Below are 143,710 nucleotides of genomic sequence, written 5' to 3'. Positions count from 1 at the left end.
CTGTTCAAGCATTCATTCAGAAGACAAAAAGTATTGCCACCACATATAAATAATTAGAATTTTTCTTATTAAAAACTCGAAAATTATTGACTTCTTATTCTAAAGAAAATCCATGTTTAATGATGATGAGAAAAATAAATTATAGCTTAATTGGAGATAAAATCGAAAATATAGATACTAATTACTACTATATGACTCCTAAGGTAAAACTCAAATAAAAACAGTTATCACAGGGCTAAGGTTAAGATCAGAACTCAACAACCTTGAAGTTAGGAAGTGGATGCCTCGTTAGTCTGTGGAGTGCTTGGCCCTTCAAGAGATAGTTTCTGACGCTTTAATTCCTTTAATTCACGCCCTTGCACTTCTTGTTCTCTGAGCAGTTTGCAGAGCATGCTGTTTTGATTTTGCTGTTCTTCCTTTATTTGGTCCATGGCTTCTTGCAATTTAGTAACAGATGCTTCAAGATGTTCCCAGTATTCAAATTGAGGGAGTTCTGGTAGGAATTCTTGCGCCCTCCTCTTGATGGGATCATCCTGCACGTGTTGTTTTTCCATTGTGATTTTAGTGATTGGCTGCTCCACTGAGATATACTCTGTTATTCCCATCTTTACTCCAGCATCTTTGCAGAGCATAGAGATTAGGCTTGGATAAGCCAACCTGGCATCCTTGGAGTTCTTGTTTGCAAGTATGTAGAATTCAGATGGGATCAGTTGATGAACTTCTACTTCTTTTCCCAACATAATGCAATGGATCATCACTGCTCTTTTAACATTGACTTCAGAACGGTTGCTGGTGGGCAATATAGAATGCTCAATGAAGTCCAGCCATCCTCTGGCGACTGGTTTGAGATCTTCTCTCTTGAGTTGATTTGGGACACCCTTCGTGCTGGTGGTCCACCTGGCTCCAGGGATGCATATATCCTCTAGAATCTTATCCAGGCCCTTGTTTGTTCTCATCATTCTCCTATTGAAGGAGTCTGGGTCATCTTTCAGCTGAGGTAGCTTAAAGATCTCCCTGATTTTGTCAGGGTGAATGTGAACAATCTTTCCTCTGACCACAGTCCTATAGTCATAGAGGGCAGTTTCAGATATTCTCTTCCTGTCTGTTTGCCATAGATTAGCGTAGAATTCCTGAACCATATTCCTTCCCACTTTCGTTTCAGGATTAGCCAGGACTTCCCAGTTCCCATTTCGAATCTGCTCTTGGATCTCCGGATATTCATCTTCTTTCAGATCAAACTTGACTTCCGGGATCACTGATCTTAGACCCATTATTTTGTAGTAATGGTCTGAATGTTCTTTGGTTAAGATCCTCCCTTGATTCCAAAGTGGTTTTGGAACACTCTCTTTCTTGCCTCTTGGAGTGGGTTGTTTTTCTTTAGGAGCCATGATCTTAGTGGGTATGGTTTAGTGATCACGGATAAACACACCAAATTTAGAGGTTTGCTTGTCCTCAAGCAAAAGAAAAGAAAGGAGAGGGATAGAAGGAGAGCTAGTGTCGAATGGTGGATTTGAGGAGGGAGGCCGAATGTGTTTTTTAAAAAGGGAGGGGGTGGGTTTTCTAAAATAAAGAGAAAGATAAGATAGAAGATATGATTTAAAAAGAAATAAGTATGATAAGAAAAGATATAATTTAAAATTGAAAAGATATGAAAGATATTTGAAAAAGATAAATCTGGATTTTGAAAAAGATAATGTGGAGATTTGAAAAAGATATTGATTAGTTGAAAAGATTTTAGAATGAAAAGAGATAGATTTGTTTTGAAAATTTTGAAAAAGAGTTGAATTGGATTGAAAAGGGGAATTTGTGTTTATGGATTAAGATACATTTGATATTTTTAAAGTAGGGTTTTTAGAAATTAGGGATTTTAGAAATCAGGGTTTGTAACATGTTTATGCAAGAAATCATGAATTGAAACATGAAAATTAAAATTAAAATGAAAAATATGAAGTAAAAACGAATTTACCTCCTCCCCACCATCCTGGTGTTTGAACGCCCAAATGCTGCTTCTCCTGGGCGTTCAACGCCCAGCTGTTGCTTCTTTCTGGCGTTGAACGCCAGGAACTCCTTTGTCACTGGGAGTTTTTCTGAACGCCCAGGACGCTGTAAATCTGGCGTTAAACGCCCAGAAGGAGCTTCTTTCTGGCGTTTAACGCCCAGATGGCTATCCTTACTGGCGTTCAACGCCTAGTGGATGCTTCTTTTGGGCGTTGAACGCCCAAAACAGACTTTTACTGGCGTTTTCTTGCCAGTGAGCTCTTTTTCTCTATTTTGTGTGCTAAATCCTTCTGTAACCCTGTGAACTTATACAATTGATTCTTTACCTTAGTATCAATGAACTTTATATAAACAAATAAAATCAAGAATAGGGCAAAATGCTTAGAGGAAGTGATGCCAATGGCTGGGTTGCCTCCCAGCAAGCGCTTCTTTATTGTCTTTAGCTGGACCTTGCTGAGCTTTTTAATCTAGCGTCAGCCTTGAGCATTCTTGCTCAACATTACCTTCAAGATAATGCTTGATTCTCTGTCCATTGACAATGAACTTCCTATCAGAGTCAATGTCTTGAAGCTCCAAATAACCATATGGTGATACACTTGTAATCACATATGGTCCCCTCCACCGGGACTTCAGTTTCCCGGGGAATAGCCTGAGCCTAGAGTTAAACAACAGAACCTTTTGTCCTGATTCAAAGATTCTAGAAGATAGCTTTCTGTCATGCCATCTTTTTTATTTCTCTTTATAGAGCTTGGCATTTTCGAAAGCAGTGAATCTGAATTCCTCTAGCTCATTCAGCTGGAGCAATCTCTTTTCTCCAGCTAGTTTGACATCAAAGTTTAGGAATCTGGTTGCCCAGTAGGCCTTATGTTCCAGTTCCACGGGCAGGTAACAAGCCTTACCATACACAAGTTGGTACGGAGAGGTCCCTATAGGAGTCTTGAATGCTGTTCTGTAAGCCCACAGAGCATCATCCAAGCTTCGTGCCCAATCCTTTCTACGGGTACTTACAGTCCGTTCCAGGATTCTTTTCAGTTCTCTGTTAGAAACTTCAGCTTGCCCATTTATCTGTGGATGATATAGAGTCGCCACCTTGTGGCGAATCCCATACCGGACCATGGCGGAGTAAAGCTGTTTGTTACAGAAGTGAGTGCCCCCATCACTGATTAGTACCCTAGGGACACCAAATCTGCTGAATATATGTTTCTGGAGGAACTTCAGTACTGTTTTAGTATCATTGGTGGGTGTGGCAATAGCCTCTACCCATTTTGATACATAGTCAACTGCCACCAGAATATAAGTGTTTGAGTATGATGGTGGGAAAGGCCCCATGAAATCAATTCCTCATACATCAAATAACTCAATCTCCAAGATTCCTTGTTGAGGCATGGCGTAACTATGAGGCAAATTACCAGCTCTCTGGCAACTGTCACAGTTACGTACAAACTCTCGGGAATCTCTGTAGAGTGTAGGCCAGTAGAAACCACATTGGAGGACCTTGGTGGCTGTTCGCTCACCTCCGAAATGGCCTCCATATTGTGATCCATGGCAATGCCATAGGATCCTCTGTGCTTCTTCTCTAGGCACACACCTACGTATTATTCCATCTGCACATCTCTTAAAGAGATAGGGTTCATCCCACAAGTAGTACTTTGCATCAGAAATTAATTTTTTTCTTTTGTTGCCTGCTGTATGCCTTGGGTATGAACTTTGCAGCTTTATAGTTTGCAATGTCTGCAAACCATGGTGTTTCCTGAATGGCGAACAAATGCTCATCCGGAAAGGTTTCAGAGATCTCAATAGAGGGGGAGGACGCCCCTTCCACTGGTTCTATCCGGGACAGATGATCAGCCACTTGGTTCTCTGTCCCTTTTCTGTCTCTTATTTCTATATCAAACTCTTGTAGAAGCAACATCCATTTTATGAGCCTGGGTTTTGAATCCTGCTTTGTGAGTAGATATTTAAGAGCAGCATGGTCAGTGTACACAATCACTTTTGATCCTACTAAGTATGATCTAAACTTGTCAATGGCATAGACCACTGCAAGCAATTTCTTTTCTGTGGTTGTGTAATTTTTCTGGGCATCATTTAAAACACGGCTAGCATAATAAATGACATGGAGAAGTTTGTCATGCCTCTGCCCCAGTACTGCACCAATGGCATGATCACTGGCATCACACATTAATTCAAATGGCAATGTCCAGTCTGGTGCAGAGATAACTGGTGCTGTGACCAGCTTAGCTTTCAGAGTTTCAAACGCCTGCAGGCACTCTGTGTCAAACACAAATGGCGTGTCAGCAGCTAGCAGGTTGCTTAGAGGTTTTGCAATTTTTGAAAAATCCTTTATAAACCTCCTGTAGAATCCTGCATGCCCCAGAAAGCTTCTGATTGCCTTAACATTGGCAGGTGGTGGTAATTTTTCAATTACCTCTATTTTAGCTTGATCTACCTCTATTCCCTTGTTTGAAATTTTATGCCCAAGGACAATCCCTTCAGTCACCATGAAGTGACATTTTTCCCAATTTAAAACTAGGTTGGTCTCTTGGCATCTTTTCAGAACAAGTGCTAAATGGTCAAGGCAGGAGCTGAATGAGTCTCCATATACTGAGAAGTCATCCATAAAGACTTCTAGAAATTTTTCCACCATATCAGAGAAAATAGAAAGCATGCATCTCTGAAAGGTTGCAGGCGCATTCCATAGCCCAAATGGCATCCTTCTGTAAACAAATACTCCAGATGGACATGTGAATACTGTTCTCTTGATCTTGGGGATCTACTATAATTTGGTTGTAGCCTGAATAGCCATCCAAAAAGCAGTAATAATCATGACCTGCTAGTCTCTCTAGCATCTGGTCTATGAATGGTAAAGGAAAGTGATCCTTTCTGGTGGCTGTATTGAGCCTTCTGTAGTCAATACACATGCGCCACCCTGTAACTGTTCTTGTAGGAACCAGTTCATTTTTTCCATTATGAATCACTGTCATGCCTCCCTTTTTTGGGACGACTTGGACAGGGCTCACCCAGGGGCTATCAGAAATAGGATAAATAATCCCAGCCTCCAGTAGTTTGGTGACCTCTTTCTGCACCACTTCCTTCATGGCTGGATTTAGCTGCCTCTGTGGTTGAACCACTGGCTTAGCATCATCCTCCAATAGGATCTTGTGCATGCATCTAGCTGGGCTTATGCCCTTAAGGTCACCTATGGACCACCCAAGAGCTGTCTTGTGTGTCCTTAGCACTTGAATCAGTGCTTCCTCTTCCTGTGGATTTAAAGCAGAGCTTATGATCACTGGAAAAGTGTCACCTCCTCCCAGAAATGCATATTTCAGGGATGGTGGTAATGGTTTGAGCTCGGGTTTAGGAGGTTTTTCCTCTTCCTGAGGAAATTTCAGAGGCTCTTTCAATTCCTCTGAATCCTCTAGATCAGGCGGAACATCTTTAAAGATATCTTCCAACTCTGATTCGAGACTCGCAGCCATGTTGATCTCCTCCACCAGAGAGTCAATAAGATCAACTTTCATGCAGTCTTTTGGTGTGTCTGGATGCTGCATGGCATTGACAGCATTCAACTTAAACTCATCCTCATTGACTCTCAGAGTTATTTCCCCCTGTTGAGCATCAATGAGAGTTCGTCCAATTGCTAGGAAGGGTCTTCCTAGAATGAGAGTAGCACTCTTGTGCTCCTCCATTTCCAGCACTACAATGTCAGTAGGAAAGGCGAATGGCCCAACCCTGACAATCATGTCTTCAATCACGCCTGATGGGTATTTAATGGAGCCATCAGCAAGTTGGAGACATATCCGGGTTAGTTTAACTTCTTCAGTTAAACCAAGCTTTCTGATAGTGGATGCAGGTATTAGGTTGATGCTTGTCCCAAGATCGCATAAAGCTGTCCTGGTACAATTTCCCTCTAATGTGCATGGTATCAGAAAGCTTTCGGGATCTTTAAGCTTTTCAGGAAAGCTTTTCAGAATGAATGCACTGCATTCTTCAGTGAGAAGAACTCTCTCAATTTCTCTCCAATCCTTCTTATGACTCAAGATCTCTTTCATGAACTTGGCGTAAGAAGGTATTTGCTCAAGTGCTTCTGCAAACGGAATCTTTATTTCAAGAGTCCTGAGATAATCTGCAAAGCGAGTAAATTGCTTATCCTGCTCCTCTTGGCGGAGTTTTTGAGGATAAGGTATCTTGGCTTTATATTCCTCAACTTTGGTTGCTGTAGGTTTATTTCCTACAGAAGTGGTTGAAGAAGCCTTTTTAGATGGGTTGTCATCAGCACTTGTGTGTGTCTGATCCCTCACTGGCAATTGAGTGCCAGAACTGTGCTTCTTTTGGGCGTTCAACGCCAGTTCCTTGCTTGTTTCTAGCGTTGAACGCCAGTCCTGAGCATGGTCTGGGCGTTCAGCGCCAGCCTTCCACCCAATTTCTGGCGTTTTAACGCCATAATTATTTTTCCCCAGGCTCTTACTATCCTCAGATGGATTTTGGGTGGTTTGCTCATTTCTTGGCTTCCTGCTACCTTGAGGTGGGGTATTTAATGTTTTTCCACTTCTTAATTGAACTGCTTGGCATTCTTCTGTTATTTGTTTTTACAGCTACTGCTTTGTTTGCTTCAATTGTTCTTCCATATTTATATTAGCCATCCTTGTCTCTTGTAGTCTATCTTTAAATTCGGCTAACTGCTGTGTTAGAAAGTCCAATTGCTGATTGAATTCAGTAGCTTGTTCAGCAGGACTGGGTTCAGTAGTCACTGTTTTAGCCTCTTCTTTCATGGAAGGTTCGCTGCTTAGGTACAGATGCTGATTTCTAGCAACTGTATCAATGAGCTCTTGAGCTTTTTCAATTGTCTTTCTCATGTGGATAGATCCACCAGCTGTGTAATCTAGAGAGATCTGAGCTCTTTCTGTAAGCCCATAATAGAAGATGTCTAACTGAACCCACTCCGAAAACATTTCAGAGGGGCATTTTCTTAGCATCTCTCTGTATCTCTCCCAGGCATCATAAAGAGATTCATTATCTCCTTGTTTAAAGCCTTGGATGTCCAGCCTTAGCTGTGTCATCCGTTTTGGAGGAAAGTATTGATTCAGAAATTTTTCTGTCAGCTGTTTCCATGTCTTTATGCTAGCCTTAGGTTGGTTATTTAACCACCTCTTAGCTTGGTCTTTTACAGCAAATTGAAACAGTAATAATCTGTAGACATCCTGATCTACTTCTTTATCATGTACTGTGTCAGCAATTTGTAAAAACTGTGCCAGAAACTCTGTAGGTTCTTCCTGTGGAAGACCGGAATACTGGCAACTTTGCTGCACCATGATAATGAGCTGAGGATTCAACTCAAAGCTACTGACTCCAATGGAGGGTATACAGATACTACTCCCATATGAAGCAGTAGAGGGGTTAGCATATGACCCCAGAGTCCTTCTGGACTGTTCATTTCCACTTAGATCCATGATGGAAAAAGGGTGATGATGTAAAATAGAAAAAAATATTTTTATTTATTTAATTATTTATTTATTTCGAAAATAAAATAAAATAAAATAAATAAAAATGGGTGAAGATTTTCGAAAAATGAAGGGAGAGAGTTAAAAAAATGGTTAGGAAGTTTTGAAAAAGATATGATTTGAAAAAGATTTTGAATTTTGAAATAAAAATCTGAATTTTAAAAGTAAATTTCGAAAATTTGCTTTAAAATAGAGAGAAAAGATATTTTTGAATTTAAAGAGGAAAGAGAAAAACAATAAGATAGCACAAGATTTAAAATTCTTAGATCTAATGCTCCTTGTTTTCGAAAATTTTGGAGGGAAAACACCAAGGAACACAAAATTTAAAAATTTTAAGATCAAGACACAAGGAAAACTCAAGAACACTTTGAAGACTCACAAGAACACAAGAACATGAAGAAAGAACACCAAACTTAAAATTTTTAGAAAACCAAACTAAAATTTTCGAAAATTATAAAAAGATTAACAAGAAAACACCAAACTTAAAGTTTGGCACAAGATTAAATCAAGAAAAATTATTTTTGAAAAAATTTTTAATAGAACCGGTGCCCAATCATCAATAAACATAAACCAATGCTCTAGCCAATTGAGCTATAAATGTAACACTTATTTTGAAGAGGTATATTTTCACTAACTAAAAATAAATTCCTTTTTGAAGACTAATGCTTTGGAAAAACACAAGAAAAACAAGAAAAGACACAGAACAAGAAAAACTAAAAATCAAACAAGACAAATAAACAAGAACAACTTGAAGATCAAAGAAAGAACAATGAACACAATTTTCGAAAATTTTAAAAGAAAATAAAAAAACATGCAATTGACACCAAACTTAAAATATGAAACTAAACTCAAATAGACAAACTCAATTATAAATAAAAAATAAAATTTTGAAAAAAAAATTTTGAAAGAAAAAAAATAAGGATTCTAAAATTTTAACAAGAACAATAACAGAAGACTCTAAACCAAAAAAAAAAGAAAAATTTTTGCTAATCTAAGCAACAAGATTCACCGTCAGTTGTTCAAACTCAAACAATCCCCGGCAACGGCGCCAAAAACTTGATACATGCGAAATTGTTACTCCGAGGTTGTAAAATATGTTGTTCGTTCTCTCCCCGGCAACGGCGCCAAAAACTTGGTGCACAAAATTGGAAATCACAATTCTTCACAAATTCGCACAACTAACCAGCAAGTGCACTGGGTCGTCCAAGTAATACCTTACATGAGTAAGGGTCGATCCCACGGAGATTGTTGGCTTGAAGCAAGCTATGGTTATCTTGTAACTCTTAGTCAGGATATAATATCAATAATAATTTTTAGTTTGAATTGTAAAAAAGTAAAAGGGCAGAACACAAATAATACTTGTTATGCAGTAACGGAGAATATGTTGGAGTTTTGGAGATGCTTTGTCCTTTGAATCTCTGCTTTCTCCCTATCTTCTTCTTCACGCATGCACGTTCCTCCTATGGCAAGCTTTATGTTGGTGGATCACCGTTGTCAATGGCTACCATCCGTCCTCTCAGTGAAAAGGGTCCAGGTGCGCTGTCATCGCACGGCTAATCATCTGTAGGTTCTCAATCATACCGGAATAGGATTTACTATCCTTTTGCGTTGTCACTACGCCCAGCACTCGCGAGTTTGAAGCGCGTTACAGTCATCCAATCCCTGAATCCTACTTAGAATACCACAGACAAGGTTTAGACTTTTCGGATTCTCAAGGATGCTGCCAATGGATTCTAGCTTATACCACGAAGATTCTGATTAAGGAATCCAAGAGATATTCATTCAATCTAATGTAGAACGGAGGTGGTTGTCAGATACGCGTTCATAGTTTGAGAATGGTGATGAGTGTCACGGATCATCACATCCATCATATTGAAATGCGAATGAACATCTTAGATAGAAACAAGCGTGTTTGAATAGAAAACAGAAATACTTGCATTAATTCATCGAGACACAGCAGAGCTCCTCACCCCCAACAATGGGGTTTAGAGACTCATGCCGTCAAAGAGTACAAATTTCAGATCTAAAATGTCATGAGATACAAAATAAATCTCTAAAAATTGTTTAAATACTAAACTAGTAACCTAGGTTTACAGAAAATGAGTAAGCTATGATAGATAGTGCAGAAATCCACTTCTGGGGCCCACTTGGTGTGTGCTGGGGCTGAGACTTAGGCTTCCCACGTGTCTGGGCTGTTTTGGGCGTTCAACGCCAGGTTGTAACCTGTTTCTGGTGTTGAACTCCAACTTGTAACTTGTTTCTGGCGCTGGACGCCAGACTGCAACATGGAACTGGCGTTGAACGCCAGTTTACGTCGTCTATCCTTGAGCAAAGTATGGACTATTATATATTGCTGGAAAGCCCTGGATGTCTATTTTCCAACGCAATTAGAAGTGCGCCATTTGGACTCCTGAGCTCCAGAAATTCCATTCCGAGTGTAGAGAGGTCAGAATCCAATAGCATCAGCAGTCCTTTTTCAGCCTGAATCATATTTTTGCTCAGCTCCCTCAATTTCAGCCAGAAAATACCTGAAATTACAGAAAAATACACAAACTCATAGTAAAGTTCAGAAATATGAATTTTGCCTAGAAACTAATAAAAATAAACTAAAAACTAACTAAAACATACTAAAAACTATATGAAATTAACCCCAAAAAGCGTATAAAATATCCGCTCATCAACACACAACTACATGAAACATTGGTTTTCAAGTTACAACAATTGCTACACCAGTATAATTTTTTTCTCCATGTGTTTCGCCAGCTTGCACAACGGTCAGATGTACATGAATGTAGTTTGGTCATTAGAGAGCGACCTGCTAATCAGCCACAATATAGTCTTCCAACTGCGTCGCAGGTAGCAGCTATAATTATTGGTGATGACGTTGAAACAATGATTCGTGGGCGAGATATTAAGGTGCAAACTCATACTGGTAGCCTACGAAGGATTCAGGAATTTGTTGGCTATTACGATCCACTACAATATCCTCTTCTTTTTCCATTTGGAACTCATGGATGGAATATCAATACTCGAAGTCAAAGTGGTGGAAAAGTATCATGCCGAACATATAATAGCTATATGCTCCAGGTACAAATCCCTATTTCCTACGTAGTATAGACTTCAATAAAATTCTGCCAAAAAATTGTTCAATGTATCTAATCTTTTTTGCAAATTCTTAAAAATTGTAGATCCGTCCCGATGATTATTCTACCGTATTGCAAGCAGGGCGACTACTACAATAATATGTTGTTGATAACTATGTGAAAATTGAAACCGAAAAGTTAAAATGAGTTCGAACTAGACAGAAGAAATTACGGGCTGAATTATACCAAGGCTTACAAGATGCCTTGCACACAGAAGAAACTAATGCAGGTAAATATTATTGTATCTAATTGCTACTTCGTAAATCATTAAGAATTACCCAAAATAATTATTAAAACTATTTTTATCTCTCTATATTTGTATCCAGAAAATATTGGAAAAAAATGAACAATATTACCATCATCGTTCATTGGTAGCCGTCGCGACATGACCCAACAATATGAAGATGGAATGGTGATTGTTCTTAAAGAGGGCAAGCCAGATATTTTTCTCACAATGACATGTAATCTATCTTGAACTGAAATAACTTCAGAACTCAACCCATTCAAACTCCACAAGATCGTCCAGATCTAACAACAAGAATTTTTCGAGCCAAATTTGAACCGCTGAAAGATGATGTAATTACTAAGGGTGTCTTGGGAAAGGTGAAGAGCTATATTTATGTCACTGAGTTTCAAAAAAGAGGGTTGCCACATGTACATATGTTGCTAATCTTAGAAAATAATGACAAGTTAATTAACCCGGAGTATTATGATAGTTTGGTACGTGCAGAGATACCATCTAAAGAAGTAGAACCATACCTACATGATGCAGTGCTAAAACATATGATTCATGGTCCTTGCGGAATACTTGATCAATCTTCACCCTGTATGAAAAATGGTCAATGTAAACGCAACTACCCAAGAAAGTTCGCAGCAGAAACACGAAGAGGTGACGACTCATATCCGCAATATAAGCGATGATTCGACACACCAGTACCAATTAACCAAAATGTCACAGTTGACAATAGATGGATAGTTCCGTACAACCCATGGCTACTAATAAAGTATGATTGCCATATTAATGTTGAGATATGTAGTAGTATCAAGAGTATAAAGTATCTCTACAAGTATTGCGACAAAGGTCCAGACCTGGTTGCAATGGAAGTTCACAACGGTTCTAACGTTGACGAGGTCCAACAGTTTGTTGATGCAAGATGGATCGCTGCTCCAGAGGCATGTTAGAGAATATTTAAATTTAACCTTTACTGAATATATCCATCAGTAGAAAGGTTACAAATTCATTTGCCAAATCAACATCAAGTGAGCTTCTATGATCACCAAACCATTCCTGAAATACTTAATGATGATTATTTCTCTAGAACAATGCTCACTGAGTTCTTTGCCCTAAATAGTGAGGAGGACCAACAATCTAGGCATCTTCTGTACAGGAAAATTCCAGAGTATTACACTTGGTACAACAAGAAAAAGGAATGGCGTTGACGCAAGACACAGAGGAGATCCATCGGTCGAATTTATACTGTATCACCTTCAGAAGGAGAAAAATTCTATTTGCATATTCTGTTATCTAATGTCAGAGAACCAATCAGTTGGGATGACTTGCTAACAGTGAATGAGGTCCAATATTCGTCCTTCAAGCAATCTGCTCAACACCGAGGATTGTTAGAGAGTGACAGTAGCATCCGTGCGTGTTTGGTTGAGGCTTCTGTTTTATGATTGCCATGTGCTTTGCGAAGGTTGTTTGCAACCATCTTAATATTTTGTGAGCCTACAGATGTAAGAAGCTTATGGGATGAATTTTTTTCATATATGGTGGATGATTATCCGTCAACCAGCACTACAAAAGCCTTAGTGTTCACAAATCGGCTACTCAGGGATATAAATGATATACTCATTCAGCATGAAAAACAGATTACACAATACGATTTGCCAGCTCTAACTCATGAAAATGACAATGAAAACTCGACACCCAGAGCTATCCAAGAAGAACTGTCGATCGAAGTACCCCGGGAAGACCTGTGTTCCGTAGAAAGATTGAACAATGACCAATCTAAAGCTTTCAAGTGCATTATGAATACAATTGATCGAAGAGAAAGTGGAGTGTTCTTTGTTGATGGGCCAAGAGGAGCAGGCAAAACATTTCTTTACAGAGCTATAATTGCAGAATTGAGAAACAAGGGTCATATTGTCTTGGTAACTGCATCATCAGGAATAGCTGCAATATTATTGCCTGGGGATCGAATAGCTCATTCTAGGTTTAAGATCCCAATTAATGCAGAACCATCATCCATTTGCAACACAAGCAAACAATCAGATCTTGCAAAGCTGATTAGACAAACAACGGCAATCATCTGGGATGAAGCACCAATGGCAAATAAAGAATCAGTGCAATCATTAGACCGCACTCTGAGAGACATATTAGCAAACGATATGCCATTTGGTGGAAAAGTGATGGTGATGAGAGGAGATTTCCGCCAAGTGGTGCCTGTCGTACCGAAAGGCAGTAAGTCACAAATGATTTCAGCTTCTATAGTTAAGTCTCATTTATGGGCTTCCACTAAAATTCTCCATTTACGACAAAATATGCGATCTTCTAATGATCATGTTTTTGCTAAGTATCTTATGCGCATTGGTGATGGAATTGAGCCCACTATACATGAAGACTTTGTACGGATACAAGCAAATATGACAATTCCGTGGGAGGGTGAAACATCGTTACACAAGTTAATAGAAGAAATATTTCCAAACTTACAATCTCATGGGTGGGACGCTTCTTACATGGTAGAAAGGGCAATATTGACGCCAAAAAATCATGATGTGCAACAGCTTAATGATATAATTATCAACCAGTTTCCAAGAGAAGAACAAAATTTAGTCTCATTTGATGAGGTAGAAGGAGATGCTAATAATTTATATCAACAAGAATACCTTAACTCAGTTTCTACATACGGGTTGCCACCTCATGTGTTGAAGGTGAAAAAAGGGGCACCTTTGATGTTATTGAGAAACATAGACCCTAAGGCTGGCTTATGCAATGGTACAAGGTTACTACGTTGTGGAAATTTTAAAAACATGTTGAATGTAGAAATTTTAACCGGCCATCATTGTGGAAGAAGAGCTTTCTTTCCTCGGATAAAACACAAAACCACAGAAAATTCAGGACTGCCTTTTATACTTATCCGGAAGCAATTTTCTGTAATGTTGAGTTTTGCAATAACAATAAATAAATTACAAGGACAGACCATTCCTAAAGTAGGTATATATATCCCTAAACATGTGTTTAGCCATGGCCAATTATATGTTGCTCTGTCTCGAAGTATTTCTCAGTCAACAAAAATTTTAGTCAAAGAAGGAAAAATAGATGGAACAAGTGGAGAATTTACCAGAAATGTAATTTTCAAAGATATATTATTACCTTCACCACAGGTAATTTATGTTTTTAGTAAGTATGTGTAGTTACTTCTTGGTACAATTCAGTCTACATATAATTTTAATCTTTAAATCTTTTTCATTGATATAGATATTTTTGTATACAAACTTCAATTTATTGACGACTAACGACTTATATTTTTTTAATAGACAATTTGATTTCAAAGGAGCTCATCAATATATGTCAAGAGATAAAGACAACAAAATTGAACATTTGTTTTACGCAACAAGTACGTACTAATTATCATTAACTAAGACATACTATATATACTAGAAACATATTAACAAATATCAATTACAGGAAAAAAGATTCCAAAGTCTCTGGAGTGCATGAAAAGATAAGCAAGCAATTGCATCAATCAAACTGATAGACAATAAAGTAATTTTTAAATTAATTACTGTCAAAATTGCATTAAATATATATACTTCTATTTCTATGTTAGTAATCACAATCATATATTATCTAATAGGTTCATTCCCTTCAAATTTATTCTATTGGTTGGGGAGGAACGGTTAAAACAGACAAGACCCAATTCTGGAAGATGATAAAAAAGAAAATACTACTCTAACAAAATACAAGGTAATGCAATCATCGTAATCAGAATGTTATTGATATGGCTATTATATATCCCCTTCTATGTTCTTTTTTACTATTAAATAAAGAGAAAAAGTATATGCCTAAAATATTAAAAGGTTACTCTGAGATTGTGACGGAGATTATGTTTTCCATATTGAATAAAGTTACAAAAAATAATTTTAAACCAATGATAATAAGTTAAACATTTTTCTTTTTCCAGCAACAAACTCACAAGAGCAGAACCAACTGATGTTAGTAAAGAACAACATTGCAAGTACCTATCATTAGATTAAGAAACCACACAAAATAGATGTAATATCGGATAATTATAGATTTGAATGCTCTACAGAGGGTTTAATGGCTTTCTTTGTTGTGCATGTGTAGGAAATCCAATCTCAAACAAGAAATTTTAATTTTATAGGTTTTATTTTTTTATTGTTAAATTGTCGTTCAAATATAATGAAATATGTATTGGCATATGGTATATTTTATTGATTTTTAAATTTTGTAGTTCTTCAAGACTCAAGAATTTGTTGATAAGGAGATGTATGAGGAATTGCTAAAGATTTTTACTCGGTACAAATTCAGAAATTACTTTAGGTTTATCTTAACGTTTTTACTTATAGTTTGATCTATAATTTCCAAAAAAAAAAGACATAATTATTTTTCTTCTTTATACTTTTTGCAGGTACATGAAAGATTCTTTAAATACAGATCCGTACTTTGGATTACCACTTAAAAAAAAAGTCCCTAAACAAAGAAAAAAATATGACTTTTGAATATAGCCCATCTTTTGTAAATAATCGTATTTTTATATTTATTTTTATGACTTTAAGTTATATAGAAGAAGATAATATATTATAATAATTACTATTTTATGGATTATGTTATTTGTAGATAAGTGACGTATATATTCATTATAATTAAATCATTTTTATATTGTTATTATTTATAGATAGGTAATATATGATTATTTTAATTTAAACATTTCTATATTAGCATAAGCTATTCTATATTATTATTTTTAAGTTATTCAAATTTAAAATTTCAAAAATCATTAAAATAATCAACTTTAAATCCCATAAAAAAAGTGGCTGCCGTGCCTGTTAAGTCGCTAGTATTGGTAACTACAAAACAAATGAAGTTTTACATTATTCCATAAAAATAAAGAGAATTATTCATGTAAAAAAATTTTAAATCATATGCCAAAAGCTCTAAATCGAATTTCCAAATAACTAGGTTGTTCTCTCTCTCTTACGAAAAGTGATGATTTGAACTTAAGTTTTTGTTGTTTATGAATTAATAAAGTGTTTTGCTTAATAAAAACTTCCCATGGGATTGGTGAATTAAGAACATGCATGATGGACACTTTTTAATAGTAATTAGATGATTTGACTCAAAATATAAAGAAAAAAAAAAAGAAAAATACAACGTGAATTTTAAACGAAAAAATAATAGCAATTTAATTTCATGTTACAAAGTGCCTAGTATACTCAAAAAATTATTTTTCACATATAAGTCATTTACACATATAAGTCCATACAAATTATTTACATTCACACGCTCTACACGTTCTTCTTCTTATTCTTTTTCTCCTGATACTTTGTCTTCTTTTTCTTCTTCTTCTTTTTCGTTATTTTTTTTTTCTTTGTTATCGTCGTCACCAACACCGCCACCTCCTCCTCCTTCTTTTTTCGTTGGACTTTTTTTCCTTTTTTCCTTTTTCTCTTTCTCCTCCATCATCTTTATCATCATGATCATCATTGTTATAGCATCGTCATCTTCTTCTTATACGTATTGTTGTTATCGTTATTGTCATTATTATTATTGTTATCGTAGAAATTTTGCCATATTGATGACGTTGTCTAATCCAAAATTTTTACCATAAAATTTGTAACACCCTCACTATCAGAAGTCACACTTCCGGCTGCGCACTCTGATAGCAAGGAGTATTACGACTACTTTACATACTAAATAATAAAATAGGAGCCTATGACTCGACACTGTATCGCTGTTTTCTTTGAAAAACCAGAAATAAATATTTTATCTTAAAAAAAATACAAACAAGCATATATTCATATACAAGACTCCATACCTAATAATTCAATATATTATACATATAAAACATACAATTCCTATCCCTCTTACAAACTTGTAATAACAAAGACGAGGGAAGAAAATAATCTAATTAATACAACATCATATAAACCAAACGCAGTATGACTCTTCTTAATGCTTCTTCATCCGGTTCCTGAAAAGGTAAAACTGTAGGGGGGTGAGAACCTAACCACACGGTCTCACCACGGAGTTTCAAAGTTGTCATAAGAAGATATTTAATAAGAAAACTGTTTTCAAGCTTAGTGATTATCATTGCCTTATGAATCTTTTAAAAACCAATAGATAATCGTTCAAAACCTTTTCAAAGAAACAATGTTTAATCTTTCAGAAATTCGAAACCTTTCCTTTCTTATAAGAAAATCTCAATCAGAAACCAACCACGCAATCAAACAACACAATCATAATTTTAGCACCAAGGTTTATTCTCAAATGTAGCACGCCAGGACAAACACAAGCAAGACAGACAAGAAAAACACAAGTAGGTAGCAGTTACAGCAAATAGTTCAAGTAGCAGTTAAGAACAGTTTAGCAATTAGGCAAACCAAAACAAGTTCAAACTCAAGCAAAGCATACAAATGCATATGATGCATGCCTGTCCTATGGCTGATAAGGCTCATCTGTCGGTTATCCAGCCAACCCGACAAGTCTGAATTGTCCTTAGACTGTCCCCCGTCGTGCATCCCCAAGAGTCTATGCATAGCTTTTTCTCAAATAATCAATATTGCTCAATGGGGGTAACATTCCCGGGAATTTATATAGTGCCCGGTCACACTTACGTCGTAGGGTCAACAGAGTATCGAGTTTTCAACCTGGTACACGTGGTGGCAAGCCACGGCACTTAATCCAGGGAACCTCGTATCTCAGATATTTCAAATTCATAAGCCACATAAATAGTTCATTCATCATTCATCAATATCTAAGCCATTCTCAATATCATCATCATTCGTCAATCCATATCCCATTTCCAAATTCATTCAAAAATCATATTTCAAATCAATCATCATCATCCTTCTTTCCGTTAATCATCAATCTCAAACCAAAACATAATTCTTTCTTTTCTAAATAAATCAATCTTAAACATATAACGTTTAAGAACTAAATCTTTTTAAACCATTACTTCAAACAAAACTTCCAATTTTATAAAATTTCGGCAGCATCTCCTCTAAAACTCAGATTCTGCCACCCTTTTCGGGTTCCATCCAAACATTTCTCAAACCTTTTCTCAACCATTTCCAAATCTTAATCATCTTCCAAAACTCAACCAATTCCAATATCAAATTATTTCCAAAGCGAATCAATGCTAATAATAAATCTCTTTTTAAAATCAAACCAGCTCAAATACTAAATCATTTATAAAGTCGGACTAACTCAAAATTAAACCATTTCTAAAATTAATTCATTTTCATATTTCAAATCATTTCCAAAGCTGATTCGTTTACATTCTCAAAAACAGCTTCAAAACCAAGAAAGCCACTTTTCATAATAATCAACTAAATAACCTTTCAAACTAATTTCTTTTCAGCAATCACAAACTACTCAACCAATCAAGCAATCAGTCATTCAGTCCAACAAACAACCACATTTATAAGACAATCATAATCACAGACATATGTTTCTCACATTAATATCTATTTATAACAACTCTATAAGATAAAATGAATTTTAAGAAAACCCCTACCTCGATAAGTCAAAACATATAACCCCAAACGCGTCAACTGAACTCTTTTCGCTCAGCCTGAATTCAACAGCAACCAAAACCTCAGCTCCGCTTGCTTTCTCAATAGCAGAACAGCCTCAATCGCGACACGCAACACTCGATTTCTAATCCTTAAAAATATCAATGTTGCAAATACTTTAAAACATGTAACAAAACACTAACGCAGGGTCTCCGAAACAAAAATACTTACTGCAGTACAAAAACGAAATAGCGGCGGTCTCTGAACTGGTTTGGCAGCCTCGGCAGCCACCTCACGCGGCAGCGGCGACCAGTTTGCGGCGACAGCAACTGAAACCAACAAGCAGTGCTTGTAACGTTTCCAAAACTTAAAAGAAATGAAATCCAATACTCAAACCCTTACCGACGGTGGTCGTAGGTAACGGAGGTGGCGTTTCTCGGCGGCAAAGGCTCGGCCACCCATCACCAACGGCGGCAACGGAGGGTACGACGGCGGCTGTACAGATCGGCGGTGAGGAGAACCAACTCAGTCTCGGATCTCTCTCTCTCTCTCTTCCACGCACGACTCTCCTTGCATCGGCTCCTTTTCCCGGTGACAGCGGCGGATCTGACGACGGTTCAGGACAGAGACGACGACGGCGGCTGGTCAAGCTAGACGGACCGGCGACGACGGGTCAGCCACACGTCTCCTCTCCCCGCAACTGAGCTCCCTGGTGGGCGTTCTTCCTCTCTCTTCCCTCTGTTCTTCGCACTTTTTCCCTTCTCTGTGCAGCACGGTGGCGACTGGTCGTGGTGGCGAGGTGGCGTCCTAAGCAGCGTGGCGGTGGTGCGACGGCTCCTCCCTCCTACCCGACGCTCTCCCTCTCACGAATCCCCTCTCCTCTCTTCCCCTTTCTTTCTTCTTTTCTGGCTGTTGGGTTTTGGCTGTGGGTGTTGGGTTATTTTGGGGAAAAGGGTATGGCGGCTAGGTTAGGGAAATTGGGGTTAGGGTTGTGTTTTGGGAATTTAGGGTTTTGATTTGGGAATTAGGATTTTATGATAAAATTAGAGATTTTTGGATTCATCTAAAATTTAATTAAATCTCTAAAATTACTTTGAAATATCATTTATTGTATCAAAATACTAATTGATTTGAAATCAAATACTCTAATTAAAATTATAAGGTAATATAATTAATTTTTTTTATTTATAAAAATATTAGTATTAAATTCCAAAATCTCAATTACTTAAACCAAACCATATAAAATTCTTATTATTTTATATTTGCTAAACTTTATTATTCAAATATAGAAAATAATTCGATAATTATAAAATCAGATAAAACCTTAAATTACTTTAAACTCAATTAATCAAAATTTGCTTTAATTTTTCTTTAATAAAATAATTCCTGAGGTTAAGGTACTTAATGAATAAATAAATCAACATTAATTCTTAATAAGATTTTTCTGAAATTTCTGGGTCTTACAAAATTTGTGGTTCGATTCTAATTAATGTTTTCGTTAGTAGTTTATGATTCTGTAGGTGAATAATATTTTTGTTTGTGAAAATTATTGTTCATCATTGATGGTTTGAATTGAATATAATGTAAAGAGTTCTGCATTAAAGAAAATATTTTTCTATATTTGTAGCAAATTTTGGTGTAACACGAAAATATTTAAGTGTATTGTTTAAGAATTTTCGGTGTATGTGTACTGATAATTAAGTTCTGCATAATTCAAAACTCTTCCTCTCCCTCCTCATCATCTTCTGCTGCTGCTTCTTCTTCTTTTTATCATCATCATCATCTTTTTTTTTTCTTATTCATCGTTTTTTTTGTTTTACCTTCTCAAGAATAAAAACAAAAAAAAAATCAAACAAAGAAGAAGAAGAAACACATAATGCTATAAATTTACTTGGAAGATGATGAACTTACATTCATTCAACTATAAGAAAGAAAGAAATAAGAACAAAAAAAGAAAAAAAAATGCAGCATTAAAGGAAACATTTTTCTATATTTGTAGCAAATTTGGGTGTAATATGAAGATATTCACTACAAGAAAATGAAATATTTGTAACAAATTTAAAATTGTTACAAAAAATTATTTTTTTGTAACAAAAATTAGTAATTGTTACATAATAATAATATTTTGTACCAACAGTATAATTTGTTACAAAATATTTTGTTATTTTGTAACGATTAAATTTTTTTATTACAAATTATATTAGCTTTTGTAACGAAGCGGTATTTTGTTGCAAAATTTTATAATATTTAGAGTTAAGTTAATTAATATTTTTGTGAATTTTATTATAATTGGTTATTTTATATTTTTATTTTATAAATTAAATTAAAAATAATTAATTAAACTTAGCAATATGTTGATGTTTCTAAATATTTTTAATAGAGTATATTTAGTTTTAAAATTACTCTACCCTCCAATTTTATCAAAATACCTATTCATATTTATCCTTATTCTTTTATAAAATCTTTAATTTCTAACCCTAAATCCAAAAATTTCCAAATTAAACAAAAAAAACTCCTAATTTTCCCTACACCTAACCCAGCTCCTTCAGCCACACAAACCCTCCTCCTTTGACGTAACACACACACTTCACAACAAACACACCCACGCAGAGATCAACGAGGGAGGAGAAGAGAAGAGCGTCGTCGGCTTGTTGCCGCCGCACCCAGCCCGTTCTGCCGCCGCCGAACTGTCAAACCCAGAGGAGAGAGTCGCCACTGTGCTGTCGAGAAGAGAGAGCTCGCACAGAGAGGGAGAACTCGCGAAGGAGGGGTTGCTGCCCAGAGTTGCTGTCGTTCGTGCCTTGCCATTTCCGTTCTGCCTTCTATCAAGCTCGAACCATCACTGTTCGTGGAGCTTGCCGCCGTCGCCGTTCAAGCCGCTGCTGCCGCCGTCACACACGACACCACCGAAGTTTCCCTCACCGCCGTTGACGCCGATCTGAGCAGAGGAGAAGAGGAAGAACGACGGGAAAGGAAGGGAGTCATCCGCGTCACCATCGTCGAGCTACACTGACCGCCAGCGAATCTTCTGTTGCCGTTGTTTGCAGAAAGGAAGGGAGTCATCCGCGGCCGACGCTGCTGCCTCACCACCATTTCTTCCTGTCTCGTTTCCTCTGTTTTGCTTCTACATTCCTAGGTTATTTACTGCATTTTTCTTTCAATTCTGTTAAGTTCATTTAATTTTGTTAATTTTTCTTAGTTTGACTTAGTTAGATATGCATGTTTTAGTAGATTCTAGGTTGTTAGGTAGGCTGAACCTAGTTTGTAGAGGAATTAGGTCTAGAAAAATTTTGCTATTTTGAATGTGTTCGGAATAAATTTTTCTGAATTGTATGTTGAATGATCATGAATATTGTTTGAATTTTTGTGAATCTGTGATTGGATGATAATGATTTTCTTCTTTTCTAAATCGAATTGTGAACTGCTATTATATGAATTTAGTTTGTGCAATGATGATGATGAATTTAGATTGTGCACTCAAGTTATTTGTTGCTTATTTCATATGGATGAATATGTGAATTTTGTTTAATTGTTATTGTATTCATATGGGTATTGATTTGATTGAGTGAATTTGGGAAATATGATACATTGCTGCTAAAATGCTGCCGAAATTTGTTTAAATCTGTTTCACTATTATTGTTTTGTGGTTGTTATAGAAATTGTGTAGCATGGTTGAAGATTGGATATCTCAAACAAATGCAAGGCAGCGCCGGGACAGAGCTGGATGTGTAAAACCTGGAACTTGCTTTTGCTTATACACTCGTCACAGGTTTAAAAGACTCATGCGTCCTTATCAGGTATGTATTGAAAATGCTCAAAATGGTACCTTAGCATTGCTTATCATTCTTGTGTCTAGCTCTCCTATATATAGTTGCCTATTAGCCTGAGAGTTAGTCATCTTGTATATTCACAACTACACTGATTATCCATAATGTTCTCCCATTTCACATTTCTTGTGCATAAAGGTTTCTCCATATATCTCTTTTGTGGTTCTGTTTTACTCTGCATCATATTGAATTACTGCACAAGCATTTTGGAAAGCTTTCTAATCCATTTTACTATTCACTAGTATAATCATAGTTTGTAAATACCTTATCTTTATTTTAACATAGATATCTTGAAATTGTTTCTAAGGTTCTTTAGGAAGACTTGGCAAATGCTACTTCGTTGAATGATTCGGATAATGGGGTTTTATTTGATTTTGGACTTTAATGTGTACACTAAGCAATCAATATTTGGTGTTTCATTTGAACTACTACTTTGGTATGAGTTATCAAGGGCTAAAAATATGACTTTTTCCTGTTATGAATTTTTTAATTTGTTATTTTGTTAATTGTTACTTTCTTTTTGTGACTATACATAATCTTCTTGTCTATCACTTGTTTGGCAGAATATTTCAGCTCAGACAGATGGTGAAGAGTAAGAAATTATAAGTACTCATTCTAGTCCAGGACCATCTAGTCATGGAGCTAATGGAAGAGCTATATCAGTTTATGTTTATTACTCTATATATACACCCATATGCAGAAAGGTATTCCTAACTATTAATTTATCATGCAACTAACTTTGGAGTGATTTATTAAGTGGTAATATAGAGTATGTTATCATTCTAATGCTGGACAAAATGAGTTACTAGAAGTCATGGGATTGGGAAAGAACATGTTAAGAATTTTAGAGTTCGTATTCATTGTTGAATAATACGAGTATAGTTTTTTGTTTTCCTATGCATTTTTAAAGGAAAAACAAATCTTGTTTCTTAAACTAGTATTTTTGGTTGGTGGCCTTTTCAGGTGTGTGGTACTTATTAAAAGCTTCTCCATGAGAAAGGAGCTGTATGAACATGATGGAGTTTGTAATTTGTAGTTTACATTTTGGAGATTTATAATTCCTTGTTTTTCTTGTTCTATGTATCTATCTAGTTCATTAAGGTTCTTCAATGTGTCTTGTTAGTTTGTACTTTAAAATTTATATGTTGAAGATTTATAAAACAATCTTAGTTAAATGAAAGATATTTGAACTATCTATGTTATTATATATTATATAAATGTTGTCTTGCTGAGTAAATTAGTTAATATATTAATTAATTAAAAAACTAATATAATTTGAAAAATTATGTGTGTAATTTGTATTTAAAAAAATTAGTACAAAATAAATAGTATTTTGTAACTAAAGAAAAAAAATGTTACAAAATCAAGTTACTTGTAACAAAATTTTATGATAGAAAAAATATATTGTCACCAAAAATATTTTGAAGATCAAAATTTGTGATCACTTTTGTAACGACTTTTGGTTTTTTGTATCAGAAAAATTGGTTACAAAATATTACTTTGAATTATAATAGTTCCATTTTTTGTTACAAAAACTTTTTGTAACAGGACATACTGCAATGGCCCTTTTTTATTACAAAATTCTTTTGTTTCAAAATTTCGATTTTTTGTAACAATTTTTTTGTTACAAATATTACTTTTTTTATAGTGATTTAAGTGTATTGTTTAAGAATTTTTTGTGTATGTGTGTTAATAAGTTCTGTATAATTCAAAACTCTTCCTCTCCCTCCTCATCTTCTGACTTCAATATTCAAAAATGACCTATCTAACAACGGGACGTCAACAATGTCTTTTTGCATGGAAATTTTTCTAAGGTTGTTTATATGGAGCTTCCTCCTCTTTTTCATTTGGCCGAAGCAACCAAGAATTTCTGCATGGTCTTTGGCAATCCAGCCAAATGTGATATGAAAAGCTTTCTATTTTATTAATTTCATGTGAATATTAACAGACCTTATTTGATTATAATTTCTTTATTAAGATTAAAGGCAAAGAAATTACAATTTTATTGATATAGGTTGATGATATTGTGCTCATATCAGTATCTAAAATGAAAAAAAAATAAAAAGGTCCTTAGATGATCATTTTAAGATTAAAAATTTGGAAACACTGAAATACTTCTTGATATTGAAATTGCTGATTCTGGTACTGGTATATCTTTATCACAACATAAATATCGTTTGGATCTTTTGTCTGACTGTGGCCTTTTCGGTGCCAAGCCTGCTAGGATTCCAATGGACAGTACTACCAAACTGTCCCAGGATGATAGCCCTCTCCTCGAACATCCATTTGTTTATCGCCGCTTGGTTGGTCATTTAATTTATCTAACCACCACAAGGCTAGATATCATTTATTATGCCACTCAGCAATTGAGCCAGTTTATGGCGACTCCAACTTAGAAGCACTATAAAGCAGCTCTTAGGGTTCTCTGGTACCTTAAGAATAGTCTGGGCAGAGGGCTTCTCCTCCCCAAAGATCTAACTTTTCAAATTTATAACTTTAGTGATTCCGACTGAGCAGGCTGTTCGTATACTCATTGTCCGGATCTTGGGTAACTCTCTTATTTCTTGGGTAACACAAGATGTGAACTTTTATGATATTAAATTTGTTGAGTTTTTTTCATGTCTCATGTGACTGTCTTTTTGTTTTATTCTACGACAATCAAAATGCTCTTCATATAGCTACCAATCTAATTTTTTATGAGCGTACAAAGCATTTAGAAGTCTATTGTCATTTGGTCCATCAAAAGGCAGAAGAGGGTTTCATAAAGTTACTTCCGATTCCTTCTTCAGGCAAACTTGCCATTATGTATATTCTCCAAGCCTCTCCCAATTAAATTGTTCTACTCTAATTTATCCAAGTTAAGAATATTTTATCTATATCATTTTCCATCTTACAGGACATATTGAACTAATCATCATGATCAGCCCAATAGAATCAAGCCAAAGATCAACAATTAGAATAATTTCAATTTTTTTTCTTTATTTATTTTTTTCTCATGTCTTTTTTTTTGTTTATTCTAGAACAAGGTAACTCGTTTTTTGTTAGGATAAGATTCATTTTCTAGATTTATTTATTTTGATTTAATGAGTTGTATGGTTTTTTTTTCTTGTATATATTGAATTGTTGTAATCATTAAAATATAACAACAATATACAATTTTTTCTCATACAACCAAATTAAACTCATTGCTTTCTTCGCTACATTTAACATAAGTGCATATTTTACTAAGATTGTTGGCCTTGTAGTCCTTTTTATGATTATTTTAGTTTAAACTGTGATTGTGTGCTCTCTAAAGACTTTTTTCCTTATGTACTAAGTGAGTTTTCGCTACACAAACAAGTTAATTTCACAAAGAAGCAAAAACAGTAAGTTTGAATCAAGCTTGATTTATGTCTGTGTATATAGGGACAGAGTTAGATGTAATATTAGAGTGGGGCCAAAAATATTTACATAATAAAATAAGATTAAAATAAAATTTTAAGGGAGACTAAACTGAAATTTACATATAATTTATATATAAAAAATTAAAATTAGGGGCCGTTGCCCCCTTTTTCTCCATGTAGCTTCGCCCCTGTGTGTATATATAATGGAGACAAATATTAACTTATTTTCAAAGTATATTTTATATTAGTGACTAATTTTGATGTGAACTTAATATAGTTGATAAGCTATTATTAATGACACATATAAGAAAAAGTTGAGAGGGCAATGGTAGTTTTCAACGGCTATGGATCTCAGAGGCTGAAGAAAATGTCAATTCTCAATCTGAGTTTACTTGCAAGACTGGATTTCTAATCTATCTTCCATAGTAGGTATGGCAGCTACCATGACATTCAATATAGAATAGTTAGTGATACCTTTTTGGCGAGGAAGGAATTTTATGGAAAGACTACTTGAATGAATTGTTCTTTGTTTTGACTGAAGGCAATTGGGCTCGATCATTTGAGTGGGATAAGACTAGTGGGTTAATGAGTGGAGCTGTTTGGGAGAGATTGGTCGAAGGTCAATTGGAATAGATCAGTTGTTAATCAGTAAGGATTGGTCGGTGGTTGCTCAGTTAGGATTATAGTTGTTAGAATTGAATTGGTAATTGAAATGGTCAAATTGTTGATTTATTGAGTTATTAGTTAAACCGTTTAAATTATAATTAATAAATATAAATTTTAAAAATATAATTTATTTTGTGTTCTTGTATGGATACCTGGAGGGAGAGCTCGGTCTCTAGGAATCGACGCCGAGTTGTTATTTTTGGTGCCGACCTTTGAGCTTTGTGGTAATCCGAGCTTTACTCCAAGAGGATGTCCAATCGCATAGAGCTTTGAGCAAGAAACAGGGGGGAGTGTACCTGCAAAGGCACTCCGAAACTTAAGTCAGTATTCTGTATTATTCGAACTTACTGAAGAAAATACTTTACCTTGCTTTATATGATGGACCTTTCGTCTGTTACGCTTTTGGCATTAAGGTCGGTCTTAAAAATGGTGGATAACGTATCCGAGTTGTGTGCCGTTTGATCGTAGGTTATGATAGAAGCATTTATCTAGCCGAGTTATAGCTCATAAATGGACGAGCTATAACGGATGACGCCGAGTTATAGCCTGTAAATAACGATCATATCAAGTCTGATTGTAACGTATAACGCCGAGTTATAACGTAAAGTGCCGAGTTATAGTGCATAATGCCGAGTTATTGTATATAATGTCGAATTATGACATCGGATTTGTAACGGCCGTATCATAGCCCCCAAGCTTAGCCTGACTATATTTTGATAAAGCAGGTTGAGCTTTTTTAGTTATAACTCGGCGATTTAAGTTATAGGTATGGAGCCCCCAGATCAACTTACTTTATTAAAATAATGAATAATTTGAATTTCAGACGTGATTTGAAGTTAACATGTATTGGAAAGTGTAGTAGTCTTGTCATTGATTGTGCCTTTGATTTTTCCAATGTAATTTTGAACCGTTGATTTAATAGATGCAACGGTTAGATTTTTTCATGGAACTGAATAGTTAATTTGAATAGTTGATGAGACGATTTTGATAAAAGTGAATTGGTTGGACGAGAATATTGAGTTAGTTCACCGTTGTTTGGTGATTTGATTGAGTTTGATTACGCATGTGTAAACGATGCGACTTTGAATTGAAGAGTTGTCGCGAATAGATCAGTGTTTGTACTTGTATGATATGTGATTGAGTTTGTTGACTGTTGATAGTCATAGTTCGGAATTGAAGATTGAGTTTGATTGCGCATGTGTAAACGATGCGACTATGAATTGAAAAATTATCGCGAATGGATAATTGATTAAAGATTGTGTTTGATTGCGCATGTGTAAACGATGCGACTTTGAATTGAAGAATTATCGCGAATAGATAATTGATTGAAGATCGTTGATATAGATCTGATGATAGTTGATATAGATTTGACAATGACTGATAATGATTGATATAGCTCGGATAATGATTGATATAAATCTGAAAACTGAGATAATAGATATAGATTTGAAAATAGAAAAAATAGATATAGGTCGGCGAATAGAGATAACACATATAGGTCGGCAAATAAAGATGACAGATATAGATCGGCAAATAGAGATAACATGTAGATCGACAAACAGAGATAACAGATATAAATATGCAAATAGAGATTACAGATATAGATCGGCAAATAGATATAACAAATGTAGATCGAAAAATCAGATATAATTTGGCAAATAGAGATAACTGATAAAGATCGACAAATAGAGAAAACTGATAAAGATTGGCAAAAATATAGATAATTGATATAAATCAGAAAGTAGAGATGATAGATATAGATCGGCAAATAGATATAACAGATGTAGACCGAAAAATCAGATATAGATCGGCAAATAGAGATATTAGATATAAATTGGCAAATAGAGATATCAGATATAAATTGGCAACTAGAGATAACTGATAAAGATCGGCAAATAGAGATAACAGATGTAAATTAGAAAGTAGAGATGACAGATATAGATCAGAAAATCAGATAACATATATAGATCGGCAAATAGGGATAACAGATATAAATCGGAATATAGAAATTATTGATATAAATAAGAAAATAGAGATGACTGATATAAATCGGATAATAGAGATGACTGTTATAGATCGGCGAATAGAGATTTTTTATATAAATCGGCAGTTAGAGATGATTGATATAAATCGGACAATAGATATAGATCGGCAAATAGAGATGACTGATATAAATTGAAAAATAGAGATGACAGATATTGATCGGAAAAATAGATATAGATCGGCAAATAATTATACCAGAGATGATTTGAAAAATAGAGATGACAGATTTTTTATCGGAAAAACAGATATAGATTGGCAAATAAATATAACAGATATAAATTGAAAAATCGAGATGACAGATATAGATGAGAAAAACAGATATAGATCGACAAATAGATATAACATATAAATTGAAAAATCGAGATGACAGATATAGATCGGAAAAATAGATATAGATCGGCAAATAGATATACATGAATTGAAAAATACAGAGATGACAGATAATGATCGGTAAAACAGATATAGATCGGCAAATAGATATACCATAGATGAAGAGATGACAGATAATGATCAGAAAAACAGATATAGATCGGCAAATAGATATGCCATAGATGAATTGAAAAATAAAGATGACAGATAATGATCAGAAAAACAGATATAGATCGGCAAATAGATATGCCATAGATGAATTGAAAAATAAAGATGACATATATTGATCGAAAAAGCAGATATAGATCGGCAAATAGATATACCAGATGAATTGAAAAATAGAGATGACAGATATTGATCGAAAAAGCAGATATAGATCGGCAAATAAATATACCTGATGAATTGAAAAATAGAGATGACAGATATTGATCGAAAAAATAGATATAGATCGGCAAATAATTATACAAGATGAATTGAAAAATAGAGATGACAGATATTGATCAGAAAAATAGATATAGATCGGCAAATAATTATACTAGAGATGAATTGAAAAATACAGAGATGACAGATAATGATCGGTAAAATAGATATAGATCGGCAAATAGATATACCATAGATGAATTGAAAAATAAAGAGATGACAGATAATGATCAGAAAAACAGATATAGATCGGCAAATAGATATGCCATAGATGAATTGAAAAATAAAGATGACAGATATTGATCGAAAAAGCAGATATAGATCGGCAAATAGATATACCAGATGAATTGGAAAATAGAGATGACAGATATTGATCAAAAAGGCAGATATAGATCGGCAAATAAATATACCAGATGAATTGAAAAATAGAGATGACAGATATTGATCGGAAAAATAGATATAGATCGGCAAATAATTATACCAGAGATGATTTGAAAAATAGAGATGACAGATTTTTTATCGGAAAAACAGATATAAATCGGCAAATAGATATGCCATAGATGAATTGAAAAATAAAGATGACAGATAATGATCGGAAAAACAGATATAGATCGGCAAATAGATATGCCATAGATGAATTGAAAAATAAAGATGACAGATAATGATCGAAAAAACAGATATAGATCGGCAAATAGATATGCCATAGATGAATTGAAAAATAAAGATGACAGATATTGATCGAAAAAGCAGATATAGATCGGCAAATAAATATACCAGATGAATTGAAAAATAGAGATGACAGATAATGATTGGAAAAACAGATATAGATCGGCCTTTTTCGGGACTTAATGATTTACTATATGACCTTTGTTTACAAAGGTGCAGGTAAGTTTGAAACCATTGGAAGGAAATGGAGCCTATAGAAAGAATGGTGTTTATTTCGAGGCCCCACGGTGGGCGCCAATTGTTCTTGTATGGATACCTGGAGGGAGAGCTCAGTCTCTGGGAATCGACGCCGAGTTGTTATTTTCGGTGCCGACCTTTGAGCTTTGTGGTAATCCGAGCTTTACTCCAAGAAGATGTCCAATCACATAGAGCTTTGAGCAAGAAACATGGGGAGTGTACCTGCAAAGGCACTCCGAAGCTTAAGTCAGTATTCTGTATTATTCGAACTTACTGAAGAAAATACTTTACCTTGCTTTATATGATGGACCTTTCGTCTGTTACGCTTTTGGCATTAAGGTCGGTCTTGAAAATGGTGGATAACGTATCCGAGTTGTGTGCCGTTTGATCGTCGGTTATGATAGAAGCATTTATCTAGCCGAGTTATAGCTCATAAATGGACGAGCTATAACGGATGACGCCGAGTTATAGCCTGTAAATAACGATCATATCAAGTCTGATTGTAACGTATATCGCCGAGTTATAACGTAAAGTGTCGAGTTATAGTGCATAATGCCGAGTTATTGTATATAATGTCGAATTATGACATCGAATTTGTAACGACCGTATCATTTTGCATATGTTATATATTTAAAAAAAAAAAGACAAAATGTAATGAAGAGCAATTTGGCCTAGTCGCAGCCAAGTTGCACATGCAAGAAGACTCAAATTTAAACTTAGGAAGAGTTTTTTTCCTGTTAATTGCTGACTTGCAGTTTTAACTAGTTTGTATCGATTCATATCGATTTTGTCCGATTTTAATCAAAATCGGTTCCGTCAGATTTTCTTTCTTAAACGATCAAAATATTATACCAGACTGATATAGAATTTTGTTGACTGAATTTTTTGTCGAATCAATCAGTCCGATTTTAACAACTATAATTAAGACAAGTTGACAATCGATTGATATTTTACGTATTTTTATATTATTAGAATTTTGGTTTATTATTTTAATTTTTTATTGTATTAAATGGTATATTAGATTTTTTTTATTCGGTAATATATATTAGAAAAAGAGATAGAGAATGATGAATGAATTTTGGAAATAATTTTTTGAATTTTAATTATAAAATAAGATATGGTATATTTTGATTATTTAATTTGGTAATATGTAAAATGTAATAGATAAAAATAATAGATTAAGATAATAGAAAAGAATAACAGAGGATATATAAAATAGAATGGAAAATAAAAAAAAGAGAGTAAGAGCAAGTTAAGAGAAAAAGGAGAGTGAGAGAGAATTCTATAATTTTATATAATAAAAAAAGTGTTTTAATTATAATAAGATAATGGCAAGTAAATTTTAATTATTAAATTAACAATATACCATGTATATAGTCGAAAATAGATGATGGAAAAGTATTTGTAAAGATAGCTATCTATTTATGTCTGTTCTATGTTTTTAAAATGAGAATACTAATAATTAAACTATTTCATTTTACATAATACTCATAATTTTATATATATAATATTTATAATTATATATTTATTATAATAAATATTATATAATATTTTTAATAATAATTAATAAAAATTAAATAAGATCATTTTAGTTTGTTTGAGTTAATTTTTTATTAATTTTTAAATATTATTATTTTTAGAAAACTAATAACAAGTAAAATTAATATAATTTTAATTATTGGAGAAGCAAAAATGAACAAGCCAATAAGAGCTTAATAATTCAAATAAAACCTATGATCCTTAGCTTGAAGCATTAAAAAAGAAAACTTGTGTACATACAGTCGAATAAAAAACTAAATGTCTCATCGCTATTATGAAACATCGAAAAATAATCAAAACTAAATGTCTCATCGTTATTACATTGATTTTACACTTTTACTTGATTAGACTCTTGGCTCGATGATTATTCCATTCTAATAATTAATATACATATTGTTTCATTTTGTTACTGGCCTTTTGAACCTCCAATAAATCATTGCATGGTTATTATACATATCCATGAATTGAACACTAAACACAATGACATTTAATTTTTGCAATCATCGAATTTCTTTTCCCTTTAGAGCTAAGAGAATGAAAAGGTTGTTGAAGATTTCGATGATAGTAATAAGTTTAGTAAGCATTATTCCTTTGTGCTCACCGAGTCAAAGTTTTCCAGAGGACTATCTTGAAGGTCATAATGTTGCACGTGCTAAAGTTGGAGTTAAGCCATTGAAGTGGGACAAAGAACTAGAATCACATGCTCATAAGTTTGTGAATGAACATATTGCAAATTGTAAAGGAATAATGTCTATGTCTCATTCTTCTAATAGTATGTACGGCCAAAACTCTGGATATAATCCGTATCATGCTTCAGCAGCATCTGCAGTGAAGGCATGGGTAGCACAGGAACGAAACTATGACCCCATATCTAACAAATGCATTGATGGTAACCCTGCCAGTTGTCATTGCTACGTTCAAGTTGTTTGGGGTGCATCAACTTATTTAGGTTGCGCAAGAGGTGACTGCCACAATAATGAAGGCACCCTTGTTACTTGTTATTATGATCCTAGCGCCAACTTTCCAGCTCAACGCCCCTACTCAATAATGCATTAATTATCGGATTAAACTCATCTATATATTCCTCCTCTATACTCTATAACCTATACTAGCTATTTTTAGGAAAATATTAAGTCATCATGGTTCATCGGTTCTTGTCATTATTCCATAAAAATAAAGAGAATCATTCATGTAAAAACATTTTAAATCATGCCAAAAGCTCAAAATCGAATTTTCAAATGAACTCTACTAAGGAGACAATAAAAAAATTTTGACAATATGTATAATGTATTTTAAATTTAATCCAATATAAAAAAAATTCAAACACTTATTTTAAAAAATTAAATTAACATTTTAATCCTAATTTACCAATAGAATTTATTTAAACACTCTCTGTTCCAACGTCTGCCACCCCATCCTCGTCAATCATCTCACCTCTCCGGCGTTAGAAGCTCCCTCATCGGTCATCAAATAATCATACACGTAGTTATTAAAATAAGGAAAAGTATATGGTACCAACATATTATCTGCCAACTCTTTTTTATAATTGTGTTTCATAGAAGTGTATTCGTGGATGTGTCTAATAATTAATATATTTTAAATACATATATAAAGAGACACATCTAGAAAATATATCTATAAAGACACTTCTATTAAACATAGCTATAAAAAAGACATTTTTATTAGACACATCCACGAACACACTTCCATAAAACACAATTATAAATAAGAGTTGGCAGAAGTTGGCAGATATGTTGTTGGTAACGTAGCGGAACCGTTAAAATAATCATTCGACTACCTAGTGAAATGACCATCCAACATTTGTTAATTGTATATACTTAAATTGAATCAAACAAAATAATCATCCAATTAAAAATTAAAATAACCATCTACATACCTAGTGAATTGAACATCCAGCATCTAAATTCGTTAGTTGATGTATATTTCTTGAAGACATAAGGGACACGAAATCCAAGAAAGCCAAGTTGGCCGCAAGATAGGCCATTTTTGAAGTGGGCTTGTATGTACAAAAATGGGAGTATCATGGACTAAACTAATTGCTTGCACAATTATTGTTGTGCTATCCTAGGTTGATCTTGGACCTATACCTATGTAGGGGAGGCGACATCGTTGAAGGCGGCGGCAGCCATTGCGGTCTTGGGATGCGTGACAGACGCAACGTGTGCGAAGGAGTGTCTCCATTTACGATCTTGTGAGGCATACGTATGAAAATAATACACTTGTGTGTCCCTTATACGTCGCGAATGACGACGTTGAGAGGGAGAAACCGCCGGCGTGGGGAGGGGTTGCACAACTGACACGATGCGAGACTACGGGAAGACGCAAACTGCACGACGATGCTGCTGGCATTCGTGGTGCGCGTGAGCTATGGACGACGGCAGCTGGTGTCTGTGGCGACGCGGCACCTGAGAGAGGAAGAGACTTGGCAAGAAGGTAGTCATATCAGATGAAAAAGAAGGAGGCCATTTTTAGAGTTTATGTAACTGTTGCAATGCAAATTTTTATTTATTTTAAATTTTAAATTGATAATTATTAAAAATTAATTATTTATTCATCATTTGATGTCAATTTCAATTTTATCTCTATTATACACATTATACACTAAATTCATTAGCTCTCCATACTTTTTCTTTTCGAATAACTAGCTTGTTCTCTCTCTGATGATTCGAACTTAAGTTTTTGTTGTTTATGAATTAATAATGTTTTGCTTAATAAAAACTTCACATGGGATTGATGAATTAAGAACATGCATGATGGACACTTTTTAATAGTAATTAGATTATTTGATTCAAAAAATAAAGAAAAAAAAAGAAAAATACAACGTGGATTTTAAAGAAAAAAATAATGGCAATTTAATTTGCATGTTACAAAGCGCCTAGCTAGTATCACTACAACAATTCCTTAAGATAGCGACGGTTAAGGTTGGGCTGCAATCAGGCCGGCATTTAGCGACGATTTTTCTCGAACCGCCGCTATATTTCAATCAGGTTTGCATTTTGCGGCGTCTTTTCGAAAACCGCCGCTATATGTATCCCTGATGAGTTATTGTTTTACATTTTGCGGCGGTTTTTTAAATCGCCGCAAAATGCGTATTACCACATATTGGGTATAATCTAGTTAAGTAAACACTACTATCTTAAGTTACATATGTTTAAATCATTGTTACATCAATTTATATATGGTCCAAAAGTACATAAAGAGTACAATGAAAAGTGCATTTAATAATATCCATAATAAATATAATAAATAAAAATAATAATAATTATAAATATTTTTTATAAATTATTAAAAATCAAACATTTTCTAAAAATAATAATTATAAATATTTTCTATAAATTATTAAAAATAATAATTAAAAATATTTTCTACAAATCATTAAAAATTCAAAATTTTATAATTTTACCAAAATTATCATTTTAAATTTTAAATTTTTTTAATGATTTGTTGAGCATTTATTAAAATAAAAAATTTAAAATTTTTATTAATAACAATCTTAACCTGTAATCTTAGATATAAGAATTCATAATAACAAAATTTAAAATTAATTAATATTTTACCAAAATTAAATACTAAATAGAATAAAAATATTTTTATATAAAACCAATTAATGATCTACATATTATCATGGTTAATAAATTCAATAATGCTAATTGACTAACAAATATAATGTTTTTGGCAAATATTTCACTAATTTTAAATATTAAAGACTAAATTCTAAATCTTAATAAATATTTTTAGAAAATGTTAGATTTTTAATAATTTATAAAAAATATTTATAATTATTATTTTTTTATTTGTTATTGAATGTACTCTTTATTGAATTTATTATGGATATAATTAAATGTACTCTTTATATACGCTTAGATCATATATAAATAGATGTAAATTAATTCGATCTACTATAGTCCAAAATTATTCGAAATAGACCGATTTGAATTACTAGGGACGTCTTGGCATGCATAATTTGAATCACCCTAATTTGAACTCCCCTAAGATTACATGCAAGCATAATTTGAATTGGACAAATTTGAATTACAAGCATCACTACTAATTCGAATAGGACTAATTCGAATTAGTGTTGGTTTGTCTCATTCGAATGGGACTGATTCGAATTACAAAAGGATGTGCTTTTGGGATATCCTGGTAATGTTTTTCAATTTGGTAGAATTGTGTAATTTGGTCGTCCATTTGGTTTAATTGTGAATTTTGCCCAATATATAAGGTGCCTTTTATAACTATGATCAGATATAAAGTATACAACAAAAAATTGTATTGCAATCAAATGTGTTCGTATGATATACATAATTATTAGCGCTATATATCGAAGAGTCATTTGGCTTGGTGGCAGCATGACATTGTTAAAGCTTTTCCTTCTTCCAGGTTCAAGGTTCGAGCCCTGCCTTCTTCATTTGTGGAAGGCTTTACATAGTTGATCCACACGTTGTAGGTCCATTAGTGGAAGCGCGGGTTTAATTGGACCACTGGACGGTCCGGCGCGGGTTTAATTGGACCACCGGACAGTCCGGTCCGATTCCAATAACTATGAACGAAAATACTGAAATTTGGCGGCGGTTTAGAACCACCGCAAAACAAGCTACTTTCGTTTATTTGCTATTTAGCGGCGGTTAGCAAAATCCATTCACATTTTGCGGCGGTTATTCCAGCGGTTGACTAAAACCGCCGCTATCCGTTTTGCCGCGCCCTATCTTCCGGCGTTTCATGAAACCGCCGCGAAATGTTTTGCGTGAACCGCCGCTAAACGGTTCCAGGAACCGCCGCTAAATGGCATTTTTGTTGTAGTGTATACTCGAAAACAAACGGCAAGTATTTTTAACTCAAAACAAAAGATTTTAACCAAGATATGGGTTTTTTCTTTTTGAACTTATGACGAGATAGGGCTACTTTTTTGAAAAACAATGTAAAAGAAAAATAAACGTGCTGTCTATTTAATCTGTGGATTAATCTATTTAATTCGTTATTATTTTTGAGTTAATTGGATTCAACTTATTTAGTCAAAATTTTTAACGGACTTAATTTTAAAGAAAAATATAGGTAACCTAATTTTAAATATAAAAATCATTCGTTTAAATAAATAATAATTGATCCAATAAATTTAGCCTGTTTTATCGACTCTGTGTTGTTGTGGTCTTATGGAGGGCCAATGACGACTGCTGACCAACAAAAACCCATAAAGATATTCTGGTCTTATGAATTTAGCCCGTTTTAACGTATTCGGACTAGAAATCAATCGGATCGAGACATAAAACCACTAATTCGTTATGGGTTATAGACTAAACCGTTTAAATTAATATTAATTAATATAATATATAAAAATATAATTTTATATCTTATGTATGATAAATTTTAGAAAATCATTACGAATAATTAAAAAAATGATATGATTGTAGCTGGGCAGTGGAGCTAACTTTTTTTCTTAATGGAATACATCTTTGTGTTTGAAGGAAAAAATTAACATCTTTTATTAATTAAATATAAAAATACTGTAGTATTGACATTTGACGTGCTTGAATAGTTGAATATTCATTAAAGAAGTCAGAAACAAAGCCAATGAATATAATGTTAATTATTAGAGAAGCGAGATAATTGAAGCATATTTTAATTATTCATATAAATCAAGGAGTCAGTGGTGAATTAATCAATCTCTAAAAGTTTATATTTTGTATAGATTAGCCCTTAAAAAAATTAATAAATTTTGTTAGAATAACAAAAATAGATAAATTAGTTAAAATTAAGATTTTTTATCTTAATCATAAGATTTAATTTAAAAATAATATATTAATATCTATTATTTTAAAAAAATTTATTAATATTTTTTTAAAGAACTCAAACTTAACTCATTAATAATTAAATTTATTTGTAAGCTCAAATTTAATTCACAAAAAATTTACAAATTGACCTAAATGCATGAACTGACTCACAAAACTTAAATCTATGTAAATAAATTATAATTACGGTAAAAACTCAGGTGCAGTTGACTTCACGTGAAGTCAATCTGAGAGTCGTTAAATAATTTGACTGATTTAACTAAATTTTCATCTAACAACTCTTAGATATCAACTTCACGTAAAATCGACTTCACCTGAATTTTCTAAAAGATTCTCTTAAAAGTTCACAAGTCACAACGATACGCATGGGAAGTTGGAATTAATCCACTAAAATGAGGCCTATAGCTTGCATCGCATCCTCGCAAGTACGTGAGAAAACGCATTGTAGACTGTAAGAAGGGATTTATAGATATGGCATTTTTTGAAAAATATGAAATTTTAGTATTATTTAAAAATTATTAATTTATATTTTTAGAATATTTAATTTAATTTGATGTATTTTAATTTTTTTATTTAGTTAATTAGACTTTATATTTATAGATTTAGGATTTTTTTATTTTAACCTAATAAAAAGTTATAAATACTTCATTAATAACTATTGTAGTCATAATATAAAAAAATTAGAAAAATGTCAAAATATTTTTTAGAATTCATGGTGTACATAAATTAAATTGAATAAATTCTTTTTTATTTACATCAAGAAATTAAATAAAAAAAAAAGAATGATTTTCTGTATATATTAATTTCAATCTATTTTTTTTATTTTAATTTATTTCCTTTATTCAATTTCAATCATTATCTTTTTGTTTATCCTTTGAATACTTTATCATCCTCCTTCGCTACAATTTCATATAAGTTTGCACATTCTATCACGCTGAGCTTGCTGGCCTTGCAGTTTTCTTTATGTTTATTTTGGTTTAAACTATGACTGTTTTTTCTGATTAGAATGTCTGATGAAATTAGTACAAATCAAATCATATATTAAAGTATGTATTCACTATCTTGATCTTGTATATATGTATTCATATGGTCGATCAAATTTATTGCTTCCAAGTTTTGATCCATTGGAAGGTAGCTACCCATTTACGATATATTGTATTTATTGAAAAGCTAATTAATGACAAAAAAAAATTAATATAATTTTAATTGCAATCACAAATTGAAGAGGCAAATGAAATTGTTAGAAATAAGAGACTAAATTGGGAGAAAGAATTTGTATATTATTGAGTATATTTAAGTTGTCTATTCAAATTGTCTTGAAAGATACAATATAAAAGGGTATTTATAAGTGTAAGAGAATTGTAATAATAAAGACGTAATATTCTATAATAAATATTCAAATATACTAAATAATTCTAATTGATTCTAATTGATCTTAATTATATTCAAATATACTAAATTTATTGAAAACAATGAAATAAAAAAATACATAAACTGATAGAACAGGTGCAGACGAAACTGCTGGAAGGAAACGCAGATGGAACTGCCGCTATCTGAAGGAAGCGCAGACGAAACTGCCACTGTCTGAAGGAAGTGTAGAGGGAACTGACTGTCGGAAGGAAGCGCAGATGGAACTGCCGCTTATCTGAAGGAAGTGCAGACGGAACTGTCGGAAAGAAAAATAGACGGAACTGCCACAAGGAAACACAGACGAAATGCAGACGGAACTGTCACGAGAAAACGCAGACGGAACTGCAGACGGAACTGCCACGAGAGAACACAAACGGAACTGCCACAAAAGAACGCAGGCGGAACTGTCACGAGAGAACGCAAACGGAACTGCCGAAAGAGAGCGAACACTATATGATTTCTTCATGAGAATAGGTAAGCAGCGGATGACAATGGTGTTTGATCATTCGACTCGAAAAAAACACAAGATAGAGAAAATAGGCTAGTCAGTGACGTGAAAAAGTATAAAAGGAGTGACAAAAGGGGAAGAAGAATGACATAGAAAAAAATGCAAAAACTATGGTGATAGATTTCACCGCAAGGAAACAACCTATCCTTTTTAAGGAGGATACCATGGCTCTGATACCATGTTAGAAATAAGAGACTAAACTGAGAGAAAGGATTTGTGTATTATTGAGTATATTCAAGTTGTCTATTCAAGTTCTCTTGAAAGATACAATATAAAAGGATATTTATAAGTGTTTAGAGAATTGTAATAATAAAAACATAATATCCTATAATAAATATTCAAATATACTAATTGATTCTAATTATATTCTAACAAAAATGCCTCACCACATTATTATGAAAGAATGTCGCCAAGAGTCATCAGTGATTTTTACTTGTATAATTGGCTCTTGTTTCCATCATTAGTAATTCCATTGGTCTAATATTTAACATTATATTATAATTACTTTCACTTGTTCGTTGCTACCTCCACATTTCTCTTAAAAGTCTTTAATACTTTTAATAAATTAAATACATTAAAAAAAATTTATTTATTATACTCTTAACATGTTATAAAAAGACATTTTATCCAAATATATATTTCAAGTACATCTAGTTACAACTATGTTATTATATATATACACGAATCCACGTTCAATACTTGCCTTCAATTTTTTGCAATCATCAAAGAATTAAAAAAAAATGAAAAGGTTGCAGAAGATTTCTGTGATAGTAATATATTTCATAAGTGTAGTTCCATTGTTTTTAATGGCTCAAAATAATCCAAACGACTATCTTAAAGTTCACAACGATGCACGTGCAAGTGTTAGAGTTCAACCGTTGAAGTGGGATTCGATGTTAGAAAAATATGCTCGTGACTATGTGAATAAACATGCTGTAAACTGTACTGCAAGAAAGCATTATCATCAAAAACATACCAGAATTGTTGAACGTTATCCAGAATTTATTACTGGAGCAGAAGCTGTGACTAATTGGGTGAAAACGAAACTAAATTATCATTATCCATCCAACTCTTGTGTTGATGGTAAGATATTTAGCTGCATTCGCTATGTTCAAATTGTTTGGAGTGCAACTACTCATTTAGGTTGTGCTAGAATCAACTGTCACCATAATAAAAAAGACGTTCTTATTAGTTGTTATTATTACCCTTCACACAACTTTCCAGCTGAACGTCCCTATGTATTACTTGAATTACCAATTTAAATTAAATAAACTCATCAGCTTTCTTGCATACAGTAGATTATTATAAATGATTGTTATCATTACTGAATAAATTTAAATGTGCATGTTACCATCCATGATACCAATATGTAATAATTTAATTTGGCTAGTCTGCCTGTATAATATTAAGTTGTTGGTCTTAAATTTTTGCCAAAGGCTGATTTATTTGCCTTGTGTGTGCGTGTTATATATGTGTCCATCTTTTCATGTAATAATTTTTTTCTTCTATTTAAAAAATATGCAATTAATATTAATTATCAATTAAAGGACTCATCGTGATGGTGTGTAAGTCCTCGATTAGTTTGACAATAATCAATTTAAAGTTGAAAAATATTGTTTCTGCCAAAAAGTTTTCACTACATAAAGTTAAAAGTTAAAACATCAATTTCACACAAACTAAAGTAATTGAAATCAAACTTGATCAGTTGATCCTCACGTGTGTGTAACTGTGTATGCTTGTATGTACTCTATTGAGACAAAAATCTCATAAAAATATTTCCAACTTTCAAACCTAAACCCATTTACTTGATTATAAATATAGTGTTTTGCTTAATAAAAATTTCATATGATGTTGCGGCATTAAGAAAATGATGGACCCTACTTTATAATAGTAATTACATTTTATTTGCAAAAATTTTCATCAATGAAAGAAAAATATACCGAATTTCGTAAATAAAAGAGTAAACCCAACTCAATTTTTGTATTTTCTGGAAAGACAAAAAAAAATGAACATTTTCAATCTCTAACACAATTATTTTAAAATAATACAATTTTTCTGTTAAAAAAATTACTAAATAATAATGAAAATTAGTATTGTAGAATTTTTATTGCAAAATACGTGACACCAACTCTATTGCTTTCTACAAATGCCAATTTTATGTAACCTTGACACCATGCATTTTGACTTCTTTAAATGCCATAAACACAGAATTTTTTCCGATCGGTGCTTACCGAGAATTTTTTATTTTTAATATTGGAGTGGTAGTGGTATTTTTTTTAAATGTGGATTGTTGGGGTGTTATACTTAAATGTGGGATCGTTTAACTAGAGAAGCAGAAATCGGACCGTCCGATTTGTTAGAGGTACAGAAATCGGACCGACCGATTTGTGAGAGATACACAAATCGGTCCCAGGGATTTCTGAGAGGTACACAAATCGGTCCCATGAATTTGTGTTAAAAAAATTAAAAAAATTTAAGTACAGAGATCGGTCCCATAGATTTGTGTACTTCCACAGTTTTGAAAAATACCAAAAATTACCATGTTAAAATATATCACCACTTTTACTTCCATAACAAAAAAAAATTAGCCCCTTACCGACTCTCGACTCGGAAGGAAAGATAAATCACTCAGTGCTTACAAAGACAACTAACAAACCACAAACTTCAACAACTTATAAAGAAACTAATAACCAAAACATAAGATAACAGATTTAAACATGAAAAAACAAAACAAAACAAAACAAAACATTAGACAAAGCATCTTCATATCTCTTTTTCTCAATAAATCAAACATCTTCGACCCTCCCACCTCACCAGAGAGACAAAAATAAAAGAAACATGAATCAACCAATAAACATAAAACTTGTTGCCAAATGTGTTTTGTTCTTCAACATGAAATTACTTTCTTCTCTTTTTCTTTACTGAGTCGACCCTACCACTGTCCAAGCATTGCTGTGGCTTCCTTCCACTACTGTTTTGACAGAATTAGCCACATATTTATAAGGATGTGTTTGGATAAGTTAATATTTGCACACACACATATACTTAATATACATAATTGATTGATGTAACATCAATACATTAATTAAAATTAAAACCGTTCAAAAGGTGATGTAATAACAATACATTAGTTAAAATTAAAATCGTTCAAATTTGATAAATATTAGTATATTAATCAAAATTAAAACTGTTCAAAAGTTGATATAACATCTTTAAAGAGGCAACATTGTTTTGATAATGTGGTGAGGCATTTAATTTGCCTCTTCAATTTGCCATTGTTTTAATAATGAAGGCACCCTTGTTACTTGTTATTATTATCCTAAAGGCAACATTCCATGTCAACGCCCCTACCCTTTGCATTAACGGGCAAAGAGGAGTGCTAGGGGCCAGGAATTTTTGTGTTTTGTAACTATTAATTGGTCATCAATAATCTTTTTAATGGTGTGAGATTACATCTAATGGTGGGAGATCACTCACTTTTCTTTTGATGGTTAAGTGCTGGTCATAAAACACAAAAGTTGCTAGTCCTCTAGACTTTCCCATCAAATTAATGAAGGCACCCTTGTTACTTGTTATTATTACTTGTCTTGCAGTTTTTTTATAGGACATTCTGGTTTAAACAACAGTTGTATTTTGTCAAAGACTTTTTATTTCGTCTATTGTTTTTTATGCGGCCATTTTTTATGTAATAGGAATATTGTTTCTTCGAACACATTATTCTCAAAATAAAAAAATTTGACAAATTGATTCATGATGTTTTATAATATTAAATAAATTAAGTCTTTAATAAAGAAAAATAAGTTAATTTCTAATATTTTTAATCAAATACAAAATATTCCTAAATCATATAAACACAGATGACCAAAGAGATTAAGAAAAGAAAAAGTTAAAATAATAATAGAAAAATATAAAAATAAAGAAAAACTTGTCATTATTATATACATGAAAAATCAAACCCTCCAAAAAGAAGAAATAAAAAATGAATTAAATAATTTGGTGCTAATTGTTGAGTCTCCTTTGTAGTCCATCGTATACACAATACAAAACTTATATACATTTATGCAGCAACTTATCATTGAACATACAGCAACAAATTTTTAAATAGAATTTAGTTCTATAACAAATTAATTTTTGTCTTGTGAGAGTGCATATCATAAGACAGCAACCAAAATTACAAAACTAACAGAAACGCGGCAATAGTTACAACAATTTCGAAAATTCCGCCACAAGAAGTCTTCCTAGCATCTGTAGTACAAAACAAAGCTTGCATTAATGAAAGAGAAATTATTGGGTTAGCAATTTTTAGTATTTTTGTTCATCATTTGACTAACACAAACTAAATTATTTTTAATAATAAATTTTATTAATTTATATATGCAAATTCTAAAAAATATGGATGTAAACAGTATTGATTCATGTGTGTAAAATTATAGTAAATATAGGTGCAAATTATATGTTTCTTACATGCAAAATATTTATAAATATAGATTAAATACTAGTTAAAAATGATAATATTTACCGACTATGTAGCATTATTCTTAATGTACTTCTAAATGAGAATTATTGCTAAAAGCAAGGTAACCAAGCAGTATAAATAAGATGAGACTCACCACTAAGAAGAGTTGTGACATTAGAATAAAATTGATAATCATTATACCACATGAAACAATTATGACCATAAATCTCCCATCTTCGTTTGTTTCCAATAACATTTCTGAAAATGGAAAATTGAGAATCAAGACACGCTCTGCAATCAACTCTGCTGATATCTCTTGTGCATTGAGCCATGCCATATCGACTCGAATTCAAGACCGATGTTTGGAACATATATGGCTGCTCTGGAGCTGAACCTGCTATTCCAATCATAAATTCAAGCCCTTCTGGAACCACATAAGACTCATCAAAATCTGTGTCATTTGTGATCGCCGCCGCCGTCGATTCCATTACTCCAAAGAAGCTCTCGTTCGAATACCGAAGGAAACACCATGTGAACCAGATTGCAACATCTCTGCTCTTAGAACAATCACGTGTTGCAACCTTGATAGATTCTAAGGTGCAATTTGAACAATTCTTTGCTGAAACATCACCTCTGCATAAAACTGCACCATAAACCTTGTTACTCTTTTTTCCTACACTTGCTTGGTAGAAACCATGGTGATCAACCACGTTAGAAGCTAGAGAATCCAACAAACTTTGCAGATTCCTCTCCGATTCTTCTCCCTTCACAGAATAATCGGCTTGTGAGCACTCTGAACCTCTTTGTAGATCTGTATCAGCAATGCTAAAATCATTTGGAAGAACTAAAACAACGAAGCTAATAACACAAAGAACAATAACATAGTACAATGTCTCCATTTTTTTCTTTTTTCTTTTTTTTTTAAGCGGTATCTTTAGTAGCAGACGATTAAGATCGGAAATTAATAACAAATGTGTGTCCTACTATGCAAAAAAAAAATTAAATTCAAACCTTTAATTAGGACTTTGTTTATTTGCAAGTATGCAAAGTCAACTCTTGGGTGACGACCAAATATATGTACACTAAAATGTTTTAGATTTGAATAGCAAAGTCAACGATTTTTTTTTTTTTATATTTTTTAGACCTTTGGTTTAGTCATTATTTTTTTTTTTTAATTTAAACCTAGGAAGCCCAAATAAGACTCAAAGTAGTTGAATTTGTGGAGGTTTTAATTTGGATTCCGGTTATATCATTATTACGATTTAGACTAAACAAATTTTAAATGAGTTAAATTCTAAAATCGTGTTGAGGTTGTCATTGTGTACCAAAATCGTCTCTAAGATTTTAATTGCACCAATTACGTTTTTGAAATTGACAAAAATACACCACATTAGTCCCTGACCCATTTTCTATTAACGACATGATGACATGACTTGATGATATGGGTTGTTAGTGACACATGTCACTCCATGGTTTGGCCATGTGTAATGGTATGATGATGTGTTGACCAGTACACATGGCAAGCTAATGTGGATGATTGTGTCACATGTTGCAATGCTATTTGGCCACGTGTCCGTTTGTGCCACGTGTCGCAACAGTATTCGTCCACGTATCATGTATTATGTCATCATTGTAGATGTACTAAATTAGTCCCTCACTTTGCATTAAGTGACTCATTTTAGTTCCTGAAATTGAATGTCGTGCATCAAATTAGTTCCTTTACTAATTTTTTCTCATTTTTTAAAAATTGTAAAATTTTTAATATTTTGGATACACTAATTTTAATTCTATTTTTTTATATATTGTTTAAATATAAATCCTTTTATAAAAATATTTAAGATTTTAGTTTTAATTATATATTTTTTTCTATGATAATTTAATATTGGTAAATTTTGTAATATATAAGTATGTTATTATAAAACAAGAATTATATGATTGATTAGACAGATTATTTTTTATCAAAAAACATGTGTTTTTAACAATAAATCAAGAATTAAAATACACTTTTTTTTCGGTTCTTATGAAATACACGTTTTTGTTGTGTGTAAACGGGCTAGACTGAAGGCACTTCAAGCACCTTCACTACCATCTCCGACCTCTTCAGTCCAGGCGAAAGAGGTCGGAGATGGTTGATAAACCCCAATTTTGTGGTTTATCTTGTGCTTAATTTAGTAGATTTTATCAACTTATCCCCCATTTATTCATATAATTTGCATATTTTTAAGATTCCTTCCTAATTTTGTGCTATGATTGAAAATATGCTTTCTAGGCCTTAAAAATGCTAATTTTATTCCTCTCTTGTTGCCATTCGATGTCGTGATATGTTTGTTAAGTGATTTCAGAGTTTATAAGGCAGGAATGGCTTAGAAGATGGAAAGGAAGCATGCAAAAGTAGAGGAAACACAAGGATTTGTAGATTTGAGAAGCCGATGCCGACGCGCAGACATGGATGACGTGTGCACGTGATCGCGCCATACTCCAATCCACACGTACGCGTGACTGACGCGTACGCGTGACGAGCGGCATGTACCTCACTAAAGTGAAATCGCTGGGGGAGATTTTTGAACTGATCTTTGGCCCAATTTCGAGCCCAGTATGCAGATAAGACTGGGAGTGAAGGAGGATGGGGGAGGGAGCCATTCATTCATACACACACTTTAGTTTAGATGTAGAATTCTAGAGAGAGATGCTCTCTCCTCTCTAGATTTAGGGTTCTTAGTTTTATTTTCTTTCTAGATCTAGATCTCATTCCTCTTTCATTTTAGCTTTCCTTTACTTTTATTTGTTCTAACACTTTATTTCTCTTGTCAATTCCTTTATTTTGTCAATTTAGTTTATGAATTCTTTTGTTATTTTCAATTCTCTTTTTAATGCAATTTTATATTTTCATGTCTCTTAATGTTTGATTTAGTTTCCATTGTTGATTTCTTGCTTTGGTTAGTTATAGCTTTCTTCAATTCTCGCAAATTGTGATGTTTACTTTTATTGCGCTCTAGGTGTTTGTTAAAATGTTTTCACTAGTTATAGAGTAGTTTTTCATACTCTTGGCCTAGGCTAAGGAAATTGGGTGAACTTGCGTCATTGGGTCTAATTAATTGGTGATTTGAGAACCCTTAGTGGTCAATTTGATACCTATTAACGCTAGCCTACTACTAAGTCAATTAGTAGTTAGGTTGGGACTTATAGGTTGATGTTGATCAAGCCTATTTGACTTACTTCAAGTATAGAAGTAGACTTGATAGGTTTGGTCCCTCATAATTCTCAATATATGGTTTTTAGACAAGGATGGTGATCTCAATTTCTATGCCGTAGCCAAGAGTTCTTTTCCTTTCCTTTATTAGTTAATTGTCATTTACTTTCTTATTATTTACTTTTCTTGTCAATCACCAAATCAAACCCCCTTCTTCCTTCATAGCCAATAATTGAGCACTTCATTGCAATTCCTTGTGAGACGACTCGAGGTTTAAATACTTCGGTTTATTTTTATTGGGGTTTGTACTTGTGACAATCATATTAAAAATTTGATTGAGGATTGTTTGTCGGTTGGGAGCTATACTTGCAACGAGATTATTTCTCTTATTGAGAAGAAATTTCTAAGCTAACGATTATACTCAGATCAATGGTAGTGGGGATACTTGTCTTCACGTCAACTCCAAGACGGCGGTTAGGGGTACCCGCAAGAGAAAAAATATTTTATAAAAATACTTGTATTTAAATAACATATGAAAAAATAGAATTGAAATTAATGCATTTAAAGATATTGAGAATTTTGAATTTATAGAAAAAAATTAAAAAAAAAAACTAATGAAGGGACAAGTTTAATACATGACATTCAATTTCAGGGACTAAAATGAGTCACTTAATGTAAAGTGAGGGACTAATTTGGTGCATTTACAACGATGACATAGAAGATGACACGTGGACGAATACTGTTGTGATACGTGGCACAACCATCCACATCAGCATGCCACATGTTATCCGTCAACACATCAACATACCATTACACGTGGCTAAACCATGGAGTGACACGTGTCACTAACAGTCTACGTCATCAAGCTATGTCATCACGTCTCTAATGAAAAATAGGTCAGGGACTAACGTGGTGTACTTTTGTCAATCTTAGTAACGTAATTGGTGTAATTAAAATCTCAAGGATAATTTGAGTGCACGACACTAATATCAAGAACTATTTTGAAATTTAATTCAACTTTAAATTAATGTTGTAAGTGTGAGGAGTTATGAAATTAGTTTCATAGTAAGAAAGAATAATAAATTTATAAAATGAAAAATTTATTAATTTAATATTTTTAAATTTTGACTTAGATGTAGACATGTGGCTAATTTTTTTGGATATGAAAAATATATGTGTGTTGTGCATAGTTGTGGAAACTGTGAGTAATAGACATGGATGTGGGACAATTTTTTCTGAAACAAGGAATGAAGAAATCGGACCATCCGATTTCTTTGTAAAAAATTTTTAAGTTTACTAATCGGACAGTCCGACTAGTGTGAAAAAGAAAATTTAAACTTTGGTGAAGGTAATCGGACCCTCCGACTTGTATTTAAAAAATAAAAAAAATTGGAGTACACAAATCGGACCATCCGATTTGTGTACTCCAAAATTTTTAAATTTTTTAAATAGAAATCGGACCCTCCGATTTGTGTACTCAAAAATCGGACGGTCCGATTTTTACTCCTAACACCACAGTCGCGTAAAGCACCTATACACTCCATAATTACGTACTACACCATTTCTCCTTCCACACTTAAATTAAAAAGTGGGTGTAGGACTACCGTGGAGAGAAAATATAAAATAAAAACACACTACATGTCTACACTTTTTAATTTAAGTGTGGAAGGAGAAATAGTGTAGTACGTAATTATGGAGTGTATAGGTGCTTTACGCGACTGTGGTGTTAGGAGTAAAAATCGGACCGTTCGATTTCTTCATTCCTTATTTCAAAAAAAATTGTCCCACATCCATGTCTAATACTCACAATTTCCACAACTATGCACAACACATATATTTTTCATATCCAAAAAAATTAGCCTCCTACACCTTCTCGAACCATCTATTCATTCACCTACAATTTAGTGGAAGGTTTTAACTTCAGATACCTTCCAAATTTGGAAGCAAACTATATCTTAAAATTTTATACATTCAGAATATTACAATTTTTTTTTTACACTGTTCTTTCGGCTTAGGATCTAAAATTCTAAATACATAAATTCTGCGTGAAAAAAATAATCTCATTATTTATTTATTACTTTAAAAAAAATACATTATATACGCTAACTACATGGAAATTTTGACATGAGAAAAATATTACCATTAAGATAAACTTAAACACGTGAATGCAAAAAGGAGTCTCCACTTGGCCATGAAATGATGTACCTTATGACTATTATGAACAGAAACATTATGATATGATGTAGTTATGATTTCTAACCCAATTGGATCATAGTGAGATGGCTAATTATAGTATACAGATTTTCATATATAGATATTCTCTTAGAAGGATATCATGATGACACGTGGAATAATATTGGTAGGTGGAGGAACAGTTTAGAAATATGGTTCAGAGAACTTGAGAGCTTATGGGAGGATTTAGAAGTAAGCCATGCTGTTGGCTTGACTTAGATGTAGTGAAAATAGATCTTTAAATGTTTGGCCCCATAATGGAGTATTGGATTGTGATATTGGATCTCAAAGTAGATCTTTTATTGTTTGACTTTATTATTAGTTTGTTGTTTGGTTTTTTGAGATATTATTTTAATTTGGGTAAAGTATACTTTTTGCCCCTAAAGTTTGATCAAAATTTCAAAAATACCCCTAAGTTTTATTTTGTTTCAATTTTGTCCCAAAAGTTTTCGATTTGCATCAAATATATCCTTACCGGCTAAATTTTCAAAAAAATTAAGACCAATCTAACGATAATGCATGAAAATTATGCTTGATTTGCTTATGTTGAGGGTTGTTCTTATAAAATTGTTGTTGAATTGGTCTTAAATTTTTTGAAAAATTAGCTGTTAGGGGTATATTTGATACAAATCGAAAACTTTTGGGACAAAATTGAAACAAAATAAAACTTAGGGATATTTTTAAAACTTTTGTCAAACTTCAGGGACAAAAAATATATTTTACCCTTTTAATTTTATACTCAAAAAATTATTTAAATTATAAATATTTTCTTATTCATAATTATTAATACATATGTTTTTAAATATATATAAATAAAAAATTTCAATTTTTTTATTTTTAAAATATTTTTTAAAAATATATATTTTACGTTGAGTACTTTTTATTTATTTTAAAATATTTTGACAGCAGAACTTTTTTAAGAGTGTGTTCCAAAATTCAGGGTGATTTAAAAATTTTATCCATATTTATTTGATATTATTTATAATAAGTTTGCCAACTTTGAAATTAATCAAATTAAACAAAACTACTTTTATTAAAACAATTCTATTAACCATAAAAGTTTTATTATTAAAAATAATAATGACAAATGTTAAAAAATAAATTTTTGGTATTTTTACTTAAATAAATTAAATTTCATATTTATATTTGCATGTATCTTTTTAAAATATTTATAATTTTTTTACATTAAATCCAAGAAAAAAATATTCATAACTAACTTTGGGCCATGCAAATTATAAAAATTTTGGAAAAGAATACAAAGTTAATTGAAAAACGGTGAAATAATAGATCTTTATATACTATTTAGTTTATGTTTTGGGTTTATATTTGAGTAAAGTATTTTTTTGTCTCTTCAACGTTTGGAGTAAGTTTTAAAGTTGTCCCTAACGTTTCAATCGTCCTATTTAAGTCTTTAACCTTTTAAAATTGACTCAATGTTGTTCTGCCGTTAGGGATCCGTTAACAGAATTGACGGCGGGACAAAATTGAGACGATTTTGAAACGTTAGGGACTTAAATAGGACGAAAACGTTGGGGACAAAAACGATATATAGAAATAAATTTTAATTTTATCCTTCAATAATATTAATTTTTTACTCTACATAATATTCAATTATTTTTTAATCACATCTAAGTAAATTACATTTAACGAGGAAAAATAGTTTTTGATGTACTCTTACCGTAGTGTGACTAGGCTCTTGGTATTAGGCCTTTCTTCTTGCATGGATGCGGGAACACACCTTTTGTTCTACAACCCACCGTAGCTTCTGCACTTTCCGTTTCCTTCTTTCTTCGTTGTTGAATGACGTGACCGAAGAAAAAGAGAGCCGAGAGAAAAGAGACAATGTGGCTTTTGGTGGAAGGCAAGAAAGGTTAAATGAATCGACATAGTTGTAAGAATCGGTCTGGATCGACCTGTTCGACTACAAAAGCCGGTGGACCGGACTCGCAACTGGTCTAGTGCAATCTTGAAACAGCTTAAGGAACAGAACCGGTCAAAGTTGGTTAGAATCGGTCAAAGCTAGTCAAAGCAGGTGAAAACTTCTTAGAATCGATAAAAATCGGTTCAACCGAATCGTTCGGAAGAACTCCAAAATTGATGAAAATGTCGTTTGAATCTAAGTCTTCTTTATTCTGCATGCTCTCGTTGGTACTAAGCTATGTTGTTCCTTCTTATTTTAAATACTAATTATTAATTACGTAGTAAAAACGTGCATTAATTTTTTTAGATATTATTTTAATTTTATAATCAATTATATTTTAAGTAATCTTATTTTTTGTTATTCATAATTATCAATATAAATATAAGTAAATATGTATTAATAAAAAATATCAAATATTTGTATCAATTATAGTATAATTTTTTTATAATTTTATGATATTTATTAATATTATTTGTCAATAAATATATATAATATATAACGACATTATAAATATAAACTAATTATATAGTTTTTAACATAAAAAATATTGACGTCAATATTAATGAAAAATTAAAAAAAATTTATTATGAAAAAAGATTAGAATTTTATATACTTACTTGATAAGTAGATTGTAAGTTGTTGAATTTTTGCAATGCTAAAATACTATGTCTATTATGAACAGTCAAGAAAAAAAATTCTCTTGTAAAATGAGAGGAGATTTTACACAATAATAAATAAAATATTTAATTAGAATATTTTTTGTACAACACAGTTTATATATGAATCTTATAAATTCTGTTAATTAATGAACACATTTATTAGAATTTCTAACATTTGAGAATATATATTTTGAATTCTGTTGATTAATGAACTGTCTCATCGAAGTCTTGACCCTCAATGTCAAACTCCATCGGCCAACGCTGTGCAACGTTCTACCCTAAATCCATACAAATCAAAGTGGGACTTGGCACAATGGGTCAGCACCTTCACCGCCTCGGACCACTTCGACCACGGGCTGATCCCGCACGCCACCGACAGGAGCAGCAGCAATAACACCACCGACGGCGGTCCTCCTCACTGCACCTAGGGATTCCTTCGATGTTATGACATTGTTGAAGCGAAGACCCAAGTGCATGCTTGTCATCCTTTTTCTTTTTTTTGCCCCAAACAAGGCCCATGTCGCCAACCTCCCTCCAACGGAATGCGGGATGTTCAAAACCCCATTCAACTACACCCCACCATGCCGGCTCTATCGCACCTTCCATATGCTCATGCCACCTCCTCTGCACCAGCTGCATACTGCAACAAGGGGCCAACACGTGTTGACATGTGAAACAAAGTGAAAATAAATCTGTATATCTGTATGAACTTTGATCTGTACACTAGCGCGATCATATTTTTAAAGGTTAAGTACTAAAATCGTCTCTAAGGTCTAGGGTGAAAATCAAAATCGTCCCCGACCTTTTTTTGTTATTAAAACCATCCCCAACGTTACAAAACGTTATAAAATCGTCCTTTTTTACTTTAATTTTATTTTCTTGACCAAATTACCCTTAAAATTAATAAAAATAAAATTAAAAAAAACCCAACACCCCCCCCCCAACAAAAACCCCATCCTGTGTCTCCGTGTCTCTCCCTCTCTTTCCTTTCATCTCCTTCTTCGGGAACCCTCCCTCCCAACCACAACCCCAATTCTTCCTCTCTCTCTTTCTGCCACCGTATCATCTCCGCCCCCACCTTCTTCTCCACCTTCTTCTCCCTTTCCATCACCAACCTCAACCCTTCCTCCATTAACGTTGGCCTCACCTTCCTCATCTCCTTCTCCACCTTCTTCTCCCTTTCCATCACCGACCTCAATCCTTACCCCTCGACGACAACCATGTCCTCTGACCCTTCTTCGGCGCCGACTCCTTCTCCGTCGCGCTCTTTCTCTGGCAGCGCCGGCATGCGTTCTTCCTTTCACAGCGCCACGCCTCCGTTCTGCCTCCTGCAATGTTGCGCCTCCGTTCTGCCTTCTTGTCGTATCGCTCCTCCTTCCAGATTCAGATATATTCTTCTTCCTGTTCTGCTTCTCTGATTCTCTGTTTTGCTTCCTGGAACTCACCACTTTCCATGGGGATCGATGCGGGTAGGAGGAGTGAGGTCAGTTGTGAGAGGTTGGGAAGGTGGAGAGCAGAGGGTGGTGGGATCGATAGAAGCGACTTTGAGTTTGTCGTCTTCAGCCTCGAATCCCTCTTCTTTTTGTTCTTCCTTTTTTTATTTTTTTCTGAAGAACATAAATTGATAAATATCATTTTTTTAAATTTTTTAATTTCTGTTGCTGTTGAATTTGGATCTGAAGTTGCAGTTGATGATTGCTGAATTGTTGTTAAATTTAAATTTTTTGTTGATTTATTTTGTGGATATTGTTGTTGATGTTTTGTTCATTTTGTTGTTGCTGTTGCTAAATGTGTGTTAATGTTGCTGAATTTATTGCTTAATTTGTTGTTGCTGTTGCTTAATTTAGTTTGTGGGTGGGTGATAGTGATTTAGAGAGAAGGAAAGTGTGATAGTCATGAAGGCAGTGGTGATGGCCATGAGAAAAAGAAGAGGGAGAGGAAGAGAGTTGCCTAAGGATGATGAAGATGATGCAAAACATGATGCATAGGTGTGATAGTGAGGGAGTTACGGGAGGAGAGGGGAGGGGAGGGGAGGGGAAAGGAGGGGGAGTTTGTTTTAATTTTTTAATATTATTTTTATTACTAATGAAGAGTAATATGGTAAAAAAATAAAATTGAAGTGGAAAAGGACGATTTTATAACGTTTTGTAACGTTGAGAATGATTTTAATAACAAAAAAAGGTCGGAGACGATTTTGATTTTCACCCCAGACCTTAGAGACGATTTCAGTACTTAACCCTATTTTTAATGACCCAATACGGATTGATGACCGAATTTTTAATTCAATCAACTAAGTCAAATTAGATTTACCAATTCGACTAACAAGATCAAACTAGATTTAATAACTATGCTAAAAACAACTTTTACTAATTTTTTTTATCTAAGAACTTAATTTCATTAAACAAAAAATATGAGGGTCATCTTTGGTTTTTTGAAAATGTAATTTTTTTTTTCTTTTTGATAAACAGAAAAAAACGATTGCACATTAAGATAGATTTTTTTAAATAAATATTAAAAAAGTTTTTGCTTTTACTTTTAAAAAAAAGTATTATTGACTTAAAAAATTAAATTAATAATTTTTTAATAAAAATACTTTTTTTTTAATATGTAAACATATTTAAAATTTTATAAAAACACTTTATTCTTGAAAAAAAAATATTTTTCACTAAAAAAAATCAATCGGAATAAATACTAGCTATCAGTTACATAATAACTTTAGCATCACAACAACACACAATGAATTCAAATTATAACGGTTTAAATTTTTCTTTTACCTTTGGTATACCGTTTACTTATTTAAAATTTTAATTACAGTGTTCCTATATAATATGATTTTCTTATCATATTTTATGTAATTTAAATTTATTTATTTCATACATTGTAACTGTTAAATAGATTCTAAAATTTTTATTTATGTTTTGAAATAAAATTTTATTCTAATCTTTTTAATTATTTTACCAAATTTATAATTATAAAAATAAAAATGTAAAACCTAATTTCTCAAGATTAAAAATAATAAAAATGTAGTTGGAAAATAGGATCCCATACTTTGGCTCTTCTTAGGTTTAATATTAAGTTTTTTTTTTCTTTTTGGTTTAATATTAATTTTCCTCTAATACTATTCTAGTAAACTAATAACCACTATAGAACGGTTTTCATATACTAATAACAATAAATATAATAAAAAACTTCAAAAACGAAAGCATTTTCCAAAAAAGAAAAAAAGCCCATTAATGCTGACCCAAAACTTACCAATGGCTCACCTGTTTGTGTGGCTCCCTTAAGCTAGGGGTGTGCATGGGTCGGGTGAAACCGGGTTTGATGTGACCCAGATCCGGCCCGAAATATATACCGGGCCTATTTGTTAGACCCGAATCCGAACTTAGACCCGATGAAATCTATACACTTTCGGGCCACGATTATACCGGGTAAAAAACCGGGTGAAAACCGGGCCGTTAACATTATATTACCTTGATACCTTCTTGTAAGTTAGCATGTAAAAATATCCAAATTTTCAAGACTCCAACCATTATTTGACATGGTAAAATTCACTTAGAAAAATATAATAAGAACTAACTCTTCTCTAAAATTAAAGTATAATCATAATCAATACTAATATTGCCTAATAACACCAAATATTTAAATCAATACAAATAATACAAGATTATGCATTAGTCTAAAATCTTATGCATTTTAAACATAAAACATTAACTTATAGTCTTATATATAATGACTAATAACACAAAATATTAAGGTTTACAATACTTAAATTTCACATAATAATAGCCATCATCCATCATTAATAACACAAAATATTAATTGTGTATGATGACCGGGCCACCGGGCCGATTTCGGGTGACCCGAGCTATGGCCCGGACTCAACCCAAAATAATGATCGGGTCTACTTTTGAGACCTATACCCGGCCCTAGACCCGATGAAATCACATAAAATTAGTTTCTAAAGTGTTCGGGACCGGACCAGGTCTTCGGACCGGACCGGGCCATGCACACCCCTACCTTAAGCTGAATATAATCTGTCAAGCTGCTCTCTCAAAAGAGACAAAAAAAAAACCACATGTCATAAAGCAATTTAATCAAAAGGAATATCTGTATATCTATATAGATTTAAGTTTGTACCGGAGAGTAATCCGAGTGAGATTTGTTTGTCTTTTTTCTTTTTCTTTTACGTATAATTAACTCATCAAGTAATCATAAAGGATAGGTATGGGTATGGCCAACACGTTCAGCAATTCTTTTTAATTCTTTTGCCGATGAAGAAAGTAACAAAAGTTACCCACTAATTCAATTTCAAAAAGTTTAGTGCAACATTTGTTTCTATTCAATATTATCAACCGTCTTTTCTTTTCTTTTATTTCTTTGTTTTTTTTTTCCCTTCAAAAGCATCCTTCCCAGTTTTTATTAAATACATAAGAAAATTATCTATGAACGGTGGTTTTCCTTTAGAGTTTTATCCTCTATATTTCTTACATATTACTAAAATGTTTCACCCCGCATATTTTACTTAATTTCAGTTTTATTATGAGAACAGGATCCCGTTCAATAATTAAATAAATAAATTTGTTTTCACTAACCTATATAAATATAAAAGATATTGCTATAACAAAAAATAAAGATTTTTTTATAATAAAAATATTTAAAAATAAAAACATCATATGCAATACACACTTTTTTAAAAATTTAATTGTAATTTTTACTCTTCGTCTAATTTTTACGCGGTACGAATTAATTCTTGGTGGATCCAATATCGAGAAAACATATTCTTTCCTTGGTGAAAATTGATCCTTGATGAGAATTGGGCTTTGAGTCATTTAAGGACTTGTTGGGCTTTCGTCAGTTGGCACGGCCCAAAATTTCTTCATAAAAAAAAATAAACAAAGGTACTTGAATTTTTTAAAATTTGAAATTTCAAAGAGTAAAATGTGATCTCTCACCATTTATTTTATAGGTGGAACTAAAAATAAATATGAGAGAGAAATAATTCAAGAATAGAAGATCACACTTTACTCTCTAAAGTACAAATTTAAAATTTAGAGGATCCAAATTCCTTAATCATATATCTATAGTCTATACCATTGCAAAGGAAAAATATGTTGATAATTTTTCTTTGTTGAAACAAAAAAAAAAAAACTGAGCTTGAATCTGACTGTATTTTGCTTTGTGCATTAGAATGCAAAATAATGTGACGAAAAAGATGAAAAATTAATAAGATCATGATAGATTGCTTTTGTGTTTTCTAGTTTGCATTGACGATTGAAGGCACATTATTAGCCACAAGAAGTTGTCCTTGTCACCATGCTCTCTAATATGTCTGGAAAAATTGCCTACTTTTTGAGATAACGATATTATCGCTGCCGCACTAATAATGTTTTTTTTTTCTTTTTTAATTTCCACTGTACAAGTCAATTCATCGTTAGGTTATTGTTTATTTTTGTGTTAAAGAAAAGAAATGTTTATTTATTTGGCAGTGCCTATCCCCACTAATTCTTATTGTTATCTTTAAAAACATGCTTCTTTCTATGAATAGTTCCCATGGTTAGGCAATATATTAACAAGCTGAGAAGGAACAAAACCATTACTTTCAGTGTCTGTAGGAAAAGAAATATATCTTATTATAACAACGTACATGGAAAAAAAAAACACAGATATTTACTAACACCAAACGAAAATAGTATTTATTATATCAATTCCGCTACGTTATCAACAGTATTTCTGCCAACTTCTGCCAACTCTTATTTATGATTGTGTTTAATAGAAGTGTCTTTTTGAATGTGTCTAATAAAAATATTTTTTTTATGACTATGTCTAATAGAAGTGTCTTTATATATGTATTTTCTAGATGTGTCTCTTTATACATATATTTAAAATATAATAATTAATTATTATTAACAATAAATTAGCAGATAGTATATTGATACCCTATACTTTTCCTTATTATATATAGTCCTTATAAGATAAGAAAGTATCATATAACAATAATGTACATATTTGTGGCAAAGTAACATTACGTTTTAGTAATTCTCACCTTGATTTTTCACATAGAATTTCCGTCTCATTATTCTTATTTGACCAGATTTATAAAGATATACACACGTGCATGTGTAATAAGTTAGCAATTTCATTCTGTCTTAATACCTCCTCAAATTTGTACTAATAAGATCAAAATGAGTTATGCAAAAATAAATAGTATGTAATTTAAGAGTGTATGCTTCTAACTCAGATTAAAACTGAAATCTTTTTTTTTTTTTTCTTCATGAGATTAAAACTGAAAGCTTAAACCTAACTTAGCTTTTTGACCTTTGGGAAAAAAAAAAGAAGACCTAACTTGACCTATTCTTCGGTTTTTGCCAACAATTGTCTCAATCTAGTTGGGCATATCAATGTGACGCATATATCATACACAAACACAAGTTGTCAACTTTTACAATGGATATAATATAATACGCCCAACTGAATATATTTAACATTTCCAGGCTCAGTTCTTTTTACATGAACTCTTGCCATTGTGAGTTTAAAATTGATGAAAAACAATTCCATCGTTTTCGACAGTCTAACCTTGAAAAAGCACCAAAAAGAAAATATAAACAACTATATATTATAAAGTTCTTGTAGCCACGTAAGTATTTATCAGTATCATGCAGCAGATAGTGGATAAAGATTATGTTCACCCGCTATAAAGATTACGAACTACCTATATATATTGAAAATTAGAAAGAAAAGAAAAAGTGTATAATTTTCTTTATATATTTTATCATATATATTATAATTTTTTTTATTTTACGATTTAAACCCAAAATTCCTATATAGTATATACTAACTCCATTACAATAATGGATACACATACATGCATGATGCATTATGTAAAATGTATTAAGTAGAATAGAAGACCAAGTACACGGACTTCATTTTCAGATTAAATAACGTATTATCTCTCTTTTACTATTATGAGATCCAGGTCATCAATTCTTTTAATATATAAATTTGTGACAATGACTCTCTCTAATTTTTATTATCCGGTAGAAAACACTTGCAAAGTTGCACTCCATTATATTATTCAATATATCTTTCTTCATGTAGAAGAAGACGATGTATTTCTTCCGGGTCTTTTCACTAAAACAAATAAAAAAAATATTATTTTTTTAAACACAATTTTTGAACTTTAATTTTTTAAATACAATTTTTTTTGCATTTGGACAAGTTTGCTGCATTCCCACCAAACTCTAAAAAACTTAGCAAGTTCGCCTTACCCGGCAAACTTCACTTCAAATATATCATATTGAGTTTGGAAAGTTAATAATGGTAACTATTATCATCGTCTCCAGAGTACTACACAGGAATAAAGTCGTATTTTATTTTTAGGAAACAGTTATTTTTTTTTTACTTTATAATTAAAAAATCCTTATTAAATATGGTTTATTCCAAAAAATCCTTATTAAATATGGTTTATTCCGATGTACCTGTATATTTTTGGAGACGATGATAATGATTACCATGTTAAATATGACTTGTTTTTCTAAATTTATAATTAAAAAAATTCTTAAAGAAGTCCTGCTTATTGTCTTTTTTATGTACTCGTATATACTGTTTGGAGATCTATATACTACTTTAGAGACGATGATATGATGATATGGATTAAAAACGTGGGTTTTGAAAATTTTGAATGGAGTTGCGAACTCTATAATTTTTAGAGTTCGCCGAACTCCGGCGAACTTGCCCTAAAAAATTGTATTTAAGAAATTAAAGTTGAGAAATGGGGTTTGAAAAAATAATAATTTTTTTTATTTTATTTCAGAAAAAAAAAAAAAAACCATTTCTTCTTATGTACGAACCTATTGTTCTTGACAATTTTTTTTACTCCCTGTTGTTTTGATTAGGTTGGATCCACCAAATCATCTTTAAAAAAAAATTATAATTACTCATGTGAATTTATAATATTTAGTAATTATACAAAAACTAAATAATTGTCCATGTTCATTAAACACGTATTAAATATGCTCCATCAAAAAAAATAAGTAAGGTATGATTGACCTAAAAATGCACTCTCGAAGTCTCGATTTTTTTCGTTTTGTTTAATTCTGATTTTTCCCACTACTATTGTCGTCCATGTAGATGTTATCCATTTTGTCTTGCATGGTAACAACTCTTTGCACTCTCAAAAGTTCATGTGTATATATGTCTCTCTATATAAAGGCATAATGCCATTCATATAGGACAGCATATACTCTCTTCACCATAATATTCACACCCCCATAATCACAATCATAGCCAAGAAAATGAAGACTCTGAGTCTTGCATACTTATTATTAGTCTTCCTCACCTTCTCTGCCTTCAAATTCAATCCTTCCAATGCAAAACAAACACACCCCATTTCAGATAATAACATGCTCAATACTATTGACCACTTGCTAGATAGAATCTATCAATGGAGAAATGAAGCACAAGAATCACAAACATTTGTTTCATGGCTTATGGTTCTTGCAGGAGTGCTATGCTTCATAGCTTCTTCCATATCTAGTGCTGGTGGAATAGGTGGTGGTGGCCTTTTCATACCAATACTAACCATTGTGGCTGGCTTGGACCTTAAGACAGCTTCAAGTCTCTCTGCTTTCATGGTCACAGGAGGGTCAATAGCAAATGTTATGTGCAATCTATGCAGAAAAAGTACTAAGCTTGGGAAAAAGTCATTGATTGACTATGACATAGCTCTTTTGTCCGAACCATGTATGTTGCTGGGAGTGAGTGTGGGAGTTATCTGCAACCTTGTTTTCCCAGAATGGTTGATCACTGCACTTTTCGCCGTCTTTCTTGCTTGGTGTACCTCAAAGACTTGCAATTGCGCGATGCGGTTTTGGAGGAATGAGTCAGAAGAGATGAGGAAAAAGTTTGGCCTTGCTGAGAAACTTGAGAAGGGGCAGCCAGGAAATGAGATAGGCACCACTGAAGAAAACAAAGAAAATGAAGGGTCAAAGAGCATTGAAGAGCCTCTTCTTGTTCCTGAAGTCAACAGCAACGAGAGACTCCCTTGGTTGAAATTGGGGGTCTTGTTTTTGGTCTGGTTCTCCTTCTTTTCTGTCTATCTTCTTCGCGGCAACAAATATGGACAGGTAAGGTTATCATTAGGCTGCTTGAATTTTATGTAACAGCACCTAATTGGATGACAGTATAAAAATATTTTAAAAAAAATCTATTATTATGTTTTTGAGATAGATTTACCAAACTTTTAGAGTAGTTGTTTTTCTTCTAACTTTGACTCCATTATGTTGTTAATCCCTGACTGCTTGCAATTGTTCAAACTGTTCAGAGCATCATTCCAATGGAGCCATGTGGATTAGAATACTGGATTCTGTCATCAGTTCAAGTACCACTTGCTGTGGTTTTCACAGCTTGGATTGTATTTGGGAAAGAGAGACTTCAAGACCAACAAGAGGTTAGTTAGTATCATAATCATCATACATAGTCTTAGAAAATTTACTTTCTTTATTGTCCTTAACCTCATTCAAACTCTGATCAGAGATAAACTTCCATTGAAATGACGTTGCAGTGTCCAGACCTGACGAAAAATAGTGCTTCGCACAAACTTGTTTTTCCATTGATGGCGTTTCTGGCCGGGCTGTTGGGCGGCGTCTTTGGCATTGGTGGTGGAATGCTGATAAGTCCGTTTCTTCTTCAAGTCGGAGTAGCTCCTGAGGTAAGCCTCGGCATCTCTTTGAATCGCTGTCTCTATAAACAATCCAAATATGTACCTAAAGTTAACAGTAAGTCAGCATCAGATAAAAAGGAATGGAAGGAGTATTTGCCAATTAATCAAATAAATATTCTTCTTGTGCAGGTAACAGCAGCAACATGTTCATTCATGGTTTTCTTCTCTTCAGTCATGTCAGCGTTGCAATATCTGCTGTTGGGGATGGAACATATAGAAATTGCCCTCATACTGGCTACAATAAGTTTTATTGCATCTCTTCTGGGGTTATTGGTGGTTCAGAAAGCAATTCAGAAGTATGGAAGGACCTCTTTGATTGTTTTCTCAGTTGGTATCGTGATGTCTTTAAGTGCTGTTCTAATGACAAGCTTTGGAGCCATTGAGGTTTGGAAAGACTACAATTCAGGGAAATACATGGGGTTCAAACTACCCTGTTGAGTATTGAGAACAATTTTGTTAGAACAATTTCGTTTTTGTGTGTGTTGTAGACTTTCATCTCACTAGATAACTTGTCATCAAATATCATATATATAAATAATATTATAGACTCCTGCTATTCAGCATAACCTTATGCAGATTATATGGCACTAGCCTAACATTTAGAAGTGGTGCTAACTATTATTAATGGCATACTTGACTACTGTGACATCAACTTTTAGTCATGTCCAGTAACTTGAAAACTTCCGGAAAATCATGAGTAAAAGTTGCCTGGATTGCAGCATTAACAAGAAAACAAGAATAGAAAAGAAAAAAATAAGATATGTGCAAATCGAAGTTGTCATCAATGAACTAGTATCCAAAATGACTAAATGCACACTACTCTTACATAACTTGCACAAGTTGGTTGAACCTAAAACCAAAAAAGATGACTTGTTACCATAGAAGCTCTTCAATCTCCACATTTCCTTCTTTTTGTCCCTAACTTTTCAGAAATGTGAAAGGAACATTACCCTCTATCCATTAAAGAAAAATACAAACAGATTTTCCGGATTATGCAACCGGGGGCCGGAGTACATGGTCCTGCGATGTGTCGACAGCAGCAGGTGGTAAAAACTGCCACATGGAAACTCCTGGGTAGCCCATGAAAGGCACCAGCTTGCTTCCAAGAACTTGCCCTGGTGCATGAGGGAAAACAGCTGGAAGTGTAGGAGGATGGTGCAGGAAACCAGGTGGTGTATTCAAGGCTTTGAGCTGCTTCTCAAGGCTATCTTTCTCTGCTTTTAGCCGTTGCTTCTCGTCACGGAGCTCATTTTTCTCGGCCTATGCAAATATAATCAAAATGGCATAAAAGATAAGAATGTGAGCAAGGTTAATGATTGTATGATATGTATAATTAAGACTTGCATAGCAAGTACTATACACACCTTCAATTCATTGATTTTCTCCTGCAGATTCTCAGTTGATTCTTTAAGCTTCTGAGCCTCCCCTCGCAGCTGCGACACCAGTTGAACCGCGTCACTCAGTATAGCAGCCTTGTCCGTTTTGGGAGGCCTTCCGGGGTCCAAAATGGAACCAAGTTCCAAAAATCTTTCAAAAAATGTTTACAATATGTCACTTTAGTGAAATTAGATAAAATTACAGTAACATTAAAAGACAAACATGAACACAAAGAGAACAAGTGAAATAGATATACCTGTCATTCAATCTATCCCTTCGCATTTTCTCTCTACACGCTTTTGAACCAGATGACCTCAAGCTGTAACAGAAGAAATGGACACAAAGTGTTAGATAACTATGTAGTGAAGACAATTCAGCTACAGAAGAGAAAGAACCTTAGCAACTTTGAAAAGCACAGTCCTCCTTTTAACTTGTTAAGCATATATAAACAATGCAGATTCCATGCACATGCATTGAAAGGAGCAATTATAACTAAACAAAGAGCAACTAATTGAATAGCTACGAACATAAGTAAGTAGCATACCGTTTTCTTGAGGCAGATTGATCGGGTCCATGAGAATTGGGAAGCGATTGATGAAGGTCGGCACTGGCATAAAAGAGTAGTGAGTATAGGAAAATGCATGAAAGGAAGAAAGAGGGAGAATAGTGTGAGATGAAACCTTAGGGAGGTTGGAGGAGGGGGCCAAGAGAAGTTGGAAGGGTCAGAAAGAGAGTGAATGTCATCGAGATATGCGTAGTCCAGAACCCAATTGGGGTTTTCCGATGAACCCATTCCCGGAAGATAGTGACTAGTGAGTGGTTCAGAATTCAGAGTAAGAAAGAAAGAAAGAAAGAAAATGGTGGCAAGGGAATGGAATATGAATATCTCATCACAGACTCCCAATGAGACACCAATGCCCACTTTTCATACGCCACTCATTTTTTATTCGTTCATTTCTTTTTTTTTTATCAATTTGTAATGTTTATTTGGGCCTCACTGTTGTCTGGTCCATTAAGGCCCATATACGCTTGCCGTACCTAGTTGTGCTATTTTATTTGCTACACTAATGCCTATTAGTACAACCAAATTAGTAATTTTTAAATTAAAAAAAAATCAAAACTAGTAATTTAATTTGTTAATGAAACAGAAATAATATTTAATAGTGTGAAATGTGAAAGAACTATATATTGTGTTTGAATGAAAATAAATTTGTTATTTTGAAAATCAAATCAAATAAAATTAAAGCAAAGGATTTGAAATGTATGTAAAGTTCAAATTGAAGAGTTTAAATTAAAGTGTCATTTAAATCCTATTATCTTTATTAATATACCTCTTATCTATTGGATGAAATATAAATTTTATATGAAATAAATTATATACTCAATTTATAATAAAAAAGTTTACGCTTTTTAATTTTAATATGAAGAACAAATTGGTGTAAGACAACGATATGGAGAACATGCGTACTTTATTAGTGTGTGGTGTCGGTAAGTGACTAATCGGACGGTGCGAGTTCACCCAAACTAATCGGACAGTTCGATTTCAAGGGACAAAACAGACGGTCCGAATTGTTCCTCCCCACCATGTGTCGCATGGACGTTGCTCCCCACAACGGTGCCCTTAACCCCAACATTCCCCTTTACTGCATGCATACCCACTTTCTGAAATCAGTTTCATCTCCATCCCAACTGGCAACCATTCTTTTTTCTTCTCTTTCATCTAATTCTTCTTCTTCTCCCCACAAGTCTTTGAAAAAAATTAAAATACCAAATAAATAAAAATCTAGAGATATTGATCGTCCTGAACTTCATATTATAAAATATCTCAGCCATTCTGATTATATAAGTTTATTTATTAAATTTTTTTAATATTTCATAATTATAATTATTATTATTAAAAGTTATTATTATAAAAAATTTATCTCAGCCACATCATCCCAAGTTACAACATGTTGTTGCAGGTTACTAAGAAAAAAGTGTCACGCATTAGAAGTCTTTTCCTCCACAATAGCAAATGCAATTGGGACGATATTGTTGTTACTATCTTGTAAAACTGCCACTAACAAACAACCCTTATACTTTCCATACAAGTGAGTCCTATCCACCTAGACAACTAGTTTACAATGTCTGAATGCTCTAATGCAGGGGTAATAACTCCAAAAGACTCGCTGCAATACTCGGATATTACTTACCAAGTCATCGCCTTGATATGCAGGCATAGTCTTGATAAACCGCTCTCAAAATGGATGATAGCTGATGGCTCCTTATAACATATGGCCTCAAACCATATCGGCAACGTTTCGTACGATGCTTCCCAACCTCCAAATATTTTTTCTACTACTTTTGCTTAACCAACCATGTTTTTCGATAACTGATGGTGTAGTTGAACTGCGATTGCACTTCTGCAATAACTGATTTTACCTTTAACGAGGGATCAGTCTCAACCAACGGCTTTATTGCTTCTGCAATTGTGTTCGAATCCAGCTTCGAATGATCCTGAGAAATGGTGGCTCTGGTACAAGTGTGACTACCATTATACCTCTTTATAACCCAACAGTACTTTCTGCTGATCATGCTAACCCTGATAAGCCAATTACACCCCTCCCCGTACTGTGTACATTTGGCATAAAATGTCAACGATTCCGACTCATACACCCGGTAGTCTACACTTCTTCGGATGGCATACTCTTTCATCGCCTTAATAACAGCTTCCCTTGAATTGAATTCCATCCCCACAGCAAATTCACCATCTGCAACGAAAGGAACTTCTACCACGACAGCAGCCATACAAAAATTTAATAACCGAAATTAAAAGTAAATCAACACTCAATACATCAATAATGATATAAATAAACTTTACATCAGGTTATTATCTCAATCTTAACAAAAAAAGAAAACATAAAAACATAAATAAATATTGATTAATAAATACTAATTAATATTTAACTACATCAATAACTAACAGAAAATATTATTATCCTAAACTTAACTACATAAACTCATAAACAAATGCTAATTGAATATATTTTCACATGTCACTTAACTATTTGGTCCATCAATCAATATAAATTATTACAGAATTCTAATCCGTCTTATAAATATAGGCAATTACGTACCGGCGCTCATATATTCCGGAAACTTCAAAGCATGCATAGCTTCCAAATCCAACACTCGTATGAAAGATGGCTCCTCAAATGGCACTTCGTTTGCCAGTGCATTTGCCACGTCTGTCACATTTAGAGCCATAGTGCTGTCAGCTTGATCTTCATCTCCATTTGGATCAGCAACTTCATAATTGCTTTCGAACTCTTCCTCACTGTCACTATTGTAATCTTGCCGTACAATATTTTGGTCGGCCTCAGATTGTTCGAATTCAATGTACAGCTCGATGAACGACATTTGGGCACGACTTTCAATATACATTGAAAACATCTCTTGCATACTCGCTTCGTCGGTTATATATTTGGTTTGAAATTGAACGAATCCACCAAATACTGGTATGGGATGTCTGTATAAAATACATGATATTTTCCTTAACATTTCAGAATCTATCTTTTCACAAATCACACTTTTGAGCTCTTCAAATGAGATTGTGAAGGGAATAACATCTAACAAATTTTCACAAATAAAATTTACTCATTCAGATGTTTGTAAACAAAATCTGACAAAAATAATAACCTTTTAAAAGAACTCTATCATCCATTTCTCTCACCAACCTCAACAAAAACAGAAACTTCACTATCAATTTTTTTTACCTCATAGCAAAGAAGAGAGAAACACGAGTGGAAGAAAGCGGAAGATCAAGACGGTATCTGCTAACTTGTTTATGAGTTACACACTTTTATATGCATATATCTGCATAAATCGGACCCAACCAGTTGTTCCAGCTCGTTCAAAAAAAAAATATAATAATCAATTCGGACCATCCGATTTGATTTTCGTATTATAAAAAAATTAATTATATATACAATACGGACGGTCCGATTTGATTCGTCCAAAATTCGAAACTTGCTCCTTGCAAATCGAACCATCCGATTTGTCCAAATTTTCCTTCAAAAAAAAAAATCGCATGGTCCGACTTGTTTACAGAACAACTCAAAAAAAACTGTCCCACATATTTGTCTAGTACCTCCATACTCCATAACGCAGCACAACACATATATGGCTTTCATAACCAAAAAAATGAGCCAGAAGTTTACTTGTTTTGATGTAAAATAAATGAGTTAAAAAAAAAAATAAATTCTTACACAAATCTTTTTTTTTTTCCAATTCAAGTTCTTCATTTTTTAGATTCATTCATCGTGATATTGGGATTAGGCATTAGCTTCTAAGTTGTCAATAATCAATCATCATAGAAAAATATCACGGTTGACCAAAAGGAACAGGATCCTAACATTGTTGGGAATTGACCACAAACTCCTAGCTCAAATATTACAGTGGCTTAGGCTTAATGCTAAAGGAATCCAAACACACACAACATAAATTAAACTCAAATAATTGCAAGTATGCATGGCATTTGTTTATGAAGAATAATTTTTTTAGCTAGCGAATGAACCAATACAAAGACAGCAATACATAGTCGTTGAGTTTTACCGATTCCAATCAAATATAACCATAAAATAAACCAGCAACAACTTAGTTAACTGTAAAAATGTACAAATTTATTAACAAAGTGGGAAATTACATGTTTGACTTTGACCTGGAATGTAGATGGCGCAGGAAGGACCAGAAATTAAAGCAGCACACAAGTTGAAAAAGTAGTATGATATTAGATGCAATAGCTTTCACTTTTCAATCAAATCTATGCTACTGAGTCACGAATGGACTGAACAAAAGTATCTATCCTTTTCTTTATCTCTTCCGGATTCGCACCAACCACCTTCTCCAATGGAGCACCGTCCTTCACCACCACGAATGTTGGCATTGCCTTCACATCCATCCTCTTTGCTACTTCCTGATCATCATGCATTCAGTTACCATCATTAAATCATTTCAATTAGGCACAGCCAAGTACACATCATAATATCTTGATCAACACATCATAACATGTCGGTTTAGATTTAAGAAAAAGATTGTTTAGGACATAATATTAGTATCCACTTAATTATATGCTTTGGAATTCGTGTGCCTTGGTGCAAGTTTTTTGTAATATCAATACCAATAAAACAAAATAAAGGAACATATCAAGTAGAGTTTGCTACCCATTTATCTTATCTAGGAATCTATAAAAAACTGCAATCTACAGCACCAATCCTTATCCACACAAGAATCAATCTCAATAGCTACATCAATTATTGGACTAACTAACTGTTACTGTCCATGTAGACTTTGTAGAATACATGTCACATATAATCACAGTATTAGGTAACAGCTGGCAAAAATAATACAAAAAATCAGGATAAGAAATATGTCTATGTCTATCTCTATCTCTCAAACTTTTCAATAGTTCTACTAGCCTTGAACTGCTTGCTTTCTTAATTTTTCTTAATTATCTTATCATGTTCTTAATACGATTGTCCGTTTCAGAGTTAAAAACATAGCAACAGGAAAGAAAAATTCCCACTAAGAAAAGGAAGGCACAAGTTTATTAATGAAAATGAGAGTATAAATGTTGTTTTAGCGTCTCTATCCATATTTTTGTGATAATAAGATTTTATAACAGTGTGGAACTTGTGCAGAGATTACAAGCAAGTATGAATTCAACAGTTCATGCTGAATGTTACACAGATCAAAGCAAAGCACAAAATAAGATTGGAAAGATTAAAAAAAGAGTAGCAAAAGGATTATTACCATGACTTCATCAACATCAACAGTGAGAAAGAGAACATCTGGATAAGTTGAAGCCAATTCTTCAAAGAAAGGATTCATAGCCACTGATGGCATGCACCATGAAGCAGTGAAGTGCACAACAATCTACATACAATAATAACAATCCACCACAACCAAATTACTTAGAACTTAGAACTCAATTAAACTCCCTTTTAATTAACATAAATAAATAAGAAAATGGGGGAAATTAAATGAGTGACTTACAGGGGAGTTCTGGGTAGAGGCCTGATTGACATAGAATTCCCATGATTGCAAAGAATCAATCACCACAACTCTCGGCTTCTGCTCCTCTGCAGTTTCCATTCCCTGCTACTACCTTCAAATTTTTTTTTTCAGTATATTATATTATGCTTCTTCCTAGGTACAGCTCATGAGACTTTTTAACTTAAAAAATAAAAGATAGACTCGGATAAGAGCAGAGCATGAGCATCATTTAATAATTTAAGTGATATCTTCGAGTGAATTAAGAAGGCCCACCACTAGTTTTACACAGCTTGACGAACAAGCCAAGAATCTTCTTCATGTTATCATGCAAAATAAAAAGTAAAATATTATTTTCACATTTTATAATAAGTGAACTGTATTATGATTATATTATGATGATGACTATAGTAATTATGTAAATATTATTAAAATTAAAATTATATATTTTTATATTTTTTAATATTTAATAATAATGAATATTATTTTAATTATATTTTTTAAAATATTAAAATTATAATAATTATCTATTAGAATGACCTTTTATAATAAGATATGAATGTGGATCGCATAGTTATCTATCTAGCCTAAAGAGGTAAAAGAAAAAGATTTGGATAATGTAACTATCTATCTGTCTGCTAGAGATTATGAATTATTAATTATTAATTAATTAATAATTGAATGTGCCCACAGGTTGCGGATTCAATAGGCGGGCGCCTACTGGGACACATGTGCGTCTCGAACATTCTCGAATGAGGAGTTAAATCCAAAATGGTCTTTTTTTTTTTTTTGTTTCCCACGGTATCCCCCAACCCGGCAGGTCAAGGACTAATCCGTCGCGGTACTAAGCTCCATTTAAGGGTTTGCCGCTGGCCAATGGGTTGCTGCAACCCAAAATGGTCTTTGAGATTGGTATGCTGCACTAAAATTGTTCCTGAGATTTTAATTGCACTAATTACGTCCTTGAGATTGAAAAAAATGCACCATATTAGTCCTAACCTATTTTTCATTAACGACGTGATGACATGGCATGATGACGTGGACTGTAAGTGACACGTGTCACTTCATGATTTGGCCACGTATAATAGTATGATAATGTGGTGACCAGTGACACGTGGCATGCTGACGTGAATAGTTGTGCCACGTGTCGCAACAGTATTGGTCCACGTGTCATCTATTATGTCATCGTTGTATATGCACCAAATTAGTTCATCACTTTGCATTAAGTGACTCATTTTAGTCCCTAAAATTGAATGTCGTGCACCAAACTAATCTATTCACCAATTTTTTCTCATTTTTTTTAAATTCAAAATTTTAATATTTTAGATACACTAATTTCAATTCTATTTTTTTATATATCGTTTAAATATAAGTGTTTTTATAAAAAATTTTAAGATTTTAGTTTTAATTATATAATTTTTTTAATAATTTAACATTGGTAAATTTTGTAATATATAAGTATGTTATTATAAAAAAATAATTATATGATTGATTAGACATAATTTTTTTCATAAAAAAATGTGTTTTTAACAATAAATTAATAATTAAAATAAACATTTTTTCTTATGAAATACACGTTTTTGTTATGTGTAAATGAGTTATATTGAAAGCATTTCAAGTACTCTCATTACCATCTTTGACCTCTACAGTCTAGACGAAAGACCTTCACATTAACTCCAAGACAGCGGTTATTAGAGATATCCGCAAGAAAAAAATTATTTTATAAAAGTACTGAAAGAGGTCGGAAATGGTAGTGAAGGTGCTTGAAAAGCCTTCACGTCAATTCTAAGTCGGCGGTTAGGGTATTTGCAAGAGAAAAAATATTTTATAAAAACATTTTTATTTGAAGAACGTGTGAAAAATAGAATTGAAATTAATGCATTCAAAAATATTAAAAATTTTGAATTTATAAAAAAAATGAGAAAAAAATGGTGAAGAGACTAGTTTAGTGCACGACATTCAATTCCAGGGACTAAAATGAGTCACTTAATGCAAAGTGAGGGACTAATTTGGTGCATATACAACGATGACATAATAGATGACACGTGGACCAATACTGTTGCGACACGTGGTACAAACGGACACGTGGCCAAATAACATTGTGACACGTAGCACAACCATCCACGTCAGCATGCCATGTGTCATTGGTCACCGCATCATCATACCATTACACGTGGCCAAATCATGAAGTGACACGTGTCACTTACAGTCCACGTCATCATGCCATGTCATCACGTTGTTAATAGAAAATAGGTCAGGGACTAATATAGTGCATTTTTTTCAATCTCAGGGACGTAATTGGTGCAATTGGAATCTCAGAAACAATTTTAATGCATGACGCCAATCTTAAAAACCATTTTGGGGTTTAACTCCTCGAATGAACATTAGCTGCAACAAACAAGAAATCATGAATTTATTATATACAACTACTATGGTTCCTATATATACTAAAATTAATTATTAATTTCTTTTAAACAAAAAAGTTTAACATAATAAGTAGAATAAGAATAACAATAAATAAATAAAAAAAATTAAAAAATTATAAAAAAATTTATCAATCATTTTCTATGTTCCTCCTTTTTATAATATACTTCTAATTCTAACTTTGTATTCCTAATTTTATACTCGTAGAAACATCTTCAACCACTTCAATTTTACTAAAACTCTGTCAATCTAATTGTAAGATCGCTAAGCGGAAGTCCACCAGTTGTATATTTTCTTTTATCCAATTCTTCCTAAAATTCTGTTAATCCGAGAGCATCCTTTCTCCCCTCCACCTGAACAATCTCGTTGAAGTCTCCCATAAAGACTGACATAAATCTGCAATATAACTCAATTTCTCCCACACAGCAAATTTCTCTTCTCTTGTATGAATTCCATACATCACAAAAAGCATAATTGAAATTATTTTTAGTAAGACCCCTTCAACATACAACCAAAGCTCCCTTTTATAATAACGACTCATTTTAAATATTATTTCATCCCAAATTAACAGTAAACCACTTGAGGCACTCTCCGACTCAACATATTCTCATCTCGCAGCATCACTCTCCTGAATTTTTATTACATCAAACTTCGTCATTACCTGCCACTTAATCTCAAACAAGCCCAACATATTCAACTTAAATTTTTTCTTGAGGTTTTTGACCATGCTCAATTTTTCATCACCCATTAACCCTGTAACATTCCCGCTAATAAATTATTTCCAGCGTCTTACTTTATCTTTCTATTTTGCCAATCTTATTTTCTGAGCAATTTCTTCATTCTGTGCTTGGAGAATAACCATAATATCATCTTTTTCATTGTATAAAATTGCACCTGATTCCAACGCGAGGTCCCAAGTTTTTCTATTTTCAAGCATATGCTCCTCCAAAATATTATTTCTGTTTTCCTTACTTCCTTCATTCTTGTCCGAACCACCATCATCAACCACCCTCTTCCCAACTACTTCTTCATCGTGTTTCGATAGCTCCCCCTATCTCTTTGTTAATGTTGTTCCCTTTGTGCCGAAATCCATGCCACTATTATTCACAATGTCATCCCTATCACGCGTTCCTTCATCAACGTCTTCTGCACCATCATCATCAACATACACACCCAACCCACCAGTCCCTCCATTCAATGTCACCGCCGGGAGAGTAGCGGCTTCGTTCTCCGCCACCAACTCTTCCTCGATCTCACGACCCAACATAGGTGGCGTCAAGGTTGCGCATTTTCCTTGCCACGTTGAACCTCCTTTGTCGTGGTCAGTCTTTAGCTTTCCTCCTTCAACATCCATTCGGTCTCCCTCAATCTTCTCCGCGCCGATTTTCAGTGCAAGTTTTACAGATGCAGCTTCCTGCATACTTGTCGTAGACTCTTCTCTAGCGTGCTCATCCCTATCGTGAAAAACGTGCTCTATTTCCATCAAGCATGACTCAAATTCTAGACCCAACCTAACATCATCAAACCGTTTGATTGAGGAAGTCGAGTCCAAAGATCCTTCTCTATCTTTTTTGGACATCTTTGAATTGTTGTGCCTAGCACTAATCCTACGAAGAATATTCTTTTTCTTATTCCTTTTGTCCCTCATTTCTAATCCATTAAAGATACCTTCATAAATCCATGTTACTGTATCTTCAGAATCAGCTTCATAATTAATATGATCACATCCTATACAATCTGCTCTCCCTTCAATTCCTTCATAAATTGATTGATATGTTACCTTTTTACCTGATTTTGTTTCGAATGATCATTAATCCATTCATTCAAAATAATTTCAGGAATTACCAACCTGCCCTTATCTTCTCCGTCTTTCCTCAGCTCTTTCATCACCACATCGGCTGCCTGGTCATTGAAAACTGCCAATTTTGTAGCCTGTGTACTCCTTAAGCTCGTACCTGCACACTTCTTTTCCACAACTGTTCTTCATTGTTCACAAACATAGTCACTTTTTTCATTAGCTTCTTTATAACAATTTAATCCAAAAGCCTCCCGTCCCACTTCTTTCACTAGCACATCGAATCCACTGATACCTATTGTGATATGGACCCATTCATTAATCATATCCATGATACAAGTATCTATTTTCACTCGTCCAACACTAAAAGACATGCACGATTCTGTCACTTTGTCACAATCGACTACTTTCCCCGGCCTCCTAACATATTAAAGGTATCTGCTGACCACACATGTAACGGAACCCCGTAATATTCTAACCACACTCTTCGAGTTTCACATTGCTCCATCTCATCCCATCTCCATATACTATGGAAGAATTGCAAGAGACTATACATTTTGAACGTATATGCTTCTTCCGCATTCAATACAGAATCAAAAGTCAAAAGAACTTTATATGCTCTCAGTTCCAGTACTTAGACAACTTGAGGCAAGTTTTTTCCAATCATCTTTTTCAAGGAACTTAAATCAATTGCCTTCGTCGTACTGCCGACCAGACTTCTCTGTAGTCATTCCAGATTCTCTTTCACCACCGATACTTCTACTTTCTTTGTTTATCCATTTCCATGCGAGTCTGGCTCTTTTTGGTGCCTTGTTAGTTTCTCTACTTGCCTTTGGTTATTTCCTTCCTGAGGCTGAGAATTTGTCTTGTTCCGACTATCACCTCTTTCCTGAGCTGTCCTTCGAACCTTTGTCTCAGTTGTTCGTCTATACTTCGCTTCTCCCACGTACACAATCTTCCCTCTCAACCTCATACGATTCATTTCTGTTATAGTCTTCGGAACTCCACCTTTCGTTGTATAACGGATGAACGCAAAAACATACATATTACCACTCTTTTGTTTTCGTGATACATAAATGTTGTTAATGCGTCTAGTCCAATTAAACAAATGGAATAATTCATTCTTCGAAATGTTTTCAAGGAAATTATCAACAAAAATGGAAAAAGACTCATTTTCCAACCGTTGATATAAAATAATTTTTATATATACAAATACATTTTTGTTAACCACTTATATATTGTGATTGTTGTTATTTTTCAATTAAATATGTTTTAATGATGTTCAAGATACATTTTTTTCCCTATTAATTATGGTTAAAGTGATCAAAGCAATGCGGAGATAACGCATCTTGTCCCATTGAAGGTGCATAATGTCCAGATTGATGATTGGGAGGAAAATCGACTAATAATATATGTCAACGTATCTGGATTGTGGCTTCTATAAATTCATATTCGTGATTCGTGAGCAATTCCCCTAATTAACATCATCTTATGATAAAAGTAGCGAGAACAATATTCTGGACTTTCGAAGATTATTGTTGAGAGAGTAATATTTATGGGAGAAGAAAACCAACAAATATTTAAAAGAAAAAAGATAAATGTTTCTTAGCAAATTAGAAAATACAAAATACTGACTTGGGCGAAAATTCTTAACGTACAATTGGGCTAAGTTTTCAAAGATCCCTTACCCTTATAATAAGCTTTAACGTTGATTATAATAAGCCCACAATTTATTACTCAATACTTGGGTATGGGCCAGCCTCGTATACCTTATATGTAGATTAAAAGAAATAAGAAAGTCACTCACCAAAAAAAGAAAGTCTTCCTATTTATCTGTGTATAAGTTTTTGGATTTCTAGCCCAATTCAACACTTCAAAAAAAAAAAAACATCTTGTAAACAAAATTACCCATGACCAAAAAAAAAAACGAAATCAATTTAAAAAAGAAAAACAAAATTACGAAATAAGCTGGTCAAACTCCCAACCAAGTTCACTTCAAATTATACCATGACAATTTTGGTTCAAAGATTTTCCTTGTAGATTTTGGCTAGGAATTTGGTCAAAGTAATCAAACATTTCGGTAGATTCAAAGACTAGTCAGATCAGAAACCATCAATTTTCTTACTCTGCTATAAAGAGTATACTTTTCTAAAGGTAATGCACATAGCAGTATAGTAAGTTCACATACATCACAACTTCTGAAATATTAGTTCACCGAAGAAGCTAAATATTTCTACTTTAAAAAAATCAAATCACAATATCATCCTTTAAAGCTTACAAACATACCAACAAGCGTGTTGGTGTAATAGCAGAGCCAGAGACACACTAGAAGTGAAAAATATTTTAATGATAAAATGGGGGCGAAAGATTAATCACCATTGAATTTGTAACGTTGAATCTTTCATCGAATTTAAACGGACAACTCGAATTTGGATACGATGATACCGTCGCTATCAGCATACAACCACTCTCCATCACGGATGAATGCACCTCCAACATAGATAGGGACATGTTTATCCCCAGTTCCTTTCTTGTTAGACTTGAGTGGATGAGAGGACAAAGCTCTCACACCAATGTCACATGCATTGATCTCATCCACATCCCTTATGCAACCATTGACCACAATCCCAGCCCAACCGTTGCTCTGAGCAAGTTGACCAAGGTTCCCTCCAACAAGGGCACACCTCATGCTCCCTCCACCATCAATCACAAGAACCCTCCCTTCTCCCTTTGTCTCAAGCATTGCCCTCACAATCACATTGTCTTCAAACACCTTTAGGGTCACAATTGGCCCTGAGAATCCCCTCGCTTGACCGTACACCTGGAACACTGGATGCAGCACCCTCAAGTCACCACTTGTTATGTGTGTTGCATTTGTGTCACAGATTTCAGCCGTTGCCAAAGCAGCCATCTTAACACTAACAATTCAACACACCTTAATTTGTTAGGTCAACCCATTTTGACTGCTCTAAGTGGATCAATTAACATGCATAAAATGCAAAATTTCTAGTTGGAAACAGGAACAACTTGGAAGATGAGTTCAAACAGAATATTAAACTACTCATTCACCTAAGCTCATGACAACAATAAAAAAGTCTGGTAGTCCACAAATTATAAAAAAAATAAGATAAAATAATAAAGACTAAAATTATAATTAAATTTATGTATTTTATTAGACTGAATTTGTGAGTCACGAAATTTCTTTATTATTGTTATGGGCTAAAGTGGAAGAAGAGTTTAATATAGAAATAGAAATAGAGAATTATTATGAGCTATTGATGAAATTGTGAAAGCATATGTAGAAAGTAGTAAATGAAATTAAAGCAGAAGATGCTTACCTTGTTGCTTCTTCAAGGTTTGAACAGAAGAGGTGGAAGAGGAAGAAGAGGAAGGTTGAATATAAATGAAAAGAACATGGTCACTTTTTGGGTCAGTGTGCATAAACTTCCAAAGATGACGTCAGCCATCCTTGATTGCTGTGCCATGCCACATCCATTTCATCTCAACCGCTATACATTACTTGTTAGTTGGGATATGATTACTTTCCTGGAAAATTCGTATCACTGTTGCGACATTATTTGCGCAATTGTTTTATGTGTATTTATTAATTATTATTCTATAAAAGGAGCGTGCGTATTGAAAGTTAGAGACTGAATTTAATATATAATAAAGAAAAAAGAATTTAAAATTTGAGTGTTAGAGCAATAAGATTATGGTGCAGTTGTAATTTGTAAACATAACACCACCTTACAAAATTTTGTGGCGTTCAGCAAAAATTTGGTTTATTTGCTGCCAGGAATTCATGCGGCTGTAAGAAATCACCTTGTCACATAGAAATGGGACCACCACCTAAACATTTGTGAAGGGTGAGAATAGCAACAAATGAACTAATATGGGATGTCAATAGTCAAACACACCCCTTTAAATTACATGATTCTCGCTTAGTCACTTTCTTAAACCTATTTTGAGATTTAAGTTTCACTTTGCTATCTAAGATTTTTAAATTGTACTGATTTAATTTTTGAGATTCTAATTGTTATAATTTAGTCGTTTAAATTTTAAAAAGTGTACCACGATATTTTTTTATAAAATTTTTATTATTAGAACTCAACATGATATGATTTAGACCTAGTTTAAATAAACAGTTTAATTAAGTTACTTTTAAAAAAATAATTTAAACAATAAATGACTATATTAAACATAGCTTATAAATAAGTTATTTTGTATTTGAATTTTTAATTTTAAAAGTATTTATTTTATAAAAATGTGATAAAAAATAGCAGTATTATGAGAGAAGTTTTTTTTTTAACTTCTCTATAAGCTACTAAATAGCTTCTTAGAAAGCCGCACTTTGATTTTAAAAATTATGTAAAATATTAATACTATTACTTTTCATAAGTTAAAAACTAAAAAAAATTACTTTTAAAACTTTTCAAAGCAACCCTTAATCCTTGTCAGGTTGGATATGTTAATGGCTAGTAGACCTAAATGACTTAAATAAGAGAATGTTGTTTCCAATCTTTTTTTCTTCTAATAGTCTCTCTCTCATCTTTTTAAATTTTTTTTTTCATCATGAAACATTATTTCCATCAATACCTTTATCTGCATCATTCGAAGTTTGTATATACCATTAGTACAATATGTTAATTAATTTAGTGACATTCGTACACACAATTTCTAGCAGTCAAAGAATTATTAAATCCGTTTTTAACTTCCACGCACATGTATAATGTATACGGGAGTGGATCCTCTCCCGTAAAAAAAATTGAATTGTGTCAATTGTTTAATCTCATCTTTTATTATTCTCTCTCATATTTATTTTTAGTTTTACTTATAAAATTAATGGTAAGATCACATTTTATTCCCTTAAATGTAAAAAAAAATTGAAAAAATCTATTTCCAACGTATACACAGTTTATAATAAACAAAATGTGGCCACAAGAACTCAATATCCGTCAATTTGTACTTCATTTGATCCATGGAAGAGAGAATTTTTTTTTGGTCTGAAGTTCAGTAAAAATGAAGACGAAGTGATCAAAAATCAAAAGAGTGCAATGTTTTAGTGCGGTGAAATTCTAATACGAATGTTAGCGCTAAAACATGGATGACTTAATATGACAAGAATTAAGCCACGTCACTAATAAGGTTGGGATAAGCAATAGCAACTAGCGAACCTCAAGGACTAAAGTAGGGCTTAACTCTGTTTTGAATAAGCAGAAGTGCAATGGCGCCGAAGCCCAAACGCCCCCCTCCCTTGGACCACCCGGCTTCCGCTTCTTCCACTTCAAGTTCCGACGACGATCATCAACAACACTCTTCATCTGAACAACAACTTCATCTCCAACACTGGTTCTGATCCATTGAAGAATGCCGCAGCTGAAGCAAAAGATGAGATGGAGGTACCAAGAGTGGATTCGGATGACATTCAGTGCTATGTTAGAGGAGAGCCGGAAAGAATTGAAAATGGCTGAATTTGAGTTACACGTGAAGCGTGCACAATAATTCCATTCATGAAATAGTACATGCTGAGATGTATGCTTCTTTTTTCTATTGAAGCATCACAATTACCAAATACAACTTTCTTTCTAATGATTTTTGCATCAAAGCCTAGAAACCCGTAAGGGTCATGTTAACTTGACAATTTCACTCTGCTACATGTATAGAGAAAACGAATAAAAAAAAGTTGGAGTAATAATCGTACATTTTTTATGTATCAATTTGAATGTTACGTTGTATATATGATTAATTTACGTGTGTCCTGGGATGGGCCGGGGTTGTTCTAGCCTCTTGGATTCTTCCCTTCTTGTGGCAGTGGCAGAAACGTAATAAGGAACAACGAATAATCCATGGATGAAGCATAGAACGCCTCCAATGGATAGCAGCCGATGGTTCAATATATTGCAAGATTGCTTTGATCTTGAGTTGGCTAATGTGCCTATTATCAGCATCGAGAATGCAACTGCTAATATCATCCTGCAACCAACACAACACAGAAAATTAGAAAATTGGAACACAACAAATCCATGTACTAAACTAAACTCCACTTTTGGAACATACCATGAGAAAATTAGAAAAGCCACGGCTAATTGTCTGTTGGCAGTGGCTTTTGTGTATTGATCTCTGCTCCACACACAAATGCAGCCACCAAGCAAGTTAGCAATTACATGAGCCAGGGCCAACAGAACTGTGGCTGCTAATCCTAACTTGAAGGCTTGATAGCTTGGAACTCTACATTCAAATACCCCCACCTTCATGTGCTCTTCCTGTTTTCATTTCAAAAGGGTTTAAACAAAGCCTGTTCATCTCATGTATGTTCTTTCAAACACGTACTAGTATACTGTACTGTACCTTATTCTGCGCTATTTCTGCTTGAATTCCAAGTATGCCAGCTATAATATCCATGACCATCACAAGTATGCAGATGAGGAAGCCATAGTTCTTTGTCATGGTTCCCGGATACAAAGGTTATTGTCAGTTCAAGAGAAGAGAATGTGACAGCTCCTGGTTTAATAGTGAACCTCTATTCTATATATCATCTTTATATGAATGGAATATCATATCATATATGACAGCAAAAACCAGTTATGATGTTCAGGTGAAAGCTGATTTGTCCCTTACATATTATTACTTTATTCTTCTTTTGTCTTCCCTTTCCAATATTCCTTCCATGAGGGGCACGGTAAGCACAGTATCAGAAGCAAAAGAAGGGACATTTATATGTGCTTTGGAAGTAAGGCTACCAACAAGTATTCCTAAAGAACCTCTACTTTTACTTGGAACCAAAGTCTCTCTCTCTCTCTCTCTCTCTCTCAGAGACAGGAAAGGAACACATTTGTAAATTTATATATTTAATTCAAGAGAAACATGATATAGATCCGTTGTATATGTTAAATGGCAGCTCCTCTTTTTCTTTCTTGATTACTTATAAGTGGTACAATACCTTATACATGTCACTTGTATCAGGAATGTAAGTACCTGGGGTCATTATCAAGAAGAGGATACAATTACATAAGGCATACAGAATAAGAGATCCTATTCTTTACTCAAAAGATGAATAAAAAAATTAGCACTTGTAACATTGGATTTTCGTAAAAAGAGCATTTTTGGATTTTCCTTACCTTAATAGTGATTCATGATGAAATGGAATTTCTATGATGTTCATATAGGGAGGATGATTATCCTTTCATAATGAATATGAGACATAGACATAAGTACATAACACACTTTTAAGTAGTTACATGTTTAAAATGAGGCATATTAAAAAGAAGATTTTGAGATTATTGCTTCCCTTCTAACTAAAAGAGCCAATCAATCTTTTTCATGGTGTTCCCCCCCAGCATGGTGCATGTATTAAATGGTGTTTTCTCCTTTTGTTTGGATGAATTACAGCTCCTAATAATTCAAGAGTGCGGATATCACCAAGGAATGTGGTTAATACATAATTTTTTTACTTTTCATGACTCAAAAGAGTTGAGTGAGTTACTAATGCTAATCAGTATTATTCAATTAATTAATTAAAGAAGGAAAAGGTCTCTGTACCAAAAACAAAAGAAAATGTCTGAAGTATGCAAACTTTTTTTCTTTTATAGACCTCTGGCTTTTATGATAAGTTTGTTATCTTCTGAGAATTGTGAAAGTGAAACATAAAGTTGTTTATTCATTATTTTATTATTTGATGTCCTAGTTTTCTTTTTCTACTAACAATTCAATCTCAATCTCAAAGAATATTTTATTTGATTGTTCAAAGATCAGAAGCCAATATATAGTCTTAATTGCTATAAAATTTCTTGCAGGTTGTTGAATAAGGCATTGTAGACTGATATTCTTAATTCATTATTAGGCTTTAAATTTAGGAATGTGTGTCATGTGACATGTTAAATTTTAGAAAAGAACTTGCATATGAAGGAACTATGTAATTGGATTCCTTGATTGTTTACTTTCCTGTCAAATAATTTTGAAGGTTGAATCTTTATGAGAGAATAAGGAAAATAGAAACACAGAATGCATGAGGTTTTCTGGTCTTTCAGGAAGAGACTTCAGTGCAAACCACACCAAAAGTAAGTTCATGATCCAAGGGGAAGTAGTTCTCAACAGAGAACAAAACAAGGTTTGATCCAAGGAAGCAAAAAACAGCAAGAAAAACAACTAAGTTTCAATCCAAAACCAAAAGGGTTCATTGATTCCTAAGTTTCTGATTTTCATGCCCTGATTAACCATTCAAACCTACTTGCATATTCGGTGAGAGACTAAAAACAAGATAGCAGTTGCCACTGCTGTTCAACTAATTGCTGCTGATGATTTATTTTAACCAACTCTAAATGATTTTCATCTATTCATTGCAAGAAAGAAAAAGAAGCAAAGTTTTTACTGGTATTACTTAATGTGGTGAAAATGTTATTATGGCTTCAGAATATAGTTCATCCACAATCCAAATGTATACTATTATGCAGTTATTGAACTTGAAGAAGATTCATGAAGGCAGATTATAGAAACAATATGTGGAACAACCTCAGCTAACTCCGAAAACACGTCACGACAGATAGATTGTATCTTAAAAGTGCAGAACGTGCCAAGAACACTTGCTTCCTTTGAAGAGTACAGAAAAATGGTGAAAGATTAAATCTGAAAAACTACAGAAGAAGCATCCGCATTGCGGTTGAAGATCTACAAACAACAAACAATCAAAGTTGGAAGACTTCACTCTGGCTTTAAATCTGGTCAATCAAAGTAATTTTATTTTATATTATTAATTATCTCTAAAATAAATATATAAATTAAATATAATAAATATATAATTTTATATATTATATATAATATTATAGATATTAAATTAAATAAGATAATTTTAAATTATTATATTTTTAGCATTTTTATTTTTTTTCTCTCCCTAAATTATCTATTTTATATAGAAAGTTTGTTTCTTCTAAAAGTTTAAGACAGAGATTGTTTTATACCCGAAAATTTAAGAATTTCATGTATATAATTTGTAAAACTTTTAAATTATTTCATTGCATTTTTTTTAATTTGAGTTCTTTTAGATTATTATATACATAAAATAAAAAACAAGATTTAAATTTTTTAATATTTATTTAGAGTGTGTAAATAATTTGACCGATCCAAGTTGGTATCTTCAATATTCATTGCATATTATTATTATTATTATTATTATTATTATTATTATTATTATTATTATTATTATTATTATTATTATAGCTTTTAATATTAAGATATTACAAGTTGGGGCCTTGTTTACGCGTATAAGGTGAACGGCTCTAGAAAGGTGCGAAAGGGCATGTATCTGTGTCTCTCTAAATTGTGTATTAATGGAATACTAATGAGGCAATTAAGGTGAGAATCTAGAATTAATAGTGGTAATCTTCTTAACTAAATAAATCTTCTGAGCTAGACTCGCGGCAAGACGCACGCAAATATAATCCTAATCCCTAAATCCCTTTCTTTAACTTTTCTTTTCATTTTTTTTTCCCTTCTCTTCTCCGTCTTTCCCTTCCAACGTTACGGCTCGGTATGTATCTTCTTCTCTTTTTTGCCTTTCTTACAAATAATTCATTCTTCAGATTCAATTTTTTTTCCCTATTACGATGCACTCTTCCTTACACTGCATTGTTTCATTGTATTGGATCCACAATGTGACTCTTCAATTATTACTTCTCTTGCAATTATTCTTAGCTGCTCAAGAATGCTTAGCCAATTCTTCAATTAACAATTTATTTTGATGTTACTGTTTGAAGTATCCTTTAGAAATGGGAGAGCTTGTGATCCATACGAATCACAAGCTGAACTTTTTGTCATTTCTTCTATCACCTTAGATCCTCATTTCTCATTACTTATTGCAGATGATGCTGATGTTTCATTTTAAAAGGAACGTTCTTGATTTTTTTTTTAGGGAGTTTTGCCCTTTTGATCAAAGATTTGGTAGCTACTGATTAGAAAATGCAGTGATTTTTCCAATGGATAGTCATTTCCTTTTTCTTTAATTGTGTTGTTTGGAAATTACTTGATCTTTTCTTCCCACTGTATTTTCTGATGCATTGTGTTCATCCAAAGGTGCTATAAATTATAGAAATTAGTTTCAGCATTATCATTATGCATTTGAGTCATTTATGCTGATATTTGTGTAACTTTTAGGTTTTGCAATTAGCAACTCTCTCTGCTTTCAGTTTCAGCATCCGCTTCCTCTACGCCGATTACAAAATGAGTGAGTACTTTATGGCTTGATGTTCTGTTATCATGTTGATGTTGATGATGCAAATGGCATTTAGTCTTTTTGTTGTTGAAAGATTAGATTCTGACTTCTGAGAAACACATTTTGTGGAATTCAATGTTTCTGCATAGGTTCTGATTGGGATATCTGACTATCTTTTTAGTTACTCTCTTGTGTGTTTTCCCACTGTTTTTCCTCGAGAGGTTTTAATTTACATGGTAGGGATCTAGTGCGTTGAGCATTGTCGAGTCTAAGTGGTTGGTGTTATACTTTGTATTGCTTGCCCTTCCTAGCTTAAGCCGTTTTGTTTGTCGGGGAAGAAAATGATATTTATGCACCCATAAAAATTGAACTGTTAGCGGAAAACTTAGCCCCTCTACCTTTTATGGGAAGTAAAAAATATTTGCATGATAGTGTAGATAGAGGGAGAGGGTGGATGGATTGCATGATTGAATTCTCAAAAACTCATAATACTTCTTTACACAATAATTTTAATTGAATCACAACCTGACTGGCATTTGTCTATCCTGTACAGACTCAGGCAGGCCAAAGAAGATTCCTCTAGAAGGCTTGGTACTTGAATCTATTATGTCTCCTCGTAGATCTGCATCTTTCCGGAGGCCAAAGGATGAACTAGGCAGTTGGTCGACGCTTGTCAAGAGGCATCGCTTCCTCTTGGTTGCCCTCGGTCTACTTGTTATCCTCTGCACCGTTTATCTTTACTTTGCTATTACTTTAGGGGCAGGAGATTCCTGTTCTGGATTGAGTGGAGATGCGAAAGTTACTTGCCAAATGGAACATGTTAAGGATTTCATGGCCAGGCGTAAACTCAAGCTTCTGTGATATTGCGGACACAGTTATAAGGCATTCTTTTTTGATATTGCAACACAATTACAAGGCATTCTTTTTCCTGTGACAGCAGGTATAGATGAACCGAAGATTTGTATACATATTGTTATTTGTTAACCTCTGTTTGTGAAGCAAGATGTACAATACGTGTAGAAAGCAATTTTTTTGGATGCAATTATGTTAATGTTGGTTGCTTATTATTAGTACATAAAATATACATTTTTAAGCAGTGTACTGTAGTAGCCAAATGAAGTTGAGCCTACCCAATGTTCATGACTGGCTGATTCTAAACCTGATTTCTCATTCTATCTGATAAGGTCGGTTCATATTTCAGTAAGAGCCTTTATCATGTATCTAGTATTGTTGAGGTGGAAAACTTTGTATGATTCTTTCAATGCTGATACTAATCGATTGCTACTTTTACTTTTTTACTTGTGCTGATATCTATTTCCTGTGCCCAAACCGTGGTAATACTCTGATGCTAAACAATAGAACCTGCCAAGATTATTTGCAGGAATATTATTGCACAACCAAAATAAGATTTTGATCCTGCAGGGAGGTTGAAACTTGAAAGCCCTACACTTCCCTTAATACAACCTTAGGCAAGCGATTCAGGGGGGTAAAAGGGCCTATTGTAGTATTGTTATGATAGTTATCAAGGGTAGGGTAAGAACTAAGAATAGATGGGTGTTTTGACTATTGCAAATTTGCTTCAGCATTACCAAGGATTGTGTTCAACTTATTAAACATGCTGATAAATAATCTCCGCCTTTATGTGAATTAAAACAGATATAATACTGGGTAATCCCTTTTTCCCCCCTTTAAAATCATGACTATAATCTCATGAAAGACGAGTATGTACTGGATAAGACCATTAGGGTGGCTAAAAGTTGGCCACAATTAGGGAGGATAAGACAACTGGCCTGGAATTAATGTATAAGCAAATGAAAAGAAATCATTTGATGTGAATATTTTACATAGTCATTTGTATTATTGATTAAATATTATCATAATGTGTTCTACACTTGTTGTCACTTTTAAAAAAAAAAAAAATCAAATATGAATAATAAAGCTGATCACATCATCACATCATAAAATCATGTAAACTCTGAAATTTATACAAGAGTTCATTCCAAAATTAAACATAGCAATGAATGATAGCTACAAAGAAGAGTCTTAGATTGGTAAAGGAGGAATCCCTGTTATATGGTGCCACGGAGGTTCTTGTGTTCCATTAAACTACAAAGAGGAACCAATTCCATCCAATCCAAAGCCAAACACATGTACCTATCACCCCGCAGCAGCCGTTGATATTCCTGTCCAATTTATTTTCCTATTGCATTTGCATCTGCTCAAAGTTACAGCTCAATACAATACTTATTAAAAAAATAATAAAATATAGTCCTGTGTGTTCATTATCGATCTCCCACCAACCCTAATTAGTCACAGACAAATCCAAATTATTTGACCCGGTACAATTCACTCTAGTTCAATTGACTTTATATAAAAATTGGCTATTTAGTTTTTGATAACGTTTATGTTATCTATGTTCAATAGAATGATAAGCTACTATTATAAATTATGTACAATTTTTTTTTAAATTTATTGTAAATGTTTCTTTAGTTTTGTTTATACTCTTTTTTTTATATATTAATATATATTGATTTACATATATTGACAAGTCTAATATATCATTGAAAACATAAAAAAAAACCTTAAACCTTTTATTTACTTTTACATTGGTCCCATTTGTAATCTCTTTTTAAAAATAACCCTTGCATTATGAAATAAATTTGTAAATAAAACACATTATATGAAAATGATTTTGGAAGAATGATTCAAGTGAGCCCAAGGCAGTATCGGGCCGGAAAAAAGTGTAGTAGAAACTAGAAAGGCAGCGAACCCAACAAAGTGAGAATTGAAATTGAGAGCGAGAGCGACAGAGAGTGTCCTCTGCTGAGTCCTGACCTGAGTTGCGGTGTTCCTTCTTTCTTTCTTTCTTTCTTTCTTTCGTTCTTTCTTTCTTTCATTTCCATCTGAGAGAGAGAGAGACACACACACACCCAACTGCGAAGGAACGAGAGACAAACCCAATAATGTCGAAGAAGAAAGTTAGCGGCAACACCATGACTCTCAAGGACTTCCATGGCGGTTCTATTCCCTCTGATCTTCCTCTCCCTTCCGCCCCCTCCCTGTAACTACTCCTTACCCTCGCTTTTCTTTTTTCAAATTTATATTCTTTTCTCAAATGGGTGTTCTTTTCTGCTTCCCTACCAATCATTCGTCTCACGATTCGAGATCTATGCTTTCTCCTACTTTTTATCTTTCAAAAATTTAGTTTTTGCTTTTTTTTTAATATATTTATTTATGGCAGAAACATGAGACCTTCAGATCGTTCAGGGTATGAGCGAACTTCATCTTGGGGAAACCGTTCTCGACCGCACACGCTACCACCCACGAAGCCTTTCGATGAAAAGACCCCATTTTTCACTCATTCTGCTCATAGTATTGGTAGGAATTTCGATGAGGATGAGCGCAAGCCCTTGGATGCTGTCTCAGCTCCACGAAGAACCGTCACTGCACACAACAGTTCAACAACGACCACAACAAGTGCTTGGTCTTCTCCTAATGCTGTTTCCAAGTTGGTTCATGCCAGTGCCCTTGACAAGGTCATGAGTTCTGCTGCCACGTGGCAATCCAATGGCCCTCGTGTTCATGTGAATGGTGATGATGGTGAGAAGGAGCATTATAGTGATGCAGTGCTGGCAAGGCATGCTGATAGGGTTTTATCCATTGATGATGATCAGGTGAGTGGTGGTGGAAGGAATGAGTTTGTGGGTTCCAAATACTCTGATGTAAGGCCAAGAAGTGTGGCTTCAGTTCATCATGATGCCGATGGGGTTCAGGTGCCGCGAAGCTTTACCAAACTCGGTGCCTCTGAGTTGCAGCACCCTATGCCTTCTGAAGTATCTGAGCGACCTAAGTTGAAGTTGTTGCCGAGAGCAAAGGCATCTGAGAGCTCGGAACCTTCTTATCCGGATCATGGGCAGGTGTTTATTCATGTTCAACTTACTTGGTTTTTATTGGCTTCTTGATAGGGATATTGGTTTGTTAATGATTCTACCTTTTGTTGAAATTGGTAATCAGGTGCATGGCCAAGGCAATTCCACGAAACCTGTCTTTGATGGAACTGGGAATGGTAAGGAGGCAGGACAACGCCCGAAGCTGAATCTGAAGCCTCGCTCACAGCTCCTTGAGCATCACCTGGAAGGAAACACTGAAAGAGAGAGGTTAGTTGCATAAGTTAGTGTGAATGAGTTAGGAAATTAACTGTTTGGATTATCTATGTGCACATTGTGTTGTCTCCGAAACATAGCAAAAACTTGCTTATAAACAATTATTTTTAGTCTTTACAGGCTTTTGATTGAATGAGCATTGCTGTCATTTGATTTTAAAATTTGAAAATGATTTGGGTTTTAATATTTGGCAAAGTTTTCATGATCTCTCCTGAATTAAATAATTCAGGATCTATTTGCTTAAACATATAAGTCTTCAGTTTATTTTGGTTGGTATACCTAAGGCTCATATCTGGGTGCATTTGGAACCCTAAGATGCCTCTTGTGCTTTATAAATCAACATAGAATACATGTTGAATGCAATCATGGAGCACTTGTTTGAGTATGAAAGATTTGATGGGATTCATTAACTGAAAATAAATAATGAGGTGATGAAATAACTCAATAGTGTAGCCATTATATTGATTAGTTTCATTTGGTAGGCACAGATCTTGTTAGTGCAATGAATCACAGTCATGTACTCATGTTATATGCCCAATTTTGATAATATAAAAGCTTTGGTTTTGTTCATTCCCTATATAAAAGCCTTTGCTCAATGATAAGGCCGCTTTGGCCTATGCTGATCTATTAATGGAAGTAACCTCTCTGCTAATGGGATTACGGGTGTGCACACTAATGGTTTTATCCTGAAAACTTATTTACTTAAAGGGAAAAGAGAATGGTTATATGACTTATATCCAAAAGAAAAGATGTGGTGGGTACTATACTGACCTTCACATGTGAGAATACAAACCGTGATATATTGGGACAATCAATCTTAAAGTTTAGTGAAGTCAAACAAGTATAAGCAGAAATCTTCATATTGACTTTACCCGTTTAACATACATGATTTGTTTTGGCTGTGTGAAAGCAGCAAAAGAAGACATCTGTAGAAAGATTTGGCACTACTCACTAAATTCTTTGTTTACCCTTAGAAATTACAATCTTAGTGAACTCTTGGGAAATCAATCTAGTTCTCGTTCTAGTGCTTCTGCTGTAAGCCAATAAGCTATTGTGTGGCTTAATATATGTTTAATATTGTGGGAAGAGAAAGCACTGATGTTTTATACTTCTTCTTATGCTTACGTACACATAGCTCAACTCTTACAAATACAAAATACCGACCACTGTTACAAAACTACCTATGATAAGAGACTTTAGGTAGTTAATTTTTTTTTTGTGTGTAATTAATTTTGGGTTGTTCATCCAATGTTATGTGGTATACGTGATAGTTTGGGAGTACAATGTGAATTTTACTTGAAGGGGTCTTACTTCCATTCTTGTTTAACTTAAAAGCTCATACAAAGGAATTACCATGTTGAACTTTGTGAAATAGTACTATTTCACCTTTTCAATACTTTTAATGCTCAATTGAAACAATATGGAATACTTTCAGTTAGTTTATTTGCTTATTTATTGGGCTTCTTCTCTAATAATGGAACATCTTATGGAAATTTTTAGGAATGCTTTATTTGGTGGTGCCCGTCCAAGAGAACTGGTAAGTTGTTTCATTTATTTATTTCCTGCATTCCAGTTAGAATTAAAATGTATCATGTGCTGCCAATCATTACAAAAGATTTTTCTCCACTTCATCCATGCTTTTAGCTTGATAATGTATCTGATTGTTTCCTCAGGTTCTGAAGGAGCGAGGGGTTGATGACGTTGTGATCAACAATTTGGATGTGGGGGTTGAGCATTCAAATAGGTATTGACTTTGGCTCCTTTCTCTATGTACAATTCAGCTATCTTCATGGTAGTTAAACTTGATTACTTGAATTCAACTATTGCTAATATATTGTGTTGTCCAAAGGACTGAACATCCTACTCCAAGGACCAAGAAACTTCCTGATCGCTATGCGGAAAAAAATGAGGGTGCTCCAGCTCCTTATGATCGATGGACTGGCAAAAAACCTGAGAGGAAAGAACAAAGGGTAGAGGCTGAGAGAGTTAATTCACAGGCGCAGAGGAGGAATTGGCGCAGTGATAACCGGCGAAATGTGCAAGAGGTAGACAAGCAGCAGGTTGCGGAGAGACCACCTTCACCAAAGACATGGCGTAAGCCAGCAGAGGAGCCAAAATCATCTGCGGAAACTGGCAGTATGAGCCACGGTAAAGCAGCTTCGGCGGTTGATCTTGCACAAGCATTCTCAAGATCAGTATCAGATCCAAGAGTAAATGATAGGTTCTCTGGCCAAAGGGGTTCAAACAATGGCCGGACACAAGTTCCCTTTTCACGGCTTGTTGGTCCTACTCCTACCCCGAGACCTCAGATCAATGGTTATTAAGTGCCTTGGTTGTTTGGTGGAAATTTGGAAGACACAAGCATTGTTTTCTCCTCATTCACAAACATGAGGGAAAGAATGGAACCGCTTGCTTCAAACTTGCAATGGCACTAGTTAGTAGTTACAGTAACCTTTGTTTTACTTTCATTTTCTATCATTTGCTTCCCAAGAAACTATCGTCTCTCCTTTGCCTATAAGAAATTGAGGAGGAGGAAGAGTAAGTAAGCAATGAAACCATGATTATATCAGGAAAATTGTTGGTTTGAGTTTCACCAGCTTGCTCTTTTCTTGGGATTTGGGTGATGATATGGATGTCATGATTAGGGACTTAAAATTTCAAACAAAATTTCTCATTGCTAGTTTTTCTGCAGTTGAGTACTAATTAAGTAATATATATTCCTATGATCAACCTTATTTTATGGCAGCTGATGGAGTAGGTGGGTCTGCACTTTTTGAAATATGCTTGTCATGAAATAAAAAAGAATGAGGATAAGTACGAACCATCTTTTATTGTCATAAGAAAATATGGCATATCATTCATTAATATACCGAGAATATTAATTAGAGTACATGTATGGTGTTACTCAAAAGTTGAGTGGAGTGGTGAGGGTGTTAACATCATCATCATAATATTGATGGTGACAATAATGATATTAGAGACAGGTGTGATTTCAATAGCCATGACCCACGTGAGGTTATTATTGTCATTTATGACGTTAAAAAAGGTCATTAAGCTATAAATATTCGTCCACTATGGAAAGAATTATCTCTATTTGATGGAGGGTGTAATTCACATTTTAATTCACATTCTCTTATAAGTATTTCTATAATAAAATATTCATAGTAAATTAAGATTTTAGACATACTTTAATCTAATGCCAAACAATGCCAAACAAATAAACACAGTATTCAAATGATTACACATAATTGACCATTATTAGTGTTCTACCAAAATTGCCTTACAAGTCAATACCAATTCGTCAATGTGATTTGATATTGAACCTGGTTTCACGAAAAAAAAAAAAATCAAAATTTTTAACATTCTTTTGGTAGTGGGATCCATTGTCAACTGAAATAATCCAGCAAGCCAAACTGCTAAAAGTAAAAAAAAAAAAAAAAAATCGGTGGCATGAGTAACGGCAAAAAGTGAGGTGCAATGCTATTTCAGTCAAAGTAAATACATTGGTCAGATTCAATTATGATTTTCTATGATAATTAATTATTATTAATAACCACGAGTAATGAGCATAGTCACACTCAACCAATATGTCTCTTTCTTTATTTAATTTGTGGCTAGAAAATCAATGAAAGGATAAACTAATTACTGTTAGATATTTATATATGGTACTTAGACATAATGAATATGACTCGTTCAATTCATACAAGAAAAGGTCTAATTCTGACTCTAGCTAGTTTGAAATTAAAATTGAAATTCAAGTCTTTTAATATGAAGATTTGTTGTGTTAAGGAATTTGGCAAATGTAGAGAGAAAGTGTATACATGTTTTTTCTAGTATCCACCAACATCATTCTTCTCTTTCTACAGTAACTGATGATCCTTTTTACATACATGTTCCCACCAAGTTTCCTTTCTGATTATATTATATTATATTATAGCCTTTCAAGCCCCCACAAATTTATTTCAATTCTCATCACCACTTGCATGCTTAGCTTCTTTGAAATTACTAATCACTTTAGCCTGTGGAACAAACATGGAGTTGGAAGCTTGCTGTGATGTTGAAGTTGATATCAATGGAGAGGAAACTTTCATGATAAACAAGGTGATTTGAAGCTCTTCTTTTTCTCTCTATTATTACTACTATTTTAGTATTTTTGCATGCCTAGTAGACACTCTTATAGCATTACATTGCATCATGTCATCTAATTATGGATTCCACAAAGTGCAGAATACCAATAATTTCCCTTTTATCAAGCATGAAACTCCATGATCATCAGCACACTCATTCACTTGTACCATTTCTTCTAGTGAACTATTTAACTAATTAATTCCATGATGGGTTAGTTAGAAGATAGTGTCCTCTAATCATGTTGATGTATGTAAGAAGTATCTTATTCTCTTCTTTAATGTAATGTGTTACTTTAATTAATAGTTATTTGCTGCTTTCACACTCAGGATATCTTTACTTTCTTCATAAATTACTGCAGAATATTCTTACAACTTTTTGCCGTAAATTTAGCAACTTATTTGGCAATCTGGTGGGAGAAAAAGTGAGACTCAAACTTATATTCAATGACTTCCCGGGAGGTTCACATGGTTTTGAGCTCGTGGCGCGGCTCTGCTATTGTTATAGCACTAGCAGTAGCATGAGCATGGAGCTATTATCTCCAACAAATGTAGCACTTCTATGTTCTGCTGCTGATTTCTTGGAGATTGAATCTATGGAAGCACCAAGCTTGAAGCCTCATGTTGAGAAATTTCTTCAAGGGATTCGGTTCTGGACTTGGTGTGAGCTTCTTGAAGCATTGAAACAATGCCAAGGCCTATTCTGTTCCAAGAGTTATTCATATTCAGCAATTGTTGAAAGGATGATTGTGGATCAATTGATAGAGAGGGTTGCTTTTCCAAGAATTATTGCAAGTCCATTTGCATGTTCTTCTGATAGATCCAGCTTCCAATTTTCCTGTGATAGTAGCAGCATCAATAATAGTAACTGCTCTTCTGTTGATTCATCATCATGGTGGTTTGAAGATCTTGTGTTCTTGAAGATTGGTTTGGTGGACAAGGTCATAAGGGCAATGATATCTCATGATTTTGATCATGCCATTGTTTCAAAGTTTCTATTCTACTATCACAAATCAAATTCTCTTGGTGATGCTGCAGAAGCAGAGAAGATTGAGACAACAAAGGTTGTGATCAATCTTCTTTCCATGCTCCAAGTTCGGTCGATTCCATGCAAGGATTTATTCGATCTTAATCGAATTGCAACTAGCTTGAAGATAAGCAGATGCTGCAGAAATGAGATAGAAAAACTCATAGGTGCTCTGCTGGATCAAGCAACAATTGATTATCTGATTCTTCCATCTCCAAATGGAATGAATCATGCATATGATGTTGATTTTGTCCTAAGGGTGATGCATACATTCTTCTTTGGAGGTAGTGCCGAGTTAACTTCCAATAATCGGCTTAAGAGAGTTGTGAAAATGTTGCATTTGTTCCTACTAGAAGTTGCTCCTGATCTCCATCTCAAACCTTGTGAATTTGAAGCATTGATTAGAGTGGTTCCAGATGCTGCAAGGGAATCTCATGATCAATTATACATTGCCATGGATATTTATCTAAAGGTACTTTAGTTTTTGCTTGAATTGTGTTCATTAAGATGTTGTTCCTGGTTGAATTCACTTTGATGATTAATTAAAGGCTTTTGCTGATACAATCCATAGGTTCATGCAGGAATAAGTGATCATGAAAAGATGAGAATATGTTCCACATTGAAGCATGAAAAGTTGTCAGCTGAAGCTGTGAGACATCTTAGTAGAAATCTGGCATTTCCTTTAGAAACAAAACCAAGATTAAATGTAAATAGACAAAGCCGAATGAAAAGCCTGCTGCAGGAAAATGATCACTTGAAAAGCTTCTTTGACTCCATGTTTCTCAAAAGCTTCAAGAACATTATCATTGATGTGAAAGAGGATGCTGAAAAGAGAACAATATTGTATGATGGTGATGAAGGAATACATAATAGTGGGACCCAATTGGCAAGTCTAAAGAAGACAGAAAATCATACTTTGAGTTTGAGCAATGCTGCTGTTTATTACTTGCCAAAATTCTGTTCATAAGATTAGCTTAATTTCTTATATGACACTCAAGTATATATTTTCAATTCATTATTCATGTATAATAGATTTGATATACGATATTATTTATTAAGAGTTGTTAGCTTGCTTGTTGTGTTTAAATGAGTATGCATAGTTCCAAATTAAAGGTGACAGCATCAAGTGATTGTTTGCTACTTTTTCTTCTTGTATACAATAAATGACACAAAGGCAAAGAAGCTTTTTACTTGGATGCAAAGCAATGCATTCATCATAAGTCTTGTGAAGTAGCCTTAGCTTGTTATGACTTATGCACAATGCATGCAGCGTGGAGTAATGAAATAATGAAGGATTAAAAAGAAATGTTGATGGACATTTTGTAAAAAAATATTCACATGATGGGCTATTTTTTTTATTGAAACGGGGTAAAGCCCATGGACATTTGTTCATTTCATAGGACTAACCTTACAATTGGGTGGGCCGCCAAACTTTTGGGCAGCTTGTTGTTTTTCATGTTACTTGAAGGATAATATCATTTGTGACACGAAATAGAAACAAAAACATCGAGACAAGAAATAGAAGAATCCAGAACTGCGCCAATCAGCCATAACTCACACGGCATTTCGCTTCCTCCCCATCTCAAAGGTCTCGAGTTCGAGTCCTATCAACTGCAACTGAGGAGAAAAAATTAGTAAATATGTGAGAAATGTGTGGGTGTGTATTGTGTACTTAGGATTAGGAGTTGTTCAATTCATTAGGGTACCTAGGATTGGGGTTATCCAATCCACCAACCAAAAAAAAATCCAGACCCCCAAAAAAAAATTAGAAGAATCGGTGATGTTAGCTGTAAGTCAGTTGTTGAATTTGTTCATGAAATACGACCTTGAATGGATTTGGCAGGCAGCGATGGTAGTTGATGATGATGAAGATTGCAAACGCTCAAGAGGAGTTATTGTGATTAGCTGGATGAATTGAATTTGTATCTAACTCTTCTTTCTTTCTTTCTGCTTATCTCTAAAAGATGCCAATGAAGAAAATGAATATCCGATGGTTGCTATAGTTCAAAATATTGGCTGCCATTGTTGAAACAACATGTTTCTCAACAATTATCATTAGAATTATGGTATCGTGAAGAGTGTTACATTTTTTAATATAGAGCGAAGATTTTTTTTTAACAATAAAATAATTAAAGATATCATATATAATGTGCATTCTTTTTAAAAGTTTACTTTTATTTTTCATTTAATTTTATTTTTACTAAATAAATTTCATCATTATTATTATTATTATTATTATTATTATTATTATTTTGGAGCATTGTATCGGTGTCTGTATGTAGCGACTGTAATGTCATCTATCGCAGTAAAATTTTATGCACTCTCCTCCTTCAATGTTTTGTAAATTATATATATATATATAACACTAAAGTTCAGATATATTTATGCAATATAATATAATATAGAAAAATTATCCCATATACTGTGTACGACAATGGAATATGATGTTACTTAGTACGGGTAAGTTGTGAGTTGCAATTTGTCTTAAAGTAAGGCTTAAAATTACTAAAATTACCTCTAAAATAGCATTGAAAAGTCAAATTTGGGTAGTTGAATTAGAATTTGGAAGCCAGCCATTACAATAATAATATAATGTGACTAAGAAACGTTGTCGTTTTTAAGTATGTTGGGCAGTTTCTCCCTAATTATAAGATGAAATTTTGAAATATATTATTGTCATCATGAATTTTTTTTTTTTTTACTTGATGAATATTTATCATCTATTTACAAATCAATTTTTTTTATATTTATTTATTTAGACATAAATATATCTTTTTTAATTTAACTGCATGTCTTTCACCCAAAAATATTAATTAACAATATTTTAATAAATATTAATGTCTTTCTTAATTTAATATTTTATTAATTTTTAATAAATATTTTTTATTAATAATATTAACAATGTAAAATTTATTATTAATAATATGACCATAATTTAACCTATTATGTGTTAAACAATTCATTGTTATTATTATATGTATCATTCAACGAATGAATTAATATAATAATATTTTTGAAAAATAAATATTTTATAATGTAATATAAATTATTCTTAAGTGTAAAATTATTAAAAAAGGATATTAATAATGCAAATCTCTACGTATATATAAATAATTTTGTTGAACAAAAATTAATATATCTTATTTATTAAATTATATATATAAAAAGATATGAACATTAACTTGATTCATAACAGTAACTATTTATAGTTATAATTATCATATATTATCAATAGAATATTTTTACGAGAAATCCAATATTAGAATTTCCTTTGATGTGTAAGTATATATTATGGTAATTAATTAACAAAATATTTACTATTGATTTTTGAGCACCTAAGTTCTTAGAGTTTAGTAAAATAGATATTGAGTATAATTTAAATTTTTCTTAGTCAATAAAAAATTCATTAACTATCAACAATAAATTTTAGTCTTAGAATTATAATAATTAACTTAAATTGATTGAGTGATTAACTCATATCATCTACTTAAATAAGTATTGATGATTCGAATTTTGTAAAATTCGTTTAACTAAAAAATTCATCGATCAAGGCATTAATGGCAAATTTAGGCCTCGCTATGATAGTATTTTTGTATAATCGGGGGACAACATGTTTTTAGTTCTAATAATTATAGTCTCTCAAGTATTATGACCCAAAAAAAAGTCTTTCAAGTATTATATCTAATCTATTTTGTTTGAATAAATTAAATATATAAAAGAAATCATTATAAATTATTTTATTACTTTTGATACATGTTATCAATATGTGGTAATTGTTTTGTGATTTTTTTTTCTGATAATCTTAAATGAATTAAATAAAAAGAAGAATTAAAATCTCCTACTTATACTTTTTTTTTATTTTATTTATAGGTATAAATTGAAATTTTGTATCTTAAATAATTTGATTTTATTTTTAAGAACACTTGAAGCATTCAAATTCTTTCACTTTTATATATATATATATATATATATATATAGAGAGAGAGAGAGAGATTTTTCTATAAAACAATTTTAAGTTTTTTCTAATTTTACTTTTCTCGTATCAATTAAGCAAACACAATAATAAAATCTCATCTTACTTTATTAAATATTTTTTCTCTATCTAAAATCTTTGAATAAATTACAAATATGTGATGTTAGAAACTAAAATTTATTAGATATAGATATTATATCTTTAATTTTTATTTTTTTTTCAAAATTACATATTTTAATACTTAAGGGACCAAAATAAATTTAAAATAGTATACACAAGGATTATTAATTTTATACAAGTTATACGAATTTACTGAACTTACTCGAATTGACTTGAATTTATTTCAAATTTAAGTTATTAGGTTTACTTATTTTATTTATTTAAATTCATAAATTTGTAACTAAGTATTTAAGAATTAACTTGAGAGTTTAACAACTTTATTTTCTATAATCTTTATTTACACACACGCGTGTATACACATATATATAAATTATAATACATAAAAGAAAATTAACAAATCAACAAATTCTAGAAAGAATATTCCTTAATTATTAATCTTAAATACACACTTTAATTAAGATAGATCCGTTATTCGAAAAAAGAAAAAAAATATGCTAAAAATGAAAATAAAAAACATGTATTAAACACTTGATATATATTGGAAATAGTTTTAATAAGCTTATGAAAAGGTTTTAATAATAAATAAAAGTTATAAGAAAGGAGTGAGATTTGTAAGATAAAATGGATGACTCAATTAATTTAATTCTAAAAGGTAAAATAATCAATTTAAGCTATTTGATGTAATGTTTGAAAAATGACTCAGTTGAAAATAAAAAATAAAAAAAATACATTTAACATAGGAATGCAATTTTTTTGTAATGAGAACCGAAATGATTTTTTCTTTCTTTCGATTTTATTTAATTTGATTCAGTTTGTGATATTTCAGGTATATAGAAATGAAATATTTAAGTAAATTATTTACCTTTTTCATACATAAAGTTACAAAATAATGAAAATATGACTAAAGTTTTAAATATATATATATTTCGTTATTTTGTCAATGAAATATGAAAATTATATATAAAATAATAAATTTTAAAATTTTACACAAATTAGATAAATTTAGATAAAATTAAAAATAAACCAAAATTAAGAATTTTAACATTATTTTGTATATTTTTTAATAAGCTTTCAATCTCATAAAATTCATTATAACACATGCATCTAAAAGGTTAATTAAAAAAAATTAAAAATTAAAAAAAGTACAGGGGACCAAGGTAGTGAACTCGTAGTTTTTACCTCGACTCGTTAAGTTAACTCAAAATCGTAATTCGTTGAACCCTAAGACGGAACGTAAATATGACTCGTAAATTATAAAAATTAAAAAAATTTAATAGCAAAAACTAATTTTACAGAAAATAAAATAAATCTCAAATAAATTAAATTACCCATAGAATTATAACTAATATATATATACCATAACAAGTCAAAAGTCACAATTCAACACAAATTCACAAATCAAAACACAAATTCACAACTCACAAGTTCATACGACACTAAAATAAATTCAAGTAGCAAATAAACTAACCAAACTACTAGAATAAACAACTAATTAACTAAAATCTAAACAAGTTATTTAATAATCATTTTATTCTTCATCAGTCATAAAATCTTCACTAGTTTCACAAACTTCTGCATTACCATCTTCATCATTATCAGGAGCAGGAGGAAGAGGTCCTTGGAGAAGTTCTTCAAACTCATCATCATCAAGATAAGGAATTGTCAAAGGATCCTTACAGGCACCAACAACTCTATTACCACTTGCTTCATCATTTAAATTAGGATATGGAATTAGAGCATCTAAATCTTCTTCTTCTCCATCTTCGTCAGCAACAATCCACTCTTGATCAGAGTCCAACTCATCAAGACTATAGTCATAATCAAGACTTCTTCTAGTTTGTTTTTTCTTTGCTAATCTTGAGTTTGTAATCACAAACACAACATCATTCATGGTTTTAGCTTTTAAACGGTTTCTCCTTTTTGTGTGAACCTTTCAAAAGTAGATAAAAAATATTAGTCAAACAACAAGATAGAATTGAAGAATTAACAACCAAATTTATAAAAGTAAAATGCAACTTATATTTAATTACTAACCATCTCAAAAACGCTCCAATTACGTTCACATCCAGATGAACTACATGTCAAATTCAAGACACGAATTGCAAATTGTTGGAGCTCTGGATGCTGATCTCCATAAGAATCCCACCATTGAACTGGAGTTTTAGTATAAATTGCATTTTGAGCTACTTTACTACCAAAAAACTCCTTTTGAGTCTTAAAATCTTCAAGTTGAACATCCATCTTAGTAATTAAATCTGGATTTCCTGTCATCCTTTCCATACAAGCATAAAACTGCTTCTTAAGCTCATAAGCAATTTTAAAACCAGAGCTATAATGAATTTGAGGATTCAAATAATAGCTTGCAGCATGCAATGGCCTATGAAGTTGGTTGCCCCATCTTGCATCAATAATATCCCAAATAGGTATATAACTAAAACATAAAAAAAATTAATAAATTATTTACAAAATAAACAATATTTTTAGAATTGCATTAATTAAAAAAATAAAATAATTAAAAAATAAAATAATTAGACACTTTACTTTGTCTCAATTCCTTGAAATGCATCTCGTATTTTCTCCTTTGCACTTGTCATTTCTTCATAAATAAATCCCATTGCCGGCTTTTCTTCTGAATCCACCATACGAAACACATGAAGAAGAGGGTAGGCAGCCTTCAAGTAAATTACCACTTCTTTCCAAAACACCTTATCTAACACCACACTTGCAATTATCTTTCTATCTTTTGTCTTTGCAAATTTACTAGAAATCCATTGATTAGAAAGAAACATTCTTATTAAGGAACTTTTGTTGTCATTGAGACATCCCAAAGTAAGCTAAGAAGTTACAAAATGGGTCATACCCGGCCTCACCAAATCTTTCCCCTTAGTGTGGATGTGTAGTAGTGCAATAAGAGCAGTTCTAGCATATATGTAAGTAGTAATCTTTCTACCTTTGTAAATTGTGTCCTTGTGAAGTGTTACTTTTTTTTTTCAAGTCTTCTAACATTAAATCAATGCAATGTGCTGCACAAGGCGTCCAAAACAACTTTTTCCTCTTTTTCATTAGCATTTCTCCTGCAGCTTTGTAGTTAGCCGCATTGTCGGTGACAACTTGGATGACATTTTCTTCACCAACCTCTTCAACCACATCATCAATCATTTTAAAGATTTTATCAGCTGTCTTAGTAATATGAGAGGCATCAATAGATTTTAGAAAAATAGTCCCTTTAGGACTATTAACCAAAAAATTTAGGATGGTCCGTCTTCTCTTATCTGTCCAACCATTAGTCATTATTGTGCAACCAACCTGCTTCCAATATGCTCTATGTCCCTCTAGTGATTGTTGAACAAGCTCCACGTGTTTCTTCAAAAGAGGCACCCTTAATTCATGGTAGGATGGTGGCTTGAATCCTTGTCCATATCTTATAGCTTTCTCAAACATTCTACTATATTCTTCGCTCCTTGAAACATTAAAGGGGATGCCATTCTTGTAGAAAAAAGTACTAATCTCTAAACATACTTCCTCTCTCAAATTCTTCTTAAATATATTGTTGATTGTTGTTTGAGTACTAATGCGTGTTTTCTTGAATATGTTGCCATCTAGTTCTTTTCCCTTTCTTTTTTCACCGATAGTGTCAACTTCTTTAGTAGTTTCCCCTGGGCTTGCCCTACCCATGCTTGTTTTCTTCATCAAATTCACTTGCAACCCACTCACAACATCCCACATTTGCTTCTTAACTTCATCACTAACAGCTGTACAACCCCAACATCTTTTTGAGTTTCTGCTAAATGGTGTTTCAATCTATAAACTCCTCCTGAAAAAATTTTATGACAGTATTTACATTGTATCTTCTTTCCATCTTCTCCAACAGATATCCCGTGCTCCCATCCTACATCAGTTCTACTTCCAAGAGCATTCTTAGAAACTTTTTTTTTACTAGTAATTCCAGCTGTACTTCCTGATTGAGAAGCTGGAATGTTAGTCGGATTTTCACTTGCATTAGCTTGAGTCGATGCCATTCCTGTTCAGAAAAAAATAAAAACAGTAAATATTCAATGAATCAATTCAATATCATAGCAAAAATTTAACAATTTAACAAAAATTCAAGAATTATATTCAATGCCACAAGTTCACAACAACAATTCAGAGATATAGATAGTTATAAAATTATTGGGATAATATAGGTGACAAATAATGAATTGATTAAGATATAGATAGTTATAACATGCATGAAATAAATATTATTGCAACAAAACCATAAAGCTCAAATAATGAATGTACACATACAATTTAATTTTATGCGTTATATAGATACATAGATAGATAGCCTTTTTCAATAAATATTATTGCATACAAATCCTACACCAATATAGTGTAGTAGTGCTTATTGCTACACAACTATTAGTACTGTCATAGTTGCTTATGGTGAAGAATTGAAGATCGAACACGTTACAATTCAGCAACTTGGTATAAGCAAATCATTGAAATGCATCAGTTGGAATGGAAGTACAATAATAACACAAGCAAGGCTTCTGAGTTGTGAAAAGTAATAAAGCCAGCCATCTTATTCTTCTCAGAGTTTATTCAAGTGAGAACACCACCACATACATGCCTTAGATCTTGAGGTAAATCAACATAAGTCCAAAGGTTTAATTAATCGTGATAGAATTTTATAACTCAGCACTTATTTAATTATTGTTATAGTTTATTTTATCTGATAGAGAACAAAGATTATATAAGCATCACTTGGATATCTAATTCAACCAATCATAAAATATGTATGTGCTAATGGGTGATGAATTAAAATCCTGAATCAAATCAAATTTAAATATTTATCTATGTGGTTAATTATTATACAACAGGCACATGATCTAATGTCCCTTATTTATACAAACATATATACACCAAAATAAGAGAGATAAGAAATTCAAAAGTACAGGACAGTAAACAAGATTAATTAATGGTTAACAAATCTTATCAAAAATAGGTTAATAGATTGAGTTGGTTGAGAGTTGAGATATGCAAAGTTCTCTGTCTTGTCCTCCATAATACACTGAACTAATGCTATGAAAGTTATGGTCTCTAACTGAATTTGTGACTTCTGACATTTCACTTACCTGGTATTACTTTAAAGAGTAATGTCTTTAATTATGCAGAATTCTGTGGTGTGAAATTGGTAGCTATAAATTCCTTGAATTGAAAATGGACATTCTTATTATTGGTTGGTTGGTAGGTGCTGTTTCCTATAATATAATATATGTCCATATAATTTTACAATCATGTAGCATGTAGGTCAGATTTCTAGTGGCAGTTACTTTCTTTTTAATTTTTTTAGAAAACACAAAAATTGGCCTAATTAGTCTAATTAGTTAGGTACATTGCTTGTACTTTTAACACAAATTAGGATGAAATTTTGTCATATATTAACATAGAACCACAGAAGTAGCGTTCAATTATCTTACTAGAGTGAGGAAGTGATATGCTTTTTCTATATATCATATTTGTTATATCTACCTTTTAGGAATGTTTATAAGGTTTGCTAAAGAAGATTAATGGCTGGTTTCAGATAAAGGATAATATATTGATGCACATGCCACCAATTGCAGCTTCTTTTTCTGTGAATAGAGAAGTCTATGTTGTTTACAGATTCTACTACAGCTTTTTCTGAATTTCTAATAAATTCACTCAAGTCTCAAGGTAATTAAACTCATATATATAGCAGAGGAACACTTAGCTAGTTAGCTTAATTAAAGTGTCAAGAATCAAGATAATTATTATTCATAATTTGAGAACTACTATCTCAATACATTTTGTGTTAAACATTATTGGGCATAATAAATTAAGACACAATGCTCAGAGATTAAACTCAATCTTTAAGTTCATGACGGTTATCATGAATTGGTTAAAGCTCTTGAACAAATGTTTGACACTACCATACCCTGTAATCAACTCCATCCCTATGCCTCTATATCATTTATCTTTTTTTCCTAATTAAAATAAGATTGAAGAGGATGAAGATTAAAGATGTCTTAACTCTTAACTTACCTGATGAACTAGCAGCAAGAGCCAGAGACAGAGAGGCAGAGCCAGAAAGTCTCGCAAGTTGCAATCACAAAGTGATGCTCACGGCCTCATGCAGTCCAACCACCACCAGTCTGAGTCAATAACACAAGCGGCAAACCTTACGGCGAGTCGGCGATGCTCCAAATTGGGGTTTCCAGTTGCACGAAATTCAAATTTCAGAAGGAAAGAGAGATAGAGTCAGAGATTGAGACTTCAGAGTTCAGAGAGGTGAAAATTTGAAATTTTGGCCATGGAGAATTGGAGATAAACTGTAAAAGTGAGGGAGATTAAGAGATTAGAGACTGTTACGTTACTCTGCTAGGGCTCCTCTTCCATGGTCTTCAATTTAGATTGGGTCATTGAGTTAGGTTGGGTTGGGCTGCAATCAGGGGCTCAGGGCCAAGAAAAAGAACTTCTTCAACCTGAAACGCAACCACGCAGCAGAAGCGACGATTTCGGCGACTCTGCGATCTTCAACAGCGATTTCACAGGGAGCAGCCTGGTTCTAGACGAGAAGCAGAAGCGCAACGGGAAGATGAAGTAGAAGCGTATAATCGTGCGTTTCCACGAGTTTACACGCGATTCTGACTACCTTGACAGGGACAATTAGATTCTCAAAAATGTTAACTTTGAATTAATTAATTTTTATAGAAAAAGAAAGTACTAATTAGGTCCTTCAATATAACAAATGGTGGATATATATGTCATTTTGTCAATGAATAGTACAAAATAAAATATATAATTGTTCATGTATTTCGTTATTTACCGTATATGTTTCGCTACTGTCACATGAGTATGAAAACGATATAATTTTGGACAGTGAAATATTTATTATCTTTTGAGTTTTTATATATTTTTTTATCAACTCATGTTTATTTATTACAAATTTTATTAAAATAAGTGAAATTTTACTCCAAAATTATTATCTATATAACTATATCTTTCATAGATAGATACATTAAAATAATTAACAGTATATATAAATATCACTATTAAATTTTAATTGATAAATTAATAAAAAAATATAATATGTCTATTATTTATTATTCTATAAAACTAAATTAATATTTAAAAAAATTAATTAATCTAAAATCAAAATATTTAAAAATTAATTGTCCCTTCACTCAATTAAAAACAAAATCCCACTATGAACTGAGTTCAGCTGAATACCGGAAAAAAAATAGCTTTTATTTGTTGTGAGAAAAAAACATGGCTTGACAGTTGACAAATATCATTGTATACAATGCAACAATTTAAAGTGGGTAGATTAGATATTTTCATCCATTCCAAACTGAAAAAGAGAAGGAACCGTTGCAGATTTTTCGTAGAGTTTCTATGATTAACGTACACAGTATTTTTATTCAATGAATCTTAACCACATATATTATTTAATATTTAAATCTAAATGATTATAAAAGTTGAAATATCATATTCCAAGCAAGTATAATAACATAGGTCAACATCTTCCTATAATATATTATAGGAAGACTTTCACATGTTCCATTTACTTTATTGGAACATTGATATACCATGTATTAAACGGTAATAGATAAAGTATTTATCGTGCACACGTGATACAATGTCTAAAATATCCCTGAAATAATGCATAAAAAGACTAATATAGCACTGACAAAGTGTCGGCTTTGTTGTTATATGATGATTGATGAGGGATGTTTCAAGGCAAGCCAAGCTTTCTATGAATTGCAGCTCATGGGCTAATTTTTCTAAGGAACCGTAAGTTAGTTCGTTGGAGGTTTTTGGGATTATTTGTTGTAACATAATTAGGATTTATAGCTGTATTTTATTATTTTGGGATTTTTTTAGACATTGAAATTTATATTTTCTAATATAATTAAACAATTTATGTTATAAACGGTTATTTTATTTTTTCTTTTAAGATTTTAAGAGATTTTAATTTTTACTCTCTAATACAATAAAACAATTTTAATTAATTTTATAAAAGATAATTTAATCTTTCTAAAAATTCATGATTATAGTCTATATTTTATACCTTAAATTTGATATTTAAAAATATTTTTGTCTTTTTAAATTAATGTTAAAAAAGTATTTTAATCTTTTAAAATAAATTCTGCAAAAATTTTAGTAATTTTCAAGTCATATTCAGATTTTATTTTCTAATACAAATAATCATACTTAAACCTCAAGTGTTATAGTCTTTTAAAATTAATCATAAAAAATTATTTTTGTTAGAATTTTAAAGAGGCTACTTTAATCATTACACTACAAGAAAAATGTTGATTACCGTTAGATTTATCGTCGGACATTACCGTTAGATTTACTAGCAGTTGCAACACTAAATTTGTTATCTATAAAATATTACTGTCGGATTTATATTTTCCAACCGCAACAAATGGCGCAAAAAAAAACTTTGGTGGGCACGCATTTTACCATCGAATTTAGGGGAGAAAAAATCCGACTGTAAGGTAATTAAATGAAATGCGCTATTTTGGTCACAGACTATGCGTTCGATGATAAATTCACCAGTAGAATTGACCCTAAATTTATGAGCTTGTTTCTACTATGAAGGAGCTTGTTTCCTCTCTGCGAATTGCTACCTCCATTGTTTGCCACCGTTGGTGTTTGTTTTCATCAACTACGATGCTAGTCTTTCTCTTTTATCCAGGTATGTCTTCTTTTCTTCCTTCTTTTATTTTTTTTATATTGTTGGCATTTACTAAACTCTAACCCTACACTCCTCTAACCCCAATATCCATGGTCGCTGTCACCGTTGGTTATTTACTTAAATATTCAAAAAAATAAACTTGAATAAAGTTTAACTAGATTAATACAATTTGATTATGTATCATTAACTGAATGGTTGGAGGTAGAAAGTGTGTATGTGGTGTTTAAATTTGGGGTGAAAGGTGAGAATATGGTATTTTGAGAAGATTGGATATGAGAGTTGAGTGAAACTGAAACTTTAATAAACTTTAATCATAATTTTTTATGTTGGAAGTTGTTTGCTTTGAATTAAAAGTTTTCAATAAATTATTATGGTAAATTGTAAAATTTAAATATTGTTAGTTTAATCATCATTGAATTTAAATCTTTAAAATTATATATTAAAATTTAATTTTTTTTAAAAAAATAAAATTTAAGTTTATCGTCAATTAAATCTGCTAGCAGTTATTAATTTAATTATTAATAAATAATATATTACCATCAAATTTCACCGATTACAAGTTTATACTTTATATCCACTACAAAATTCGTTAGTAATTAGCGACAGATAAAAAAATCTGCTACTAAATAATTACCGACGATATTTATACGGTCAGATTTATTCATTGTTAAATTCGACAGTTTCGACGACTTTCTTATAGTGTTAAAATAAACTAATTTTTTTTCGTTTTTAAAATTAACCTGAAATTTTTAGTTTATAATTTCTTATATAATAAAATAATATGAATTAATTCTAAAATGATAGTATTTTGAAAATTAACCTTAAAATATTGTTTTTTTTATTTAAAATCTTTTAATAAGTTTATTTTGCTCAACCTTAGTTTTTTTATAAAAAAATATCAAAATTACCATGTGTAATATAATTATACAACGTTTTATTCTAAAAGGGTAGTTACTCTTTTTTAAGTAGTATTTTAGTAATTTTAAAAATGTTGCTTAAAGAATATTTTAATCTTTTTTAAATAAATGCTAAAAATTATTTTAATTATTTAAAATGAACTTTGCAAATATTTAATATTTTTAAAGTAGAATACAAGTCTTTCGAAATACAATTAAACAATACTAAGACAAAAGGTTTTTAGTCTTTTTAATATTAATAAGAGTAAAGTAGGGTGCACGTGGGCCGGGTGAAGCTGGGTTTGATGTGACCCAGACTCGACTCGAAATATACACCGGGTCTATTTATTAGACCCGAACCCGACTTTAGACCCGATGAAACCAATACACTTTCGGGCCACAATTATACCGGGTGAAAACTGGGTAAAAACCGGGCTGTTAACATTACATTACGTTGATACCTTCTTGTAAGCTAGCATGAAAAAATATCCAAATTTTCAAGACTCCAACCATTATTTAACATGGTAAAATTCACTTAGAAAAATATAACAAGAACCAACCCTTCTTTAAAATTAAAGCATAACCACAATCAATACTAAAGCAAAACCACAATCAATACTAATATTGTCTAATAATACCAAATATTTAAATCAATACAAATAACACAATATTATGCATTAGTCTAAAGTCTTATGCATTCTAAACATAAAACATTAACTTATAGTCTTATAATGACTAATAACAAAAAATATTCAAGTTTACAATACTTAAATTCCACATAAGAATAGTCATGATCCATCACTAATAACACAAAATATTAATTGTGTATGATGACCGGGCCACCGGGCTGACTTCGGGTGACCCGAGCTATGGCCCGGACCCGACCCGAAATAATGACCGGGTCTATTTTTGAGACCCTTACCCGGTCCTAAACCCGATGAAATCACACCAAATTAGCCCCTAAAGTGTTCGGGATTGGGCCGGGCCTTCGGACCGGGCCGGGTCTGTGCACCCCTAGAGTAAAGTATTGATTTTGTTCCTAATGTTTAAGATAAGTCTCAAAGTTATTCTTAATGTTTCAATTGTCCTATTTAAGTTCCTAATGTTTCAAAATTGACTCAATGTTGTCCTGCCGTTAGGAATCCGTTAACAGAATTGACGGCAGGACAAAATGGAGACGATTTTGAAATGTTAGGGACTTAAATAGGACGAAAACGTTAGAGACAAAAACGATATATAAAAATAAATTTTAATTTAATTTTATCTTTTAATAATATTAATTTTTTACTGTACATAGTATTCAATTATTTTTTAATTACATCTAAATAAATTACACTTAATCACATTACTTTTATTTTAAATAAATTTATTTTTTTATAATTTTAAAGAATTTTGATACATTAGAGACAAAAGGTATAATTTATATTTTATTATATATATATTATTTTTTTTTCTGCAAGTTTATATACTAGTCATTCTATAAATATTTTATGATAACTAAAAATCTTTAAGAGTAAAATTATAAAAAAATTAATTTATTTAAAATGAAAGTAATATGATTAAGTGTAATTTATTTAGATGTGATTAAAAAATAATTGAATACTATGTATAGTAAAAAATTGATATTATTGAAGGATAAAATTAAAATTTATTTCTATGTATCATTTTTGTCTCCAACATTTTCGTCCTATTTAAGTCCCTAACATTTCAAAATCGTCTCAATTTTTTCCCTCTGTCAATTCTGTTAATGGATCCCTGACGGCAGGACAACATTGAGTCAGTTTTGAAACGTTAGGGACTTAAATAGGACGATTGAAACGTTAGGGACAACTTTGGGACTTATCCCAAACGTTGGGGACAAAAACGATACTTTACTTTATTAATAATAAAATACTGTTTTTTTAGAATATTATAAAAAAATTTAATGTTTTTAATAAATTTATTTAAGAGAATATTTGAGTATTTTTATAATTAATTTAAAGGATATATTAATATTAAAGAATATATAATATATGTTTACCACAATAAATTATTTTTGCAGATGATATTGTCCACATGTTAATTTATCATTAAACAATATACGTATTAATACGTATTTATTTGTTAACATATCATAGTAATCGGTATTTATTTTTTAACGTATCGTGACAATCATTTTAAAAAATTTTGTTGTAAAAAATTCACATTCAAATGAACCCAGAACCACACGTACCTCCGACCTGGCTTGTCCATTGATCGGCTCCCATAATAAATATAAGCTAGCTAGCATCCACGCTAACCATCAAACCACAGGAGGACAAGGCTGGTATTATAAATCTGGATTGTTGGGTGAAGGGAGCAACACGTCTAGTCTCTATAGTGTTCTACATAGAAAGACTCTCCATATGAGAAACTACCCTGTCAATCTGAACCTTATGTTTATTTTATTATTAAATCAAACGCTTAATAGACAAGGTATAGCAGTGTTTCAATAAAGTGCAATGGAACATGTGAAAACTTTCCTATATTATATCCTCTTATTAATTCTGCGGTAGAAATTGAATCGTGCGTGCCTAATAATAATATCTGTCCGTCTTCCTGACATTATTATTTGTTTCGATATGAGAACGGGGTCATGACCAATGGACCATAGTTAATACGCACATTTTTCCACTGCTAAAAAAATTCAGATATCTGCTACATTGAATCGTACTGGATCTGACGTCATACATATTCAACGCAAATACGCAATGTTTTTGTTTTGTTATTTTCCCTCTCCAATAAAATGCAAATCCGTTTCTGTCCAGAAAAGAAAAATTGTTAACAAATATCTATCAATTGTTTTGATATTCTCTAAAAATTAGACGTTAACTATTCTATCCGTTTTAAATTAACTATAATCATTAAGATAATTACTAAATTTTATTAACATCATAAATTTAAAGGAAAAAGGGCAAAATGCCTTTTATTTGTGATTACAAATTTTCATTATATGATTAAAATCTCAATTAATATTTTCTTTCTAATTAACGTTTAAAGGATATAATAGGTATAAATTAATTATGGGCTATCAAAATTGAGAAATGGAAATTAATTTAAAATAAAAATAATGTTCCATCTGTTGAAAATTAAAGTTAACAAACGTATTTATAAAGATACCCAAAAATAAACGTATTTATAAATAATTCCTTGACACTATATCCACATACGTAAATGATATGACGTTCTTTAATTTCTTCCACAAATAACATGAGCACTAGCAACAAGATAATGTTAGTTAGGGAGGATCCTTGCTATCATATGTTTTAAGAGTATAAGACCATCTTCAGTAGAGAACTCATCTCAGTCCTTATTTATGGTCCACCTGTCATAAAAAGTAACTCCACATCAGCTTTTGCGTCATAAACGGTAAATAGGAATTCAAAGTATCTTTCTCTTCTCCATTAGGAGGAACTAATTTTAGTTTATATTGTGGTTCTACTTAATTAATTAATTAAAATACTTAAAATTAATGTAATTAATTTTTTTAATAATATTATTTAAATTTATAAATTTAAAAATAATTCACTATTAAAAGATATTAATATTAAATAAATTCATATATAATAATAATACACAATATATAATTCGGGATTACACTAATTTATAGTTTTGTGTTTACAATTGCTAATTTTAATAATATCGTTAGCATTTTAAATTTTAAAAATAAAAATAAGTAACTCAACTAAGAATTATTTTGTAAGGTGTAAAAATTAAATTTATTTTTTAATGTAAGTAAATTTAATTAATTATGATATAAATAATTAATATAAATTATTAATTAAATAAAAATTTAATTATTTAATATAATTTTTATTATAATTATTACTAATTTAATTATTATTTCATTATTTAATATAATTATTTAATTATTTCAGATTTTATATTATTATTTTTTAAAATAACTTGCCAAATGGCAAGTTATTATTGGTTAACTTGAGTTCCTGTTTAGAGGGACTCCCTCACCTTGAGACCCGTGCGGGAACTCATTCCTTCTCTCCTCCAATGGTTAGAATTCTTATGTGTCAGAAAAAAGTGAAAGAGGAACTCATCATTATAGGTGTTCTAATACCATATTCTTTTAAAAAAATATATAATTTTTATATTTTTAATATATTAAATACATTAAAATGTAAAAAATAAGAGTGGTATACTTTTTCACATGTTGAATATATATAGGATATTGTTTAGGAGCTAATACTTTTCAGTTTTTTAAATTATTTTATTTATTTTACATTATATATCTTAAATTATAAAGTTTAATTTTTTTTTAAAAATTATCTTAATATTGATTAACTAAAAATTAATTCTATGCTTTCTCTTACCAACAATGATAGACAAAAAGCTATAATCATGATGATACAAAAATTTGTCGAAAAATCTGACTGTAATTACTGACAAAAAAAATTGTCGGAGAGTTTGTCGCTTCGGGAAATAGATGGAGAATTTACAGAGGAAAAATTCGTTGGTAACTGGTAAAAATCTGTTGGTAATTTTTCGACAAAAAAAAAATCCGTCGATAAATAATTTTTGAGGAAGCTTTTACAGAAGGACAAAATCTGTTGGTAATTTCATCGGTAACCAAATCTGTCTGTATTAATCCATTTTCTAGTTGTAATATTATTCAATTATAAAAGTTTCAATTTTTGTCTATCAATTCATGATTACAATATGTTAGTGGAGGTATGTAGGGTCGCAATGATGGAATGAAGGAAAGAGGAAAGTGGTTATTTAAATACCTGCATGAATCATGTTATTATTCAAATTAAAGCAGATCCCTACCATCATAACCAATTGTGTGCCATGGCACTCCATTATTCAAAATGGTGTTTCCCAACATCTTTCAAAAAGCCTCATTATGTTGCAACAACAAAGGCACATCTTTCTCATGCTAACCAATGGAACATTCTTCAGCAAAACCCAAGAACTGTTTTTCAGGATGATATAAGCGTTAATCATGCAGAGAAACTGATGGAACTGAAGCATGCACTACTTAGGAACAGTAGTAGTAGTAGTGAAAATAATAATTCACTGCAAGGAATGCAAATGATTGATGCAATGCAGCGTCTAAATGTTGATTATCACTTTCAAGAGGAAATTAATTCATTCTTACAGAGGCAATATGTCGTCATATCCAGCACTTTTGGTCATGGGGGTGCCTTTGCCCACCATCATCTTCATCACCTTGCTCTCTGCTTTCGTCTCTTCAGACAACAAGGTCACTTTGTACCTCCAGGTATGCTAATTATTCATCTTTTTTTTTTTCAAATATTTTCTTAAGATTTATCTTATTTATTAATAATACAATTATTTTTTACGTAAAATTAATAGTTAAAAATAGTTAAAAATTAACGTATGATAATTTAGTTAAAAATATCAAATTATATATTTAATAAGAGAAAGTTTAATAATCAGTATTTTTATAGTATTTTTATTGAAATTTGGTCGTCCAACACTTAATCATTAAAAGAAAAAGAGTAAAAGACAAATACGTTCCTAACTTTTTAAAACGCAGACATTTTCGTCCCTCAAAATTAGAAAATACATTTCAATCTCTCACCATGTAAATTCCGTGACAATTATGTCCTTGCGTGAAATTGGTGCTCGAAACAGTAACAAAAATTGCTGAGGTGGATGAGTAGAGAATGATGAGAAGGGTTTAGGGTTGCTGAAGTGGATGGAGAGTAAATTGTTAGAGGACAATTTGGTCCTTAATCGCCATAACACTCAAAAACGACGCCATACCAAAATCCAAAAACACCCAATTTTAATCTCCAAAAATTGAAAATACCCATTTTCCTCAAACGTTCTCCTTGTCTTGCAATCCAATTTCAATCTTCAAACCAATAAATAAACCCACAAATAAATAAGAAACATAGAACCCAAATCCTTCTCCCAAAAACAGCATCATGCACATAAGCTTATATATTACTCAGACTTCAATTATAGATTGTGAGATCACAGGTTTAAAAATATCTTATACAAACCTTAAGTTATGTATTGCCACATGAGTGAAAGTGTTTAAGCTATTTACTATTTGAAAATATTTGACTTTTTTTTTTAATATTTAGCCAATACAATAAAATAGAATAAGAACAAAGAGAGAATTATTGAACCAAACCACGATCTCACGACCCAGAAGCTGAAAGGGCGTTGGGTACCGAGGGTTCAGATCCTCCACCAGAAAAACTGGGTACCAGTGATCCTTCCATGTGAACTTCGTGGACGAGCTCTTTTCATCGGCACCTTCATCAATTTCGTTGCTTTCTTCGGTTTCAACCTTTGTTGGTGGCACAGCAACACGTGGAACTGTTAGAGAGAGGGTTGTTCTAGTTCTCCATGTGATGGAAATGGAGTTTGGTTCGGTTAAAAATGGGAGCTTTGTGAAGGAGAAAAGAGGAAAACTTATGGGGGTTTGGTTCTCGGTGAAGAGAGTGTTAGTGTGGTTGAAAAGGTTGAAGAAGAGTATCGCAGTGCCATCAATGGTGAAAAAAAAAAACGTTTTCTTTTTGGGGCTTGAGGTGTTGTTAAGGTTTGAAGAGGGTTGTTAAGCTCAATCCACCACACGGCGTCGCTAATTTGTCCTCCACGTAAGGATATAATTGTCACAAAATTTACATGATGAGGGATTGAAATGTATTTTCCAATCTTAAGGGACAAAAATGTCTGCGTTTTAAAATGTTAGAAACCTATTTGTCTTTTACTCAAAGAAAAATGAGTAATTTTACACCATTAAATATCATTGCACACTATTAAAAATATTAATGATGACTAATTAATGACTACATATTACAAATTTTATTGATCTCCTAACACTCTTCGTTTAATAATTCTCGATTATTAACTCCACATAAAAATAAAAATATCTGTATATAAATTTTTATCATATTTATCAGTTTCAAATAATTTGTTATATATGATTTATTTATAAAAAATTATTCACATTAAGTTGTTTAATTTTCATACAACTTCATATACGTGTGCACGATAATTTGAGAATAGTTAAATTTAATTAAATATATTAAATTATTTAATAGTTCTTAATTATTCTTTTTCTATAAAGATAACTTCGTATGATCACTCCTCTTATTTGTACTTTATTTGATCATGATCAATGGAAATTAAACATCCGCAGAGGTGTTTGAAAAGTTCAGAGACAAGGAAGGAAAATTCAGGCAAGAACTATTAGTAGGAGGAGGAGGAGACATCGTGAAGGGAATGATGGAATTGTATGAAGCCTCACAAATAAGCATAAAAGGAGAAGACATGGTAGATGAAGCTGGTGAATTCAGTTGCAAGTTCTTGAAGGAAAGATTGGCTTACCTTGACAATGATGATGATGAAGCCAAGTTTGTGAGGAGCACTATTGAAAACCCTTTCCACAAAAGCTTGCCAATGTTCACTGCCAGAGATTTCTTAAGAAACTTTCATGGTGGCATGAATAGTAATAATAATAATGATGATGAATGGTTTGGTTCCTTAAAAGCACTTGCAAAGATGGATTTCACTTTGTTGCAACGCTTACACCAGCAGGAAATCATTCAAATCTCTAAGTAAGTGTGTTTTTTATTATTTTGGATAGTACATTATTTTTTTATAATTATTAAAAATAAGGTGAAAATTCAAGCGAAGTCGACTTCACGTGAAATTGATATTGAAATCTGTTAAATGATTTGACTAATTTGACTGAATTTTCATTTAACGAAAATCAGATATTAACTTTTTTCACCTAAAAATAAATATATAAACTTAAATATTCATAATAAAATAAAAATATAATATTCTTTTTCATGTACAGATGGTGGACAAAACTTGGTTTAGCCAACGAGTTACAGTATGCAAGAAATCAACCATTGAAATGGTACATTTGGTCGTTGGCATGCCTCTCAGATCCTAATTTCTCAGAAGAGAGGATTGATCTAACTAAATCAATCTCTTTCATATACATAATAGATGACATTTTCGATGTGTATGGGACTTTAGATGAACTCACTCTTTTCACTGATGCTGTTTCTAGGTACATATGTTTCACTAATTACATATATTATATGAAACCAAAAATTATGGTTTGTTTAATTTGTTTAATATATAATAATGCAGATGGGATGTTACAGTTGCTGATGAGTTACCAGATTACATGAGAATATGCTTTAGGGTCCTCTATGATCTTACTAATGAAATCAGCTTCAAGATCTATCAAAAACATGGATGGGACGCCAACAATTTTCTTAGAAACGCAGTAAAATTAATTTCTTTTTTTACTTTATATCCTTTATTATATTATTTTCACTTCTATTAATATATAATAGTTATATCTGAACACATTTTTCAGATAAATTTTTTTTTAAGATTAATAAGAATTAAATTTTAAACTTTTAAATTATAAAAGTTCTAATATCATATTATAAAATAAATTCTTTTAAAGTTAATAAAAAAAAACATACATGAAAATTGTTATATCGGTTTTTATATTCTCTTGAAATTGACAGTACATGTTGACAAACCAGGTGTTCCATGCATCCATCACCAATATTTTAAATGTGTAGAAGAAAATAAAAAGTGACATATAAATAAAACAAAGTAGTGTACGTTTAAAAGAAATTAGAAATAACAAAAAATATGTTATTATTATTTATTATTACAGAATGTGGACTTAAGGGATTATATATATATATATATATATCCAATAATTTTTGGTGCAGTGGAAGAGATTGTGCAAAGCCTTCTTAGTTGAAGCAAAATGGTTTGCTTCAGGGAAGAGTCCAAGTTCCGAAGAGTACTTGAAAAATGGAATAATAAGCTCTGGGGTGCATATTGTGCTGGTTCACATTTTCTTTATGTTGGGTGAAGGATTGAACAGTGAAAATGTTAAAATCATAGACGGAATCCCAGATATAATTTCTTCTTCGGCAACTATTCTTCGGCTTTGGGATGATTTGGGAAATGCTGAGGTACAGATATTTTTGGTAATAATGCCATATATAATAATTAATTTGGCAAGCAATCATATACACAGCTACTACTTTATAGCCACAAAAATTCTTCATCTAAGAAAAATTGACTAATATTAGTTGAAAAAATTTGGTCTCTAATTAATTAAAAGATAAAGCACTAAATTAGTCCCTACATTTTTTGGCGTAATCCTATTTTAGTCTTTAAAGTTTAAAGTGTTCTATTTGAATATAAAAAATTTTCATTTAGTTTCAATGTAGCCCCATCATGAGGTCAAAGTTCAATAATTAACAAAATGTCCTACATGACAGCAATACAAGAATAAAGTCGATAATCTGAAGAATAAGTACAAGTTCAAGAGGAACAAAATAAACCGTGGATGCATCAATATATTTATTTATTATTTTTTTTACAATTTAAATAAAATATTTTCTATAGAACTAAAGAGAATGATAAATAAATTTATTGATGTATCCACGGTTGATTTTGTACCTTTGGAGCTTGTACTTATTCTCCAGATTATCGATCTTGTTCTTGTATTACTGTCATGTAGAACATTTCGTTAATTATTTAATTTTGACCTCACGGCCGGTAAGACTATATTAAAGCTAAATAAAACTTTTTTGAATTCATATAGAACACTTTAAACTTTAAGAACCAAAACAGGATTATATCCAATCATAGGGACTAATTTAATACTTTACCTTTAATTAAATTTAAAAAGAAAAAGAAAGAAGAAAAAAATGTCAGATATCCATATTTATGAGTAGTATTAGGCTTAATTAAGTTGAGTGTTTTGATATTTGATTTGTGAAGGATGAGAATCAAGAGGGGAATGATGGGTCATACGTGGATTGTTTATTGATGGAAGACAAAGGGTTGGCAAGGAAAGAAGCAAGAGAGGAAGTTATGAATATGATCAATGATGCATGGAAGAGGCTCAACCAAGAGTGCTTCTTTGAGAGCACATTCCCTAAGCCGTTCACTAAGGCCTCTCTCAATCTTGCAAGGATGGTTCCTTTGATGTATACTTATGATAACCACCACTCCCTTCCCATGCTTGAGCCTCAAGTCAAGTCTTTGCTTTATGACAATTCTCTTTTTCTTTAATCCATATAATTCAACCAAAATATTTTATTTTGTATTAAGTTTATTATTTTACATTCTTTAATTACTACTAGAATAATTTGATATTCTTAGATGTATTAAGTATGTAATTATAAATTTTTGAGAAAATTTCACTCCCCTTCCCTGCGAGATGCTAAAATGACATTTCCCTCCCCTCTATTTTATAAATGTACATTCCCCTCCTTTCTAACTTTTAAAAAATATCCTCTTTAATCCATTTTAAATTTTTTGTATTAACTAATATTAACTTTATCCATTTTTTAAGAAAAAATAAATTATTTTTTGAAAAAATACCCATTAACAAATTTTTTTTTATCATTAAATTTTGCTTACCAAAATACTCTTTAATAAATTATTTTTTATTGATTAAATTATATTTTTATTAAAATACTTTTTAAAAAAATTAATAATTAAATTATTTTTTTATAAGATACTTACCTTTCAATAATTTTTTAATTATTAAATTGTGATTTTACCAAAATTTTTGTTAACAATTATTTTATATTTTACTATTAATTTTTTGATATCAATATATATTATTTTAACATTAAATAAAAAAATCTTACCACTGTTAATATATATAACAATTAATATATATTGATATTGAAAAATAATCTTACTAAAATTTTTTATTTAATGTTAAAATAATATATATAAATATCAAAGAATTAATAGTAAAATATAAAAAAATTATTAACAAAAATTTTGGTAAAATTATAATTTAATAATTAAAAAATTATTAAAGAGTATTTTAGAAAAAAAATATGATTATTAAATTTTTAAAAAAATACAATTTAATCAATAAAAGAATAAATTATTAAATAATATTTTGGTAAGTAAAATTTAATGATAAAAAATAAATTTTTTGTTAATGGGTACTTTTTAAAAATAATTTATTTTTTCTTAAAAAATGGATAAAGTTAACATTAGTTAACACAAAAAATTTAAAATGGATTAAATATGAGGTTTTTTAAAGGTTCGAAGGAAGGGAAATGTACATTTATAAAATAGAGGAGAGGAGAGTGTCATTTTAGCATCTCATAGGAAAGGCGAGTGGAATTTTCTTTAAATTTTTTGTGCATACAATTATGAATGTTAAATTAAAACAAATAAAATAATTTTAGATTATTATCTTCTTAAAATTATTGATAATACAATATTTTCAATAATAATGATGATTAATGAGAGCTGACTTAGGTTATTTTCATAACTCAAGAGTTGTATAAAAACCCTAATTGCTTGAATTCAATAATAAAACGTATATAATCGAGAGAGATAAAAAATGTTAAGTTGATATTATGCATCTTAGCTTGCTAGTTGCTACCTTTGTTATTATACACATGATTCAGAAACCCAACATATTTACGTACTTACCCCTAATAATAATAATAGGCTAAGAAGGTTTTTCTTTTTATTGTTATTGTTTTTAATTAATACTAAGAAAAGAACAAAGTAATTGCATTGAGACTTAAACTTAAGTGATACATGTGGTCCCTTGGCATGGAATATGTAATTTTCTGTGAATGGAAATTCATAAGATCATATACTGTTGATCCATATGCCATCATATAGGTAGGATGCAAATTTTATTTATTTTCTTGTATGTGGTCCTTTTTTATTCAACTTTGGGGTAAGCTTGGTATTGTAAATATTTTTTAAAAGTTGCCTATTTTATTTTATTTTTTAAAAACATTTTTCTAGAATTTTAGCTGTTATATTCGGTCAAATAAAAATTATTTTTAACAATTACACTTTATAATAATAAATAATAATAGATAAAATTACTTCTAAAATTTAAAATAACTATAATAGATATAAATATATAAAAAATATTTAACGTATATATTGGTAGATTATATTTTTAAAATTTTGAACGTACAAACTATAGCTATAGCTTTTAAAATTGGTAAGGATAGCAGATAAATAAAACATAAAGTATTCAATCATGTTTTCTGAATATATAGTTTGTTAGGTGTCGGCTTCAAAATAATGAAAATAAATCCAAACATGAAAACACCTTTTAAAATAACTATATATTACTATATATACACGCACAAATCTTAAAGAATAAACTACCATTTCTATCTACGAAAGTTAAAAATGCTGACAAATCTATTCATAAAAAAAAAATTACTATTTGTACCTATAAAACATGAATTTTATATAACAAAATTATCCAAACACTAAAGAATCACATAAAAATCCCAAATTATCCTTATTACATCATCCACCCCTTCTTCTCTCCTTCCGTCTCACCTCGCCTGAGCCAAACTTTGAGTTTAAGGTTAAGGGTATCACCACCTCATTTCCTTCATCACTACTACCACCACCATCACCATTATACCTCTATCATCATCTTTTTCACATAAAGCAACAACAACAACAACAACAACAACAACAACAACAATAGAAAAAGCAAAGAGAAAAAATGAAGAAGACAGTGACATATCCACATAAAAAGCAAATGCTATGAAATTGAGAAGGGAGAAATTTGTAGGTGTGGTGTGGTTTCAAACGGCAGATGAGTCACTTTCGTGGCCCAATTCATCCATGCCCTTCACCACTTTGAGTTTCCTGTTTTTTATTTTCTTCTCGCTCCTTTCCATAACTCAATCTTCAACCTCCTTAGGCAAGACCCAAACTTTAATTTCAGCAAGAACAAAAGCATTAACTATAGTGTTGCTGTTATTGCTTATATTAGTAGTAGTAGTAGCGGCAGTTTCGACTGAAAACCCTAATTTTCTGAGATCATCGATTCCAATGTTGGAGTTGGGAATTGGGGTTAGGGTTTGGGGTACACTAGGAGGAGGGACAAACGGATTATGAGTCAACTTAAAGAGATTTTGCAGGTAAGAGAGAGTGTGGGGGCAAGGAATCTGAAGATGGTTCTTGTTGTTGATGATGGTGAAGCCCTTTTTCTGGGTTGAGAATTCAAAGAAGAAGAAGAAGAGAGAGAAAAACAAAACACAGAAGGAAAGGGAGAGAAAGAGAAAGAGGAAAGAGTTGGCAGCGTTGACGGAATATGGCAGCAGCGACGAGCTCAGAAAATGGAAGGAGAGAGAGGAGATGGGTTAGTGGTAGTGGTGACAGTGGTGGAAAAAAGATGATGCGGATGATGATAAGGGTATTTTGGGATTTTTATGTGATTTTTTAGTGTTTGGATAATTTTATTATATGAAACTCATGTTTTATGGGTACAAATGGTAATTTTCTTTTTTTTTTTTATAAGTAGATGTGTCAGCGTTTTCAACTTTCGTGAGTATAAATGGTACTCAACCTTAAAAAAAATGTGAGATATAAACAATTTGCGAGTTGTGAGGATTGAATGTTAGAAGATTAAAAAATTTTATTTTAATTATTTAATTAAAAATATTGAATTATTAATTAAAAATAATAATTAATAATAATAAATTTTGATAATTTTTTAATATTTTTCAATTAATCGTGTTGTTTTATTCAGAGAAGTTTATTAGATTCACATTCGAAGATATATTGGAGGAAAATGTGGCTGTGTCACGCGTGATGCATGATGATGATGATGGATAGTGATTTCACTCAAAATTTGAAACATATAATTGGGAAAAAGTTCGTTGCTTTATATAGATATATATACCTGTCACTTCTATGTTCAATTTCAGAAAAGAATTGAGATTACGTGGATCTATCGCTTGAAATTATGTAACTATGGTGGTCATACACACAATAAATGATTTGGCTTATTTTTTAATTTATATCTCCTTTTTAGAACAATCTTGAAGTGTACAAAAACGTGTTATAAATAAGGGAAGATTCTATGATATTTATTGCAAAAAAACATTGTCCACATACATATAGATGTTATGTGGTATTCTTTTTCGCTAACACGTGGCATGCTGATATTTATTTTTGTGGTTCAAGACTGTAATGAAATTGTTGATATGACTAGTGTGATCATTTGTCTTACAATTAATAAATTTTAGTTACGGGAGTATTTTCCTTTTTTATTTATCTCTTTTTGATTAAGTAAATTGTGGTCAAGCTGCTGTTGCTTTTTAAATGTGGTAAACGGACCTATTAATAAAAATGATTTTTTATATGAAAAAGCAAATGATTTTTTACAAAATATTATCATTTAGACAATGAGCATTGACTCTCAATACTGTGATACAATCAAATTTTTGTTGGAGGAAGAAAATCAAGTAGTTAGAAGCACTAAAAAAGTGAGAATGAAGGAAGAAAATAAGAAGGATCATGCTATGGAAGAGGTTGTAGTGAAGCCAAATAATTTGAAAAAGTAAAATATAGATAAAGATGTGAACCAAGAAAACAATCAAGCCAACCTAAATACCAATATAGCTCCCAGAAGATCTTATTGAGACATAGTGGTAGATGATGAATTTAGAAAGCTTAATCCCTATGAAATCGTAGAGATAGTGTCAGAGGAGTATCTCCTAAAAGACCCCTCTATTGAACCAAGTTTAGATGTTTCAGATTCTTCCAATCTTAATCCGATTATAGAAGTCTCTCTAGAAGAATATGAAGAGTGCATATCTTAGAAACTTTTTTTAATTATCAAATCATTGGGTAAGGTACTCAACCTCCAAGCCTTGGATAGGTGAGTGCAAAGAAGATGGGTTAAAAATGGCTCTATAAAAGTTATGGATCTGGCGGAGAATTTCTTCTTAGTTAGATTCACAAGCCAAGATGATTACGTCCATGTCCTATTCGAAGGTCCTTGAATGATTGCGGATCACTATCTCCTAGTTCAGATGTGGAGGCTGCTTTTCATTCCGCAAGAACTAGAAGTCCAGAAAGTTGCTGTTTGGATAAGGATTCAAAACTTACCAGCTGAGTTGTATAACAAATACTTTTTTTCTGAAAAGTTTGAAAATGTTAGGTATTATGCTTAAAGTGGATGATCTTACGTCAATTCATTCTCTGGGATGCTTTGCAAGATTATGTATAGAAATTCTATATTCAATATGAAGGGATACATCACATTTGTTTTAACTGTGGTCGTTATGGCCATAGGAAAGAAAATTGTTCTAAATCTATGGAAGAAGCTTCCAATAAGGTGCCACCAGCGGCGGAGGAAGGTGGGAGGCATGACAGTGAGAAAAAACCCAACGGTTAGGAGCAATCTTCGGGATCAGAGCCAAGTTAGCACTTTTAAGAAAGGAAGGAAATCACTAAAGAGAAAAATCAGGAAACGTCTTCAATGAGCACTAACGATCTCCACAATCAAAAGCAAAAATCATCTAATTTAATATAAGATCATCAAGGAGTTAATGCAGATAAGGAAACTAATCCTTTTGGCCCATGGATGATTGCCAAAAAAAGTCTAAGAAGGAACATAGTCAAACCTGATGGCCTAACCAAAGAAAATAAGGAAGGTCTTTAAGCTTCAAGATTCCACGCTCTTGTCGAGGAGAAACCGGAGGAAAAAAAGGAATTCCAAGATCTTGTGAAAATCAACATTCCAAATGATGCTCAACAATTTGAAGTTAATGAGAAAAAATGTTCACAACAGAAATCCAAATATGGAAATAACAGTAACAAGCAAAAAGGTTTCCAGAAAAGTAAATCAACTATCTTAAGCATCAAAGGAAAGAGTGCTATCATCAGTAAGAAGAATAACCCATAAGCAAAACAAGTTAAATCTATAAGCCAGATACAGAGCATTTTTCAAATCTCTACTCCTAATGAAAGCAACAATTAGTCAAGCTCATCACCAAGATTATGGGAGGGGGGGGGGGAGCAATCAAAACAACAAAGATTATGCTAGTAAACCCCCTAACCAAAGAGAATCTAGTAGTGCAACAATCATAGATGCAGCCATGGTGATAGCACAGGTCAACAGAAAGGAGGACTATCCCCAAAGCTCTAGCATGGAGGACCTAACTCTTGAAGACAAGCCAATGCATGCTTAAGTCACTGGCTTTTTCAGGATGTTTTTCTCTTTCCTTTATTACTTTATTGTTTTATCATGAATATTATGATTTGGAATTGCAGAGAACCTCTTCTAAATGATTTTATATTCTTATTAAAGATTTTTCCTATCGTTATAAGATGAATTTATGTGTTTTACTTGAAACCCATGTCTCAGGTCACAAAGTTGAGTGCAACATTCGTAAACTAGATTTTGACTCTTGGTGTATTAGTGAGGTGGAAGGCTTTGTAGGCGGTATTTGGTGTCTCTAGAACAAGTCTATATGGTCTGTTGAGCCTCTGAGTATTCAAAAACAATGTCCATATGAGGGTCAAAGACAACAACAATGATAGCTGATTTTTCACAACTATTTATGATAATTCGCAGGCTATCAATATGAGCAACCTCTGGAACGATCTCAAGAATCTTGCTCATGGTTTGGAGAGGTCTTAGTGTATAGGAGGGGATTTCAACTCTATTACCTCTTTAGATGATTCAGTGGGAAGCTCTAATCTATCTCAAGATACTATCATGTTTAGGGATTGCATCCAAAACTGCAGGGTCAGCGACATGGGTTTCTTTGGTCCTCCTTTCACATGGCAGAGGAACAATATAAAGCGACGGCTAGACAGATTTCTTTGCAATCTGAGTTATAATAATATGTTCCCAACTGTCGGGGTGAAACACCTCTCTAAACTCAAGTCAGACCACCTTCCTATTCTTCTCGACGTTAATGCTACCAATGAGGAAAGTAGGGACAGACCGTTTAGACTCCTTGCACCGTGGCTTCTTCATGAAGATTATAATAATCTTGTTAAAAGTTGCTCGTGTAAAGAAGGGGATCTTATTAGAAATATTTCAATCTTTACGGATAAGGCAAACGTTTGGAATAAAGAGGTTTTCGACAACATCTTTAGAAGAAAACAAAGAATCATGCTTAGACTGGATGGTATTAATCATAATCTCTCTTTCAACCATAATCCTTTTTTGGAAAATCTCTAAAAGAAATTATGGAAAGAGTATGAGATTATTGCTATTCAGGAAGAGAGTTATTGGCAGCAGCTATCTAAGTGCAAGGCCATCAATTTTGGTGAAAAAAATCTAAGTATTTTCATCAAAGAGCAAACGGTAGAAGAAGGAGAAACAAGATCTGTTGCCTTAAGAATAATGAAGACAAATGGACAGATAATGTGAAAGATCTAAAAAATTTGGGTGTTTCTTTTTACAAATCCCTTTATTCTCCTATCTTATTTCTCCTCTTTTGTCAATTTACCCTATTTCTAGCAGGTTTCCAAAGATAAAGGAGACTGACTTATCGCTTATAAGCAGAGAAGTTACTGCTGAAGAAGTTAAACATGCAGTTTTTAGTATGGGTAGTTGGAGAGCACCTGAAATGGATGGTCTTCCCGCAAATTTTTTTCAGCACTCATGGGATATTATTACGGTATCTCTTGTTAAGTGGGTTAAAATGATTTTCAACAAGTCGGAGGATATTGTTAGAGTGAATTAAAACTCTCATTTCTCTTATCCCCAAAATCTCTGCCCCAGATACGTTTGCTCACTTTAGACCGATCAGTCTTTGCAATGTCTGCTATAAGCTTATTACTAAAATTATTGCAGATAGAATTAAACCTGTTCTTAATGATATTATCTCTAACACTTAAGCTAGCTTTATTCCAGGAAGAGTTTGCACGGATTACATTTTGATAGGGCAAGAGGTCATTCATACTATGAGGACTAGAAACAACAGGAAAGGCCTTATGGTGATTAAGATTGATCTCGAAAAAGCCTATGACAAACTTAATTGGAATTTTATCATTGATACTTTGAAGGACATAGTTCTTCCGGAGTATATTATGAATATCATCCGGCTCTGTATTTCAACTTCTTCAATGAACCTTTTGTGGAATGCCTCTCCTTTAGAAAGTTTCAAACCTTCAAGAGGCATTCGTCAGGGGGATCCTCTTTCCCCTTACCTCTGTGTTGTGCATTGATAGACTTTCTCATTTTATTTCCTCGTTGGTTGAAAAGAAAAAATGGAAACCTATTCAATTGTCTAGAAATGGACCTAATCTATCTCATCTCTGTTTTGCAGACGATCTAGTGTTGTTTGCTCAAGCTAGTAAGGATCAAGTAAAGATTGTCAAGGAAGCGCTTAACACTTTTGTGAAGCCTCAAGTCAGAAAGTCAACCTTAGCAAGTCCTGCGTTTTCTTTTCTAAAAATGTGAATCACACTATTAGGGAGGAACTCAGCAGAGACCTTGGCATCCCTTTAACAAGCAATCTTGAGAGGTATCTCAGAGTCCCTCTTATGCATGAGAAGTGTGAAAAATAACATTTTCAACATATTATTGACAAGATGCAAGCAAATCTTACTAGTTGGAATATGAAAACTCTCTCTCTCGTTGGTAGATGTACTCTTGTTCAGTTTGTCTTATCTGCCATACTAAGTTATTGTAACACTCCAACTTTTGACACGTCATGACCAATATCAATCGTTTAGGTGTTACTTGTCGTACGGATCTACTTGGCTCTAAACTCGGATTTCATAAGCAAATATTAATATAAGCCTTGACTGGTTTAGCATAATTAACTTATTTACCATAAAAGAAAATCATCTAGTTGCTCACAAGGTTAATACTCAAAGCCATATCACAGATAAATACTTGGTAACAGAAAATAACATATATACATATATGCAAATATACACAGGAGTTAAGCTTAGAGATACATGTCATCTATCAAAAGCTGAGAACAATACCAAGTTATATATATAAATACAAAAGAGAAAGTTAGTCCCAACCCACGCACGAGTTTTCTAAACTGGAACCAACTACTAAGAGGTCCTACCCCTCTAAAAGTACTAGAAAAGTGAGGGAAAAGTAATACTACTGATCGTCAAAAGGAGTAAAAAGTCAGCTAGGTCAATCTTCGCAATGGTCTTCGGCTAGAGTGAACATGTACGGCATGCCGGGATTGAAACGTGGGCGATGCACCGAAACTCGAAACTTAACGGACTCCTCTGTCGATCCCATCTGGGGAGGGAGAGAAAGAAAGAGAAGAAGGGTGAGAACCTAGAGTTCTTAGCAAGATAAACAGGGAACCTAGGGTCTTTGTCTTTAAGTTGTCGTGAAACAGAAAAAGAACAAACATAGAGATATAGGGCACAAATATACATTCAACAAGTAGATAGTATAAGCAATTAGGAAATGGCAATAAACAATTCACAGAAAGTTCATATGCGCAAACAAGATGATGCATACCTGTTCCTAGCGCAAGCCATGAGCTCATGCATCAGTTGTCTACCCGTAACCCGACGTTACTCGAGAAGAACCCCAAATATGGTCTCTTTTACCGTATCAGTTAGGCACAATTATCATCATAGACGAACCCATGTCAATTAGGATATCTTGGCATCACGGTAAGAGACAGGCTATCAATTAGGCGAACATTCCCGCATTAGCAATCTCAGGCTATCAGTCAGGTGAGCACTTTCGCATTAGCAATTTGGCACAAGGCCCATTCAATATACAATTCTCAACTTTTGTTTCATTCATTGTTCCTCATTTTCTTTTCTTTTCTTTATGCCTCCACATCACCATTTATTTACGCGTACCTCTGCATCACCGTTTTATCATACGTACCTCCACATCACTATTTAACTTTAAACCTTCCTAGGGACAACTTACATTCTTATTCATTTTTCGAACTTGTTTAGTCTAATACCTTCTTGGCGATCAATTTTCTATTTAATAATTAATATAACAAACAGACTTAGATTCGCGCAAACTTTATGCCCACGCGTTTGTATTGAACTCAAATTTCTAAAGAATTAAGAATCATATCTTTCTGGGCAATCTAACGCTAGATATTGGAGAAAAATCAAGACAGTTGTTCTAGATTTTTGGAACAGTACCTTGCTATCTTGTTATGTGGTTTTTATGTTGTGAAATCTTATGCACGGACTATCTCTCTTGTTAAGATCATTCTAGAGATTCTAATCTTTAATTTGAATTAGATTTTACTGCATTTGGATTAGAATTGAATTTTATACAAAGTTTTAAAATTCTACTACTGCACTTATAAGGATTCAGAAAACAGCAAACAGCAGTGTTTTTATAAAATCCATAATAATTTCAATTCTAATCTGTTGCTTCTAAATTTTGGTGAGATTATACTCAACAACTCTAAGTTTTAGAATCCACAAGTTTCAAGTTCATATCACTTCATTTGATTATTTAATTGTCAATTGGAAGTGGTGCCTGTTTTCATAAATCAGTTCAGAATTTCCAGCAAGCAATCCAGCTTCCAAGTGACTTAATTAAGTCTAAAAAATAGATATAGACATAAAATTTATACTCACTTAAAATAGATTGATATATCTCTAAAATTCTCTTGAGAGTAACTCAAAATTTCAAATAAATAAAAAGTTATAGCAACTGAAAGTTGGTACTACAGAACCAGAAAATCAGAAAATTCTACAGCCATCACTAAATTTCGAAAATTCATATCTTCCAAACCACTTGGCCAAATTCTCTGAAATTCTTATGGAGTAATCTTGACTTCTTGAAATTTGATAGAAAAATAATTTGGATTGAAAATCACGTCTAGATTGCTCCCAGTTTTTATTTTAATTTGCTGTCCAAAATTCTGCAGAATTTCTGCAGCATAGGTACGTAAGTTTGTAAACACTAAATTGCTTCCCTAAAATCCTAACTATTATACATCATTGATCCTAATTCATTTAGGTCATCTCTTCTTGTTTCATATGGATTACAGCTCCAAGAGCCTCAATTCCATATATTCCAAAAATTTACACTATCAGTACCATGTCATTACACCTTCACAATATCAAACTCTGCACTATACTCAGCAACAATTACTTAACAAATTCATGATACACTAGTAGAATTGTAGCAAGCTATTGCAACATCAAATTTATGACTCCTCTAAAAAATTCCAGTATCAATTAACACACAATCATATAGAATCATCATCAACAATAATATCACAACTGTCAGCTACACATATATCTAATCTAATCACATAACCCCTTACCTTCCTTCGAGAATTCAAAAATCAAGGCCTGTCCTTTGTTACCTTAATTCAAAAAATGCTAATGAGAAAAACTCCAAGGGAATCAGAAAGAAGAAGGGGGTAAGGTTTCTTCTTCGGCTTTGGATTGCAGCTTCTTTGATGGTCTTCTCCTTTCTCCTTGATGGTGATGTACGCTGTTGACGTCTTCCTCCTTCCCTTCCTTGATCAAATGCTACTTTTGCTTCCTTTCTTCTCTTCGTGTGGTTTTCAGAGGAATTAAAAAGGTTTAGCTCTGCTATATATATATCAATAGAAGATGGAGAAAGATGAGTTAGAGTGGCAAAGCTTCATGGCTTTCTCTCCTTGCAACACAAATTCACAGCAATCCTTGAATGAAGCAGTGACTATGGTTTCTTCTGAAGTAGCGTTCGGTGGTGAGAGGGGAAGAGGGAATGAACTTAACCAGAGTTCCCTTGGGTTTTAATTTAATTAGAAGAAACTTAGTTCGGTTGAACCGGGAGGAGAAAAAGAAAAAAAACTGTGACTTTGAAAGGGAGGAAGAAAAAAAAATCGGGTTAAATGGTTGGTAACGAATCTAGGGTAATCCTCCACTAATTCATTACTTATGAATTATTAAGAGGTAGTTAATTTTAAAAGAAATAAATTAACTATAACGGTAGTTATCTAATTACCAAAACTCGCCATTCGAAAGCACTAAAAAAAGTTTTAGCGCTACGTGTTCCAATTCTAATTCGCTATCTATGCTTTATACATACATATATATAATGAGGAATCATAGGCCTCGTGGGATAGGGTGGTTACATTCTACCCCTATAAAAAAAATTGTCCTCAAAATTTTGTTACCTTGAGTGAGGGGATCAATTTCGGTAGTATTTTCCGCATCCAAAACAAACACCCTTCCTGGCTGTTGTTGCCCAGGGAAAACAAATTCAGCCTTCGTCGTATGCATTCTTTAGCTACATGTCCGGGCTTCCCGCAATTATAGCAAATCCCAGATTTCAACAAACAGGGTTTGCCTCCATGATTCTTTCCACACACAGTGCATGTCAATTTTAGTTGGGTTGGCTGCGGCTGTTTGCCTAAGTCTGGCTGCCGAGTTACTTTGAAGTTTCTTCCTTGAGCAACGAGGTTATGATTGAAATCCCTTGCTGAAAGATTCATGTGGTTAGTTTGCGCTGCCACCAGCTTCTTTACACATTCCTCCATCAGTTGGCTCTTGTTAACTAATTCCACAAAATTCTATATTTCCATCGGGCCCACATGAGCTAATAGTTCTTCTCTAAGTCCTCCTTCGAACTTGATGCACTTCCATTTCTCGAATGCAGTTGGTGCTCCTTAACAAACATTTGAGAATCGACATAACTCTTCAAACTTGCGAGTATACTCAGTGAATGTCACGTTTTCCTGCCTCAACTGAAGCAACTCTAGTTCGTTAGCGGTACAAAAACATTGAGAAAAATATTTCTTATAGAATTCAGTTGAAAATTCCTCCCAAGTGATGTTATCAGCTTCTCTTCCCAATAGTTGAAGCAACCCTGCCACCAATGTTGCGCGTCGTTCCTTAGCATGTAGGTAGCAAACTCTACACTTGTGCCTCGAGGACTTGTTGGGCTCGTAGTGCTCGTCCTATTTCCTTAAACCAGTCGTCAGCTCGCGTCGCACTAGTGTTTCCATTAAACTGCGGTGAATTGATCTTTAAGAAAGAGGCTACGGTCATTGGCTAATTATCATTACGTAGTTCACCTTCGCCTTCGTCGCCATTTCCATTTCCATGTCTAAGCTCATGGTTATTTTCAGTTTCATTGTGGCAATCAAGACGTTCAGCTACTCGGTTAGTAGCAGCTACTGAATCACGTACAGAAGCGGCCATAGCGTTTATAGACTCGAGAATAGCCGTTGCATCAAGGAGGGTTCCCTCACTTGTTCCCTCCAGTCGAGGGCGTCCTCGCCTATTCGCAGCCATTTGAGTCCTATCAATACCCAATAATCAATATTAAGGTTATCAGTATTAATATATCAAAATCAAGTATTAATATTACTACAATGGATGTTCACAGACCTTCATGCAGAATATATTACAAAATATCCTAACTGTATAGTATAAAAAGATTCAGAGTATGTAAGGAAGCATAGACAGTCCATCCTAAGGCTCAAAGGACGAACTGCTCTGATACCAACTTGTAACACTCCAACTTTTGAAATGTCATGACCAATGTCAATCATTTAGGTGTTACTTGTCGTCCGGACCTACTTGACTCTAGACTCGAATTTCATAAGCAAATATTAATATAAGCCTTGACCGGTTCAACGTAATTAACTTATTTATCATAAAAAAAAATCATCTAGTTGCTCACAAGGTTAATACTCAAAGCCATATCACAGATAAATACTTGGTAACAGAAAATAACATATATACATATATACAAATATACACAGGAGTTAAGCTTAGAGAAACATGTTATCTATCAAAAGCCGAGTACAACACCAAGTTATATATACATATACAAAAGAGGAAGTCAGTCCCAACCCTCGCACGAATTTTCTAAACTGGAATCAACTACTAAGAAGTCCTACTCCTCTAAAAGTACTACAAAAGCGAGGAAAAAAGTAATACTACTGCCTGAAGAAGGTTGGTATAAACTCAACGTTGATGGGTCTGTTGTTCAAGAATGTAATTTGGGAACCTGCGGCGGTATCCTTAGGAACTCGAATGATATTGTTATTACTGGGTTTATGATGAAGATAGGAAATGTTACCAAAACAACCGCTGAGCTCTAGGCTGTCTACAATGGCCTCCAATTGGTGATCGATCTGGGAATTGATAGGGTGAAGGTTGAGTTCGACTCTGCGTGCGCTACCCAGCTCCTGCAGAATGAGTCCAACCCCTTCCATGATAGCTCGGCTCTAATCCATGTAATAAAGAACCTTCAATCAAGAATGGTAAATTGTGTCATCCACCATGTGCTTTGAGAGGCGAATTTTATCACAGATATTTTCTCTCTAAATATGCTCGGAACTTGTCGATGGGAATACACTGTTCAATGTCCCTCTCCTCGTTCTTGTCCCCTTCTTGAATGCTGATAGTAGAGGAGTGTCTTTCTCTAAGATTTGGGTTAGCTAATTTTATGTTTATGTTGGGTCTTTAGCCCCCTCTTCGTCAAAATTATATATATATATATATATATATATATATATATATATATATATATAGTGTTTTTTAATATTATAGATATGCTTAAAAATTGTGCAGCACGCACGTCTTACATATTGAAGCATGTTGAATATGAAGATAACATGTGTCTAACTCATTTTTTATGTGTTGAATGAAGAGAAGACACGTGTCAACACACTTCTTACGTGTTGAATAAAAAAAGAACAACACACACCTCACATATTGTCTACCCCAGTGCAACATTCACTTACCTGCAATTACATTAAATTAATCCATTTTTGCCCAAATTGTCAAAAACTTTTTCATATCTAAATTTTTCACCCACCTATTAATTTTTTTCTCTTTGTTTTCATAAATATAATTATAAAAATATTTCTTTTCACTTTAGTTTTAATTTTTTTATTCCTTTTCAGGATTTTGTTTTCTTTTCAAACTTCATCCATTATAAATATTGAAATTAATTTGAAATTAAACTACTTGTTGTAAAATTTAATTTTATTGTTATTGTCATTGTAGTTGTTTTAATTAATTAATGCAAAAACGGTAATTATTAGAAGTAAAATATTTTGAAAATAATACAAAAAATTAAGATGTTAAATATTAAGAAATTTGAGCTACACATTTATTTATTTAATAACTTGTGAATCTATTATTACATTTGGGAATGATTGTTTATTCATAATTTGTTAAAAGAATAAAAAATCATAAAATATTATGTATCCATTAATTAATTTTTCTTAAAAATCATAAGTACTAGAGGAAACATCGTTAAAATCAACAGCAAAATGAACAGCGAAGGTGGTCACTATTAAGTTTGTCGGTTTTTCAAAATTCTAATAAAATCGACGGTTTGTCTAGCCGTCGATAATAATTTAATAAAATCGATAATATTTCTGTCTGTAATATGAGTTTGAGAATTTTACCTTCTTACTAAAATCGACAACGTTGCCGTCGATATTATTATATAAAATCGACGACATTTTTGTCAATATTTGATTCAATAAAATCGACAATATTTCTGTTCATAATGAGTTTGAGAATTTTACCTGCTTGATAAAATCAACAACATTTCCGTCGATATTATTATATAAAATCAATAACAGTTCTTCTCTAAGTCCTGCTTGATTCAATAAAATCAACATAACAGTCGTCGATTTTAATAGCTATGTTTTTTAATTATTTTTTATTTAAAAAATAATAAACTATTAATGCAAATAAACTTTTAAATATAGAAATAAGATTTATACAAAATATTAGATAACAAGACAAATAAAATTTTAAATATAAAAATAAAATTTATACTAAATATTAGATAATAAGTTTACAAACTTATCAAAATAATAAATAATTCTCTAACATAAAGGCTCAAAACAAGATAAATAACTAAATTTAGACTTGTATTCATTTAAATTGCAATCCACTACCAATACAAAATATTCAAAGTAAAGTAAATAACCTACTCATACTCGTCTAAATAATCATCCGAGTCATCAAGATCGTCAGAATTATCCTCCCTTTGAGAACTCTGTGGTTGTTCTGGTTGCTATTTAGTAAAGCATATTTAACACCAAATATCTTAGCTATATAAGAATTTCAAAGGTTAAGTGTTATTTATGAAAACATAGTAAAGTAGTAGTCAAAGCACCAAGAATTGCTGTGAGTTTTTTCTTACTTGTTTGGCCTTAAAAAATTTTCAGAACAGCAAATATCATAGTAAAGATTGTCTTTAAATATTACAGTCTCTTAATCAGAAGAAAACTTAATGTGTCTAATAATGAGATTGCTAGAGGCCAGGATAAGAAGCATGCAAATTGGAATCAAGTTATAAACACATCCTTCATGTATAATATGTTCTTATTCACTTCTTTGCTTACCTATATAGGATGCATGTTTCAGGACCATGCAAAAAAGAGAGTCATTATAAACATAGATGATTAATTGTAAAATTTGTACAAGACAAGTTCAAAAGTAATATAAGACAAGTTCTATCATGCATTTTTACTTTAATCAAATAACTTAAACAATGCATAAAATAAAAAAGAGGATTTTATAAGCAACTTAGCAAGCGTAACTTCGCTTTTGGAAAGGTGGTGCCATAGTTGTCAGAATCAGCCGGTTCAACCGGAAAATTGGTGAATCGGTAGTCTAGACAATTCGGTTAGAAGTTTAGACCATATATGTAATTAAATCGGTGAAAACTGGCCGGTTCATCACAAACCGGCCAAAACTGGTCGATTTAATGCAAATTCGTGAACCGGCTGGGTCCTACAGTGCTCCCACGCTTCCGCAGGTTCTTAGTGCTCCAACGTTGATTGAATATTGGATAATATAAAAAATGCATGCAAGGTGGTTCGAACTCATGCCATTTGGCAAAACAGGAGCAGCCACCAGGTTGTTAGTTTTTTTGTTAGTTATTATTCTAATTATTATAGATACTAGTGTGGTTCTTTTGTTAGTTATTATTCTAATTATTATATATACTAGTGTGTATCCCGCGCGATGCGTGGACCGTGTATCTAATCTATCTTATTATATTATTGTATGGTACATTTATAAAATGGGTAAAATATATTGAAATTACACTTGAATATTTTGTAATGCATTCGAATTTTAATATCAACAAAATGTTGGAATAAATTATTTTATTAACCCAGATCATCCATATTGAATCACCATAAAATATAACATAATGCGGAAGCGTATCTTTACTCATAAGAGTCAGAAATTGATGGAAGAATTTGGATCTTGTGGTTCTTTCGATCTTCCTCAACCAAAGCCTTCTGTATTCCTAGGTGGCTGAACTATAGCTCTTTTGATGGAGAAAGAGCAACAAAGGCGACTTTGGTATATTGGGAACCAAAACTCTAAAGACCTAATTATATTTGAGCATGGCACCCATTAAACCCTTAAACCCAAATAAAATAGTATATAAAGTCCAAAAGATAATATATCTAAAATCTAAAAGATAATTATCTAAGGAACAAAAGATAATATCTGGTTTTATTCTCATTTAATTCCAAATCAAAAGTAATAATGACTTATTCAATTTAACATTTATAACAATAAATGAGATCATCATTATATAAGTCATTTAATTTGAAATAGCATAATTTGTGATTATAATTAATATATGTATTGCCCACAAATAAATTAGAAAATTAAATAATTTCCTAACAATCCCCCACTTGGGCTATACATATATTCTTTCTTGACATAATCACATCTTATAAACTTTATGCGCGCATCTGAATGCTATTTCTCTCATTACTTTAACAATCTGGTTCGTCTCATACATTAGATATGGAACTACCGCAACTTTTATCACATTAAATGACGTGACTAAACCACGCCAATCACCATCCTAATATACTTAACGACATAGATCAAATTTGGATGAGTAATATGGAAATTACATTCCAAGTGATCTCATGCATGTCTATTTCCAGCTGGTCCAACTTTAAAACTTTATTGAGATCAAACACAATACAAATACTACAAAATGAACATTTCATATAACATGAAATAAACCATCAACTTAATTCTGCAGAAAAATAATTCAATAACTGTCATAGGACATATAGCATAAACTCCCACTAAACCAAGGCATCACAAATATTGACACCCATCTGAGCAGTGTGCTCATGAAAGACTTTAGGGATCAATCTCTTGGTTAATGGGTCTGCTAGCATATACTCTGTTCCTATATGTTCTATGAAAATTTGTTTTTCTTGAATTTTCTCCTTGACAACTAAGAGCTTGATGTCTGTATGCTTCGATTTTGCCAAGCTCTTATTGTTATTGGAGTATAGTACTGCTGACTTATTGTCACAAAATATCTTTAATGGTCTTTCAATGTCATATACTATATGAAGCTTAGTGATAAAGTTTCACAACCATATGCCATGAAATCGGAAACAGAGTACCCAATGATCTCCAAATTTTCTGATCTCCGATAAATAAGCATGTAATCATTTGTTCTCTTTAGATAACGCATTATGCGTTTAACAGCTATCCAATTATCCATGCCTGGATTGCTCAAGTATCTACCTAACACTCCCACTATAAGTGATATATCGGGACGTGTGCAGACTTGAGCATGCATTAAGCTCCCTAATGCTGATGTATAAGGTTTATCATGCATTGCTGTCCTCTCAAGATCATTTTAGGGCATTGTTTGAGACTGAACTTGTCTCCTTTAGCTACGGGTGTATCTATTGGTCTACAATTTTCTATTCCATATCTACTTAAAATCTTTTTGATATAGTTCTTTTGTGATAATTCAAGAATACCTTGAGAATGATCTCTTAGTATCTCGATTCCTAATACAAAAGAAGCATCACCAAGATCTTTCATTTCGAATTTGTTCGATAGAAATTTCTTAGTTTCATGCAACAAGCCTATATCGTTACTGGCAAGTAGAATGTCATCAACATATAAGACCAAAAAGATGTATTTACTCCCACTGAACTTGCGGTATACACATTTCTCTATAATATTTACTTCAAAACCATATAAGGTAATAACTTGATGAAACCATATTTACTTCTTGAGGTTGTTGAGCTTGCTGTATGGGTTGAGGTTGAGGAGGATTCTCATTATTTTTGCCTCTATTGTAGCAGTATCTTGAGCAACAACGATATTCTCATTGTTCTTTTGTACTATAACTGGATCTACAGTAGAATTCTCATTGTGCTCTTGTATTATAACTGTATCTTGAACAATAATGGGCACAAAGACTTAATCATTGTCAGTTATAGAATCCTCATCAAAAGCAATATTCCTAATATTTCCTTCCCCCCAAACTCAACATCCTCAAGAAATCTCGCATTTCCCGTTTCAAAAATAGACCTTGATGCAGGATTGTAAAACTTGTACCCCCGTGAGCGCTCAACGTAACCAACAAAGTAGCAACTAATTGTCCTTGAGTCCAATTTTCTTTCATGCGGCCTATAAGGTCGCACCTCAACTGGACATCCCCAAATATGCAAATGCTTTATACTGGGCCTTTTCCCAGTCCAAATTTCATATGGGGTTTTGTTAACTGCTTTGCTTGGCACCCTATTAAGGATGTACACTGTGGTCTTTAAGGCTTCTCCCCAAAGTGATTTAGGCAAGGAAGAATGACTAATCATACTTATCACCATGTCCTTAAGAGTTCGGTTCCTTCGCTCTGCAACACCATTCATTTTAGGTTTGCCTGACATGGTGTATTGCGGAACAATACCACACTCCTCTAGGAAAAGAGCAAAAGGCCTGGGACGTTGCTCACCTGAACCATCATATCTTCCGTAGTATTCACCACCACAATCAGATTTGACAGCTTTAATTTTCTTTCCAAGTTGAAGTTCAACTTCACCTTTGAAAGACTTAAAAACATCCAAGGCTTGAGGCTTTTCATGAATTAAATATAGATACCCGTAACGAGAGTAATCATCTATGAACGTAATAAAGTACCGTTGTCCTTTCCAAGAGACAGTAGGGAATGGGCCACATATATCGGTATGTATCAGTTCTAAGACATCTTTAGCTCTCTCGGCACCTAATTTTCTTTCGTTTGTCCTTTTCCCCTTTATACACTCAATGCAGACTTCAAAGTCCGCCAAATTTAGGGGTCCAAGAATTCCATCCGACACGAGCCTCTGAATTCTCTATTTAGAGATGTGACCTAGGCGCTTGTCCCATAATGATGCTGAATTCTCATTTAGTTTTTGTTTTGTACCTGTTTGTAGTATTTCATTATTATAGGAATTTAATTCAAGCCTATATAGATTATCCACCAAATGACCAGAGCAAATATTATTTGAATTTTAGAAGAGATTGACTTTATTGTCTCTGAACGAACAAAAATAACCTGATTTGTCCAAACAAGAAACAGAAACCAAATTTCGTCTAAATGACGGTACATAAAATGTCTCTAATAAATTCAAGTAAAATCTACTCGTGGAACATAATCTAAAGGTTCCTATAGCTTCGACTACAACTATATTGCCGTTTGCCACATAGATGTATCTTTCAGCATCACTTGGCGGTCGGCTCCACAGGCAACCCTGCATAGTAACACTTACATGAGTAGTAGCAGCAGAATGTACCCACCAAGTATCAACATGTACATAACTTAAACTAGCCTCAGAACAAACGAAAGTAAGAATTATACCCTTCTTTACACGCCATGTGGTATATTTGGTACAATCCTTCTTCATGTGTCCCACCTTCTTACAGAAGAAATAGGTTGAAACTTGATCCTGTTTCTTAGCATTTTTCTACTGAGAAGGCATATCCGCAGTGGTACTACGCTTTCTTTTATACTGAGAAGATGAAGCCATGTGAGCACTTTCAGTCTTATCTTGTTGTAGCCTCTCTTCTTCTTACACACAGTGAGATATAAGCTCATTTAAGGACCAAGTGTCCTTCAGAGTGTTATAACTCACTTTGAATTGCCCAAAGTGTGCAGGAAGGGAAATCAAAATGAAATGCACGAGTAAATCTTCAGACAACTCTAACTTTAGTGCTTTCAATTTTGAAGCAAGATGAGACATTTCCATAATGTACTCCCTTATGTTCCCTTTATCTTTATACCTCATGGAGACAAGTTTGCTCAAAAGACTACTTACCTCCGCCTTTTCATTCTTAGTAAAAAAATTTTCAACATCCTTTAGGAATTGAACCCCGAAACGCCTCAGGAATTGAGCGTTTCATGATCATAATGCTCATTCGATTGGATTTCTCCCACTTCTCTATTTTAACCTCATTGAGATTTTTCGGAGTGAAAGTGGGTTTCTCCTCTCGAAGAGCTATATCTAGATCCATACAACCGAGGACAATCTCCATGGTATCCTTCCAAACTTTAAAGTTTGAACCATTCAACATAGGAATACTACTAATTTGTGCAGAAACATTGGTAGCTAAAGCCATAGTTTCTGGATTAGAACAAATAAACATGCAGTAAACATTAGTTAAATAATGGGGAAAAAAATCCATATTGAGATATCTAAAACAACATTAATTTTCAATCTTTGGATAGAAAAATTAACTGTAAGTGATACTCTCATTGCAGTAATCAAATATTGTCAAAATTCCTGTCACACATGAAGCCTTTCTTTGGATCGACTTAATGCACACATGGAGACTTAAACTTCACAACCTATTTATTACCGCATATATTTTCTATTAATTGGCCAAACAATAACCTTCCTTTGGGCCGATTATTGACCGCATAATTAATAGAAAATAAACAAAAGTGTGCAATGCTTATTATTTGGCCAAACAATAAACTTTTTTTGGGCCGATTATTGTCCGCATAAATAATAAGCATTACTTTATTCTTAATTTGTTACCCAAACATGTATTTTCTATCAATATGTGTATGTAATTCGGCCAAATATAGACCTTCTTTTGGGCCGACCAATATTCGCATGAATTACATAACACCATATTCCTTATGTTTTGAATAAATCAATCTTCACAAAAGAGGCTACTTTGACAGCATAATGTCAATTTATTCCAAAACTAAATCTTTATAAAATTGATAGGCACAATAATCCAAATTGTTACTAGTTTCCTTATGTAACAATTAAATAATAATTTTATTATTCAAATATTATTAATATGTATACATAACTTGGCCAAATATAAATTTTCTTTTGGATGAATTAATTTTTATACCAAATTAATGACACACAATTAAATCCAGAAAAATTATAATTCAATAATGCTCGGTTAATTTAACAAAAGATAAAAACCGTATATAAATCATTAATTTACGAGCATCATTTTATATAAAAAAAATTAATCAAAACACGCTTAGCTTACATTATACGCACACAACAATATATATATATGGCCATATCAGTATGTATATAAGAGCACTATAACCCAAACCACAACTGTATATATTATATAGGGCAAAAAACTCAATTAAGCCAATGGGAGCACAAATTTACATGATTAAGCCAATCTGAAAGCGACTTCATTAATTAACCAAACCACATTTATATGTAATTCGAAAGAAGTAGATTCGAATTACATTTGTATATAATTCGAAGGAGCTCATTTCGAATTATTCACAAACACACGATGACACTAATTCGAGTCTTCTTGTTTCGAATTATGAAAAAGTATAATTCGAAGTAGGTTGTTTCGAACTACACTTGTGTATTATTCCTAAAGTAGTTCGAACCTAGTTGATTCAAATTACTAACATTTGGCATCTAGTTGTAATTCGAATGGGGTTGATTCGAATTACTAATACTTGTGCTTTTTGCTGTATTCCGTATGGATATTCAATAAAGATTACATTTAATAATACCCATAATAAATACAATCAAGAGTACATGCAATAATAAATTATAATATTATTTTTAGTAGGTTATAATTTTTTATTATTATAATAGATTATTTTTTCTAGTATCCTATTTTAGTATGTTATTATTTTTAGAATTATAATAGTAAAAAAAAATTATAACATACTAAAATAAGATTGATAAATACTCTATAAGTTTTGTTGAGAAAGAAAGGTACAATCTTGGAGTGCCCCAATTGTGAATTGTGACAAAATGTTTGTATTTTGGAGATATGAGTTAACTTGGTTTATGAATTTTTGGGTTTGGGATATTGATTTTTGGAATGAGAAACGGTCATAGTCAAATATGTTGCCATTTTGATTTGCAAGCATGTTTTTCCAATAAGAAGAGTCTATCTGCTAAGGACAAAAATGTCATTAACAAGAAGGAAAGAAAATTGGATACAAAAAGATTGATAAGAATGGAGAATTTCTTAAAAGTTATGTTGGGATCTTATTGAGAATGTGTGAGAAAAAAAAAATCAATATACAAGTATTCCTTTATATATAAGCCCAATATGTTAATAACAAATTTAAAAAAATAATAAAAAATAGGATACTAAAATATGTTAAAAAATATTATAACCTACTAAAATAAGATACTAAAAAAATATTATATAATATTAAAAATATACTAAAAAAATATAAAAAAATTATAACAAATTTAAAAAAATAATATTATAATTTATTATTGCATGTACTCTTGATTGTATTCATTATGGGTATTATTAAATATAATTTTTATTGAATATCCATACGAAATACAGTAAAAAGCACAAGTGTTAGTAATTCGAATCAACCCCATTCGAATTACAACTAGAGGCCAAATGTTAGTAATTTGAATCAACTAGGTTCGAACTACTTTGGGAGTAATGCACAAGTGTAGTTCGAAGCAACCTACTTCGAATTATACTTTTTCATAATTCGAAACAAGAAGACCCAAATTAGTGTCATCTTGTGTTTGTGAATAAATCGAAATGAGCTCCTTCGAATTATATACAAATGTAATTCGAATCTACCTCTTTCGAATTACATATAGATGTGGTTTGGTTGATTGATGAAGTCGTTTTCAGATTGGCTTAATCATGTAAATTTGTGCTCCCCTTGGTTTAATTGAGTTTTTTGCCCTCTTATATATATGCAACAATATTGACAGGACAGTGGAAGAATAGTGTTCATCCATTATATATATAATTTTGCGGTGCGATAATATTAACGTAAGCTACGCAACATTAACGTATACCGAATAAAATAATAATAAAATTAAATATTTTCGATGATCAAATTATGGATGGTTTTGATACCACTTGTTGGAATAAATTATTTTATTAACCCAGATCATCCATATTAAATCACCAAAAAATATAACATAATGCAGAAGCGTACCTTTTCTCATAAGAGTCAGAAATTGATGGAAGAATTTGGATTTTGTGGTTTTTTCGATCTTCCTCAACCAAAGTCTTCTGTATTCCTAGGTGGCTGAACTGTAACTCTTTTGATGGAGAAAGAGCAACAAAGGCGACTTTGGTATATTGGAAACCAAAACCCTAAAGACCTATTTATATTTGAGCATGGCACCCATTAAACCCTTAAGCCCAAATAAAATAGTATATAAAGTCCAAAAGATAATATATCTAAAATCTAAAAGATAATTATCTAAAGAACAAAAGATAATATCTGGTTTTATTCTCATTTAATTCCAAATCAAAAGTAATAATGATTATTCAATTTAACATTTATAACAATAAATGAGATCATCATTATATAAGTCATTTAATTTGAAATAACATAATTTGTAATTATAATTAATATATGTATTGCCCACAAGTAAATTAGAAAATTAAATAATTTCCTAACAATCTCCCACTTGGGCTATACATATATTCTTTCTTGACATAATCACATCTTATAAACATTATGCGCGCATCTGAATGCTATTTCTCTCATTACTTTAACAATCTGGTTCGTCTCATACATTAGATATGGAACTACCGCAACTTTTATCACATTAAATGACGTGACTAAACCACGCCAATCACCATCCTAATATACTTAACGACATAGATCAAATTTGGATGAGTAATATGGAAATTACATGCCAAGTGATCTCATGCATGTCTATTTCCAGCTGGTCCAACTTTAAAACTTTATTGAGATCAAACACAATACAAATACTACAAAATGAACATTTCATATAACATGAAATAAACCATCAACTTAATTCTGCAGAAAAATAATTCAATAACTGTCATAGGACATATAGCATAAACTCCCACTAAACCAAGGCATCACAAATATTGAAACCCATCTGAGCAGTGTGCTCATGAAAGACTTTAGGGATCAATCCCTTGGTTAATGGGTCTGCTAGCATATACTCTGTTCCTATATGTTCTATGAAAATTTGTTTTTCTTGAATTTTCTCCTTGACAACTAAGAGCTTGATGTCTGTATGCTTCGATTTTGCCAAGCTCTTATTGTTATTGGAGTATAGTACTGCTGACTTATTGTCACAAAATATCTTTAATGGTCTTTCAATGTCATCTACTATATGAAGCTTAGTGACAAAGTTTCACAACCATATGCCATGAAATCGGAAATAGAGTACCTAATGATCTCCAAATTTTCTGATCTCCGATAAATAAGCATGTAATCATTTGTTCTCTTTAGATAACGCATTATGCGTTTAACAGCTATCCAATTATCCATGCCTGGATTGCTCAAGTATCTACCTAACACTCCCACTATAAGTGATATATCGGGACGTGTGCAGACTTGAGCATGCATTAAGCTCCCTAATGCTGATGTATAAGGTTTATCATGCATTGCTGTCCTCTCAAGATCATTTTAGGGCATTGTTTGAGACTGAACTTGTCTCCTTTAGCTACGGGTGTATCTATTGGTCTACAATTTTCTATTCCATATCTACTTAAAATCTTTTTGATATAGTTCTTTTGTGATAATTCAAGAATACCTTGAGAATGATCTCTTAGTATCTCGATTCCTAATACAAAAGAAGCATCACCAAGATCTTTCATTTCGAATTTGTTCGATAGAAATTTCTTAGTTTCATGCAACAAGCCTATATCGTTACTGGCAAGTAGAATGTCATCAACATATAAGACCAAAAAGATGTATTTACTCCCACTGAACTTGCGGTATACACATTTCTCTATAATATTTACTTCAAAACCATATAAGGTAATAACTTGATGAAACCATATTTACTTCTTGAGGTTGTTGAGCTTGCTGTATGGGTTGAGGTTGAGGAGGATTCTCATTATTTTTGCCTCTATTGTAGCAGTATCTTGAGCAACAACGATATTCTCATTGTTCTTTTGTACTATAACTGGATCTACAGTAGAATTCTCATTGTGCTCTTGTATTATAACTGTATCTTGAACAATAATGGGCACAAAGACTTAATCATTGTCAGTTATAGAATCCTCATCAAAAGCAATATTCCTAATATTTCCTTCCCCCCCAAACTCAACATCCTCAAGAAATCTCGCATTTCCCATTTCAAAAATAGACCTTGATGCAGGATTGTAAAACTTGTACCCCCGTGAGCGCTCAACGTAACCAACAAAGTAGCAACTAATTGTCCTTGAGTCCAATTTTCTTTCATGCGGCCTATAAGGTCGCACCTCAACTGGACATCCCCAAATATGCAAATGCTTTATACTGGGCATTTTCCCAGTCCAAATTTCATATGGGGTTTTGTTAACTGCTTTGCTTGGCACCCTATTAAGGATGTACACTGTGGTCTTTAAGGCTTCTCCCCAAAGTGATTTAGGCAAGGAAGAATGACTAATCATACTTATCACCATGTCCTTAAGAGTTCGGTTCCTTCGCTCTGCAACACCATTCATTCTAGGTTTGCCTGACGTGGTGTATTGCGGAACAATACCACACTCCTCTAGGAAAAGAGCAAAAGGCCTGGGACGTTGCTCACCTGAACCATCATATCTTCCGTAGTATTCACCACCACAATCAGATTTGACAGCTTTAATTTTCTTTCCAAGTTGAAGTTCAACTTCACCTTTGAAAGACTTGAAAACATCCAAGGCTTGAGGCTTTTCATGAATTAAATATAGATACTCGTAACGAGAGTAATCATCTATGAACATAATAAAGTACCGTTGTCCATTCCAAGAGACAGTAGGGAATGGGCCACATATATCGGTATGTATCAGTTCTAAGACATCTTTAGCTCTCTCGGCACCTAATTTTCTTTCGTTTGTCCTTTTCCCCTTTATACACTCAATGCAGACTTCAAAGTCCGCCAAATTTAGGGGTCCAAGAATTCCATCCGACACGAGCCTCTGAATTCTCTGTTTAGAGATGTGACCTAGGCGCTTGTCCCATAATGATGCTGAATTCTCATTTAGTGTTTGTTTTGTACCTGTTTGCAGTATTTCATTATTATAGGAATTTAATTCAAGCCTATATAGATTATCCACCAAATGACCAGAGCAAATATTATTTGAATTTTAGAAGAAATTGACTTTATTGTCTCTGAACGAACAAAAATAACCTGATTTGTCCAAACAAGAAACAAAAACTAAATTTCGTCTAAATGACGGTACATAAAATATCTCTAATAAATTCAAGTAAAATCCACTCGTGGAACATAATCTAAAGGTTCCTATAGCTTCGACTGCAACTATATTGTCGTTTGCCACATAGATGTATCTTTCAGCATCACTTGGCGGTCGGCTCCACAGGCAACCCTGCATAGTAACACTTACATGAGTAGTAGCAGCAGAATCTACCCACTAAGTATCAACAGGTTCATAACTTAAACTAGCCTCAGAACAAACGAAAGTAAGAATTATACCCTTCTTTAC

The 143,710-nt window shown here is 32.6% G+C and overlaps 15 protein-coding genes and 2 pseudogenes across 17 annotated transcripts; 8 read left to right on the top strand and 9 right to left on the bottom strand.

Annotated features, from left to right (window-relative positions):
• The first annotated feature begins 12,406 nt into the window (after positions 1–12,406).
• LOC110268331 (ATP-dependent DNA helicase PIF1-like) lies at positions 12,407–30,200 on the top strand. Its single transcript, XM_088488281.1, has 5 exons — positions 12,407–13,913; positions 19,169–19,364; positions 21,008–21,377; positions 22,054–22,194; positions 29,991–30,200. The coding sequence occupies exons 1-5, from the start codon at positions 12,407–12,409 to the stop codon at positions 30,198–30,200; spliced, it is 2,424 nt and encodes an 807-aa protein (XP_088344407.1).
• A 1,881-nt stretch (positions 30,201–32,081) lies between these two features.
• On the top strand, positions 32,082–32,603 carry LOC107620017 (pathogenesis-related protein PRB1-3 pseudogene; annotated as a pseudogene).
• A 10,803-nt stretch (positions 32,604–43,406) lies between these two features.
• On the bottom strand, positions 43,407–44,627 carry LOC107620016 (antimicrobial ginkbilobin-2-like protein). The gene is made up of 2 exons (XM_016322240.3): positions 43,883–44,627; positions 43,407–43,517 (listed from the first exon to the last, which is right to left on the bottom strand). The coding sequence occupies exons 1-2, from the start codon at positions 44,625–44,627 to the stop codon at positions 43,444–43,446; spliced, it is 819 nt and encodes a 272-aa protein (XP_016177726.1). The 3' UTR covers positions 43,407–43,443.
• A 15,260-nt stretch (positions 44,628–59,887) lies between these two features.
• Positions 59,888–62,014, top strand: LOC107623571 (sulfite exporter TauE/SafE family protein 5). Of its 2 annotated transcripts, XM_016325897.3 has the most exons (4): positions 59,892–60,852; positions 61,050–61,175; positions 61,290–61,436; positions 61,578–62,014. In XM_016325897.3, exons 1-4 carry the CDS (start codon positions 60,022–60,024, stop codon positions 61,884–61,886), a joined length of 1,413 nt encoding a protein of 470 aa, XP_016181383.1. In that variant the 5' UTR covers positions 59,892–60,021; the 3' UTR covers positions 61,887–62,014. The 2 variants fall into 2 exon arrangements, with proteins under 2 accessions (XP_088360857.1, XP_016181383.1); XM_088504731.1 differs by having other exon boundaries at positions 59,888–60,852; positions 61,290–62,014.
• A 173-nt stretch (positions 62,015–62,187) lies between these two features.
• Positions 62,188–63,763, bottom strand: LOC107623573 (transcription factor ILR3). The gene is made up of 5 exons (XM_016325898.3): positions 63,506–63,763; positions 63,370–63,432; positions 63,082–63,144; positions 62,813–62,975; positions 62,188–62,708 (listed from the first exon to the last, which is right to left on the bottom strand). The coding sequence occupies exons 1-5, from the start codon at positions 63,616–63,618 to the stop codon at positions 62,439–62,441; spliced, it is 672 nt and encodes a 223-aa protein (XP_016181384.1). The 5' UTR covers positions 63,619–63,763; the 3' UTR covers positions 62,188–62,438.
• A 1,082-nt stretch (positions 63,764–64,845) lies between these two features.
• LOC148579054 (uncharacterized) lies at positions 64,846–66,365 on the bottom strand. The gene is made up of 2 exons (XM_088504728.1): positions 65,942–66,365; positions 64,846–65,593 (listed from the first exon to the last, which is right to left on the bottom strand). The coding sequence occupies exons 1-2, from the start codon at positions 66,363–66,365 to the stop codon at positions 65,163–65,165; spliced, it is 855 nt and encodes a 284-aa protein (XP_088360854.1). The 3' UTR covers positions 64,846–65,162.
• Positions 66,366–67,464: 1,099 nt separating this feature from the next.
• CXXS1 (thioredoxin family protein CXXS1) lies at positions 67,465–69,215 on the bottom strand. Its single transcript, XM_016326258.3, has 3 exons — positions 68,859–69,215; positions 68,616–68,738; positions 67,465–67,779 (listed from the first exon to the last, which is right to left on the bottom strand). The coding sequence occupies exons 1-3, from the start codon at positions 68,955–68,957 to the stop codon at positions 67,627–67,629; spliced, it is 375 nt and encodes a 124-aa protein (XP_016181744.1). The 5' UTR covers positions 68,958–69,215; the 3' UTR covers positions 67,465–67,626.
• A 6,055-nt stretch (positions 69,216–75,270) lies between these two features.
• LOC107624227 (putative 4-hydroxy-4-methyl-2-oxoglutarate aldolase 3) lies at positions 75,271–76,551 on the bottom strand. Its single transcript, XM_088504721.1, has 2 exons — positions 76,413–76,551; positions 75,271–75,992 (listed from the first exon to the last, which is right to left on the bottom strand). Exon 2 carries the CDS (start codon positions 75,983–75,985, stop codon positions 75,485–75,487), a length of 501 nt encoding a protein of 166 aa, XP_088360847.1. The 5' UTR covers positions 75,986–75,992; positions 76,413–76,551; the 3' UTR covers positions 75,271–75,484.
• Positions 76,552–78,546: 1,995 nt separating this feature from the next.
• On the bottom strand, positions 78,547–79,690 carry LOC107621728 (protein DESIGUAL 2). Its single transcript, XM_016323741.3, has 3 exons — positions 79,423–79,690; positions 79,132–79,337; positions 78,547–79,047 (listed from the first exon to the last, which is right to left on the bottom strand). Exons 1-3 carry the CDS (start codon positions 79,519–79,521, stop codon positions 78,822–78,824), a joined length of 531 nt encoding a protein of 176 aa, XP_016179227.1. The 5' UTR covers positions 79,522–79,690; the 3' UTR covers positions 78,547–78,821.
• Positions 79,691–82,380: 2,690 nt separating this feature from the next.
• Positions 82,381–84,576, top strand: LOC107623973 (uncharacterized). 2 transcript variants are annotated; one of them, XM_088504716.1, is made up of 3 exons: positions 82,381–82,422; positions 83,221–83,290; positions 83,832–84,576. In XM_088504716.1, the coding sequence occupies exons 2-3, from the start codon at positions 83,287–83,289 to the stop codon at positions 84,137–84,139; spliced, it is 312 nt and encodes a 103-aa protein (XP_088360842.1). In that variant the 5' UTR covers positions 82,381–82,422; positions 83,221–83,286; the 3' UTR covers positions 84,140–84,576. The 2 variants fall into 2 exon arrangements, with proteins under 2 accessions (XP_088360842.1, XP_088360834.1); XM_088504708.1 differs by lacking the exon at positions 82,381–82,422 and adding an exon at positions 82,430–82,597.
• A 1,384-nt stretch (positions 84,577–85,960) lies between these two features.
• On the top strand, positions 85,961–90,186 carry LOC107622814 (eukaryotic translation initiation factor-like protein). Its single transcript, XM_016324854.3, has 6 exons — positions 85,961–86,339; positions 86,520–87,195; positions 87,293–87,435; positions 88,942–88,978; positions 89,115–89,185; positions 89,291–90,186. Exons 1-6 carry the CDS (start codon positions 86,242–86,244, stop codon positions 89,763–89,765), a joined length of 1,500 nt encoding a protein of 499 aa, XP_016180340.1. The 5' UTR covers positions 85,961–86,241; the 3' UTR covers positions 89,766–90,186.
• Positions 90,187–91,229: 1,043 nt separating this feature from the next.
• LOC107623234 (BTB/POZ domain-containing protein At3g22104-like) lies at positions 91,230–93,808 on the top strand. Its single transcript, XM_016325419.3, has 3 exons — positions 91,230–91,542; positions 91,928–93,064; positions 93,164–93,808. Exons 1-3 carry the CDS (start codon positions 91,474–91,476, stop codon positions 93,557–93,559), a joined length of 1,602 nt encoding a protein of 533 aa, XP_016180905.1. The 5' UTR covers positions 91,230–91,473; the 3' UTR covers positions 93,560–93,808.
• A 4,219-nt stretch (positions 93,809–98,027) lies between these two features.
• LOC107623235 (uncharacterized) lies at positions 98,028–103,249 on the bottom strand. The gene is made up of 4 exons (XM_016325421.3): positions 102,731–103,249; positions 99,227–100,706; positions 98,720–99,116; positions 98,028–98,615 (listed from the first exon to the last, which is right to left on the bottom strand). The coding sequence occupies exons 2-4, from the start codon at positions 99,472–99,474 to the stop codon at positions 98,214–98,216; spliced, it is 1,047 nt and encodes a 348-aa protein (XP_016180907.2). The 5' UTR covers positions 99,475–100,706; positions 102,731–103,249; the 3' UTR covers positions 98,028–98,213.
• On the bottom strand, positions 99,632–100,704 carry LOC107630719 (uncharacterized). Its single transcript, XM_088488270.1, has 2 exons — positions 100,527–100,704; positions 99,632–100,437 (listed from the first exon to the last, which is right to left on the bottom strand). Exons 1-2 carry the CDS (start codon positions 100,702–100,704, stop codon positions 99,632–99,634), a joined length of 984 nt encoding a protein of 327 aa, XP_088344396.1.
• Positions 103,250–111,013: 7,764 nt separating the features above from the next.
• On the top strand, positions 111,014–116,408 carry LOC107623232 ((3S,6E)-nerolidol synthase 1). The gene is made up of 6 exons (XM_016325418.3): positions 111,014–111,542; positions 113,442–113,859; positions 114,105–114,323; positions 114,407–114,545; positions 115,009–115,257; positions 116,075–116,408. Exons 1-6 carry the CDS (start codon positions 111,050–111,052, stop codon positions 116,366–116,368), a joined length of 1,812 nt encoding a protein of 603 aa, XP_016180904.2. The 5' UTR covers positions 111,014–111,049; the 3' UTR covers positions 116,369–116,408.
• A 4,978-nt stretch (positions 116,409–121,386) lies between these two features.
• Positions 121,387–123,804, top strand: LOC148579053 (uncharacterized). Its single transcript, XM_088488262.1, has 5 exons — positions 121,387–121,524; positions 122,682–122,740; positions 122,855–123,191; positions 123,300–123,484; positions 123,582–123,804. Exons 1-5 carry the CDS (start codon positions 121,387–121,389, stop codon positions 123,802–123,804), a joined length of 942 nt encoding a protein of 313 aa, XP_088344388.1.
• Positions 123,805–127,130: 3,326 nt separating this feature from the next.
• LOC148579052 (uncharacterized) lies at positions 127,131–129,316 on the bottom strand (annotated as a pseudogene).
• Between the last annotated feature and the right edge of the window lie 14,394 nt (positions 129,317–143,710).

This window comes from Arachis ipaensis, chromosome B10 (assembly GCF_059453495.1).
Source record: "Arachis ipaensis isolate K30076 ecotype BB chromosome B10, ASM5945349v1, whole genome shotgun sequence".
Lineage (NCBI taxonomy): Eukaryota > Viridiplantae > Streptophyta > Magnoliopsida > Fabales > Fabaceae > Arachis > Arachis ipaensis.
Note: the sequence above shows the minus strand (reverse complement) of the source record. Positions and strands in the feature narration are given on the sequence as shown.

What these genes read in the sequence shown, in the direction of transcription:
- LOC110268331 (XM_088488281.1), top strand. Translation starts at nt 12,407, where the DNA reads ATGGTGGATGATTATCCGTCAACCAGCACTACAAAAGCCTTAGTGTTC. An exon ending in ATATGTTGCTCTGTCTCGAA is followed by an intron (nt 13,914 to 19,168) that starts GTATTTCTCAGT and finishes TTCTCTGTGCAG; the next exon opens with CACGGTGGCGACTGGTCGTG. An exon ending in GAAAAGGGTATGGCGGCTAG is followed by an intron (nt 19,365 to 21,007) that starts GTTAGGGAAATT and finishes ACACCCACGCAG; the next exon opens with AGATCAACGAGGGAGGAGAA.
- LOC107620016 (XM_016322240.3), bottom strand. Translation starts at nt 44,627, where the DNA reads ATGGAGACATTGTACTATGTTATTGTTCTTTGTGTTATTAGCTTCGTT. An exon ending in TGTCACAACTCTTCTTAGTG is followed by an intron (nt 43,518 to 43,882) that starts GTGAGTCTCATC and finishes TTTGTACTACAG; the next exon opens with ATGCTAGGAAGACTTCTTGT.
- LOC107623571 (XM_088504731.1), top strand. Translation starts at nt 60,022, where the DNA reads ATGAAGACTCTGAGTCTTGCATACTTATTATTAGTCTTCCTCACCTTC. An exon ending in GCGGCAACAAATATGGACAG is followed by an intron (nt 60,853 to 61,049) that starts GTAAGGTTATCA and finishes CAAACTGTTCAG; the next exon opens with AGCATCATTCCAATGGAGCC. An exon ending in GACTTCAAGACCAACAAGAG is followed by an intron (nt 61,176 to 61,289) that starts GTTAGTTAGTAT and finishes ATGACGTTGCAG; the next exon opens with TGTCCAGACCTGACGAAAAA.
- LOC107623573 (XM_016325898.3), bottom strand. Translation starts at nt 63,618, where the DNA reads ATGGGTTCATCGGAAAACCCCAATTGGGTTCTGGACTACGCATATCTC. An exon ending in CCTCCTCCAACCTCCCTAAG is followed by an intron (nt 63,433 to 63,505) that starts GTTTCATCTCAC and finishes CTTTTATGCCAG; the next exon opens with TGCCGACCTTCATCAATCGC. An exon ending in AGGGATAGATTGAATGACAG is followed by an intron (nt 62,976 to 63,081) that starts GTATATCTATTT and finishes ATTTTTTGAAAG; the next exon opens with ATTTTTGGAACTTGGTTCCA.
- LOC148579054 (XM_088504728.1), bottom strand. Translation starts at nt 66,365, where the DNA reads ATGTTAAGGAAAATATCATGTATTTTATACAGACATCCCATACCAGTA. An exon ending in TCCGGAATATATGAGCGCCG is followed by an intron (nt 65,594 to 65,941) that starts GTACGTAATTGC and finishes CTGTCGTGGTAG; the next exon opens with AAGTTCCTTTCGTTGCAGAT.
- CXXS1 (XM_016326258.3), bottom strand. Translation starts at nt 68,957, where the DNA reads ATGGAAACTGCAGAGGAGCAGAAGCCGAGAGTTGTGGTGATTGATTCT. An exon ending in CCTCTACCCAGAACTCCCCT is followed by an intron (nt 68,739 to 68,858) that starts GTAAGTCACTCA and finishes TATTGTATGTAG; the next exon opens with ATTGTTGTGCACTTCACTGC. An exon ending in TTGATGTTGATGAAGTCATG is followed by an intron (nt 67,780 to 68,615) that starts GTAATAATCCTT and finishes CATGATGATCAG; the next exon opens with GAAGTAGCAAAGAGGATGGA.
- LOC107624227 (XM_088504721.1), bottom strand. Translation starts at nt 75,985, where the DNA reads ATGGCTGCTTTGGCAACGGCTGAAATCTGTGACACAAATGCAACACAC.
- LOC107621728 (XM_016323741.3), bottom strand. Translation starts at nt 79,521, where the DNA reads ATGACAAAGAACTATGGCTTCCTCATCTGCATACTTGTGATGGTCATG. An exon ending in CAGAAATAGCGCAGAATAAG is followed by an intron (nt 79,338 to 79,422) that starts GTACAGTACAGT and finishes AAATGAAAACAG; the next exon opens with GAAGAGCACATGAAGGTGGG. An exon ending in GCTTTTCTAATTTTCTCATG is followed by an intron (nt 79,048 to 79,131) that starts GTATGTTCCAAA and finishes TGTTGGTTGCAG; the next exon opens with GATGATATTAGCAGTTGCAT.
- LOC107622814 (XM_016324854.3), top strand. Translation starts at nt 86,242, where the DNA reads ATGTCGAAGAAGAAAGTTAGCGGCAACACCATGACTCTCAAGGACTTC. An exon ending in CTCCCTTCCGCCCCCTCCCT is followed by an intron (nt 86,340 to 86,519) that starts GTAACTACTCCT and finishes TATTTATGGCAG; the next exon opens with AAACATGAGACCTTCAGATC. An exon ending in GTGCCCGTCCAAGAGAACTG is followed by an intron (nt 88,979 to 89,114) that starts GTAAGTTGTTTC and finishes TTGTTTCCTCAG; the next exon opens with GTTCTGAAGGAGCGAGGGGT.
- LOC107623234 (XM_016325419.3), top strand. Translation starts at nt 91,474, where the DNA reads ATGGAGTTGGAAGCTTGCTGTGATGTTGAAGTTGATATCAATGGAGAG. An exon ending in AAACTTTCATGATAAACAAG is followed by an intron (nt 91,543 to 91,927) that starts GTGATTTGAAGC and finishes AAATTACTGCAG; the next exon opens with AATATTCTTACAACTTTTTG. An exon ending in CCATGGATATTTATCTAAAG is followed by an intron (nt 93,065 to 93,163) that starts GTACTTTAGTTT and finishes TACAATCCATAG; the next exon opens with GTTCATGCAGGAATAAGTGA.
- LOC107623235 (XM_016325421.3), bottom strand. Translation starts at nt 99,474, where the DNA reads ATGTTTCTTTCTAATCAATGGATTTCTAGTAAATTTGCAAAGACAAAA. An exon ending in TTTCAAGGAATTGAGACAAA is followed by an intron (nt 99,117 to 99,226) that starts GTAAAGTGTCTA and finishes TTTATGTTTTAG; the next exon opens with TTATATACCTATTTGGGATA. An exon ending in ATTGGAGCGTTTTTGAGATG is followed by an intron (nt 98,616 to 98,719) that starts GTTAGTAATTAA and finishes TACTTTTGAAAG; the next exon opens with GTTCACACAAAAAGGAGAAA.
- LOC107630719 (XM_088488270.1), bottom strand. Translation starts at nt 100,704, where the DNA reads ATGGCATCGACTCAAGCTAATGCAAGTGAAAATCCGACTAACATTCCA. An exon ending in AGATGGAAAGAAGATACAAT is followed by an intron (nt 100,438 to 100,526) that starts GTAAATACTGTC and finishes GGGGTTGTACAG; the next exon opens with CTGTTAGTGATGAAGTTAAG.
- LOC107623232 (XM_016325418.3), top strand. Translation starts at nt 111,050, where the DNA reads ATGAATCATGTTATTATTCAAATTAAAGCAGATCCCTACCATCATAAC. An exon ending in GAAATCATTCAAATCTCTAA is followed by an intron (nt 113,860 to 114,104) that starts GTAAGTGTGTTT and finishes TTTCATGTACAG; the next exon opens with ATGGTGGACAAAACTTGGTT. An exon ending in ATGATTTGGGAAATGCTGAG is followed by an intron (nt 115,258 to 116,074) that starts GTACAGATATTT and finishes TGATTTGTGAAG; the next exon opens with GATGAGAATCAAGAGGGGAA.
- LOC148579053 (XM_088488262.1), top strand. Translation starts at nt 121,387, where the DNA reads ATGGCCATAGGAAAGAAAATTGTTCTAAATCTATGGAAGAAGCTTCCA. An exon ending in CTTGCTCATGGTTTGGAGAG is followed by an intron (nt 122,741 to 122,854) that starts GTCTTAGTGTAT and finishes CCAAAACTGCAG; the next exon opens with GGTCAGCGACATGGGTTTCT. An exon ending in AAGACAAATGGACAGATAAT is followed by an intron (nt 123,485 to 123,581) that starts GTGAAAGATCTA and finishes TATTTCTAGCAG; the next exon opens with GTTTCCAAAGATAAAGGAGA.